This window comes from Calliphora vicina, chromosome 1 (genome assembly GCF_958450345.1).
Source record: "Calliphora vicina chromosome 1, idCalVici1.1, whole genome shotgun sequence".
In the NCBI taxonomy this organism is placed as follows: Eukaryota; Metazoa; Arthropoda; class Insecta; order Diptera; family Calliphoridae; genus Calliphora; species Calliphora vicina.
In genome coordinates this window covers 170,190,150-170,334,328 of record NC_088780.1, presented here as the reverse complement: position 1 = coordinate 170,334,328, position 144,179 = coordinate 170,190,150, and the positions used below count along the sequence as shown (strand labels likewise).

Below are 144,179 nucleotides of genomic sequence, written 5' to 3'. Positions count from 1 at the left end.
GACTGAAATCGGTTCATTATTTCACCTAGACCCCATACAAATGTCCTCTCGAAATTGGACTTTGTCGGTCATAAATGTGTAATTTATATATGTATCTACACAAATTTCTTTCCAAATAAGTTTTATATATACAAAATTCATGTCACCAAATTTTGCTACGATCGGTCCATAATTAGTAATAGCTCCCATATAGACCCGCTTCCGAAAATCACTTTAACGTGCATAAATCGCTTAAAAATGTTGGTATACTCACAAAATTCAACATAGTAAACTTTCATATAGACATAAATCACACGACCTAATTTCATGGTGATCGGTCCATAATTGGTCATAGCCCCCATATAAGGCCCACTTCCGAAAATCACTCAAAAATATAAATTATTGAAATTTTAAAAGAAAAATGTTTTTGCTCTTTTACTTAATGTAGGGTATTATATTGTCGGGCTTAACCGACCATACTTTCTTACTTGTTTCAATAATATTTTTGAAAATTAAAAACAGACTTCCCTAGTGTGAAAGGGGTATAAGTTATGGCTGGAGTTGTCTCACTCTTTAAGAGTTTTTTTATGATGACTTTAATTGAATTTTGCTCACTGTACTTCATATCAAGGTAAATTCTACTTAATTCTTTAGTGCACATCCATACATACATAGGTAGGTAGGAACACGGCTGGTGTACTTACTGAAATAAATCCTTTTTTTTGTGCGTCTATGTATGTTTGCATGTTTTTGTTGTTGTGATTTTAATTTTGATTTTGAGGAGGCAACAATACGACTTTTACTAATAACCCCCTGCAGCGCCTTACGCTCTGTTTATTGTTGTTGCTTCTTAATGTGGATTTATGTTTAAATACTACATGAATAATTATGTGCGATTTATTTCTAATTGGAATTTATAAATTAGTCAAGCATACTAAAAAAATATATGAAAGTGAAACTATTATTCGTATTTTATTTATTTATACGAAAAAAATATAAAAATATTTATGTATGTATGTATGTATTTTGTAATGTTTAGATGTACAATATGTATTCCGAATTTAAAAATGATTCGAACATTTAGATTGATAATACGAGTAGTGAATGAAGCCCCCTCCTTCCACATAAATATTAAGTTATTTTTTAGTTTGCTTCTAAGGTTTCAAGATTGAAGTTCAGAGACTCAGTTAAATTATCGAAACATGTGTTTATTTTCTTTAAATTGTTCGCACGAGATACAATCATAAAGTAAGGTGGTTCAAGTTTAATTATTTAAGTATTTATGTATGTATTACCAAATCCAATACAATACGTTGAAATCTTTTTCGTTATAATGATTTCATTATTTGGATAAACTAATTCTTTCGCAAAAATTTGATAGCAGCCACCCTAATAATATGTACTATGTTGTACATCAGTGATACATAAATACATAACAAATACTTTCATTTCTAACATGTACTCTGTGCTGATTTGTCGTACTTGATTAGAGAAACCCCACACAGATGTAAGTATGAAAAGGATTTATTTGTTTGTTAACTTATTTATTTATTTATACCTACTCGTAAATATTAACTGATTGATTGCAATTGAAAGATAATTTTTGTTGTTTGATGTACATACATACATACATATGTACATTATTTCATATTTTTATATGTCTTCTTTTTGTTTGTCCACCTGTTTGATATCTCATCCAATTTCAGGCGTATAAATTTACTGGGTCTGTCCGTTTTAGTTGTTTTTCAATAACAAATTTCTTACTTTTTCTCACATTTCGTTTTAGAAAATAAAGTCCTCAAAAGTGAGAATCTATTATGCAGCCCAATCTCCACCAAACCGAATATTTTAAATCAATGGATAGATTTTAGGATTTTCATTATCTTAAACAAAAATCAAATAATTTGTGGCGTTTACTCATTTTTGAGGCTGTGTGTTGGTTGGTCCACTCTTATCATGATTCTGAACAAACCGAACAGACTGGTTACTTATATACAAAAGCTGAGCATTTTTAAACGTTTAAAACAGTTATACATAATTCTAGACATATTTAGCATAATTTTAGGCGGTAAAATTTAGCTGTTTATATTTTGTACTAAAAAGCTGCACCTGCTTCAACAAAAGAAAAAAGCTTTACGAAATGTTAAAACTTGGGTAAATATGTTTTCACTATCTGTAAGTCGTCTGTTGTATTCGGTGTTGCCATATACATTTTACCTCATGTCCCCAATCTGAAAGTCGATGTCTCCACAAAAATCCCCGAAAGTTTATAATTAAAAAAACACATTTAAAAAAACATGAATAATAATGTTAATACTAAATTTTACTAAGTTGAGTTTAACAGGGATTTCATATTTTTTGTTCAATAAACATGTTGAGATTGTGCTTTTGGATTATCGGAACAATTAAAACTTACAATACTTGACATAACTACTACGGTATTCATTCGACTAATGATCATTCGAATAATTTCTTACGAATAATTATTCGATTTAAAAATTACCATTTTCGAATAACGAATAATTCGAACAATTTTATATAGAATAAAATTGGAATTTGATCCACATTTATTTCGAATTACTATTTTTTAATTGAAAATCGTTTATTTTTGGATCCATAATTGATATTGCTATGAAATCTTTTGTATATTATTAGTAATTTAGTTGTCTAACTAACAAAAAAAAATGATTCCATTCGGTCCAAAAGTGGACCAAGGTATGGCCAAAGGTACCCTACTAGCGCCGCCTCTGGAGAATTTGTTGGTCCCATTTTAATAACTTACACTCGAATACTCCTTGGCTACGCTTGCGTCATATTTTATCACGATCGGCCGTCTAGAAATTCCAGATTTATTTAAAAACAATTTTGATTCTGCCCCACTGTGCATGGTAATAAACTTTTAGCCTATTTATAAATGCTTCAATCACACACTGTCTGACTTCAAATTAGACACGTTCACTGACAATAATATCGAACTTTGGACAGATTTGTTTAATTCCCTACGACCACTTGATTAAGTAAAGATACGGCAACGTTGATAGAGCTTGAGGGTATAATACAATTTGTTACGAACGAATGAACGAATTAAAAAGTTCTTAATACGTTTATATTGTACTTGATCAGGATCATGTCTAACTAGCTCCAAAACGGAAACTATAGAGTTTGCTAGTCGTTTAATTGCTAGTAGTAGATTGTTCGGGAGGGAATCTGATCAGAATATTTCTGATGAAAATTTAACGATGAACTTTGATCGAATGTTTTTTTAACATTATAAATACTTGAATTGCTGACTTTAACGTATATATTTAAAAAAAAAATAAATTATTTGAATAATTCGATTAATTTTAAACGTGCGATCGAATTATTCGAACAAAAGAAAAATCGAATAATTTGAATACCCTAATAACTACGTAAGTAAAGCATTTTTACATTTATTGGTACTTATTTAAATATGTTAGAACATTTGATATTTTAAAATTTAGATTTTTACATATGTAAATAGTGCCAGAGCTAGGGTTAAGAAATCACCCTCGAAAAATAACATTTAAACAGGTCGAAATAGAAATGTTATACTGTTCTCTTTACGATTGAATCCTAATACGAATTATGATGCGGGAGGGAAGTATGAAGCTGTTTTCGGGACCAATTCATATCATAAAATATATTATGACTGAGATTGGATACAGATAAATTTGAAACGATTTCAATTCATATAAAATGTATGGGAAATTTTGTAAAAAATAAATCTAGGTTTCCATTGTTTTGTCAATAACATAGTAATAAATACAATTTAGTTTGGAATTCAATTAATTATGTTCTTATTTTCTCTTAATATAAATAAAAGTATTAATAACTACAATAAAAAATACAAATTTAAACCGATAATTTCAGCATTAAGTCTAAAGTTATGTTCACATTGTTCAAATATTTATCGAAAAAGCGTAATCAATATTTTTAGTAAATGTTTATTTGATAACTTTTATATTTTTCGGGATTTTTATTTTTTGAAACATGTCTTTGAAAATACTCACATAACGACGATTCTGAACGACATAATAGTAACATTTCTTGTTCGCCATTCCGTATTTTCCAACTTAATATATTTATAATAATATACCAAACAAATTTCTAATCGAAACCAAATGTATTCAATTCTAAAGAAGTGAAAAAAAACATGACCTTGAAAGAATGGCAAACAAAAGGCATTGAAGATCGAAAAGACTTCCGTTTGCTTAACATCAGTAAAATTGTATCAAACTTAATACTCGTACAGTTAGATTCATAATTAAAAAACCAGATTTTAGTTAAACATACTCGTAATAATAAACCGTTAAATCGACAATGTGGATCAACTAAATTAAAAATACAAACGTGCAAAATCTATTTAAATTATTATTAGTTAATGGTGACAATGGCGATGACAGATATAAAAAATAACATGCCGAGTAGAAAAATGCGATTCCAATAACAAAATCAGTTTTAGATCAATCGATCGCATTTTTATCATATTATTTGTTGTTAAAAATGCAATCAGCATTTTAACAACAAAAAAATACAATTTTTTAATTTTTTGAGATTGAGAGAGATATACATATTTTTACGCATATTTTATTGGTAAAAATATTGTTTTAAATCAATTCAAAAAATAAATAACTTATTTTAATTACACTGTCCAACAGCATTTTTGGAACAGCGACCCTATAATTCTGAAAATATTATCTATATTTGCTATAAAAATTCGAAAACAATAAAAATAACATGCTAAAGTTACATTATTGTTTTCGAAATTTTATAGCAAATATAGATAATATTTTAAAAAAATATTTCGAACCTTCGTAGGCCCGCCATATCTAAAAAACCAAAAAAAGATCGAACAGAATTAAAAAAAATAAAAATAAATAAATAAACCTAAATATCTCTTTAACTAAGAGATAATTTACATATATTTACATATATTTTGAAAATCTCCTTATGGACTATTTATATTTTAAATTTCAGCTCATTCGGATCATACTTGGATTTTTGGAGATATTGTTAAAAAAATGTGAGACCCGATATGGCGTGTAATTTTGCTAATTAAGCGTAAAGGGCTCTAATTACAACTTTTGTGTCTTTGGTGACCCCCAGTGAAATTATACGGTAAAAAGTTTAGTAGAATATTTTAATCCTTAAATGTCCTTTTTGAAAGGACTTTTTTCGATTTTCTCGAAAACCCTAAAGATATGAGATAGGGGGTTAAGATCTTCCACAAAAATAACTCTGACAATAAGAATTCTCTCAGATATTAACTTACAACATTTTTTTCAGTTAGTATAATGCTACCTTCAATCAAAAATTAAAACATTGACCCACTGTAAAAAAAAATTCAGACCAGCTGGACTATAAGTTTATTCTACAAAAATGATCTACTCAACTTGCCCTTTCAGAATTATAGGGTCGCTGTTCTGTTACAATCAAAAAGTCTCAATTAGTTGGACAGTGTTATTAAACATTTGCATGATTTGTCGGATATGTTCAACATAACTTCACTCATGTGATCCTAACAAATTTGTTCGTATAACAATTCTCCGATTAATGTATCAGAATTTTTAAAATTAAAAAAATATCAGTATGTATGTATATTAGATTTAGAAACGATGTCAAGGAATTGCTATTTTTGTTTCTTCAATCGATAAATCTTGAATTTTTTCAGGTCGACAATTCTTATTCTTATTTTTGAATATTAAAACAAAAATGTATAAAGTTCACATAAATACACACATAAATAACAAACAAAATAAAAATTTCAAAGAAAAATCATAAAACAAAACATTTTCAAGTTCAACATTAACTTCATGGTCGAAATAGCAGTAAAAGACATTTTGTTAATTATGTGAAAAGTCTGAAAATGACTGTTTGTCTACACAAGCAATGTTTTTGGATAGACAGTTTTGTTTAAATGGAAGACTTTCATACATACATACATATGTATTTATGTACATGAGAGTGCTCCAAAAAATTTACTTACGAATTTTGACCCCCCTAGAATTGTTCTATGTATTGCGGGATTCACAACAGATGGCGTATATTTTGAACGCGGTTTTTATGTCATTTTGAAATTACATAACTGTCATTTATTGCTTTATTTCATTAATTTGAAAAAAGTGCCGCTGAAGATGATTTCTGCGGTTTAGAAGTGGTGGACAAATATCGCCCAGACCAGCCAATATTAGATACGTTACTCCAAAAACTTGCAAAATCATTGAGAGCTACTCCAGCAGCAATTTCAAAATGTTTGCAGCAGGATTCATCCAAAATTAGGAAAATTGACTACCATTTAAAAGAAAATAATTTTCTCAACGAATCATTACTTGCGATCTCTTGTTGAAAACTATGCTTCATCATCCTTATTGTCCAGACACTTCATAGTTGTACCTTGTCCCGTTTCACTACTATTTGTTTTGATTGATACAGAACGCTCTCTCTGTCTTACCGCAAACTTTTCAAGTTGATTAGTGCTAAGCTAAATTTGATTATAAATGGAAACAAACTTAAAAATGTTAGTATTAGAAAATAGTAAATTTTGAAAAATGTTTACAATGTTGATAAATTTTGAACCAACATTTTTTAAATGGCAAAATAGTGTATTTATAACTGATTTTTGCAAAATTAAAACTTTTAGGTTTTGATTATGTTAATCCGTATTAGAACGATAATTACGTACACATTTCAATTATTTTATATTAAAATGCAAAAACAATTTTTTTAATGGTCATACAATCTTTGAGCACTCTACTGTCCATTGTCTTAGATGGGTCTAATTTTGTACTATATAAAAAAAATCTAATTAAAAACGTAGTTAGTTACTATGCTCAAATAAATATTTTTTTAAAAAGATCGTTCTATATCGTTCATATAAAGGAATATACATAAGTACATACGTCATATTGTTCCAACTATCACAACACTCCACCCACTAGCAATTTATTACGACGACCAACTCCTCCTCCAAACATCTTTACATTTGTTTGTTTGTTTTTTACATTGTAGTTTTGCTTTCTTTTTAATTCGTATTTTTAATTAAATTTATAAAAATAAAATTATTATTATTGTCAATAGCCGTGACAAAAAGCAACATAGAAAACAAAAACAGAATCTTTTTGTTTCCAAAATGATGACCACAATGATCAAAGTTCATTTTGATGACATTTTCAACATTTAAAAACAGCGTTTGTTGACCTTTATAAAGAAGTGGCCACTTAAAATCGGTACGGATTAAAGCGAGCAAAACTTTTAAATGAAACAACATTTTATACATGAAATTAAAGGTAATTTATTAAGCTTTAAAAATATAATATAACTGTAGGTCTTTATTGCGAATAACTTTTCTTCTTATGCCTCCCATTAATAGCTACACAACTTTTCTTCCCACTTCTACCGTTATTCCAGCATATTTATTCTACTTTGTTCTCATCAAAATCTGGTTATTTACTGTACCTGCACTCTTTTTCAATTTACGTTTAACCCAATTGCCCAATATATCTCGATTGGACGAAGATTAGGGCAATTTGTTAAATTGATGTGTTTTGGTATAACATCAATATTATTCTCATTGTTACACTTCATAGTTGTAATTGAGTAATGACAACTTGGCTTAAACTTTGTATCAGATGTGTGATGTCTTATAAATGACAGCAATCGCTTTTCCAAACTCTCTTTTTATATTTAATCATGAAAATTCTTTAAAAACATGTCTGAAAAGCTTGACTCTTCAAACCGCAGCTGTGGATTGCCTGCAAAATTAATATTTTTGTTCAATTTTACGTATTCATCGAGCTGCCAAAACGTCAAATTTTTCATCTGATATCTGCCGAAAATCAGATTTTGGCTATCTTATAACCCGACAAAGTCGGATTTTCTAGATATTTGTGTACAATTTTTTCTCTAGCTTCTTTTTCCATTATGTCTACACTTTTTAAAACTAAACACAATGACTTGCAATTCATTGTAGAATAACGGTAGATTTTTTGTTAAAAACGTATTTATTTGTTATGATTACTGCAGTGCGTACCGATTTTAAGTGGCCACTTCTTACATGGAAATTGTTGTTTTAATGTTTTTAAAGTTACGTCCTGACTACGTTCTTTCTATTTCAAGTAAATATTGGTTACACATTTCAATCTAGTTACAATACAAGTTTTCGGTTTCATAAAAATTAACAAAAGAGAAACCATTTTTATTTCAAGGTCAACATGTGAAACCAGAAATTAGTTATGCCGGTTTCTGCAGTTTACTTTTTAGCCATTTTTGCCATTGTCTTCCCATTCAAAAGATTTATGCGTTAAAAAATATCAAGTTTTCTGTAATATCTCTTGGTCTTCATACAAACATAAATACATAAAAACATACATACATATGTATGTAAGTAAACATTTGGGCAGTACCTACAGAAAGTAAAGAAAATATATTTTTTCCGTAAAAATTGTAAGAAATTGTCGATATTTCATATTTGAACTATGTGCATTAGGCCGGGTCGAATTGTATCAATGATAAAAAAAGTAAAAAATCGTATAGCAGAAACGCAATCTACGGAAAATTCTAAGAAAGTTTCCTCAAGAAACCATATGACTAAAATGTAATCCTATCTTGCGCATTTCGACTTTTATTCAATGATATTTCAGTATATATATTTTTTTTAATATTTTTTTTTTTTGGATAAAAGTAGGATTTCATTTTAGACCTATGGTTTCTTAGAGAAAATTTCTTAGAATTTTCCGTAGAATTCGTTTCTGTTCGACCCACGCTAATGTACATATACATACATATCTGTGGAGTTTGGACACAGAAAAGTTAGTTTTATAATAAAACTAACTTTTCAAAACGCTCCGTTTACACTAATCTGCTTCTTCTTACGAATATTAGTTTCTGAGATATCATAAAAAAACAAATCGACTTATTTGGAGTTGTTGTTGATAATTATTTTATTATTTATCCTTTGTATAATTCTTTGAGACAAATATTAAAGTTCTTCACCCCCTGTCTATACTTGACAAATATTTATCATAACAATTAATGACGTTTGTTGTCAAGACAAAGTTGTCTGTGTAAAAGCACTAACATTTTTGTCATAACGAAGCAATAATACTAATAAATGGAGACTATACCTGATAATTTTTTATCTTGACAACCATTTTGAAGTTTAGCATGATAAAAAGGAGAAATAATAAAATATTGATCGATAAATTTAACAGTTTTTGTGCTCTCCTGAAAAATTTGAAAATTCCACTTAAGTTGTTTTGTCTAAAGTTCTCAGATATGTATTTATGTATAATTCATTGTATGGGAAGATTTCAAATTGTCTCTTTTAGTTGGATGGATAGTAGCCATATAACACAAACTAGTATTTTCACTGAATCCTTTCTATGTCCTTCTCCATGATAATGTAATATTCTGGATCCGATAGGAAAAACAAAAAATAACTTACACAAAACTCTCTCTCATTTATTAATTGTTTATTATATAATTATGACGGAAATTACATATGAGTTACATATCGCACTCGTTCAACAATACTGTATTAATTCAAAATTTTTAAAAATTCACTTTTTGCAAGAAATCAACTAACAACATCAATATCTATCTACTGTAAAAATTTCAACGTATTACGATTACTCTTTCATCTCGAAAACCACATTTGAGACCATTTTCGTGATAATTAGTGACTAACTTGTGTCAACAAAAAGGTATTATTTTGAGTTAACACAAAAATTTAAATAGAAATACATCGTATATTTTCATTAAAAAAAATGTATTATTTTAAATTGAGCCTTTATTCAAGTTAAAAATAATCAAATTGTTTTATTTAAATTTGGTTGTATTTTGAGTTGATACTGTTTTGTTGATAAAATAATACAAAAAAATATCAAGAAGTTTCAGAAAAATGGTATTTTGGTTTGTCAATAAACCGAAAATGTAGAAAAACCGAAACCGGTGGAGTTTACAAAGATGGAAAAAACCGGTTGACCGGTTTTCGGGTTTGGATACTATAAATACATCCCTATTTTGTCACTAAAAAAACGGCTGTTTAATGAAATTTTTCTTTGATTTTTATAGATTTTGACAGAGATTTTTCTTTTTAATGTTTTTCTTTATATAAACTATTTTGTAAAATTTTAGTTATGAAATAAATTTATTCGAGTATTCGACAATTACTGATCGAATAATTTTTTATTCCAAACAGAGAATTTTTATTCATTTGAATTAAAATATTATTTGGCACAATTACAAAGCTTAAGAACAATGTTAGCTTTTTTATCGCTTAAAGTTAAAATTTTCCAATTGTATGTTGTAGATGAAATGTTGTGCCCATTAAAAAAATAACATTTGATATTATTTATTAAATCTCACGAAACTCTCTCTCATTTATTTATTGTTTGTTATATAATTATGACGGAAATTAAAAACTAGCTTACATTGTTATTAGATAAGTAATTGCGTATGGAAATTATTATTTAACCACTAATAGTACTTCCATTTCATTAATAATCTAAGTTAAACTGTAAAACTGTTAACTTGCAATTAATATCCCAGATAATTGGGGTTCATAAACAAATCAATTTGTTTTGTTATTTCTTTTTCATTTTCATTTCTTCTAAACAGAACTTTAACACGTGTAATGCATGTAACAATTTATTGAACTTTTGAACCCAAATAAATGATCGAAAATAAAATTGTTTAGAAAAACAAATGTTAACTAAATATAACAATATGTAGTTGATATTTATAAACAATGGAAAAATGCCTAGCAATTAAGGTTTTTTGTTTTTCTAATGCGACTAAAGAATAACATTATAATTATATGAATACGTATTACAAAAATTATACAAATTCCAAATAGTAATAACGACCCATTTGCGCGAAATTATCGTATGTTAAATTTTTTACATAGTAAAATATTATACCGATATTCGCTATATTAATGGAAATATTACTAAGTTAATTTTATCGTATGTGAAATTTAATTTACTAAATCGGTTATTGTTTCGCATTTAAAATTTGGTATTGATCTCTCTGACTCCCCTGTAAAATTTGGTTTTAGTAACATACCATATTTTATTTGAACTGTTTGTCACTTGTCACTTACATTTTTTGAACATAAAAAGATTCGAAAATGTATGTTTAATTTTTTCACAAAACAATTGGTCTGTTAAATAACAGATAACAATTACGGATTATCACAAATTGTTTAAACTTTTTCCAATATTTCATTACAAATTTAAAATTTTTCAGTGAAAATTTGTAATATGTAATTAGTAATATTTTTTTGTTATTGAACAGAAAATTGTTTACTTAAAGAGGTTAAGCTGGGTTTCCGCATACAACGTAATCGGCGCCGATAACGAAAACTAAAGCTGAAAAACGTTGGTGTTCGTCATCGTCAGTTGGGTGCGTTGCGGAATAAAACAGAAACGAAATTATTTTTTTAATTTTGACAAAATCTATTATTTTTTCCTCTTCTAATAAAGAAAATTAATTTTTATACCCTTCACCTTCGTGAGAAGTGTATATATAAGTTTGTAATTCCGTTTGTAATTTCTACATTTTTCATTTCCTGTTGTTGTCTGTTGAAATCAATTTTCTGAAGACCCCAGATATCTTCGGGATCCAAATCTTCAATAATTCTGTCAGACATGCTTTCGAGAATTTTGCTATTTAAAATCAGCAAAATCGGTCCACAAATGGCTGAGATATGAGGAGAAAACCAAGACAACCGATTTTTGACCTATTTTTTTACTTATATCTGGATTACTAAGGCATTAATATAGACAATATGGATATCTAATGATAGATATTTCAAAGACATTTGCAACGACGTATATAAGACCATTGTAAGATGGACCTACAATGGGTCAAAATCAGAAAAAAAAAATTTAAAAAACCAAAAAAAATAATTTTTAAATTTAAAAAAAAAATTTAAAATAACAATCGAAAATTTTTTTTTACAAAAAATTAAAAAAAAACAACTGGAAAAAAATTAAATTTTGTTTACCTAAAAATATTTAAAATTTTGAAGTATAATTTGATGAAGGGTATATAAGATTCGGCACAGCCGAATATAGCACTCTTACTTGTTTTTATTCATTTTGATTTTCTTTAAATTTGAAATAAAAAAATAATTTAAATAATTTCGTTCCTAAAGCACCGAAAACAACCTACTTGAAGTTGTTTTCGTTCCGGCCCCAAATAACAGGGTTTTCGTTACTGATCGGTGCCGTTTCGTTCCCAATTTTCGTTGCCGATTTCTGAAACGAACTTTTTTTCGGTGCAAATGTATGGAATTTCGTTTTTGGTGCCGATTACGGTGTATGCGGAAATGTAGCTTTAGACATATCAATCTGTTCGTTATAAATATGTATGAAATTTTAAGGGAGCATACAAATTTTCGGATTTATGCCTTCCTACAGAATGCTATTAATATATTAGCAGTACTTGTTGTATGTTTATTACAAATTACATATTACTTTTCAGTGATACTTATATATACTTATATACTTATATACTTTACTATGTATCTGGTTAACAAGTTTAAAACATTTAAAATATTGATTTTAAGTACTATAAGTTCAACAGAATGTATTAATTAAAAATATTGCTATTTAAAAATAGCGTACAAAAATGATTTTGAAACCAAAGCAAAGTCTCTAATTAAAACGTACAATAAAAAGGCGTAATGTCGAACTCAACATGTTTCCTCTAAATACATACAGTATCTTACACAATATTTGTGAATTTTCTTATAGAATGAAAAGAGAAGTGATTAAATATTAGGGTGATCATATTTTCAAGAAACTTTGATGAAGAATTCATAGCTCAAACATTAATTTCGAGACCACGGCCAGCCAATAATGTTTGAAGTCCAAAAATATTGTCATTAAGGTTGTTGTCAAACTCTACAAGAGCGTGCAATCTTCAAAACGATTCAAAAGGATTCATCCAAAAGTAGGTAAATTGGGTACCATACGACGAGAGACGACACCTAAACGAAAATCATGTTTGCACCGAATCATTACTTGCGATGAAAACTGGATTGTATTTGTAGCCCGACCAAACAGACGAATCGACACCAAAACCAAATATCCATGGCGCTCTCTGTATTTGATAGGAGCAAAAGGGTCCTGTCTATTATGAGCTGCTGAAATCTGACCAGACCATCACAGGGAACCTGTGACATGAAACCTTAATATTCCATCATGGCAACGCTTGGCCAAGTGTTGACATACCTACTAAAAAGTATTTAGAATGCAGTAGTTGGGAAGTTTTGCCTCAACCGCTTTATAGTCCACAAATAATATTCTGATGGGGCAAGGCATCAGAATACCATTTGTTTCGATCGATGTAGTACGCTCTTTTTGGATTACGTTTCACTATAGAACAGAGTATTTAATATTGGCTTGATTCGTTCTTGGCCTCAAAAGATAAGCAGTTCTTTTGGCGCGGAATCCATATTTGGACAGAAAGATGGAAAGGTCATAGCTAACAATGTCCAATACTTTAAATAAATTTATATTGTACAAATGTTTCCAAATAAAAGCTAAAAATATCCTGAATTTTTAAGTTGAAATCAACATTCCGTAGCCCCCAAATAAATTACATACATGAGGCATACATCAATATATCGGTAATTCTTCCGGCTCGGTTACTATTTAATACCGGGACAACCTCGATTTTTGGCCTAATTTTAATCTATATCTGGATTACTAAGTCATTAATATAAACAATATGGATATCTAATGATAGGTATTTCAAAGTTCATTCCAAGGATCTATATAAGGCCCCCAAGTTGGACCTACAATGGTCAAAATCGGGAAAAATATTTTTTAACCAGAATTTTTTTTATCAATACAATTTTATGGTCATAAATTATTTTTCAAGAAAATTAAAAAAATTAAAAAAAATGGAAAATTTAAAATAATAAAAAAATGTATTTTGTTTACTTAAAAATATTTAAAAAACATTATTTTTAAGTATAATTTGAGAGCTATATTTGGCTGTGCCGAATCTTAAGCTTTCTTAATTGTTTATATTATATTTTACATCAAATTAAAAAATACCGTAGTACTCCTGCGACCTATTTATTTAAACACATTTACAGACTCCGAATGTTTTGCAGCTATAGATAAATTATTTTCTATAGATAATATACACTTGAACAACGCTACAAAATTATCCAAAATTTACTTCGAAAATAAGTCATCAAATCGTGCAACTTTTAGAAAACATCGTGATTTTAATTCGGCCTAAAAAAAACACAATTTAATTTTCTTAAAAACTATTTTTTTTTTAAATTTCTCTACGTATTTATCCAAAGTTATTTTAATTAATTCGTACTGAATAATGCAAAAAAATGTTTTATTCTTTTATTTTTGATATCCTTAAAATTTTTCAAATTTGTTTTAGTATAAATTCTAATTCTAATATAAAACCCAGATTTGAGTTGTGAAAATTGTCTAAAAATGTGTTTGGGTCATTCTAATGTACAAAAGGTATGTACGTATTTATACACATTAGTTATTATCTATTTCCACTCGACAATAATAAATAAATACGTATATTGGTAGACAGGAACGAACGCCATGATAATTAAGTAGATAGTAAAAAAATAAAATGTAACAAAGCTCACAACGCAAGTAAATTGTTTTTCTTTGAATTGACTTCGATGTGTTTGCGCACATAAAACTAAATTAAGAATAAAATAATATTTAACGATAACGATAATGACAACGAAAAGGTTAGAAATGCCAACTAAATAAATGGAATATTTATAAGAAAACAAATTACAAAAAAGAAAAACAAAAACAAGCAAACGATCAACAATAGTTAAGTGGCTGAATAACTTGGTAACTAGTACTTTCTGGAATAGGATGTCAAAAATAGTTGATAATTTAAAACAAAACAATGCAATTATTGCAATTGTTGTTATTGTCAAACTCCTTTTCTGTAGGTACTTATCTACTCGAACTCATTCATTCATATAGAGCGAAATTAGATTCATTATAATCAACGCAGTTAGTGTTATTAATTGTGTGGTTACCATGTGGCTAAAGTAGTTTATATTTTAATTTTAATTAATCAATATTCAACTATGATATCTTTAATGGTTTTCATATTTTAAGATATACGATCTTTAAATTAAAAGAAGTCAATAACATCACTTTGTTGAACATCCAAAAACTAAATCGCGCACACATATGAAAAGATAGACACAGCAAATCAAACGGAAATATCGGTACTTCTTGCCATTTTACGTTTAGCCAGTTACTTCCGCATAGCAAACAGCATTAAAGAGAACGACAAACATGAATCAACCTATGACCTAGACCTAGACCTAAACTCACAAAATTTATATTTTTTTGTAGCTTGCAAAATTTTTAAATTGTTTTTTTTTTCATTTTTAGTTTTGTTTTGTGTTGTGATGTGCAAACACAAACAAAACCGTTGAAAATTCAAAAATGTGTACGACTAAATTATGCATTAAATGCGAAAAATAATAAAGTTTTAAATTCAAACTTAATTAGTGGTTAATAATGAAGAGTAAATTAAAAGCAAGATACAAAAACAAAAACAAACATGATAATAAAGTCTTGTTATACAAATAAAATGTATGTAAATCAAATAAACGAAAGACTTCGGAAGCAAACATCAAACACAATACGGTTCAATATTAACCGTTATTTACAAACACACACCGACCGACCGACCGACTGACCGACGTACATTCGTATACATCCATACATATATCGGATTCACACGTTTCAAATAAACAAATTTCATTGTTCATTTATGTAAAACCTATTAAGCCAATACGATCATCGTATATACATACATACATATGATTTAGCATAAACTATTTTATTGATAAATTTATTATTTACACAGTTATTTTATAAACCCAATTCGAATATGTATGTTGATTTCATTAATAAAATTTTTTATTAGAAAATATCCAATTTGATTGATTGCAAGAATACTTTTCATAATAAATATTTGAAAGGCTTAGTGTAGAAACTCGGTAATGTTTATGTAGATCCTGAAAACTGTAGCAGTATTAAGGAGTGAGATCGAAAAAGTATTATTTAATTTGTCATATGGGAGAATATATATCAAAACGGACACACGAAGGGTTTTTCAAATCAATGACTTTTTCATCGGAAACCCGTTCCATTTCAAAAATATCGCGATTTGAAAATTGAAAAATTTGTTAAAATTGTCTAAAATTGTATAGACATAATTGCCAATAACTTTGAAACTACACAAAGACAAGCATAATTTTTGATTCCATTTTAAAGGCAAAGATATTGTCCTTAAAATAGTGTGCATAAAATAGTTTACTTCCAAAAGGTTAAAGGTCAATTTTCGGAGTATATATTTCAATGTAAAAAACATCAAAGATCGCGGTATTAAAAATTAATAAAGAGCACGGTATGAGGACATCTAAGCTCTCTACTATATTCATGCAAAATTTCAATGGAGACTCGATTAGGTCAGGAGTTATAAAGTAAAACCTTATTAAAAGTACGTTTTTTCATATAAATTCGTATGAAAAAAGTAAATAGTTTTCATACGCCCATAAATATTAGTCTACCACCCACCAGAAAATATACCGATCGACTTAGAATCACTTTCTGAGTCGATTAAACGATGTCCGTCCGTCCGTCTGGTTGACTGGCTGTCCATGTAAACCTTGTGCGCAGAGTACAGGTCTCAATTTTGAAGATATTTCGTTAAAATTTTTCGGCCCAAGGCTGAAATCGGTCTATTATTTCACATAGCCCCCATACAAATGTCCTTCCGAAATTGGACTTTATCGGTCATAAATGTTTAATTTATAAATGTATCTCCACAAATTGCGCTCCAAATAAGTTTTATATATACAAAATTCATGTCACCAAATTTTGCTATGATCGGTCCATAATTAGTCATAGTCATAGACCCTCTTCCGAAAATCACTTTAACGTGCTTAAAAATGTTGGTATACTGACAAAATTCAACATAGTAAACTTTCATATAGACATAAATCACACGACCTAATTTCATGGTGATCGGTCCATAATTAGTCATAGCCCCCATATAAGGCCCACTTACGAAAATCACTCAAAAATATATATTATTGATATTTTAAAAGAAAAATGTTTTTGCTCTTTTACTTAGTGTAGGGTATTATATGGTCGGGCTTGACCGACCATACTTGGAAGTAAACAATATTGTTAAAACCATTTTAACTACAATATATCGTCCCCTCAATAAAACAATAGTGTATAAGCATATACACCATTATATTAGACAATTTTAAACAAATTTTCAATTCGCGATATTTTTACATCGAAATGAGTTTCCATTGAAAAAGTCACTGATATGAGAAACATATTGGATATATTATGTATGTGGTAAATTTCATTAAAATCAGAGATGGTAAATCCGACTGCTGTCCGCTTTCACATGGATCATCCCATATGTCAGTTATTATGTTTAATGTCAATTATGTTCATTTGTTGTTAATCTGATTAAAATGAGTGACGAGAATAAAGTGTGTACTAAAACTGATTTCAATGTTATTAAACAGTATTGGAGTATCTGAAATTTTATAATAATTATATGGATAGAAAATTGTTTTATTTAACATTTAAGCTAAGTTCTAAATGGCAGAATTACTCCATTCGGTACACCACAAAAAATTAACTGTTCAAAGTACGGAGTCTTATTTGACAAAAGTATTTGTCTCAATTTTTGATATATTACATTCCGTACAATACATATGTACGTCAGAATAGAGAACATAGAGCGGAAACTAGAAAAAAACTCAAACAAACAATTTCTCAAAATAATCACACATACGAGTGTTGTTTTTGTTTTCACATAGTTTTTTTCTACTAATACATTCTCACCACTTAGGTTTTTGACAACTGAGTTAGGTTTTTGACAGGAGAGTTTCCGATCCATGTCTATTCTCTATGGATATTGCCTCTTTTTTAAAAAAAACTATGACGAATAAATATACATAGTTTTTTTCATTAAAATATAAATCAATTTTTCTATTGAAGTAAATTAAGTAGAATTTATACTTTTTCTTGTGTAGTAGAAACTACTTAATAATGGGGTTATATATAGTAAAGTGTCACCTATCTAATGATCTAATAATATTTCAAAAATCGTGTTTTTAATTTTTGAATTTCCGCCCAAAAAAGCAGAAAAAGGAAGTTTTTAAATTATGTTAATTTACATTAGTGCTGGTATAAAATGTAAATTATATTAAGAATAGTTTAACATCAACATCAACTTTGTGTTTAATTAATGTTCGAGTGTACAGAACAGGGACGGACCAACCCTTTATAAATTTAAAATAAACCATGATTAAATATTCAAAATACAAATTCTAGATCTTTGGTTATTTATAGATGAAGAAATATAGCCCAGCAGTTAAGCAAGTAGTCAATGTATCCCTTATAGACAATAATTGTCAGTAATGTCTTATCACTTGGCTGACTCAAATTTATATTTTTGGGGTCATTTGACACGTATGTGCTACTGTCTAGTAAAGATATAACTCAATTGGTTACCTTATACATCACATGTAATCTAGAGTGAAGTCTATTGTCACTTAAGTGTATCCAAGTAATCTATAGTATTCTGCACATTTTTGTCAGTAATTCGTACAAACTGGTTTTATACAAATTGTGTTGAATTAATTCTCATACAGTTTATTTTCTTGTTGCTTCACGCTAGGTGACATGTAATGTCAATTGTCACTTTAGTGTCTCTAAGCAATCTATAGAGAACGTTTATTTTTAACAGGGTTTCATGTGTTAAAGTAACTAGTTGTCACCCTAAATGGTAGGTAAAATCATTAGTTGGGGACAGTCTCCTAGAACTGCTGGGGTATTACAATTGCATGTAAATACATGTAAAAAGAAAATAAATAAATTTATGCAAAATTTCAAAGTGAATTTCGAACTGACGATTTTATAAAAAAATCTTTATTTTTTAACACCAGAACAACCAGAAAGTTAAAATACAATTTAACAAAAAAAAAGTAAATGAAACGAAATAAAATAAAATTATCATAAACATTTAAAGAAAATACAGAAAATGCTGGTTTCCAAAAATCAAAAGACTTTAGAAACATACGCATTTGCAAGTGTGTGTGTTTGTGTGTCAGTATGTGTTCAATTCAATTTAATACTCGTACTATTTGTTTACAAACACAACACAACAAAACACAACTGGTTAAATGAAACTTGTTTTGAAATTTACTATTTTATTTTAATTCAGTTTTGTAACAATTTGAATGCTTTTATTTAGTTCTATATTTTTAATTAGCCCAACTACTCGTACGTACGTTCATACGTACGTAACTACTACAATATTTGTGTGAATGTGTTAACAAAAACATCATTCTACTTTAGATACTAACCATTGTTTTTTTTAATTTTAATTTAAGCTATAATTTGCTATTAAGAATCAATGTCAAAGTCATAATAAACCTTCGTTATAATAATTCTGCAAAGGTAAAAAAAATAAATAAATACAAATTCTTCAAAGTCACCAGTTGTTAATATTAAAAGTTATGAGAGAATATTAACGAATGAAGTTCTGTTTGTTGGTCAATGGCTTTATCTTTATGTTTGTTTGTTTGTTGTATCTGGTCTGAATGAACAGACATCTGCATAGGTCTGTATCATTTTAAACTATTTAAGGTTTAATTATACTCGTACACACCACATGTCTGTGTATGTACCTAAATATTTATCTATAAAGACATAAAGACATTTTATAAATGCTAAAATTTAATACCAACAATATTTGACTAAATGTTCTTGCCACCGTTTTTATTTGTATTAAAGAAGTAATATTTATCTGTAGCTAACATATTTAATTTTATTTAATTTATGTAATCAAGATTTTCTTAATTGTTGCTCTATTATGCTTAAAATCACAAAAAAAAACAAAAACTATATTTAATGACAAGGTCCAAATGGATAAGTACGTTAAAGTATTTAGCTGTTATAATTGAAAAGTACCAGTAACCGTTGACGGCATTGATACTTATGATGATTATTGTCTGTACATGATTTTTTAATGGAAAACACTTGTGGACTGCACATACACTATATGTCATGCAACCGTAACCAATTACAACTGTAAAGATTATCAATCAATGGGTCATGACCAGGGCAACCAAAAATATGCAATATCATATTTTTAGTTGTGCGTCGTATAAACATATGAGTTAGTTATTTATCCGTTTCAGACAATTATAAGAATTTTGGCATCGATTTGTTAGTGCATATTTTGCTCCTTACTGCATATTTTGCATATTTAACTCATAACTGCATATTTTTGTTGCATATTTTCTTTATTTCCATTATTTTGTTTTCTAAATATAATTTCATTGCTTGTATAGTAATTTTTCATTTCTATATTTTACAATTTTGTTAAGGTCTAATGATAATTTGCCTAAGCTCTTTAAGAAAAAAATAGAGTATCCATAATCGACTTATCTTCATTAAATTTTTATTGACTTAAGGGATCTTAGTTTCTATATATTTGAATTAAATTAAAAATATTCACACACAAATATCAAAATTTAACAAATAGTAAAAAATACATAAAAAATTAAAAGAAAAGAAAATGGGCAACTTCTTATACATTTCTTGGATACATTTAAAAAAAAAACTTAAGGTGCTTGAGACAGTTATGGTTGGGCATTAACAGTTTACCACTAATGTAAAATTAAACAACTTTTCAGCAAATGTTCAGAATATTAAGATCCATCGAAATATCATTTTCAAAAATATCGAAAATATCACGTTTATTACAAATTGTAACAAAGATATTAGGAAATCATTAAAAATCAATCAATTGATGAGAAAGGAAGAAACATAGGAAATGTCACGGTAATAAAAATGCAAAAAAGGTTTTTTTATTTTTCCGCAGTTTTAAAGAAAACAAATCATTTCACTATTGTTAGGCTTTTTGATAATTCTGTTTAAATTTTGGAAGTCAAATTTAGATGTTAATCTTCATATATGATAAATGCTCCAAAATCCACTGCAATTTTTACCAAACAATTACAAACGCTCTCTATAGCGATTTGGAAACATAATTCAAATGATAAAAAAGTATATTTTAAAGCTTTATGTAGAATAGAAACATTTCGAGAAATTCTTAATATCCTCTCCCTACAATATTATGCAACTAATTACTAAACAAATTTTTATTTACAACTATTTTTAATTGCATATTTTTTATATTTTAAAAGCATATTTTTCGTTTTTAAGTGCATATTTTATGCGCATAAAACTCTTTTTTTAGAGCATATTTTTGGTTGCCCTGGTCATGACATAATTATTAACACTGTATTAAAATATTTAACAAATGTCTTGGTCAAGGAAATCATTATGGAGCTCATGCTCCATGTCCTCCTCAACATGAATTATTTTGCAATTCTCTTCTTTATATTTATTTGTTTGTTTTTTTGTTTAGATTATAATTCTAATAAGAATAACATAAATGTATTTGTGTGAATTTTATTGGTTGTATGACTTAAAAATGTGGGATTTAAAATAGATCGTTTGAACACGGTTTTTGTTTTCAAAAATCTATATGGGCAGTTCCACGAGAATCGCTACCACGACTGAAAACACAAAAACCCTTGAAACTTTTTTTCAAGATGATTTGAATAGAAGAGAATAATAAAATGTTACTATGTGAAAGTATTTAGATCACATAACTGATTATATTTTATTTATTAATATTTTAGGTATGTTTAAGGCTAAAATTGCGGCGAAAACTAGGCTCCCAATTAGCTTGTAGTATGAAATGAATTTGACTCTGATTGCATTTTTGCTACTGTCAAATTGTTTATTGAAACCGAATGTATATTTTCTATTCACTTTTTTAGTTTTTGTATACATATATTTACAGAAAATATATTTGGTCAATTCACAAGGTCTCTTATCATGTCATATTGTCATAATGTCCTAATATTTCACAATGGATTTTATTGTTTTTCAAGCAAAAAGTGTCCTAATATAATGGGTATGTTCGTAAATTCAGTATAATTGCATCACTGCAACAAATTAAAAGTTTAGCATTCGAAAAAGCATATTTGCGATTATTGCTTTACATCAAACGTTTTTTAATGCACATTGTTGGCAGTGATGCCGCAAATTTGTGCAACCAATGCATCATTAAGTTATATGTTGCAAAAGTTTGCAGGTCGTGGCATCAGTGATGCACAAATTTACTGCATTTACGAACACACCCAATACTACTTTGCATGCTATGTTTATTGTGTTATCGTAACTAACCAACTGAGACCTGCAACGAATGTCTAAGAGTCGGCTAAGCCGAGCTGCCGAGTCGTGATATATTAGGACATTATGACAATATAACTGTTAAGAGACCTTGTGAATTGACCAATTGTTTTATTATAAGAGAAAAATCTGTCACGTACGATATTAAATTTTATTTATTATAAAATCATCCAAAGATTGTTTTTATTTAAATATGACGGATTGTAAAGGAAAAATATTTCGTTTAGTGTAAGAAATTAAAAGAAAACACAACGCCTCTCACGATTCGAATATTTTCGCATATTTCTACATGTACCTCAAAATGAGTTCTGTTTTATGTCACGTACGATATACCCTTATTTCGCTCAATATTTTGAACAACAATATTTCGAAAGAAATTTTTATTATTTTAAAATATAGTATCCCCTCTGAATGGAACATGAAGACCAAATTATTTATCAGATACATTTATTTTTGCAAAATCTATTCCACTCTATAGGCGTACAAATGTCACGTACGATGGTATGGAATTGCCCATATGTCATTTTGGTATCTACTAGAATGTCCAAAAAACCGGCAAATTTAAAAAACCGGTTTTGAGTTTTGTCTTTTAAAAAAACCGGTTAGCCTGAGGCTGAGAATAGATTGCGTAATTTAGACACATGTAAGGTAGCCAAGTTGATGTGGCCATCTTTTAACGAAAAACGTACTATGCAACTGATAACCCGGAATAGAAGGGATATATCAAGGTTGCTGGCAGTATTAACGAGACAAGCACGCAAATCGACTGGGACTCCCTTTTAACGACCATTGTCGTAGTTGTAAGGATAGGGAAAAAGAGGAAACGATTTTCCACTTTCTCTGCGAATGCCCGCCCCTGAGTGTCAAGAGACACAATTCATGGGCAACTATACATTGACCAACCTTGGCGAGGTAGCCGGGTCTAAGCTCAATGACCTACTGAGATATCTCACAGCTACAGGTTGGGTCTAGCAAGCACATTTTAGTTACATTGCGATGTAAACGACATTAAATCTGACGAGTGGTGTGGTCTCATCAAAACGGGGTCCCTTCGACTCTAATTGATTGTTCGCACGTAGTGAACTACCACGTAAACCAACCAACCAACCATATGCGGGAAGATTTGCTTTGCTTCTTTAATTTCAAAAAAAAGTGCAATAATGATTTCCATGACCAAGATATGGAGAGCCTTTTAAAAATGATACTTCCTCCCGGTCACTGAGGAAGATTAAAATATGCTGACGTAAACTAATGTTTCAAAGTTTAATCAGTTTTTACTTACACAGTACAACACATGATTTTGGGACTCAATTCTGACAATTGCAAAGCAAAGTTGTAGATATTGACTAGTAGAAAAAAAGTACGGAACATACCTACCCGAAAAAGGTGCATCCAGTGCCTTAAAAATCGCAAAAATGCCCATTTTTTTAAATTTTTTTTACCAATTTTTCACCTTTTTTGCTCAATAACTGGATTACAAATCCAATTATGGACTGATCACCATGAAATTAGGTCGTGTAATTTGTGTCTATATAAAACTTATTTATCATGAATTTTGTATGTATACCATCATTTTTAACAGATTTATTCACTTTAAAGTGATTTTCGGAAGCTGGTCTTATATGGGAGCTATGAATAATTATGGACCGTTGAAAGTTGGCTACTTTCTCGTACAATTGTCAGAATTGAGTCCCAAAGCAATGAACTGAAAAATGTTGTACTGTGTTATTCAAAAAACGAAATTATTCTCAACTCAGTTGAAAACACGAAAATCACCAAATTGCCTGATATTCAATTGGCCGACTGTATTATTATTTTTCTCTTTTTTATAAATAAATTATACGTTTAAATATTAAAATATAAGTTTCAGGATCTGAATAGATTGAATGAATCCAGTTCTAAATTATATTTTATTAAATTTTTCTGCATTGTTTTTGTTTTTGTTTTATTATTATTTGGGTATTTTTAAATCCAAATAGACTTTGAACTGAATGTTCAACTTTTAGGTGCTGCTACATGAATCATTATTATTAATAAAATTAAATTTTGTTTGTTGTTGTTAACTATGTATTTGATGAATATTATTGTTATTGTTTGTGTCGCTAATTAAAATAGTGGATTTTAAGTTAAATATGAAAATGACAAGATGGGATGAGATGAGGTACGAATTTATACTATGTAGTACAACATATGTACTATGTATATTTTATCTACATTAGGGTGGTTCATTAAAACAAAAACTATTTGTTTGTTAAAGTCAAGCCAAAATTCTGTAGAGAAGGCAACCGTTCCACAGAATACATTTATCAGACCTGTCACAGAATTCCATTCCGATCGAAAGTTGAATTAATTTCGTATTTCGCTTCTTCAGAAAAGGTAAAACGAAAATTTCTTTCGGAATGAAACCACTTTCAGTTCTCAAAGTGGAATTGATATTTAATTGTTTTCTAAAATTTTTAAAAAAATTTCTGAACCAAAATCAGATTATTAAACATTTGTGGAATTAATAAATTACACGGAATCTGAAGAACATAAAATTAAATCGATCGGAATAAAAACTACGGAATTGAAACCATTCGGAACAAAATCGTGAGATCGTATTTGGTGTGGCTGCTGAAATCTAACCAGATCATCACAGGAAACCTGCCGGAAAAATACCAGAACATGAAACCGTAATATTCCAATACCTGTATATTATTATAGAAAGAAGTGGTTGGGAAGTTCAGCCTCACCCGCTATAGTCCAGACTATGTCCCGTCCGACTACTATTTGTATCGATCAATGCAGAACGCTCTATTTGGGATACTTTTCACTATAGAACAGAGCTTGAATCGTTCTTGTTCTCAAAACATGAACAATTCGGAACCCATATGTTGCCAGAAAGATGGGAAAAAGTCATAGATAACAATGACCAATACTTTGAATAAATTTATATTGTAAAAATGTTTCAAAATAAAAGTTAAAAATTTTAAAAAATTCAGAAATTTTTAATATTCATCATAAATGCATCTTTCGTTTAATGTAATGCTTTCGAATTATTCATATAGAGATTCAAATCAAGTTAATCTGTACACCATCCAACATAATACTAAAAATTTTAATAATTTGGAATTTCTTGGAGGCTGCGTTATGTAAATATGTTCATGATTTATATGTAGGAACGAAACCCTGGCATCCAGAAGACTTAAACGGTATAAACCTTCAGAACTAGCTGATCTATACTAAGGAAGACAAAAGCTGTGTAAAATAAAATAAATGTATAAATTACTTATCATTCTAAAATTCGATTTAAGTTATCTTAGGTACTGATTTAAGATAATTAACACCCCACCTTTGTAAATTAAATAACTTATTGTCATTTTGTTGACAGGTGTAATAATAAAGGGAAATTAAAAAAAACAAGTGGCACCGCTGAACAGCTGACATAGAAAATTAAAAAAAACAAAAAAGGGAAACAATAAAAGTAACAGCGAAATCTAAAGAAAACAAGTAAGAGTGCTATATTCGGCTGTGCCGAACCTTATATATACCCTTCACCAAATTAAACTTCAAAATTTAAAATATTTTTAGGTAAACAAAATTTAATTTTTTTTCCAGTTGTTTTTTTAATTTTTTGGAAAAAAAATGTTCGATTGTTATTTTAAATTTTTTTTTTTGTTTTTTAAATTTTTTTTTTGAAAAAAAAAATCTGGTTAAAATTTTTTTTCCAGATTTTGACCCATTGTAGGTCCAACTTACTATGGTCTTATATAGGTCGTTGCAAATGTCTGAAATATCTATCATTAGATATCCATATTGTCTATATTAATGTCTTAGTAATCCAGATATAGGTAAAAAATAGGTAAAAAATCGAGGTTGTCTTGGTTTTTTCCTCATATCTCAGCCATTTGTGGACCGATTTTGCTGATTTTAAATAGCAAAATTCTCGAAAGCATGTCTGACAGAATTATTGAAGATTTGGATCCCGAAGATATCTGGGGTCTTCAGAAAACTGATTTCAACAGACAGACGGACATGGCTTAATCGACTCCGCTATCTATAAGGATCCAGAATATATATACTTTATAGGGTCGGAAATGAAAAATGTAGAAATTACAAACGGAATGACAAACTTATATATACCCTTCTCACGAAGGTGAAGGGTATAAAAATAAAAAAAATATGTAGGAACGTATTATGTCATATTGTTTGGCAGGGGAAAGGGACAGGACGATCGGCTAGATTCACATGACAGAGACAATAGATTTGTTAATGGGTTGGGTTTACGACAAATAGAGACAGGACGGAACAGGAACACGATTATAAAAGACGAACATTTTGGACAGTAATCATTTTGTTGAGGAGATCAGTAACTAAGTGATAATTAAATGTTGCTGATCGCATTAGATTATTTTGAATTATTGTTTATTAATTTAAGTAATATGTAAATAAAATGTAAATAGAGTTTTTTGAAAGAATTCGAATTGGAAGAAGTGTCTTATTTAGAGAGAGAGAGAGAGAGAGAGAGAGTTTACGATAAGTGCAGCTTATTAAATAACACTCTGCTACAAAATGACACGAGACCAAAAAGCTCATAAAGGAATAGACCTAAGCTTTTTCTGTAGCAACAAAAATTTAAAAAAAGGGCCCATTTTTGGAAAAAAAAGTCAAACAAGTTTTTGATATTGCCAAAAAAATCTAAAATTGTATATCTTGAGTTACAAAACATTTATTTTGATATATATCCCACTCGCATCTCACTAAGTGACTAAAACGCTCTTAAAGGAATGGACCTTAGCTTTCTTTTGAGCGAAAAAAAATTTAAAAAAGGGCCCATTTTGGAAAAAAAGTTAGATTTTGCAACAAAAAAAATGTCAAAAATTGTATGTCTTGAGTTACAAAATATTTATTTTGATAGATATCCCACTCGCATCCCACTAAGCGACTAAAAATGTATTCAAGTAAAATATCTAAGCTTTCTTTGACCAAAAAAAAAATTAAAAAAGGGACCATTTTGAAAAAAAATTTCAACAAAGTTTTTGATTTTGCAATAAAAGTCAAAAATAGCTTGTTTTGAGTTACAAAACATTTATTTTGATAGATATCGAACTCGTATCCCACTAAGGGACCAAATTGATCTTCAAGGAAGATATCTAAGCTTTATTTTAAGAAAAAAGGGCCCATTTTGAAAAAAAGAGTCAAAAAAGTTATTTGATTTCGGAAAAAAAAATTAAATTTTTTTTTTAATATTCTTTTTCGAAAGATTTGCTAAGAACAATAGGGAATAAGTTACATATTTGGCCAAATTGTAAAATGTTGACCCCCTATAACTCAGAGAGTTCTTGACCGATCTTGTTGAAAAATTGTGTCTGAATAGGTCCAACCTTGATCGGAAGACTTCGATTTCAAAAGTTGGTTCACTTGACATGAAATGCCCCATAAAGGAAAAAATATTTTTTGAAAAAACTAGGTAACTCCATTGTTTCGTTAACAAAAACGGATTAATTAATGTGCTAAATCAAATAGTCAATGTTTAACCACAAATGATTACTTGAAAAATTGTTGCCTTAATTCCGAAAATGTAAAAAGAAATTTAAAACAAAAGTTTTTTATTTTGGAACTAGGTAATTCCATTTTTCGAAATAACAAGGTAACTGACATTTACTTTTCGGTTTTAATGCCCAAAAATGACTTCAATGGCATCAGAAATGTCCAACTTTATTTAAAATTATCTTACGTATAATTCGCATGCTTAAAAACATAAATTAATATTAAATAATTAGTGAAATACATATGTATGTTTAAAACTTTAAATGTGTTTTTCTTGTGTTTTCAAAAAATGGAGTTACGACCACAGAAATATACATTCTTAAGTTTTTTTTTCGCAAGTTGACCACTAAACAAATTTCAAGATAAACATATGTATATGAATGCCCCTAATATATAAAATATTAAAGAACAAATGTACTTGTCTAAGTTAGTATGTTTATGTAGTAAGTAAATATATATATAAATGTATTTACATATGATATTTTTGTTCTTGTATTTAACATAGTTTCGTTATTATTTAACTAATTATGAACATTTAAATATGCAATTTAAATAATTTAGATTTGATGTACTCGCACAATTTTTATTATTTACTTACACACAGAATACAAGAGTTTATTGATAAATTCAGGGTTTAAATAATTAACACCATTTAGGGAACTGGCCAAAAAGTCTTTCAACTTTGAAGGAAAACAAATAGAAACCCCAGACACAGATACAGACACTCAAACACACACCATATGTACTTAAATTAAATACGCATACACAATTTAAAACACAAATAGAAATAGAAATAATAATATTTGTTAAGTTGTTAGTTGGGTGTTTGTATTGGAATTCTAAGTAAAATTTCATAAGGAAAATCTAACATAATCTAACCACAAACACTTTGCACACAAACAAATGTTCGAAATATCCAATACACACGAACGATTTGTGATATGAGTGTGAGTGTGAGTGAGCGTTAGATTAAATTCGATTTATTTTTTCTAGCTGTTTAACAGCAAAAACAAGCTTTTCTTCATTCACACACATGTGCAAAATTGTAGAAACTTTGTTGTTTTTAGCAAAAGAACTTTTATATACCTTGAGTTTAAATAAAGCTTAATTGGAGCTAAGCTTGACTTGATATGTACGTCACCTCGGTTTTCGAAGTCAATGAATACAACTGCGAGTAAAACTACTTGATGTTGACTGACTTGTTGCTGAATATCTATCAAGCTATCTTCTACTACTTACTCGTTTACTTATACACAGATTCATGCAAAGGTGTTGTTTATACAAAACTATGTATCTGTATCTGTGTTTTATTGATATTTGGTATTATTATATCATGTCTTAAAAGATCGTTGTATACATATGTGTGTGTTCAGTTGTTGGTGGTATTGGTGCTGCTGGTAGACAGACAGAGTCTTGAGCGTTGTTCAAAAACTTATTTTATCTTGTGCAGGTTGAGAAGTTTAGAAGTCAGTTGAGCATAAAAATTCATACGGTTCGGTCTGCCAAAATAACTTAAAAACTACTAAAAAAATATTGTAAATGCATAAATAAATAAAAAAAATATTGAACGAGTTACCTTAACTACCATTAAAGCAAAGTAACGGATATTATCGATTTCAAAAAAGCTAAAAAAAATACTTCGGCAAATAAAAACATTATTACAACATTTGCAAGTGTATTACAAAATATCAAACAAACAATAACGACAAAGAAAAATCAAAAAATAATAAAAGACAACAACAAATCGAAATAATAACGAATGAATTTTGAAAAAAATTATCTTTAAATACAAAAAGTGATAATGTTTTCATAGCACAATCAAGTTTGTTTGCTTTTATTTTAATACATAACTAGAAAATAAAATCGATCCTTTTTACACACGCTAACAAAATAGTGGAAACAGAAAAAGTGTTCAATAATCCTTAATTGTTCAAACAACAAAGTCAAAATCAATTAAATATTTACAATGAATAGTAACGTAACATCGGGTTTCGATATTGCTGCCGAAATAGCAAGCATTGCTATCGATGAATTCAAAACACACTATGTGACCAAAAATTTCACAGGATTAATACAAAGATATTATCATTTGGTCGAAGAGGACTTTGGCGGTAGGTTTACAACATTATTTTTTTTTTTTTGTATTTTGTTTCATCATTGTTAAATACCGGGAATTCCCAACAGATAAGCTACAATTAGCAGCAGCAGCATCATTCATACAAACTCTACCTACATCTATCCCCGCATTTCTTTGCATTTCTGTCTACATTTTGTTTTGTCATATTACAAATAATAGGTTTGAATGCAAAAAATGCAAAACTAGTTATTAACAAATAATTATAATTAATTGTAATACTCGTAATAGCTAAACGGATTTATATTATATACATACATGATGTTATTTAAGAATTTATTTGTTTTTTTACATTTACATTTATATTAATGTAAATAAATTAATTAATACTTGATTTATAACATTAAGACCTGTAATGATGTTTAGTGGAAAATATAAATAAACTTTAACACAACTAATTAAAATAAAAACGGAAATCAAAACAGAAATTTAACAAAAAAAATATATATATACGTATATAAAAAAGCACTTAAACTAAATCACTAGAATTAATTTTCTACTAAGTGGTTTGTTTTCAATTCACATAGAATTTAAAAATTTTAAAAATGCGGAAATCTTAAAGAATTATTATTAATTTTAATACGCAATAAATTGGGGTCACAATATCTAAATAAGCCTTTTTCAAGTTATAATCAATTATAGAAATTTATAAACAATTTCGGTTGGTAGTTAGTTTATAATGCCTCATTTAAGATTTTATTTATCAGCATGATTTAAGTGATATAAAAGCAATTAAAATCTTCAATTCGTTAACAATTTTAAAAATGATTATACAGTGAGATTAATTTAAGAATAAATTAAAACGTATTTTTAATTGTAAACCTACCATTTCACGAATTGTCAATAAATTATCAAAAATGGTAAAAAAATATATATGAAACTATCAGTGCAAAAGTGGTGTAACCCAATCTATTTATTTAGTGGTATATTCAGCTTACATCACTTTGTTATATTAAGATCTATGCTAAAACAATTTTGTCAGCTCCATTTGATATTGGTAATATAAGAACAGCATAGCAACCAAAAAAATTGTGGGTTACACCACTTTTGCACTGATGGGCTCAAAACATGCCAACTAGAATTTTTATTCAATATTTATTCAAACTACTCAATCATAAAATAAATTAAATACATTCATATACATTTGAAAGCATAAAAGTTAATTAGTTAGCGTATTTTACATCAATTACTCTTATTTTGCTTATAAAAATATACTAATTTTCATTTCATTTGCTTAAAAATAAGTTGTTGATGAAAATTTGTCCCGAAATTGTAGATCAGAATTTCTCTGAGCGAGAATTTCTTTAGTTTTAAACAAAACCGAAACCCCGGAATTTAATGTCTCAAAATCGACAATTGGCTAGCCTGGAACTAAAGTGGTCTAAGTAAAATTTTTGGTTAAATCCACCTATGAGCATTTTCGAAAAAAAATACGATAAATCAATCCAGGCAAAAGAGATCTATATGTTATTACGTCACCAAAATATTTTTTATCTTGACAATCATTTTGAAGTTTATCTTGTAAGAATATTCATATTTGGATAACGGTCCTATCCATGGTAAATATTTAATATATAAAGCATTATCAATATTTTTAGCACACATTTAGTTTTAAATTGTTTGCACGATTTTCAACCAAATCATTAACAAAAAAAAAAGAATAATAAACACTGACATGATTGTTTGTTTTGATAAATATATAAATATTTAGTCACAGCTCTTAATACAAATACCTATACTAATCATGCCTAAACCAGGATCGATAAGAAACAGGTTTGGAATAAAATTGATTCTATTAAATGTAATATTACTTAACAATGATCAGAAACACGTTTTTGGAAATTATAAAAGATTTAAAAGTTACAGAACAAAATTTCAAACAACCTTCAAAAAAAAAGTTCCGTTTCCTATAATTTATCTTTTGTTACGTTTTGAATTAGTTAAGAATTCTTATGTGTAAATACATACATTAGATTACTTTCAAAAATTTTGTTTAAAGAATATTTTAATAAAATAAAATCGTTCAATATGATGCTGATGATAGATTGAATTAATAATGAATAAATATTACTTAAAAGAAATTTGTTCCAATGGGATTTTCATGAATTTTCTGTTTCATTATATAATTATAAATACAACTTTATCTCATAATAATTACACAAATGAAATGATAAACATTTAATTTAAATTAATATAGAATTATAATTACAATTTATTATCTACTTAATTAAATAAGTAATTTCAATAATTATTGCAAATTGGACATGATGACGACTGAAATCTTCTGGATGAATGGAAAAAAATTATTAAAAATTTTTAAAGTTTATAGTATAAACTGATTTTAACAGACATGAAATGTTTAAAACTATAGACATACAGCCCAATTATGAATAAAAAATTCCGCGGGAGTTTGTTCCCCGGGAGTTTTTCCCATTGAATTTGAATAGGAAAAATGAGAAAAGGGAAAAAACTCCCGGGGAATTTTTATTCATAATTGGGCTGATAATGTTATTGAATAAACGTTTTTACTCTTAAATAATTATAATGTTAAATTATGCAATTGTTTTATATATAAAACTAAAATATAAGTTTATCTTTTTAAGATAATATTTCACAAAATGTCTGTTCTAGCACTAGCCGTTGGAGAGCTGGATCAATTTATATAAAAAGAATGAAAATTCTAACCATAGCTGAATTGATCTGATTTCGTACAAACATTTTTTGAAATTTTTGTTCGGATTTAATTTACATTTTGCTCAAGAGGAATCACAATTTATCTGAAATTGCCAGTGAAGCGAAAAAATATTGCTTTTGCTAAAATAAAAAAACTCTAAAATGGTCCAGTTTAGAGGTTCACAAGAGAATTTTATATGACAAATCATAAATTCTAGATTTCGCTTGTTTCTTATAGATAAATATTGATTTAAAAATATAAATATTCTGTCACAGAATTTTTACGAAAGTGGAAATAATCGTATGTTCCAATTCACAACGTTTTGCTTTTGCTTCTTCAGCTACAAAAACTTCACATGCCTTAAGGCGCAAATATTTATTTGTCACTCCTAAAAGCATACATACATGAAATATTTGAAAATTGTTCTTTTATTTACACATTTTTAATTGTTTTCTTCCATTTTCCTATCAAAGCTAAATACGTTTTAGATATGCCTGCAAATCAGAAAATTTGTGAATCACTGAGATAGTAATCTGCAACGTTTTACATGGCAATAATTTACATTAGAAATACATATGTTGAATGCAAATATGTTTCTTCGAACTCGTATCGTATGCTGCAGTTTAAAGAATTTTCGATAAGTCATTTTATATGTATATGAAGTACTAACATTTTGTGTGTTTATTTTGTGCCACTGTAAAGGTATTTAACAATTATTAAAGAATTTTAACAATTTAACAGCATTGTTTTTTTAACAGGTTTTCACACAATTTTATTCAATAACAAATAACAGTTTTTCCACTTTGTCCGTCGTAATTAGAAATTGTCGTGCTGTATGATACAAGATACTTACATGTTTACATGTTAGAACAATTGAAAAGTTGAATGAATGAATTCTTTAGTTTGTTGTTTACAAATATTACGAAATATTTTGGTTTAAAAATAAATATTTGTATGATTGTCAGTCAGAATACATTTAATTTATACCTATGCGGAATAGATTAAATGTTTGCAATAGGGTTTTCAGAATTCAGAAAAGTGACTTTTTTAAAGCAAATAAAACTAAATATTTTTGATAAGATATAGAATGTAAAGCTTAAAAAGTTTTCAATTATAATTAATGTATTAAGATATGTGTACACAAATTGAATAATTTCACAAAAAGATTATTTGCTCATCTATTCTGTTCAAGCATCCAACTGTCACCCGCAGACAATTTTGGTGATTTTCAATATCCTTCAAATTACATGCAATTCAAAATTTAAAAATATATCCCAATAATTTTAAATTAAAATTAAGTGAGGGGTTTTGGACTAATTTAAATAGTAAGGAGTTTGTAGATTATTTTTCATTTAAAATCGAGCACAATACGAACATTCTAAACAAAAAAATGCTGCAAAAAAAGGAAAAATCAATACAACAGTAACGTTAATTTATACTACGATTATACTAACGATACATACATTTTAGGTAATTAAGAGCTACCATTAGATACACTTCAATAAATGAGAAAAATGTGTATTATCTGTATTTGAAAAAAAAGAACTAAACTGTCATGAATTTACTCCTTTAACTGTATGTTCAAATAAATGTAAACACATGAATTAAACAAAAATAAAAACTAGTATAAACATGTATGTACATATTTTGTGTAAATTAATATTCTAATTATTTAATACAATTCAATCAATAGTAAGTACAAACTAGTACATTAGAATAGATTAGAAAAGAAAGGAATAGAATGACTAGTAAGAGGAGTTTTTATTTAATTTAATCGGTGCATAAATGTGCTGCGTAGGTTTTTATTTTTGTTTAGTTTTCATATCATTTTAATTACAATCAAGTAAATTGAACATAAAAATTTTAAATTTTTTAAGGCTTTTTTAAAAAAATCTACAACGAATATTAAAGCAATTAAGTGGAAACTTCTAAATGAAAAGGTATTTAAAAAAAAAATGTAATGTAAGCAAAATATTATATAAATTATTTTTAATGTTTTTAGCAACCTTGTAAATGTCAATGGTTATAATAAGATGTTCTTGTTTGGTTTGGTTTGGATTAACTTTTGTTTTGTTTCATATTGAATTGTTATTGTACGTTTGTGAATAATTATGAACATCATTAAAACGTATTTAAGTTAATAAAAGCGATTTAATTACATTTTATTATACGCGCTCTACTACTTCCACTATGACTGCGACAGACTGTCGAGTTCATCATTCTTTTGTGTTCGTTAGGTATAAAATACGACAAAAATAAATTATTAATTGCTTGTACTCGTACTAGAGTATTAGAAATAATGTCTGTATTCGCTGAACTTTGTTGTTTGCTGGTTTGTTTTTATTGTTTTCTTTCCGAAAATTCTAAAATATTTCAGTTACTTCAGAGGTTTTTGTTGATTCAATAACTTTTTGTGTCTTAGCATGGGTTAATGTTTACTTAATAGCTAAGACTTGTAGGTAAATATGTTTGTTTGTTTGTATCTATTGTTAATAGTATTTAGATTCCCCATCATTCAAAATTATTATGGTCACTCAATTGTGACATCAAATAACAAAATGAATTCGCGTACGCATCCGTGAATGACAATTGTTTATAAAAAAAGTCAAAGTTGTTTTTATATTCCTATAAGCTAAACTTTAGATCTCTCAAATATACTTATACACATTCAGGTATGTCACAGACATCAAATTCTATTGTGTTCTATAAAAGAAAAAATTCCACTTTTAAATTAAAAATTTAAAAGAGTTAAAATTAATGAAAATAAAAGAACAATTCTAAAATCATTTCATGTATGCTTTTAGGAGTGACAGATAAACATTCCATTCATTAGTTTAGTGTTTAAAGAAAAAATTTAAGTTGCGCCTTAAGGCATGTGAAGTTTTTGTAGCAGAACCAAAACGTTACGAATTGAAACATACGATTAATTCCACTTTCGTACAAATTCTGTGACAGACCTGATTATGTCCATGATGTTCCACATACACATAGCCTCATAAATGTGTAAACACCACCAATTATTTAAGATAATGAAAATCCTAAAATCTATCCATCGAATCATCGAATAAAAATTAAAAGTTTCGGTTTGTTAGAGATTGGGCTGAATAAAAAATCAAAAAAGTCACTGGTGTTTACTGTCTTTTGAGGCTGAGTGTATATACAATTTAATATGATTTGCTTTAAACCATGATACAACAATATAAGGTACACTCAGTAAAAATTAAATTCTCAATTATACATTTCTTGTAACGTCAAACAAAAGAAAATATGAAAAAAATCAAAATCAAAGTTTGACGTTATAGGACTAAATATTGAAAACTCTCCCTAGTGATTCTACCTTCCACAATTATTGTATCATGCTTTAAACTTAACATGAATCTATGTCATTAATGAAGCGAAACATTTTCATTGCACAAAAGAAATGACTGCAAAAAAATATAAAAGTTTATTTGAATTAATTCTAGAAGAATGTCTGCCATATCATGGAAGCTAATTCCCACATTCGTATACAAGCGAATACTTATTCAAACGTGTGATTTTGGGATTTCCTTAATCGATATCGAATAAAATACATTGACATTTAAAATGAAGGCAATAACGAACGATTAATTAAAATATATCGATTACGAATGCGGAAATTACCCCCTGTAATTGGTCATTCCGGAAACTTCCTGAATATTAGCTAAATGCAATAAAAACTTCAGCTATATAATCTTTTTTAAGTGTACGAATGTTAGATGGGATGTACTTAAATCCGGGAAATATGGTTTCTTTTTAGTAACTAACTATAAATAACAATCTTTTGTGTATTTGTTTTAAGGAATAATAAGTAATAATTAATGATTTTGTAATATTTTTCTTATAGATCCCCGGGCCAAACGTTTCGCACTTATGGATAGCCCGCTATATACTTTTGGTTTAGTCGGCGTATACTTGTCGTGGGTTCTGGTGTTAGGACCTTTATTTATGCGTGATCGTAAGCCATTCCAACTAAGACGTTTACTTGTCATTTACAATGCATTCCAAGTGGCCATCAGTGCATATATGTTCTATGAAGTAAGTTAAAAAAAAAACAAATAGCCCACCTTATTCTGAACTTTATTACGGTAACCAAACAATGCGTCTACAAAAAGTCTACTGATTCATTCGTGTAAATTTATATGACTTTCAGTTTGGCTCTACTGAAAAGTTGATTGAAACACCTAGACCATTTAGCAGGCAAGACAATGAAATATTTAAATTCTCTGTTTTGTTGCTATTGTTACAAAGTTCATAATAAGAATAAAGCAATTATAGTATTCAATGTTAAGTGTTACATTTTATTATGGCCGAACTAAGCAAGTAATTAATCCCAACATTTTATTTCTTTTGCAGCATTTAGTGGCAGGTTGGCTAAGTTACAATCTTAAATGTCAACCCGTGGATTACAGCGACAGTCCAATGTCAAAAAGAGTAAGTTTTATTGATAATAAGTTTAATTTGTCAGCAAAACCAGAATAAACAAAAATTAAGAAACGTGCCAAACAAATACTAATAAGAATTTAAATAATTTCAACTTTCAATCTAAATCTACTTTTCTGGTTTTACTATTATTGTATTATTATTATTAAATATTATTATCTTTCTTCATTTTATTCATAATTTAAATTCAAGGTTAAATGAAGCTGTGGTAATTCCAAAGAGGTTTCATTTATTTAATTTTTAACTTTTTTTTTTTTGTTGACTTTCATCTACTCTACTATACTTGTTGAATCGATTGTTGTATTTCAAAAAAAAAAGCAGTTTGGCAAAATATTTATAATAACCCATTTATCAACTATTCAAACAAAGATTCACACCAAATACATACATATGTATGTATGTGTCAAGAAAGACCAACTAGTCCAGCCGATAAAGAGGCAATAATTCAAATTCAGTTACCAGTTGAATTCTGGGTTTTGTGCAAATGTGCAAACTGAACCCGTAATCGGTAAAACTATTTAAAATACCTCTTGCAACAATCGGTTCATATATAGATAAAGAGACGATATTCAAGCAACTGTTAAATTTGAAAAAAGGCGTGTGTCGGTGTTTAGCGGGTTTCACATGACAGCAATAGAAAAAAAAACAAAAGATTTTAGAAACAAACCTGCTATCAACAACACGCTTTTGCACTTTTGATAAAATTTGTTGCTAGAAACTCATTTCATTATGTCCACAATTTAAAACGTTTGACAACAGCATTTTTGATAATTTAACGCATTCTATGTATCAATGTATTAATATCCGGTCTTTTTTCTAGTTTTCTAATTAAACAAAAGCAGTATAATTGATTTGAAATTAAAGCAAAATTAAAAAAAAATAATTATATTAATTATATTCTAGTATTTTAAGCGAATTCAAAGATGAATATAAATTTTAAGGCAAGGAATTTCCAAAGAACTGAATATTTAAAATCAAACGGAACTCATATCCAATAGCAATTATTCATAATTGGAAATGTAATTTGATTCAGATATATGAATTATATGAATTTGCCATTTCCAAGGCATTGAACTTAATAAATAAACAAATAAATGTCTTATAATGTTTATTAAACTAGAATTTCTTGAGATACCAACAAGTACACCCATTAATAATAAATAAATAAATAAATAAATATTTACATTTATACGAAACTATTATGTGCCACATTTAAATAATCTATTAAGGAACAATTTAATAAATATTTTTTTTATATTTTCCGTGTTGGAATTGTTTCTGCTAGATATTTGGTAAATTTAAATATCAATACAAACAAGAAATCAAACCAAACCCTTAATATTTAGAATAATCAAATACTTTTACACCTAAAGTATTTAAATTTATTCGTAAATATTTAGTAAAGTTTAGTTTATTGTTTGCTTGAGTTATGTCAATTATGTTCATTGTTGTTGTTGTTGTTGCTTTTTTATCGCTTAATACCAGTTTGCGTATAAATTTCACACGTGAGTACTAAAGGTTCAAGTTCGGCCATTTCAAATTGAATAGTTTTTGTTTTTGTTTTTTTCTTTTAATTTATTTCAAATACATAATTATTATGGAAACTCAAACTTCCTATTCAGTTCAAAACAAACAACGTTTGTTGCTGTTTGTACATGTACAAATAGTGAAACCCAAAAAATAATAAATAATAATTATTATTAATTTTATGTACAAATGTGTACGTTATTAGCTTTGTTTATGATAAATTGTGTTGTTTTTGGTTTTGCCATTTTTACAACTACCAACCAATCACCCAATTATTAAATAGAAAAGTAGTTTTTTTTTCATTTTTGATTTAACAAAAGTTTCAAAAGAATATTATGAAATGAGTACATTAAAGCTTCACAATTTAATGCATGAATGAGATTTAATAGAAATAAACGAAATTGAATTTAATGCATTTTGAGTCATACGTACATATGTATGTAAATACTCATACGTAGAATATATGTATGTATATTAAAATTTTTACTTCTCAGAACACAGCCACATACGCATTATTCTCTCTCAATATATCGAGCCCTTAGCACCCAAACCCAATTATCGTAAGATACAAAACACAAATTGTATAGGAGATTGTTTCGAAAAAAAAATACATAAATTTAGAAATGTTTTGGTGCAAAATATTATAAATTGTTTTTAACCAAATCATTTCGGATATGCAAAATTCTCGTTCAAGGTCTCTCGGCTTCAATTCGTATGGTACCCAATTTCCCTGATTTTAGATGAATTATGCTGCTCGCATACGTTTTGAGTAGCTTCCAATGATTTTACAAGCTCATGTTGAATATGACAACAATCTTCATGGAGTAATGCCTCCAAAAAAACTTGGTTGTTTACACTATAATGTTCAAAAACTAAGTGAGAATAAATGACAGATATGTACCCCTCAAAATGACAACATATAAGTTATTAAAAACAAAAACCTCGCATTTTTATGTCATGCACCCAATATAAATATGTAATGCCAAAATATTTTTTACGTGAATCCAAACTATATTTATTTTATCTATTAATAAAATAATACATATCGTCACCTAAAATGCAAAAGGGCCTATCGACACTTTTTTAAATTTTACAGGATAGACAAAACACACAATAAAATTAAAATGTTGTGGGTACAAATATGATTTTTTTTTCTTCAATAAAGTCGTTATTTTTAAAAATAGAAAGCTAAAAATTTGTGAAAAGTCAATATTTTTTGGTTGTTAAGCTCTTTTGAATTTTAGATGACGATATGTATGTAGCTTAGGGTTGGGTACTATTTAATGTTTACTTTATCGGAGCGGCCTTTTAAAAACTAAACGATAAGAGACCTCGAAGTGTGAATATTTTTACTTCAAATTTTACAAATCTTTATGTAGAGTTAAACAAATAAAAAAAAATATACAAATAGCTAAATAAACATAAAGAATTAAACATGAATTTAAAGACGACTTTTCCAACATTTATGAATTCGTACCTTTTTGTTTTTAATTTTTTTAATACAACATCAAATGCTAACTAAATATGCAGTTTCATTATCGACATCTACTTTAGAAAAGTACCTAAAGGGCTGGTTCTCATGTCTACATATGGTCCCAAAAGAAGTACCTAGTCAATAGTACTAACGTCAGTAGTAGCATTCCAATAACATAATATAAGTCACTAGTACTAGTGACTGCATCAATAGTAAGTCAGTACAGTTTCATTATTGACATTTCCAAGCAGGGCATCCATGGGATGTTACCAAACAGACATGGAACATTTTAGTTTTCTGCAAACTTGTATAGAAAATGCTGCTATTCTAAAAATTTACTATAGAAAATACTGTCACACTGAAATTATACTTTTCTATAGAAAATTGTTATATTCTATATATATTAATGGTATACTGTACATTTTATTTAGAAAAAATTGTTATTCAGAAGATTTGCTGTATAACATAAATATGTATACTGAAAACAATTTGAAAGTATCAAATGAGTAGCAGGAGTAATATGGTAATTATACCCTACACCACCATAGTGTGGAGGGTATACCGATCGACTTAGAATCACTTTCTGAGTCGATTAAACGATGTCCGCCTGACTGGCTGGTTGGCTGGCTGTCCATGTAAACTTTGTGCGCAGAGTACAGGTCGCAATTTTGAAGATATTTCGATCAAATTTGGTACATATAATTTTTTCGGCCCAAGGACCAAGCCTATTTAAACTGGCTAAAATCGGTCCATTATTTAACCTAGCCCCCATACAAATGTCCTCTCGAAATTGGACTTTATCGGTCATAAATGTTTAATTTATATATGTATCTACACAAATTTTAGCTTCAAATAATTTTTATATATACAAAATTCATATCACCAAATTTTGTTACGATCGGTCCATAATTAGTCATAGCTCCCATATAGACCCGCTTCCGAAAATCACTTTAACGTGCATAAATCTCTTAAAAATGTTGGTATATACACGAAATTCAACATAAATAACTTTCACATAAATCACACGACCTAATTCCATGATGATCGGTCCATAATTGGTCATAGCTCCCATATAAGGCCCACTTCCGAAAATCAATCACGACTATAAATTATTGATATTTTAAAAGAAAAATGTTTTTGCTCATTTACTTTCTTACTTGTTTTAATTATGAATTAGTATGAATAAAAGTACGACAGTATAAATTTGTCCATTCCTGGTTGACACCGAATAAAAATATCGTTTTCTATCCCGGGTACAAACTCTTTTGTTAGAATTTAGACTATGATGGTCTTGCCTTAAGTGAACGATATGAATGAATTGATTTAAATGTCTGTATACTTTTATCTTCTTACTTTTCTGTTTAACCATTATTAATATTTATTTGAAGGACAAAATTACAAAATAATGCAAGATTTTGTTATTGAAAAGCAACATTGAATGTTTACTAAAATCTAAACGTTGTAAATACTTTTAACTTTTTAACCAAAAAAGCAAAGATTAAAAAAAATGCAAACAAAACCTAACAAAACATATTTATTCTTAAAGTCATTGTGTGGTTTTTATGGAAATATCTATAGACACAAATATGATTAGTAGGTTGGTTTTTTCGTAATTATAGATTTGTTTTATTTATTAGTAGTATTTTGTTTTTTTTTTTTTGGTTTTTTCTTTTAACGGCTTATTTGTCTAAATAAACAACGCAACACACTGAACATATTCTCATGCAAAAACGTTAAAATTTTTAAATTGTACTTAAAACAAACAAATAAAAATATTTTGTCGGCAAAGACAGTTTTCACAGTTTTAACAAGATTTGAAGAATTCAAAATAAACAAAGCGAATTAAAAAAAATAAATAAAATTAAAGCCATTAAAAAAGCAAATAGTTCATCATGACATAAAAGGTAGTAGACAGACTGACAACCTTAATTAGCTGTTAAACTATTTCTGATAACACATGTTCTTTTATCAGCACCTGCAAAGGGTTAACGATTTTGAAAATTACTACTATTTTATGAAATATTTGATTGCTCTCATACACATGAGAGCAGAATCATATTATCGTTAATTTGCAAGTGGAAATTTATAACAAAAAATTTAAGATTTTTTTAAAAAGAAAACGAAACTGTCTAAAATTTCCAGTATTTTCAGATGATTTTTAAAAAAAAAACCTTTGGACACATATTTGTACAATATAACTAATTGTAAATGCCTTGCTAAATTCAGAAACCGTTAAGAAAAATATACATTTTAAGAAGAAATATACAAATTAACCAGATTCACCAAAGAAAAACATAAATCGACCATGCTTTTAGTTGGTGAAAACAGTTTCTGTAACGCTTATGTAAAAATCATGCATGATTCACCTAAACCGAATCACTTCTGTTGAACTCCTGCTTAATCAAAATATCAAAAATATCAACAATTTATAATTCCAAATATCTCCAAATAAAATACCATCACTAAATTTTCTCCAGTTATGTATTTGTACATGACTTTTGTATAAAAAAATAAACTTTTTCAATAATTCCCTGAAGAGTTCAGAGTTTTTGTCGCTTCATCTGATATATTGGTCATACAAATGAATATATATGTGCCAAAATTGGATATTTCGGGTAAAAAAATCCACTATTCACCCTCGAGATATAAAAATATTTTCACATAAATTATTTCCTATGGCCAATATATCGAAAACGATACAAAATACTTACAGTGGAGAAAAAATAATTTTGTAAATCTACCAATATCATGTCTGGCCGTTCACGAAAACAATTTTAAATTGGATAATCATAAGAAATATAATTTTTCGAAGATTTTTTTGGATTAAAAATCCAAACTGATTGGCCTGTTTTCATCCGATTGATCCATTTTTTATATTGTAAATACATCATTTTTCATTTAAATCAAAAATACTTTTGCCAATGTATATTAATATTAAAATAACAATTTTTTTCTTTTCATTTACAGATGTTAAATCTTTGCTACGTTTATTATTTATCAAAGTTGACTGAATTCGCCGATACAGTATTTTTCGTGTTGCGTAAAAAATCGAATCAAATTACCTGGCTGCATGTGTACCATCACTCAGTAACACCTTTGGAAACATGGATTTTAGTTAAATTTATTGCCGGTAAGTTAAACATTATTACTTAATTAATTTTTTTTACACAAATGCATCTTTAATTATGTTTCATTTGAAAGAAAATAAAGAGACCGTTTTCAGTCACAGCCTCCATATGAATATTGTTCTAGGACTAAACCATAGATATATATATACACATTGATCCGAAACTCTATTGTCAAAGACCTAACTCATTTGTCAACGCCACTAAGTACTGAGAATGTTTTAGTAAAAAAGTAGTTTCACTCTATGGACAAAACTATTTAACAGATTAGCAATATCAAAGAACAAAATTTCTTTTTCAGTTTAAAAAATAATATGTTATTTTTTCAAAATTCCGATACAAAAGTTTGGTAAACATTATTTAAATTAACACTCTAATGGCTGAAAGCTAAATTAAATACAATCGATTCCGGTACTTTATTCGAAACGTGAATTAAGACGTACACATGGAATTTCATATGTATCGAATACATGTCCTAATACACAAGCAATACGTTTTTTAACGTTTGAAAGTGATTTTGTATTAAACCAAATAAGCACTCAAAAAACTTATAATTCAAGCACTTGAACATTTTTTTTTTTCAAATTTTACTTGAATTAAAATAGTATTACAGTTTAAACTTGAAAAATATATGAAAATTTTCATATCAAAACATTTTTGATTTCAATTTAAATATTCTTTCAACTGCAGAATGCTATTGATATAAAGAAAATGGTGACAGATTTGTATATAACCAAAATTAGAAATCGAGTCAGTTTATCCTTCATATTCAATTTTTATTGGATTTTTTTAATTGTATCAAATTACATTTTAAAACCAAGATATTTTTAGATTTTTAAAAATTTTTAACATTCTTAAAATTGAATAATTTTGTACTAGGCGGGAATTCTCGAGATCCAGGAAAATTTCGAAATGAATCCCGATTTTCCGGGAAATGAAAAAATGCGGAAAAAGAAAAACTCTAATAATAACTCAACCATTTTATATTTTTATTAATATTGTTATGTATAGTTTACAATTCCGCTAAAACTAAATGCAAAATTTAATATTGAAAAAACAAAAAACTGAATAATTGATTTTAAGAGTTGGAGTAGTTATTCCCCATGTTCTGTAAACCGAATACGTTTTTAAAATGAATTTATATGTGTTGATGTTTTGTAAATCGAATACATTTCACGATGTACACGTTTCAATGTTCAATATCGTGCGATTTCACTTAATGTACAGAATTGGGACGATTATATCAAGTTTCAAAAATTTCCCAAAAAAAAATTCACCCAATACATTTGCAAATACATAATTAATTTTAATTTTCAAAATCTAGAAAGTGGTCCTAAAGAAAATATAACAAAATGTAAAGTCCCTTTAAAAAAAGAAACAAAAGCAACGAAATTGCATATTTTAAATAATTTTAACCGGTTAATTAAAAACGTTTCTAAATATTAAAAAACAAGAAGTGTGATAATTCTTTTATAAATGATAAAGCTCAAATTTATATGTATATTTATATTTATATATGATGTCATATTAAGAAATTGCAAATTTCAAATGCTTCTATTAAAGTGACCAGCAAAAAGGGGCTTATATAATGATAACATTGGACTCTTTTGCTCTTCCCATGAAATGACAATGAGTTTGGGATATAAATTAGTGTATTTTGTATCAATAATTATCTAATTAGATACGAGTATTTAGTTTAATGTTATACATAAAAAGTCCAAGTTATTCTTACTTAGCACATTTATAATTTGTATTTCATGTTCATGTTTTTATCATTGTTTATTTCTTTATTTCTTTAATTAATTAATTAATATTTGTTTTTTTATTTATTCTATCTAGGTGGTAATGCAACCTTTCCCAATTTGTTGAATAATTTCGTGCACGTTTGCATGTACTTCTATTATATGATGTCCGCTATGGGTCCAGAATACGCCAAATTTTTGTGGTGGAAGAAATATATGACAGAATTGCAAATTGTAAGTACCTACATATTATTTTATTATTGTATGCGTTTTCTTAAGCATAAAAAAAAAACAAGTAAATGACCTTCTTAAAAATAATTACATACACTTGCAGAACAGGCAACCAAAAATATCAATATTTACTACATACTACCTATGTACATATTTATATAAGTATTACATACATACAGACAGACATATGTACATATATGTATATACTTAACTAGTACATACAAACATTATGTTGGAAAACAGCGATCTAAAAGGTTGGAAAACCTGTTATAATGTAGACAAGCGGACCAACCGACAGACAGACGGACATAAATATTTGTAAAGAATTTTATTAAATTGAAAACATTCATTTTGCACTCCGCCACTGTGAGTGAATGAATGCATTTTGCTTGTTGCTTTAATATCCATGATTAAATTTAGTAAATGTTTGGTTACGATACGCTGATAGATACGACCACAATACTCGTGTACTAACAAACATATCTACCTATATCCATACATACAATACAATACATTCATTCATACATAAGTATGTATGTAGTTAGATACATTTTCAAATATTTTCAAATACATACACATTTACAAAATTGAGTAATTCTTTAAAAGTAGTGGAAGTGTTTTTGTATATAGTTTTGTTAGCTGTTAGCTTTTTCTTGCAACAGTTGCCCAAGAAATTATTTAAAGCTAAACCAAAAAAAAAAAATAACAAAAATAAGAAAAAAACAGCAACAATAATAAACAACTCTGCAACAGAATATTTGCTAACTTGTGCCACAACCGTACCGTAGCGTACAACACATACAATTCACTCGTATCTTGCCAAAAATAAATAAATAAAACAACAAATGCCACATTTATTAGCGCACTTCAAGACTGTATTAACTAGAAAATAATTTAACTCTAACTATTAGACATACATACAGAGATTCGACATTTGTACCCGCTATTTAAGCTTTATAATAAACAAATCATCGCATTTGTATGAAATTCTGTGATTATCACTACACTTGTACTTAACCCTCCCTCCGTCATGACAAGCCATCAATTTGTTAACGCAGCAAACAATTTCTTGTCTGCATATGAATTTGTCTCGTGAGGACAACTCTTGTTGATATTATGTTCTTGTTCGAACAATGGTTTCAGAACAATTATTCTTACAACTATCTAATGTAATTTTCATAAGTAATACAAAAAGACAGCAATTTTTAAAAATTTGCAAATAATACAATGACCACTAATATCGACACGTTTTCCCCACACCGACGAATATGAACAAATTTGTGTCCGTAATTCTGCCGACTTCAAGACGTGGTGTATGATTTTAAGACGATAAATTCTTATGAAAACCACTACTAGTTCACATAGAAACATATTTTTAAAAAGGAATTTCTGTCACAATATCATTTGACAAATATGATATACATTAATGGACCAAAAATATGAAATACATTAATGAAAAAAAAGTTAATAAATGTACTCGACATTTTTGTAATGATCGTTCCACAATTAGCCATCGCTAATATATAGCACCACTTCCGAAAATCACATTAACTGGCACAAATCTCTTAAAAATATTGGCATTCTAATAAAAACTCTACATAATATATATTATATATACAAAAGTCATGTCACTAAATTGTATAACGATCGGTCCATAATTAGTCATAGCTCCCATACAATGCCCACTTCCGAAAATCAGTTTAATGAGTATAGATTTCTTAAAAATGTTGGTATACAAATAAAGTTCAACACAAATAGGTTTCATATACTATACAGAAGTCATGCCACCTAATTTTATTGGGATTGGTCCATAATTAGATTGATGTAGGGTATCATATGGTCGGGCTTGACCGACCATACTTTCCTACTTGTTTCTCTACAAAATTGTTTGTGTATAACAATTATTTCTATCAAACAGGTTGTGTATAACAGTTTTATGTATAACAGCGACCTTTGTGGAAAATAGCGTGTTTATGAGTTTTGTGTATAACAGTTTTTATTATAGAAAATATTTTATATATATAAATGTTTTTTCTATAGAATTTTTTCTATATAACAATTTCATTTGTAATGAAATTGACTGTATAACAGTTTTTTCTCTCGACAATTGCAACATTCAACATTCTTCATATTACAAGACGTTATGATTCCAAGCATAAATGTAATAAATAACTAATAACTTATCGATTAAAATAACAAATTCTATAATATTAATAATAACTTATTCTTATAAACTCGTATTATTATTATTAGTATTATTTTATGGTTTTCTGTTTACATCCACTGACCCACATAAACAATCCGATATGTACTTCCTTTCGTTTTCATACCACTACAAATGTATAAATATGTATGTATCTATGTAGGTATCTCCGTTTGTACACAAAACTTTTATCATATGAAAATTGATATCTTGGTTTTTGTTTTTATTTTTATTTTTGTTTTGGTTTACACCACAACAAATACAACAATGAAAGCGAAAATGAAAATAACAACAATAACACAATAGGTAATAATAATAATAATACAACCAATACATTTTATGAATGTTTGTAGTTGAAAAGAAGAAAAGATAATTTGAAACGAAACAAATCAAAACATTGTAACAAGTGCATGCACGCACTATGTAACTATCCAACGAGTATTTTTTAAATTTTTTTCGACACAAGAGGAGTTTCTCAGCATTAAATCCTTTTCCCTTCAAATTTCATGTGTTCAATATTTAGATTATAAAGAAACTTAGAGGGCAAACTAGAAATAAACTCAAACAAAAAATTACTCAAAATAATCACACTTACGAGTGTTGTCTTATCACTTGGCTGACTCCAATTTATATATTTTGGGCCATTTGGCACGTATTTGCTCTTTGTAGTGCAGAGAGAAGACAATTGGTTATTTTATACATCCCAGGTAATCTAGCGTGAAGACAATTGTCACAAACTGTGTGGATATAATTCTCATACAGTTTATTTATCGAAGGAAGGTTTGTTTACAAACCTTGTTATAATAACTAGTCACGTATCTAGTTAAGTAACTAGTAAAATCACTAGTTCGGGACTGTCTCCTAGTCAAAAGCCTAAATCTTGCAATAACAAAATACATGTTCAGCCCAATTATGAATAAAAAATTCCCCGGGTGTTTTTTCCCATTGAATTTACATAGGAAAAATGGGAAAAAGAAGAAAACTTCCGGGGAATTTTTATTCATAATTGGGCTGGTTATATTTGTGTTATTTTTGTTTGACAAAAAATTAACACCTTTGACCTAAAATGTAAGATATCAAACGTTTTAATGGCAAATCTATCGTCTTTAGAATACAAAAATCTATTAATTACGTAGCTAATGAAATAGTAAAATAAAAAGATTTGTTATAAAGCATGTTTGAAATTTCACAACCCCATATTTCGTTAATCGCGAATGGCAAAGATACAAATATAATCCATGTAAAAAAGAAAAAGAAATGATACAAAAACAGCTAACGCATAAATTCTCTAATAGAAAATAGTTATTGAAAATATCACGTGTTAGCACTGGCCCTGCCTGCATTAAATGAAATTGAAAAGCAAGAGTGAAGCAATAATTATTTCAAGATTACAAAAAAAAAAAAACAAAACAAAAAACTCAAAAGCACAAATTCGTAAATTACAGTAACATGAAATGAAAGAGTGGGACAATCGTAAGAAGTAAATATGTAGCTGATACTTGTACTTACTGGTCTTACACTTTTAAAGTAGTAAATACTACATACTTATGTACATATGTATGTTTATACAATATTTTGTTTGAATCGATTGAGTTGAAATGTGTATAGATTTGTAGAACTTGTATAGTTTCTTTAAGCTACTTGCTACTTACTTGCTCCTTGCCGTTCATAAACGCAAATAAACAAGTTTGTAATTATTTGCGATACATACTGGCAATAATATGAGTACATCTATGTATTTTATAAATTTAAGTATACATATATACATACATATGTATGTATGTATATATACATATGTATATGTACATTAGGATGGCTTTATTTGAAGCGAACTCAAAAAATTTCAAATGTTCCCCGTTCAAACGTTTCAGGCATCAAACATATTTAGATTTTGAAATTGCACTGAATTGGATTTGTAAACTAATTCAGAGAGTTCTTAATTAATGTACATATACATACATATAATTAAATTAATACATCTAAGTATGTATTATATTTAAAAGTTTATAATTGTGTAAAAGTAAAGGTAGAAAAGTAATGAGTTGTCCATATCAGTGTTGTTGTATGGATTGAAAACTTTGCCTAAACGGTCCATAAATGAGAAGAAACAAATTTGGGAAAATATTGAGAAAGGATACATACAATATCGATCGGCCAGAAATACAATTAGTTTTTTATTATTTTTTTTTTTATAAAAAATTACATTCTTCAGACTTTGTTAAAATTTGGCACACACATACTCTAGGGAGCCATTTTTACATTTCCATTTTTAATATTTGTAATTTTGAAAAACTCGCGATTTACTTCACGATTTTCGTTTTTAGAAAAGTGACAAAATTCGACAAATTATGTAAGTTTATAAATGCATAGGAATGTTTTAATATAAAAATGCATTCGTAATGCAAAATTTTAGAAAACTGCGCAATAAATATTATTGTGGGACACGAAGGTCGTCTACCTACTATTTTTAAAATTCTCATATAAAAAAAGTCCACCAGATCTATCATACATAAACAAACATTTATTATAGTTTATTATTGTATCCATAGATCTCAAACAAAAAAATACTCAAATAATCACACATACGAGTTGTTTGTTTTTGTTTTCACATCCCTGCAGTCTAATTAGTTAGTTACTGAGAACTACCACTAGTGAATTTTCAACCCACTCAGAACGTTATTGACTGGTGAATTTAATATGGGGATGTCATTGCAAGTGGCCGATTGGCACACTCTGCATAACACTTCACTATTAAATTCAATAGTACAAATCGATGGCTTAATATAGAAAGGTCGTATCTCATCTTTTTACAAAATCGGGTTTTTTTCTGGTAGATAAAAACATTTAAAAGAAAAACCTCAAATTTTTTAGTCAAATGCTCTAACCACTAAACCACAGAGCTCTTATTTGTACTGCTCTCTAATTGTTATTAAGAATTACATGTCAATTTTTGCATTTTCTACATCATCATTGAGAACGAAAACACAATCGGCCACATTCAGCATTACATGTGGCCATCGAAGTGGTATATTTTAGAGGATTTTATTTCGAAAAATAGTAAAAATTAGAAATTTGTCAAATCGAAAATCGTAAAGTAAATCGAGTTTTTCAAAATTTTGAAATGGAAATGCCGTAATGGCTCCCTAGGGTATATGTATGGTTTTCAAAAATTAACAAAATCTGAAGACACAAAAAAAATATATGTTGAATGCAATACATATTAGTAGGAAATAGAAATACCAAAACTGCTTAATATTTCTTTAATATCGAGAACTTTTTTGCGGCCACCCTAATAAATGCATTCAAATATTAGTATGTACTTACAAACATATAAGTAGATTTATAGCTATATACTATATGTATGTACATATGTATGTATATATACATATATTTATGTATGTATGGATTTGTTAGTCAGTTCTTTTTGTGTTTTGTTTTTTTATATTTTTGTTAATTTTTTGCAATATAAACAATCCATGATATACATGATGTTTGTTGTGGCAGCAATAACAACTGCATCAGTGGCAGTGTTAATGGAAACTTGTTGCATTGGTTGGTTGACCAATGATTCGCTTTGTAGGTCATTTAATATAAATTTATATGAAAATATTAGATGTAACAATGTAAGTATGTGTATTTACCAGCTCATACATTCATAGATACAATCATTGCTACTTAACTTTAAGACAGAGATGACAAGGCATTAATACTGCGGCACATTCGTCCGTCTGTCCACCCGCCTACAAACCCATTTTCCAAAAAAAAATATAAATTATCAAAATAAACTTGCATTAGATAGGCCATATTAAGAACCCGGGAAACTTAAGAATTCTAAATGGCTTTTCCACATGATGGTTAATCGGCATTCCGTATGAAACCATGCATGCGATCATATAGAGTTGTCTCGATGGATACAATCGAGGAAACCCAATTAAGATCTACCGGGACAACGATAGAAATTGTATTGTAGATTCACTGGGAAGAAGGGAAGAATGTCCAGAATGTCTATAGTGATTTTATTTTTCATCTAGTCTATTTTCATTTCACATTGGACTCATTGAGGCTGAAATTTCTTGTTGCACAGTGTTATTTAATCGAGAAAATCTTTTACTTCTTTAGTTTATTGCTGTGATATACATTCATATGTATTCTAATGATGTCTTCAACATTATAAACCCACGAAAGCATACTTTTAAGTTCTGTATTTAGAATTTGCTTAAGTTTTTTGAGTTGTAAACATACATACATATATGTATGTAGGTATGGAAAATAAAAATGATCGCTTTTGATGACATGCACTTGCGCTGGGTGACTGACTGACATGTTTAAAAACTGTTGACATTCGCAGATTGTTTAACAACAAAAAACAAAAATATTCCATGCAACAATGACGTTTCATTCCCAGCGGGAAAAAATGATAGGACTTCAATTTGTAGGCCTTCTAAAAGGCATACTTACACATTCTAAAAGATCCGATACTCATTCCACCCTGCCTGCTCTTAGAAGGTGTTCAAGAAGCCCTATGAATCCCCTTCTAGTAACAAGTGAGCTTGTTGGCTGCCAACAGCCCATCATAAGTAGGCCTTCTCTCAGCCCTCTAACAGCAGCGAGTATGCAAAAGTTGAAATTTTAGTACTACATAATTGGATATTATTTTGATACCGAACAAAAATTAAATTTTCCTCCCATGGTGTAAGCGCATAATATTTTATGAAAAAAAAAACATAACAATCTGATGAAAAAATATACAAAATAAACCACATAATTATGATACCTGTCCTGTTCTTGACCTTATTTTCCTACAACAAAATGTTTTTTTAAGTCTTATAGGCAGGGCAAGTTTTTCAATCAATAATCTTGAAAAGTAAGCATTTTTGCGAAACCGTGTTTAATTAAATGTTTATATTTTTTGAGTTGTTTTACGCATAACCAGACAACGAATAATTGTTATAGATCCCACAACATATACAGTGGTTGACAAAACAATGGAAACTTTTCTATAGTTTTATTTATATAAATTAACTGAAAAACAAACAACATAATTAATTATATTCTGAAAAAAGGTAACAAAATTAAAAATATTCACTATTTCGCTACTGACAAAACAATGGAAACTTTTAAACTTCTGCAGGAAAGAAGTGTAAAACGAAAATAATATTTAAAAGAACGATGTAAAAAGCATCCTGTTTACAGTTATTTTATTTTTAAATTCAGGTAATTTTTCACAATTTCTTTTTCTAAGTTTTTCGCATAATTGCTTTTTTCAAAGTTAACGAAAATGGCTAAAGTTAAGATTTGTGAAGACTTAAAAAATAAAATAATTAAAGATTTAAAGCTGGTTTATAACAAAAAAGTATCTGTGACAAATATTCAATAAATAAATAAATCAGCAGTTTCAAAAATTATAAAGAAATTTCGTGAGACCGGTTCTGTAAAAACTCAACATTTAGGTGGAAGACCTCGTAAGACTACTCCTAGACAAGATAATTTAATAGCGAGAGAGTTCAAGAAATTCCAAAAAATAACTCCTCGAGAGGTTGTTAATAGCCTAAAATTAGAAATAAGTACCCGAACAGTTAGTCGCAGGGCAAATGAGGCTGGTCTTGGTTGCTATCGTCCTGTGAAAAAACCACTCATTTCTAAAAAGAACCGTTCTGCTCGTCTACAATTTGCCAGGGATCATTTAAACTGGTCGATACAGAAATGGAATACTGTTCACTTTTCCGACGAATCCAAATACAATTTAAGAGGCAGTGATGGGAGAATATTTGTAAGACGACCAAAGGGAAAAAGATTAGATCCAAAGTACACAAATAAGACTGTAAAGTTTGGCGGTGGCAATATTATGGTATGGGGATGTTTTTCAGGGCAAGGGATGCGCCCAAATCATATTATGAAAGATACCATGATAGGTATAGGATACAGAACCATATTAAACGATGTTATGTATTCATTCGCTGAGGAAAATATGCCCCTAGTTTGGAGATTGCAACACGACAACGAACCGAAACACACCTGTGTGGGTTGTAACCGAGTGGTTACAATGTTTTGAAGTGGCCTGCCCAATCGTCAGATCTCAATCCCATAGAAAATCTTTGGGAAATTGTAGATCGTAAAATAAGGACCCAAAATTACACAAGGAAGGATGATTTATCGGAGGCGGTTATAAGGGAATGACAAAATATTTCAAAGGAGACCATTGCCTCGTTAATTGGTTCAATGCATCGTCGATGTGTAGCAGTTATATAATTTTTAAAAAATTATTTCAGATTTTAGGCCACTAATGAAATATTTGGAAAAGTTTCCATTGTTTTGTCAACCACTGTATATATATTCGAACTTAAATACGATCTAGCTATGTCCGTCGGTGTAAAAAAAATATTTTTTTTCTAACTAATAACTTTGTAAACAATGTTTATTACAATAAAATTAATTTATTTGCATTTACACATATTCTGATTTTTCATACACAATTTTTCAAATTTAATAAATTTTAATGAATTTACATGAGATTAACATTTTTCAAAATCATTATTTGTATGCTTTTGAGAAATGTTAAAATTTCATTTCCATTTGTTGGCATTTTCTTTCGTATATAAAAGTTCAATATTGCGAAAAGTTTAGTCAGAGGGTAACATACACATAGAGACTTTATTGTCAAAAACCTAATAGGTCGATCAAGGATGGCAACCGAACTTCAGTTGCTTTGCCAGAGGGCAAACATAAATTTTTGGTTGCCAAATTGGCAACAGAAATGAATGCTGCCAATTGTCTGTAATACCATTTAGGCTACTGACAAAGCAACTGAAGTTCGGTTGCCATCCTTAATCGACCCATAAGTCTGCTTTTAAAAACCTAACTCTTGTAACAACAAAATACCTGTTATTGAATGTATGTGACATATGATTTGTTGTATTTTTGTTTGATAAATCTGAGTGTCTCGTCTCTATGTATAATTCTCTATGAGTTTAGTGTTATAAGGTGTATTTTTAGTAGTTTTATAGGATTTTCTTCAAAAAACAGTTGAAACTAGTGTTTGATTTGTATGGAAAGGTTAAAAACATTTTAGTAGAGTCTCAATAAAACCAAAAACTTCTAGCTTTAGCTTATTTTTTGATTTTTCCTATCCATGTTGTTTTTTTCTGCATATTTTCGCGCTTTTTGCTAGCTTATTTTAAATTTGTTTAAACTTGCCCTGCTTATAAGTTACAACTAATAAAACCTGTTTAAAAGTAAATTTTTATCTCCATCAAAGGGAACACAAAAATTGTGTGCCTTTTGTCATACACAAGATGACATTTCGTACATTAATTTTCATCCCATCAAACGAGCACGAATAAACCGAGACTCGTTTCAACCAATATTAAGGAGTGAGATCGAAAAATTCTTAACACACGTTTTTCATTACATTTTTTAACCCAAGTATTATTTGAATTTTTTTTTGATCAAGTTACCTTTGAAAAACATGTCAGTTATTATGTGTAATGTCAATTATATTAATTTTTTTGTTAATCTGATTAAAATGAGTGACCAGAAAAAAGTGCGTACTGAAATTATTAAATATTTTCAACAAAACCCAACTTGGTCTTACAAAAAGTTGGCCAAGCATACAAAGGTCTGCCGTCAAACTGTTTCCAATGTTATTAAACAGTACCGGGAGAACTTGTCAGTTGATAGAAAACCTGGTTCAGGTAGAAGGAATGGTCCACATGATGTTTCTAAAGCCAAAAAAATAGAACGCATTTTCAAAAGAGCTCCCAACACATCCGGTAGGAAAGCAGCCCGGTTAGCTCAGTGCTCGGACTATTTGGTACGAAAAGTTAAAGCTAATGCAGGTTTAAAAACATACAAGGCTCAAAAAGTTCCTGACAGGAACGCTACTAAAAATTTAGAGGCCAAAAACAGAGCACGGAAATTGAAGTCAAGTTTTATAAAAAAATATTCTTGCTGCATAATGGATGACGAAACGTATGTTCTGGCAGATTTTTCGCAACTTCCAGGTCAAAAATTTTATGTTGCTGATGCTCGAGGGAATGTTGAAGAAAAGTTTAGGACCCAAAAGCAGACAAAATTTCCCAGAAAGTTCTTGGTATGGCAAGCAATATGCAGTTGCGGCAAAAGAAGCCACTCATTTGTTACAACGGGCTCTATAAATACCGAAATTTACATCAAGGAATGTTTACAAAAAAGGCTGCTTCCATTCATAAGACTTCATAATGTGTCCACTTATTTTTGGCCTGACTTGGCATCCTGTCACTATGGCAAACAAGCCCTTGAGTGGTACAAGAACAATAATGTGGTATTTGTACCAAGAGAGGCAAATCCTCCAAACTGCCCGGAGCTAAGGCCAGTGGAGAGATATTGGGCTCTTGTTAAAAGAGAATTGAAGAGTACAAAAAAGGTGTCCAAAAGTGTGGTAGATTTTAAACGGAGATGGACTACATGTTCGAGCAAAGTGACAGAAAGCACTATAAAAACGTTAATGGAAGGGTTTCCGAAAAAGGTTCAAAATTTCATCACTAGTGATTAAAACTATAAAAATAATTTTTTTTGTAAATTGTAATAATAATTTCAATCAAATAAAAAAAAAATTAAAGCTGTAAGTTTAGTGGTTTCTTTTTTATAAACATATATGTATGTTAAGAATTTTTCGATCTCACTCCTTATAATAAGTATTACCTTTAGTTATTTAGTTTAATCATAATTGCTTTTTATTTACAGGCCCAATTTGTTCTTTGCATCGTCCACACAGTACGCGCCTTATTCAGTCAACAATGTCAATTCTCAAGATTCATTTCAACTTTGTTGTTGCTCAATTCTTCGATCTTCTTCTGTTTGTTCATGAACTTTTACGTACAGGCCTACAAGAAGGGCAAGGATCAAAAGACAATAGCAGCGACTACTCCATCGTCCAATTCAGTAAGGACATGTGCAGCTGAATTGCAACAAAAGCAGAGACAGAAGGCGTTCGAAATGAACAACAACAACAACAACAGTCAAGATGTGTTGCCACTTTTAAGTGAAAAGAAGATGAACTAATGACGTTAAAAATCATCATTTAGCCAGACCTGTTAACTGAAATATGCTAAATGCATGTAGTATCTACATACATACATACATCCATGTACATGTGCGTAAATGTATGTAAATCTATATGTATATAGACACACTATATACCTATATATTTATTTACATATGTACATATATAACAAACCTATATACAAATGTGTATGTGTGTTTTTGTTGTATATATAGTAAGTACTACATATGTATCCATATACATATGTACATAAAAACACATGGAAACAAACGAATATGTATTAGATTTATGTACATATGTATGTATGTAGATAAATAAGTATATTATGTATAATTAAAATAGCCATTTTAACAATGTACTATATATGTATGTATGTATATGTACTACATACATATGTGTATATACTACTTAGTATGTACATAATAAGACTTAAAGATACCTTGTTATCTAAATTAATCTTATTCTATATTGGGGGTCGTTTTTGAAGATCCTTTTTGTATGTATATATACATATGTAGATATGTACATGAAATGCTACAAGTAAAGTCATATTCAAAGTATTTAAGTATGTTTTTTATGCCTTTAATGCCTTTAAGTGTAAATAATTAGTAGTATGTAGTATGTATGTATATTGTAAAGTTTTATTATTAAGTTCTAATGTATGAATGAATGAATGGACAATCTGTCTATAAGTTTTCACTTACAAAGAAAGAAAAAACCAAACACACACAGATGTTAGCAATCTAATCTAATGTCGTTTCATCAGACACAACTGTCAACTGTCAATTGACTATGAATATGATTGACCTTTAAATTAAAGGTCATGAATATGAAATGACAATTGTACGTTCGTTGAAATTGTCTGCTAAAACGAAAACTAGGAATGTATAACTGAGTAAGGATTTTTTAATTTCCAAGTGTAAATTAATTGTTCTCTTAAACTTAAACTAGTCTTAATCGCAAATACAAAGTACTATATACTTACATGCGTACATATCCATACATACATACATATAATATATACATGAAGTACATACATATGTATGTATGCATGTATATGGATGTGTGAAAGTTAATTTTTTTTATTAATTAATTTTAGAATAGTGGTTAGTTATAAACAATTATGTTAATAGTTATATAATAAATAGATAGATACATACTTTGGTGTAAAATTATACTATTTTTAGTTTAATCTTTTTTAATGAACTATTTTTTAATAAAAATAAAAATCGAAAATTTAAACAAAATTTTGTATTATTGACCGACAAACATTGTGTATGTACTCCTCGGAAATTTAACTTTAATATGAATGTTTTTTAAGGATTACGAAAATATTACCCTTTTTGCGATAACCAATAGGTAACTTTTTGTAGTCCATGATATTGCCGATTTAATTTTGTAAATCAATTTCATTACCAAACTAAAAATTCTGAGATTTCTTATGTAAAACTTTTCCAATTTGAAACTAAAAACATAGAATAATTAAAACTTTTGTGAATTTTTGAAATTGAACTGAATCTCAAGAAGCAAAAACAGAATCAATCGGAATAGTAATAAGGGGTTTGTCTTTTCAATTAAATCACTTGTGGATTAGTTATGGATTAGTTATTTCAAACTAGCTGACCCGACAGACGTTGTCCTGTCCATGTTAAAAAAATGTGTTCGATTTGTGAATTTGTGAGAAGCGGTTTGAAAAGGTTAAAAATAGTTAAAAACAAAAAAAAAACATAGAATAAAATATACATAGAAGCGCTACTGAGATACAAAGAACCTAAGTTTGTTGTCAAAAACCTAAGTCTTGCAATAAGTAATCGAGTTTTTATATAAGTAATCGAATTTTGGTCGGAAAAATGAGTGATCACAGATCGAGCTCCTTTTCTTGATTAAACGCTTATTGGCCAAGATATTAGCGAATTTAGATATTTTGAGTTTTTATATAAGTAATCGATTTTTGGCTAGAAATATGAGTGTCACAGATCGAGCTCCTTTCCTTGATTAAACGCTTTTTGGCCAAGTCGTTAGCGAATTTAGATATTTTGAGTTTTTATATCAAAATCGATTTTTGGCTAGAAATATGAGTGTCACAGATCGAGCTCTTTTTCTTGATTGAACGCTTTTTGGCCAAGTTATTAGCGATTTTAGATATTTTGAGTTTTTATATAAAAAATGGATTTTTGGTCGGAAAAATTAGTGATCACAGATCGAGCTCCTTCCCTTGATTAAACGCTTATTGGCCAAGATATTAGCGAATTTAGATATTTTGAGTTTTTGTATAAGTAATCGATTTTTGGCTAGAAATATGAGTGTCACAGATCGAGCTCCTTTCCTTGATTAAACGCTTTTTGGCCAAGTTATTAGCGAATTTAGATATTTTGAGTTTTTATATAAAAATTGATTTTTGGCTAGAAATATGAGTGTCACAGATCGAGCTCTTTTTCTTGATTGAACGCTTATTGGCCAAGTTATTAGCGAATTTAGATATTTTGAGTTTTTATATAAAAATCGATTTTTGGCTTGAAATATGAGTGTCACAGATCGAGCTCCTTTCCTTGAGTAAACGCTTTTTGGCCAAGTTATTAGCGAATTTAGATATTTTGAGTTTTTATATAAAAATCGATTTTTGGCTAGAAATATGAGTGTCACAGATCGAGCTCTTTTTCTTGATTGAACGCTTATTGGCCAAGTTATTAGCGAATTTAGATATTTTGAGTTTTTATATATGTAATCGATTTTTGACTAGAAATATGAGTGTCACAGATCGAGCTCATTTCCTTGATTAAACGCTTTTTGGCCAAGTTGTTAGCGAATTTAGATATTTTGAGTTTTTATATCAAAATCGATTTTTGGCTAGAAATATGAGTGTCACAGATCGAGCTCTTTTTCTTGATTGAACGCTTTTTGGCCAAGTTATTAGCGATTTTAGATATTTTTAGTTTTTATATAAAAAATGAATTTTTGGTAGGAAAAATGAGTGATCACAGATCGAGCTCCTTTTCTTGATTAAACGCTTTTTGGCCAAGTTATTAGCGAATTTAGAAATTGATTTTTGGCTAGAAATATGAGTGTCACAGATCGAGCTCTTTTTCTTGATTGAACGCTTATTGGCCAAGTTATTAGCGAATTTAGATATTTTGAGTTTTTATATAAAAATCGATTTTTGGCTAGAAATATGAGTGTCACAGATCGAGCTCCTTTTCTTATAAATTACTAACAGCGAGTTGCAGAGGAGTCACTGTATCGTAAGCGCTGTTAGAGTTAACAACAACTGTAATACTATTGTATTCTTTTAAATTATAAAGTGTGTAATATAAGTGTGCATTAAAAGAGAGTGACTATTTAAATTGTTTTGTAAATTTTAATAAAGAGTCGTTACAATCTTAAAACATTCCCACGACAGCCGGTTCTACGCACCGGAATGACCCGAGTTCACTCGGCCAAGGGCTGTCAACTCAGCAAACACTGCTGCTACAACACAAACAACAACAATCTTAAAACTACTTGGCGCTTATATTTGCAATTAAATGAATCCGGTTTATTTAAAGGAAATAAACCGCCGTTTTTAAAAGGTAAAAACATAATATAAATTTTAATTCCTGCATATGAAAATCTAATATGAATGTATGAAAATATAATAATCATTTCGATTTTCAATTAAAATTTTTAAAGTCAATCGAACCTAATAGTAGATTTTTTATAAATCGAACTGTATTTTTTTATCCATAGCAAATGTCCCTATAATTACTGATTAATGTCATATTTTGCATAAGTATCATAATTCTGTTATATTGAGGTGTTCTCTTTACAAAACGTAACGGCATTTGAAAAAACAAAAAACTTAGGAAACATTTTCAAGTGTTTTCCGCACAAAATGGTACGCTTGAAAAAATGTTGTTTTAAAAAATTGTTCGTTGCCAGCTTAAGAATCATATATTCAAAATTTTAAGGAAATCAGAAATCTTAGATCGTGTATATCTTCATATAGGAACTGATAATGGTAAATTAAAAGACATGCGGTTGGCCAGTGTGAGATGCAAAATTGTCGAAGGCAAAAAAACTAAAACGGGCCAGATTGCACTTAAAAAATAATTACATGACGCTCGAGTTGTTAATCAACCGAGACCTACTTTGCGACGAGATCGTGTATAATCGATATGAATCAGCTGGTTTCAGTAATATGGCAATATAAAACTAACAAAATAAAATGGTTGTGGCAAGGCAAAATCATACAAGGTGGTGTAAGTCAAACAGCTGATTACTTTTTATTTGCTTGTTTGGATGTAGCGTCTGCCAAAGCTTGCTTTTATATTTCAATATCTACCTATTCTATGCTTATTAACAAAATATTTATTTATTACATAAGTGTGTTATGTCAACTTGTTTGAATTCGCGTTGGGTTGTGGTTTGGAAAGAGGGACAATAACACTACTTTCCTATTGAAAATATTATTTTTTTTCTCTAGCTCTGCAAACCACAACCGTTGAAAAGTGGTTGTTGAACGTTAAAATAACAATGTCATTTGTTGCATATCTGTACTAATCTATGCACAAATATTTCCACAAACCACTGTTTTACCAAGTGCTGCCAACTCTTAGTGATAGAATATGTTGTATTGCCAGACATTTATAATCCCCTTTTTCACTACCCTTCAAAATAATTAATTAAAAAAATAAAAAATTTGTAACTAATTTGATAGATATTGAAAACAAAATCACAGATATACCACAAAATTGTAGATAAACAAAATTGTTTGTTGTTTTGATTTATTTTTTGTTTGTTCGATTTACGCCTGGATTTCGTTAATTTTTTGTTAAGTGGCCTTTAAGTATTAAAACGATCTGGTTACGCTGGTTATCCATGTAATTTATTGTCTCGATTGAAAAAAGAAATTAGTTTCTGAAATTTTAAGAAAAATAAAGATTGTGGATGATTTCGTTAAACAATTAAGATTCGTATAGAGTAGTGGATAAATTATACAACGAGGAACACATCCAAATGACTGTGACCAGCGCCCATGTGACCATGGAAGTACAAGTAAAGGCTCATCAGCCCGCCAATCACCAGGGCCCAAGTAGCACACAAATAACACAAAGTCCTTCGCCATCAGTCTCTAAAGGCGTGGAGAAAAAGAACACAGACGAACGGAAACCTGAAGCCGCAGGCGGCGAAAACTCAACCTTATTTTTGGCAAATACAAAATTCCATTTGGATACATACCCCGACATAGCTGATGCAGTTTGTGAGGATGCTGGCTATGGTGGAGCATTTGTCTGCGGGGACGAAGCTGGCAATCATCTGCTAAGCGAACAACAGCAATATCACCATCAGGTAACATGGCTGGACGATGACAATATTGATACTTTAGATTTGGCTACATTGGACATTGGTAACATGTTCAATCGAGTGGACAGTGCCGAGATTATATACCAACAGAAAAAGAAGAACATCAAGATGGTGGGAAAGTACGTAATGGGTGATGTTCTTGGAGAGGGTTCCTACGGTAAAGTCAAGGAAGTTTTAGATTCCGAAAATCTCTGTAGAAGAGCCGTGAAAATTCTGACAAAACGTAAATTAAGACGCATACCAAATGGTGAGCAAAACGTACAACGTGAAATACAACTCCTTAAACAGCTGAAGCACAAGAATGTTGTCGAGCTATTGGATGTTCTGTACAACGATGAAAAGCAGAAAATGTACTTGATTATGGAATACTGTGTGGGAGGGCTACAGGTAAGAAATAATCATTTACATAAGCATGTATGTAAATTTATCATTCATTACGGACATTTTAGGAGATGCTTGATAGTGCCCCCGATAAAAAAATCCCCGTATTTCAAGCTCATCGTTATTTTCGTCAACTGTTAAATGGCCTGGAGTATCTGCATGGCATGCGTGTAATACACAAAGACATTAAGCCGGGAAATCTTCTGCTAACACAAGACGAAACACTAAAAATTTCCGATTTCGGAGTAGCCGAACAATTAAAACTATTTGCGCCAGATGACACATGTACCACAGGTCAAGGTTCTCCTGCATTTCAGCCACCGGAGATCGCTAATGGACTTGATTCATTTTCCGGTTCAAAGGTTGATATTTGGAGCAGTGGTGTTACACTGTATGTATATATGTGTAATTAGCAAGGAATGCTACTATTTTCCATTACTATTCTTAACTATTACAGATATAATCTTTGCACGGGACTCTATCCCTTTGAAGGAGATAACATTTATCGATTGTTGGAAAATATTGGCAGAGGACAATGGGAAGCTCCTGATTGGTTGTACAAGTTAGATAGTAAACTTGCAGTTTTAATATTGGGCATGTTACAAGCAGATCCTGATAAACGTTATACCACACAACAAATTAGACAAGACCCGTAAGTAAATAATGTAAACATTGTATTCAAAACGGCAGGCAATTTCTAATTTTTAAATCCCCATCTGAAACTTCATTGATGACAATTTATGCCCAAGGACTCGTACATAATTGAGTTTTCACAAAACGTTTAAAAATTTGGATTTTGTGAAATTATTTATACCTTTTAGAAGGTTTTTGCATCAGTGGTCAATGGTGTATTTTTTATGCATAACTTTCAACTCCATCTTGTAGTATGCTGCAGTGATGCAATGTTACTGCATTTACGATCGTACCCAAATACATCACAATCTTAAACTGTAAAAAATATACCCTAGTGAGGAGTATTATGTACTAATTTGTATGCAATTTAAATTGGTTGATTGAGATTGTAGTTTCTTCTGTAAGAATAGATATCCATATATCAGTCTGAAAATTATACTTTTTGTCTTAAATGAACGTCCCGTTAGCATGGTCTAAACGCGAAACTTATTTTTTTTTTCTTAATTATTAGCTGGTTTATATCTGCTCCTGAGGAGAAAGGACCACCGATACCCATTCCACCATTGAAAAATGACAAATATCGTCGATCTACAGTACTGCCTTATCTAGATGCTTATCATTATGAAACGGAAAGAGATTTAGAAGAAGTTTACTTCACTGAACATGATTTAAATCGTAAGTTTATATTTGATATTGAATTTACTGACCACATTTTATATCTATGTTGTCGATTTTCAGAGGAACTAGCACGAAAGGCGGCAGCAGCAGCTGCCGAAATTAAAGCCCAACAACAGCATAATACTTTTACAGCGATGGGGGCTTCTTCTAGCGGTTTTCATACTTCATGTTCGAATTCAGCTTCCCATCATACCAAAGAGAAGAAGTCATCATCCTTGAAGAGGCGGGCAAAAAAGCTCACGTCGTGCATTTCTGTGCGTAAATTATCAAATTGTCGACCTTCCTAGAAGGATTTTATAAAACACACTCAGAGATCCAAACACACAAAGGCTTTTTTTTTAGTAACACCTAATAGTTACTACATTTTTGTTTATTTGTTTTTTTTTCTAAATAGAAACATTCAACCTCCCACAAATTAAACAAAATATCTATGTATAAAACAAGGAATCATATAAAGAATATTATTTACAAATTACATATTAAGATTCTTTATAATTCACGGAAAGAAATACTATTTGGTTTGTTGTCCTTCCAGTTTCAAAAAAAAAAAAAATAACAAAAAACTAACATCATCTAATCTCCTCCCAAAGTGTTAGATTTTCTTACTATCATTACTATTACATATTATTTTTACTAGTATTTATTTAGTTGTGTCCAATTATAGAAACATTTTCTAATGTATGTACTATATATTTTTAGTTGTTGAAAATTTTTAATTTTGTTGCTTAGTTTTTAGTGATAAATTTAAATTTTTTAAATTATTCGTTACAAAAAAATTTTAAAATTACTACAGAATTCTGAAATAAATATGTATATCCTTAAAAATTTGCATATTACTCTGTAAAGAAATCTATTGGGTCAATTGGATATTTGTTTGATTGTTGTTGATTGCATTTTAATCACATTTGAAATATGCATATACATACATATTTGTTTATTCATTCATAAACAAGCAAATCTTGCAATAAACAATTGTAACTTACCGTTTGTTTAACATTTGCGACATATAAACTTGCTTGATTGATAGTAATGAAATGTATTGTTTTTTGAAGAACCTTTGTTTTTTACAGATATTGGAATATTGTGTGTGTCGTCCTAATTATGCGGTATTATTGTGCAACATAGCGGAAGGATATTGTCAAGATGAATTTTCAATGTTTTGTAAAGATTCGACAGGTGTTGTTGCGCTGATTGATAATGCTGATGAAGTGGCTGGATATTGTTGTAAATTGACTTCTGGCATGATAAACATTTGATAGTAATGTTGCCCAAGCTTTGTTAATTTCTTTTGCATAAGATTGCGTAAAGTGTCCACATATTGCGGTGGTATTTTGCACAATTGCCCATTGCGCCACTGTAAGCCGTTGTTGTCAACATGAAATAGAACCGGAGACGGTACATGATCTTTCAAATAGTTCCAAACACACTCTTTCAATAGCAAGGCAATCTAGAATATACCAAAAACAATTATCAAAAATATATATGTATTTGTTCTATAATTCATTCACTGTTCTGCTATTCTACCTCTGGTGGTTCAAAATGTTCTATAATAACGTGTAAATTCGATAGGGGTGGCGGTAACAATTGTCCCATTGCCAATATTTTCAAAAGGTTTTTAGTACATTGCAAAAGTTCACCCGACTGATTGATCGTTTCGAATTTGTTCACTGCAAAAATTATTGTAAAAATATTAATTGACCAAGCAAGCAAGCAAATGTATGTAAATAATTGAAAATACCATTTTTTGCTCTCCACTGATGTAAGGATGTGGCACAGAGAGCTCTTAATAAAACAGATGAAAAACACAGGGCCGGTCTATGAGTTGCAATGAATCCTAACAATGCCCACAATATAGGTGACGTTAAGAGAGCACGTCGTATTAGTAAATCTCTTTCCATTGTGACTTTTGTGAATTCTTCGTCGGGAAATGGTAAACCGTTATACATGACATCTGTGGAAACCATTTCCACTAGCAAAAGCGATATAGTTGAATACGCTTCTACAACTATTTGATGATCCTAAAAATGGGAACAGAAAAGAATGATTGCAATGTAGTTTTTAAAATACATTACATTTATACGCACATAATCACTACAGCAGACATTCAAAGCCTTTAGAAATAGAGTTTGCATTTCAGGAGGACAGCCTTCACCAATTAGCATATTTTCTGGTCTAAGACCTCGGCCTATAACACCAGCATGTAGAATTGAACGGTTCGCATTTGGGCCCAAACTTTGTTTTTGATTTTGCAACAAGACCATCTCATGTTCCGGTATTTGCAACTCATCAAGTAAAGGTTCTTCGTACTGACCAAATAAATATCCATAATAAAATAATGATCCCTCAATTAACTCCCTCAAGCAAGCAGAACGGGAGGCCTTTCGGGCACGACATTGTCTTTGAAACAACTCGTATGAACGATTGACAGCTTCTGCACGTTGTGCAGGTGCTAATAAATTTATATTGAAATAAGAAATAACATTTAACCGGGTATATTAAAAAATTACCACACAATAAATACTTGCTTTTTTCTGTTAAACTGATAAAGAAATATTTAACACTCAAAACCGCCAACTTCAAAACCTGAAAAAATAGAAAAGATACCGACATAAATCTAAAAATACATCAAGCATAAACATGAAGTATCGTACCTCAGTTGTCCGTAAAACCGTTGTTTTAGATCCCGCCTCAATAGTGTTCAGCAGATTAATTATAGCGTGAGCTAAAACTAGACGGTCCGTTTCATAGCCAGTAACATCTTGTGATTCTTCCCCATTTTGTTCGGTATTTAACTCGAACTTTTGCTTTTTACATGAACCATACGCAAGAATGGTGTTATTATTAGTTTGATTTTGCATTTCTCTAAACTTCTCGTCGATCCGTTCGGATGCCATTGCATCCATACGTAAAATTAGTTTGGTAAGAGTAACCTCTAGTATTTGTAAAATTTTTGCCAAGCATTCGTTTAAAGCCCACATCAGTTGATGTTGTCTCATACACATCACATTGCTTTTCTTTTGCATACTTTGGAATTGAAATTTCATTATAGATACCAACAATTTAACATAAAAAAACAAACAACTATCACAACTTACGTGGTTAATGTGTTAAGATTCTTAAATGTGTTAAATGCTTCCGAATAGTCTGTGGCAGCAGATAAACGGGACTTTTTGAACTGTTCCTGTAGTAAGACATCTTCCAATACCATTTTTATCCCCGGCTTAATGTCAGGAAACTCAACAACACCAGATTGTCCTCCCATCAATCTTATAACAGCGCCAAGACCAGATGGATTATGAGAATAAGATTTACGCAATAATTCCGAAATAGTTTGATAGTAGATATGAGAGTGTTGAGTGGCTGCAAGAGACCAAATGTTATACATAATTTATTTATTAGTTTATCTATTATTTAAATTTATCCTTTCAATGAATTCCATCCAATATACATACAAACTATTAATATTAATCGGACAGCTGTCTGTTGCTCATAAATATTCGTACTGATGCAACTCTTCCATAGCATATATTTCGTTTCCTCGGTAGCCAAGTCGTCCATAAGTGGACAAAGTCTCGCATTCAACACAATTTGTTCCAACTCCTGCAAGGAGTATTCTAGAAAATCCTGACACCAGACATTTTGGTCGGCCATTTTCGATGCCGTAATTAGTAGTTGAGCGCCATGGGATTTTAATCGCAAAACAATATTATTCAACGAAGGCTGCATGTCTGCAAATAGTCTGTTTGTCATCCAAAGTGGAGCTTTTTGTATGATAACTGCTCGCATTTCGTCATTGTCTGAAATTGGTGAATGATGTATACTCAAACTCAACGTCATAAAATAAATTAAATTAAAGATTAAAAAACTTACATAAATCCAGAAAAACACTGACCATATTTTGCAATAAAATATCAGAATAATTACCAAACTCCAGCAGAAATGGCACAATTAAAGCATCTAAATTCTTTTTGGGTTGAAGACACTCCTGCAAAAGGTCTCGAACCGAATTTCGAAGTACTTGTTCGTGGGCAAAACAAAGATATTCCAAAATACCAATTTCTGAATCGAAATGACACCGATAATCGTCGGCAAATCGTTTTAAGCTGCATTGCAGGATTTGCGATATAATTTTCGAAGGGAAACAACCACCTAAACGTGCCACGACCCAATCAAAAGTCATCGAATAACGTTGATATGCACCTGGAATCAAATAATGTACATAATTATACAACAAATCAAACAATTGGATCTATGATCCAGAATGACCCGAGTTACAACAACTTACCTAAAAGTGTTTCAACGCACGTTTCAGCTTCTGCATTTGTAAGTTTGCGAAAACATATACTGATTAAAGTCAGTAGGCCTCGCATTGTACTGCAATTAAGCCAATAGTTACAGGCAGCACCAATAGACATTCGTTTGCTATATTTGTCCGACAGACTACCAACTAGATCCAAACACCATGAGGCTATGACCGCGCCCCATGCACCTGGTCCCTTGCTGACCATGTTCTCCAAAGCTAGCTGAATAATTTCGAAACAAGGATCTTCCATTGAAACTGCCAACTGTTGCTGCTGCTGTTGACTTGCACCCAACTTTGGCGGTTGTATCCCAACACCTGTCTGGGGATCTACATTTGCTGTATTCACATAACTCTGCACACCGACTTCAGCTACAAGAGCAAAGTATTCAAAAACTATTTCCCGAGCTGCCGGAAGGTCTTCCAACAAGTGCAGCGATGTACGCACCAGCGCATTTGACGTCAAAGTTTTAGGATTTCCACCTCGATAGGAGCTCACATACTGTATAAACTGTTTAAGTTCAACTAATATATGTTGTTTCAGCATTTCAAAATAACAATTTCAACTGCAATTTTCTTTGTATTCTCAAAAATAAAATAAATCATAAATTGTTAAAATTACATTTCTCTGCGCTTCAAGCGACATACACAAGACGAATTCATATAAGATGGAGTCAGTCAAACATCTGATGACTTATTATTCGCTTGGATGGGTTTGGCAAATCTTATTTTTTTATTTCAATATGTATCTTCATATGTTTATTAACAAATTATTTTGTTTTTACATAAATAATTTAAACTATACCTATTCAGTTATCCACAGTTTTTTTAAGTTTTAATACACATATTTTTAATATTTCATTTCTGTTTTTGGCATAAGGAAAGACCAACTGCCGTTTTGTAGAACTGCAACCACCTTATATGAATTCTCCTTGGACATTTATATTAAGTTACCATACTGCAAAAACTTCTAATGACAAGTTATTATCATTTCCTTCTTTAAAAACTGGCAAAAATTAAATATATAAAATAATAAATTAATGGCTTATGTATATCGCTAACACTCATCAGACTCAATTCTAAAAATAAAAAGAGATATTTGCATAATTATTTATGTATATAATTTTACGCCGTTTAATTTTTTTAAACTCTCTATTGACAACACTAACAAAATGTAAACAAATGATTCAAGCGTTGCCATACTATTTTTTATGTATTTATATTATTTTTTAATATTTCATGTCCAGTATAATATGCAAAAGATTTAATATGGCAACGCTTCGTAAAACAAAAGTTTCACATGTTACATCAGGAATGGAAAAATGTAGAAATTGAAAATAACATTTGCACTCAACACAAATGGGTACTTTGTAGCCTCCAAAAGTACCGAATTATTGCAATGACAAAAAAACAGATTATACAGAACTGCATTTTGTTTGTATTTTTGCTGTATGAAAACATATAGCGATTAACTTTAGCAGAGTTTCATAAAATTGTTTTACATTTCAATTTAAAATTGTTGTAATTTGAAAGTAAATTTTTAATTAGACTTAAGTTCATTTATTATAACTAATCTGTAATAATTCAAAGAATATCACTGAATACTAATTTACACTGCAGCCACACGATCAAGTTTTTCTTGATAGTCTTTTACATATACTGTTTGTCAAAATTTATAAAAATTGAAAGCGGTGACGTAGGCAGCACGCAAATTGAAAACAATTTTAGTTCAAATTGGACATAAAAATGTAATCAGCTGTTTTCTTGAATGAAAAATTGAACACCAACTTGAATGTGAAATTGAATGCAAGTTCGTTTCAATTCTTAAAAGTGTGAGTGTATTAGTAAAAAAGTGTGAGTGTATTAAAACTTGAAAGGCAAAACTTGATCGTGTAACCCCCAAGTTAGACAATTGGCAAATTGGAATACCTTTTCTACCCTGCTCCAAAAAATATTAATATTGTATGAAAAAAAATGTTATGTATTTAAACTTAGATTAAAAGTTATGTTACGAATGCTAAGTAGTAATAAAGAACATTTAAAGTATTTGTAGATATAAATTTCAATTATTTGGAATATTTTGCAGCTTAACAACGGAGAGACTGAAAAAAGTTCAATAGTACTGAATTTTCCATCCCTGTAATACACTGTAGAGTATCGCTCGCACATTTGAAAATGTTGCTTCAACAAATTAAATAGTGTGGAAATTAGAAAACAAACAAATCATTTGAAATGGAAGATAATGCAAACACAGAACAATCATGGAAAGCTGATCCCAAGGTCTGGGCAAAGGCAATTAAACCATTGGATGAGAAATGGAAGCTGGTGCCAGCTTTTCTGCAGGTTAAAGGTTTGGTGAAGCAACACATCGATTCGTTTAATCATTTTGTCAATGTGGATATAAAGAAAATCGTGCAGGCAAATGAGATGGTTGTAAGTGATGCTGATCCTATGTTTTATTTGAAATATTTGGACGTTCGCGTGGGCACCCCTGACATTGAAGATGGGTTCAATATAACAAAGCCGACTACGCCGCATGAGTGTCGACTGCGGGACACAACATACTCTGCTCCCATAACAGTGGACATCGAATACACTCGCGGAGCACAACGAATTGTTAGAAATAATTTGTTAATTGGAAGAATGCCCGTCATGTTGCGATCCTCGAACTGTGTTTTGTCGGGAAAGTCAGAATTTGAGTTAGCTAAGTTAAATGAATGCCCATTAGACCCGGGTGGATATTTTGTTGTTCGTGGTCAGGAGAAAGTTATTTTAATTCAGGAACAATTGTCGTGGAATAAAATGATCACAGAGGAATTTAATGGTACTGTGCAGTGTCAGGTAACCTCATCCACACACGAAAAGAAATCCCGAACTTTGGTTTTAAGCAAACATGGCAAATACTACCTAAAACACAACTCAATGGTTGATGAAATACCGATCGTCGTGATATTTAAGGCAATGGGGGTAGTATCCGATTTAGAAATAATGTCGTTAATTGGCACAAGTACCGAAACTCAGAACCGTTTTGCACCATCGCTTTTGGAGGCTTTTCATTTAAAGATATTCACCCAACAACGAGCATTGGAGTACATGGGATCCAAATTGATGGTAAAACGTTTCCAAACGGCCGCCTCTAAAACACCCGCAGATGAGGCTAGGGAACTGTTGACTACTACGATATTAGCGCACGTTCCAGTTGACAACTTTAACTTTCAAATTAAATCCATTTATGTTTCTCTCATGATAAGGCGTGTAATGGCGGCCGAACTTGATGGTTCAGCCGTCGATGACAGAGATTATTATGGTAACAAGCGACTAGAGTTGGCGGGATCGCTTATTTCGTTGATGTTTGAAGATCTCTTCAAACGTATGAACTGGGAGCTGAAAATGATTGCAGACAAAAATATACCAAAAGTCAAAGCGGCACAATTTGATGTTGTAAAACACATCAGGGCTGCTCAAATCACAGTGGGTCTCGAGTCAGCCATCTCTTCCGGCAACTGGACAATCAAACGTTTCAAAATGGAAAGAGCTGGTGTGACACAGGTCTTGTCAAGATTAAGCTATATTTCTGCCCTCGGTATGATGACTCGAGTTAACTCACAATTTGAAAAGACAAGAAAAGTATCTGGCCCACGTTCCCTGCAGCCCAGTCAATGGGGCATGCTTTGTCCCTCAGATACACCTGAGGGCGAAGCATGTGGCTTAGTGAAAAATCTAGCTTTAATGACTCACATAACTACGGAAGTCGAAGAAGAACCGGTGGTTCGTCTGGCTTTTAACGCTGGCGTAGAAGATATTCGTCTTGTGGGAGGAGATGCAATTAATAATGCTAAGGTATTTCTTGTCTTCATAAATGGTAACATTTTGGGCTTGACCATAAGCTACAAGCGTCTGGTCGAAGTTTTCCGTATGATGCGTCGCAAAGGTCGGCTTGGTCCATTCGTATCAATTCACACATCGCACACACAACGTTGTATATATATTCATACCGATGGTGGTCGTTTGTGTCGACCTTATATTATTGTCCGAAGGGGAATACCCGCTGTTCAGCAGAACCATATTGAGGAGCTCAAGAGGGGCATACGAAAGTTTGAAGACTTCTTGCATGATGGCTTAGTGGAATATCTTGATGTGAACGAAGAAAACGACTCGTTTATAGCATGGAATGAAGATGGTATAGACCCAGACACTACAACACACTTGGAAATTGAACCATTTACTCTACTAGGCGTATGTGCCGGTTTAGTTCCATATCCACATCATAACCAAAGTCCCCGAAATACCTATCAGTGTGCTATGGGAAAACAGGCTATGGGTGTTATCGGATACAATCAGAAAAATCGAATTGATACATTGATGTACAATTTGGTATATCCGCAAGCGCCGATGGTCAAATCGAAGACTATAGAATTGACTGGTTTCGACAAGTTGCCAGCTGGCCAGAACGCAACTGTCGCTGTCATGAGTTATTCCGGTTATGATATTGAAGATGCTTTGATTTTGAACAAGGCATCTATAGATCGTGGCTATGGCCGTTGTCTAATATATAAGAATTCAAAATGTACCGTTAAACGTTATGCTAACCAAACCTACGATCGCATTATGGGGCCTATGAAAGATGCCCTAACAAATAAAGTGATATTTAAGCACGACGCTTTAGATACGGATGGTATTGTGGCACCTGGAGAAATGGTGGTCAACAAGCAAATTCTGATAAACAAAGAAATGCCGGCTGTCACATCAATTAATCCAATTGAACAAAGTGGACAAGCATCACAGGTAAGGTGAGATATTTTTAAGTTGTTATTACGGCAAAGTAATCGTTCATTATTTATATCCTTAGATATCATACACCGCCGTTCCAATATCTTATAAGGGTCCCGAACCTAGTTACATTGAAAAAGTTATGGTTTCTGCCAATGGAGAAGAAGACTTCCTCATCAAAATTCTATTGCGACAAACAAGACGACCAGAGATTGGCGACAAGTTCAGTTCCCGTCACGGTCAAAAAGGTGTTACAGGTCTCATAGTGGACCAGGAAGATTTGCCGTTCAATGATTTCGGTATATGTCCCGACATGGTTATGAATCCTCACGGCTTCCCTTCTCGTATGACAGTTGGCAAAACTCTGGAACTGTTAGGTGGTAAAGCTGGTTTGTTAGAAGGAAAATTTCACTATGGTACCGCATTCGGTGGCTCAAAGTGTAAAGATATACAGGATGAACTCTTTAAGCATGGCTACAATTACATGGGCAAAGACTATTTTTACTCCGGCATAACTGGTGAAAGTCTTGAGGCTTACATTTATTCGGGACCAGTTTACTATCAGAAACTCAAACACATGGTGCAGGACAAAATGCATGCCCGAGCTCGAGGACCTAAAGCAGTACTGACACGACAGCCCACACAGGGAAGAAGTCGTGAAGGTGGTTTGCGTTTGGGCGAAATGGAGCGTGATTGTCTGATATCATATGGAGCCAGCATGTTGATCATGGAACGCCTTATGATCTCATCCGATGCGTTTGATGTGGACGTGTGCAAAACCTGCGGTCGTTTGGCATATTGTTCGTGGTGTCATTTTTGTCAATCATCGGCAAACGTTTCGAAAATATCTATGCCTTACGCTTGCAAATTACTCTTTCAGGAATTGACAAGTATGAATGTTGTCCCGAAACTAAAGCTCCAAAATTACTAAAACTGATAATCATTTTGTAATGTTAAAAAATTATAAATAAAAAAGTGCATCTTTTTAACTGCCAAACTTTGATTTATTTTCCACCACCAAAATGTCATATTAAGTACATTTATATAAATCTTGTAACATGTGTGTTATTTAAGTATGAGTACGTTCGTAAATACAGTAACATTGTTCAAAATGAAGATACAAGACAGAATTATGAAAATGTCCACCAAGTAAAGGTGGAAGTTTCAGAAGTTTCTAATTTAAGTACTACAAATATAATTAATCTTAATAATATTAATTAATACTTTTATAATTAAAATTTTTAATAGAATATCGGTAACGGTATCGTAGCCAACCTTGGAAATTACCCATTATTTTGACTAATTTAAATCTTACCTAGTACATTTAAGAATTCATTTCTCGAAAAAAACTATAACCTTTATTTATAAAATTATAAAAAAAATATATATGTACATATGTATGTATTTGCAATTATAACTGAATTTATTGAAAATGTTAAAGAAACTTCAATAATAAATTGGCACATGTGTTCTTCTGGAAACTAACAATTTCAAAATCCACATTATATATTTTCTCTCACATATCATTATTATAAATTCTATTAAAAATCTCAGTTTTCCATATCCAGTGCTCACAGCTTCAAAATTTCTTAATATTATATTGCAAATTTATTTTTCCACATACTGCAGCAGATATTTAAAAAAAAACCGATTAAAAACGGTTTATTTCGGTAACGGTAATTGCAGTTATTTCGGTATTTGCTGTTAGTTCGATAATGACAAATTCATCGTGAATTAAATTATTAATAAAATTTTCAAAGGCTAAAAATATGCTTAACGATAACGGTAATTGAGCTGAAAGAGTTTTTTAGGGGTATAACGGTAGCTTTGTGGTAACGGTAGCTAAACTTGTAAATCACTAACAACTAACAAACATTTTCGAGTGTAACTTTGATTACTTAACACCAACAAACAGAGTTGTTGTTTTTTATGCGTGTGCGCCGAAAAACTTACTACAAATTTTATCTTGTCAAAGTTGTACTAAATGCAACTAAATAAATGTTATTCTTCTTTCTCGTTCTATGAGTTTTATATGTGTGCGTGTGTGTTTTTGTGTTAACTTTCCTGCTAAAATATAAAAATTATATACAAATTTATACTTTAACAAATTTAAATTATCAATTTTGAAAACAACGAATATTTCGGATTCATAGAACTACAACGAAATAACAATTCATTTTATTCGCAGGTATTTAAGAAAAACAAATTGTGAATCAGTATCGATGTGTACATGTACTTACTTACATTTGACGAATACTTAAATTACGTACGAAAAGAAAAATGCCAACACATTTGGTAGCTCGAAAAAAATCAAAACGATTACAAGTTGTACATACATATGTAGTTGTAATTAAGAAATGGAAAATGAATCAATCTCAATTTCTATACGTAAAAGTTATTATTTTATTAATCCGGAATTTCCTTGATACATATACCCAATATGCGTACATACCTACATATAACATTTAACCATTCATCTTATATTCATATGTACATATGCAGCTATGTACATATGTATGTACGTGCAAAGGCTAAATCATTTCCACCCACTGGAAAAATAATAAAATAAACCTGCTGAGGAAAATAATGTCATGTGTCAATTTCAAATCTCAACTTTATAATTATGTTCGTGAATGTGTGTGTGTGTGTGTTCATATGCACAGGTCTTTGGGAATGTTGGCTAATGTCCATTTGAATCATTGTGGACTAACAGGACATCCATGAGATGGATCATTGTTCATGCATGTGTATGAACAGCTTTAACATGACACTAAATTGTAGATTAGAGTAGGTCTTTAACATATAACGAATAAGCACCCACCCGTCAAAGGTGTGACAATTAAATATCATCCTACATGTTGACATTTTGGATTGCAGTGTTGTGAAATATTTATTTTTAATTTGCAATAAAATCATTGAATGCTCAACCATATTTTAGACTTACATACATACATATTACTTTTTCTACTTTTAGTGTAATTGAATTTAAAATAAGTACTCCTCATGAATTTTGAATGAAGAAAAGAAGCACAATAAAACGTTTGCAAAAGTTGTATAGATTTTATTGAAATCTGGTAGCCGCAATCGGAACAACAGAATTTTTCTGCGGTTGAAATTTGTAATTCTGTTAAGTTTGTTTAAAGTGTTTTTAAAACAGCCTCAAAATTACGGAACAAAAGAATCAAGTCACCCGCTCCGAGCAGAGCAACAACGATTATAGGGTTGTTGTTTTTGGAGCGGGTGGAGTGGGTAAAAGCTCTCTAGTATTGCGGTTTATAAAAGGTACTTTCCGAGAATCATATATACCAACTATAGAGGACACATATCGCCAGGTGAGTAATAAATAAATTTCAATTTTATTTACAAAAAATCCTTAAACTTAATTATTAACATTCCCTTCACAAACAAAAATATAATTACAATGTTGTAGTTCATAAATATAGAAACCCAGCAGTTCTTGGTGACTGTCCCGAACATACTTATCACTTAGGGAGACAACTAGTTACATAAGTACTTACGTGACTTGTTATTTTAACACGTGCATGTTCTAAGCAGGGTACAATTTACCCATTTTTTACAATGAGACTGTCTTATAGCTGGACCAAAGTATTCTTTCTACACATTGGGTTCACATACCGGCTACATAGAGTCAGTTACCTAACTGGTTACTTAATCAACTACATAACTATAGTCAACTAAAGAGATCTCTCTCCAATAACCGATTGCAAACATTCTTCCGACAACTCTCTAGACACAATAGTGACAATTTACTTCACGCTAGGTTACATGGGATGTCAGTATACTTTAGCAAAAAAAAAACTATATAAATTCAACACCATTTGTATAAATCCAGTTTGTACGAATTACTCACAAAAAAGTGCACTACAAAATAAAGGATACATTCTCTACTTGCTTAACGAGCGGGAAATCGCTGAAAATTATATTTTCAAAAGAGTTATTTGATATTGTAATTTTTTCCAATAAAAGAAAAATGGAGTAGAGTGGGTAAAATTTTTGAAAATTTAATTTTCAAATGCTATATAATTAATAGCTACGACGAGAAGATTATATATAAGTGTTTTTTTTAAATCGCAACACAGACGAAGAAATATAATAATTTAAAATATGGAACATACCCGAGGTGTCCTACTTTGGGGACCCCTGGTGGGCCCATGCGGTCAAAATTCAAAACTTAAACTCGACAAGACTTCTTTGCGAAAGTCAAATTTCATTCAAATCGGATTAAGGGTTTAGAAGTTACAAATTTATTTCCTTCTTTTTTCTATATCACTGTGCGCTGTTTAAGTATGTAATTCACTTATTCACAAAGAACAACAAAAATTAATATATGTATTTAAATTTAGTTTTACAAAAACAAAAAATATCCATTCACATGCCGAAATAAAGCATTCGATACTTTATCACTTATTTTTTATTTCTATTCAAAGAATCATCATCAGAAATCTAACATGTATTTTATTATTTATATTTTAAGGTGATAAGTTGCAATAAAAATATTTGTACTCTTCAAATTACGGATACTACGGGATCACATCAATTTCCAGCGATGCAACGACTGTCTATTACAAAAGGTCATGCTTTTATATTAGTATATTCTGTATGTTCTAAGCAAAGTTTAGAGGAATTAAAACCCATATGGAATCTTATAAAGGAACTAAAGGTATTTAATTTATTTTATTATTATTATGAACATAAATATACCAACCCTAAATCCTCCTAATGTAGGAGATCAGAGGATTTTACATCTTCAAGAATTAATTAATTAGCTATACAACATCATTCCACCAAAGCGCTTTGGAATTGCAAGATATGCCTGTTGGTCAATAAGACTGTGTACATATGTTTTTTGTTTAATTTATACTATAATATTTATTTATGTAGAGTAAAATAAAATTTTCTCAATTTCATTTGGAATTTTCTTAATTTCAATTAGAATTTTCCCAATTTCATTTGGAATTTTCTCAATTTCAAATGGAAATTCTGAATTTCAATTGGAATTTTCTCAATTTGAAATGGAATTTCTGAATTTCATTTGGAATTTTCTCAATTTGAAATGAAAATTCTCAATTTCATTTGGAATTTTCTCAATTTGAAATGGAATTTCTCAATTTCATTTGGAATTTTCTCAATTTAAAATGGAAATTCTCAATTTCAATTGAAATTTTCTTAATTTAAAATGGAAATTCTCAATTTCAATTGGAATTTTCTCAATTTGAAATGGAAATTCTCAATTTCATTTAGAATTTTCTCAATTTAAAATGAAAATTCTCAATTTCATTTGGAATTTTCTCAATATAATGTATAATGTTCTCAATTTCAATGAAAAATTATGTAGTGTATATTCAACACCATGGTGAAGGGTTTAGAAGTTTTGTTCGATTTCGGTTCTTCTCCAGATGTTCAATGTTTTCTAATTACAGCCAAATTTATCCAGCTCAAGAATTTGTATTTATTGTAATTTAAATAATCAATTTACAGGGTCAAGATGTTGTAAATATTCCCGTAATGTTGGTGGGCAACAAGTGCGATGAAAGTGATGAATTGCGAAATGTCTCGGAAATGGAAGGTAAAGCGCAGGCAGCTAGTTGGAATATTTCCTTCATGGAAACATCAGCAAAAACAAATCACAACGTTACGGAATTATTTCAAGTTAGTACAATTGTTAGCACAACAGGATACGATGTTAATTTTTTTGTTTTTCAGGAATTGTTGAATTTGGAAAAAACTCGCACTGTATCATTACAACTGGACAACAAAACCAAAAAGAAACAGAAAAAAGAAAAGAAAGCCAAGGAAAGCAATGGCGCAATAGCAGAAAACGGCGAAGGCAGTACAAGCGGTGCCAAAGAAAAATGCAATCTAATGTAAGGAAAACGAACACAATACATCGTGGTGTGGTGATCATCGTCATCATCATAATTAGGAATACTTGTGTTGCATATACATACATAGACAGACAGATAGTTAGATAGACATGTATGTATGTACATGCACTAGTTAGTATGCACTAGTGAGTGAGTTTTAATTAATATAGTGCGTTTTGCCAATTATGGCGCTTTATTTCGCCAATAAATATACTCGTTTTTTAAATATTTAAATATTGTTAAATATACATACATAACTATTTATTTTAATATGATTTAACAAAAACCCCATCTCCAAAAATACTCGTTATAAACAAAATGTATAAATTATTTTTGTTTATTTTTTATACTTACATACATACATACCCATACTATAAGACAAACAAAAATCAAGAAAAAGTTTTTTTTTTAATTTGCACGATAGAAAATTCATACATAATGCCTAAAACTGTATTAGTAAAATACATAATGAAATAATGCAATTAATTTTAGTTCTAATTAAATGCATTCCATTTTTCAATTGCTTTCGAATCGCACAATTTCTAAAAAAAAAAAAACACCAAAAAAAACTCAAAATTTATCACTTACTACAATTTTACTACACACACACATACAACACACAAAAGTTCTGCAAAAACTCGAAATATTTATAACAATTAAAATAAAACAAAATACATACATATCAATCAAATTCAGTTTCATCATGGCACTATGGCCAATAAATAATACATCATACTATTACTATTATTACTACTACTATTACTACTACAACTATAACTATTACAAATACATATAAACATTAAATGTTTGTGTACATACTATACATACATACATACATAGTAGTATGTGTGTATATAGTAATTGAATGTCTATGAATATCGTACGAGATTCCTAAATTTTTAAGAAATTGTTGTACCAATTAGTATCAATATTTAAAAACTAAACACACTAGATAAACAAATGTAACACTTAATTAATTGCAAACATACATAAATTACGGTAATGACAGTAGACAAAACCAAAAAAAAAAAACAAACAATAGTCCCCATCAACAATAAACTGTCAACTTGAAGTTAGCACTAACCACAGGCCTTAATAATGCTACCACTCACTAACTTCTGATTAAATTTAACCTAAAAATTTATTTTGGTAACATTTTTAACTAATACGTTTTAAAATGAAGATCATTAATTAGTTAGGGCTAAAGTTAAGTTCTTATTATTAATGGGGGTAAAAGAATGCATCAGTTTGTATATTGGAGTGCCTCGAAAGAGAATACTTTGTAAATGAAGATTAGTATGTTTGACACTACTTTACCCGAATTTTTTCTGAAATCTTGCTAAAAGATTCTGACTAAATGATTTTATTAACTGATTTATAGTTTATTTTGATAGAAAACAGATTAAAGGTGTTAATAGTTTACCACACTCATCCCCATATGCATGTATTTATTTATTTTATGACGATTCGACAATTGTGTACGTTTTTAATTTACAGCTGTTTTAAAAAAAGTACTCCATCACGTTTTAAAATATATCACTCCTAATTTTGAAACCCTTTTTGTACCAATAAAGTCGTTGTTTTCATAACATATCGAGGGACTATATTCAAAACACAACTTTCAGGAGAACAAAAAACATGTCAATAAAACAAACCACAGATGTAGGTTTGTTTGCTGAATATTGTGCTATCGAAAACTCATTTTCATGTAAATCTAAGATAGAGGGTATTGAATATAGTCCATCGATATATTAAGTTTCTATAGCGAGAATTAAGTAAACCAGACATTAAAATAATATTTAAATATCTTTATTATTTACAACTGGAAATATAAAGGTATTTACAGATGACAATACAGTGTGTATTAATACATTTCAATAAATATTATTAAAATCATTCGGTATCATTTCGAAAAATACATTTCTTGTTTTATGAATACCGAAACTAAATAAAAAAAAAATCATGCATGTTTTGTTTAGACGATGAAATAATATTATGATACTTGAGTTTTTGACAAATGTATGTATTAATACTCAGTACTGTCGTCTTTAAATACATTAAATGAGAGAATACATACATACATATTTGAAATAATCGTAATAGTAGTATATATTTAATCCTTTAATTGTCAGTGGTACATAGGGCCGCAACATTTGTTTTCCATTGTATTTTATCATTACACAACAGTTTCACCTCACTCCAGGATACATCATGCTCATGCAACACGTTCTCTTGAGGGTTATATTCGACGGACTATCTAGTTACATTGTTAGCTGGCTTTCTCATTGTGTGTCCTAGTCAACCAAATTTACGCGATCGTATACTCCAACCTAAAGGAACCTATTTTGTTCTATTCCACAAATCTTGATTTGATATCGTTGCATGCTAGAGAAGCGGTGGGAAAGGAGACATACGTCATCTGTATAGTCATTATCATCTAACTTATCGTAGAGGCCACACGAAATACTATGCTGCCATTAAATGTTAAACAATAATGGAGACAAAACACAGCCTTGGCAAACTCCAACGTTTACTGTGATGGGTTTGCTTGATGAGCCCTTATGAAGTGTAGAACAATAGGCGCTGTTTAGGGTATCCAAAACCGGTCAACCGGTTTTTTCATCTTTGTAAACTCCACCGGTTTCGGTTTTTTTAACTTTTCGGTTTTTTGACAAAAAGGTTTTTGTAAGACGGTTAACCGGTTTTAAAGAAATAAATTTTCTAAAGCTCATTCAAACATATTTCTGAAAAACTTTGATACCATTTTTAAAAATATTGATTTATTTTATATAAAATGATAGCATTTGACAATATTTCGAAAAAGATATAAAATAATTGCATAAAGGTAGAGCCTTATAAATTCAAAAATGTAATATTTTCAAAGATTTATTACACAATTCTTCACACATTTCCTATTAGCGACCACAAATAAAAATAAATTTAAAGAGACCGTTTTCATATTAAACAAAAATTTAATGTAAACCGGTTAACCGGGTTTTTTGAAGACAAAAACCGAAACCGTTTAATCGATTTTTTTTAAAGACAATAATCAAAATCGGTTTTTCCAAAAACACAGTGTTGTAGAGCTCCTTAATTAGCTTAATTATTTTCTCGGGGGCTCCTTTGCATCTTAGAGCTTCCCAGATCGCATTGTGTTGTAATGTGTCAAAAGCACGTTTGGAGTCTATGAACACTAAGGTAATAGTAGTACTATTTATTAGTTTTCCAATACAATAACATTTAGTCCCATGAGCATATATGTATCTACATTTCACTTGCTATTAATATCATTTTGACAGACATTTATTAATAGTGGGAAATTTTAATAAATTTGTTTGTTTAAAAACTTTTAAAATAAATATTATTGGTTTGTTGCAGATATCATAAAAATAACAAAATGCAAACATACATACATTTCACAGAATTTCATAATAGGTACATATTTTTCCAAAATATTTAAGAATCGAGACAGAAGAAAATTTTATTTACTCTAGCCAAATGTGTATGTTTTATTTTTGAGTGTCGCTTCCGTACAATTTTTTTTTTGATTTTATCTCCTTTTTTGGGATAAATTTTGAAAATGTGAAAATTGAAAAATTTTTGACTTTCTCATAATTAAATCCGGGGGCTCGAAATTAACTTATGAGCTATGGTTTCTTTAGCAAAATTGCTTGTATAACCCATAGAACAAGAATCTCGATGCGCCCTTATACACTTTTTTTAAACGTTTGAGTAGGTAGTGAGTGCACTTTTTCGACCTCTTACAATTTGACCCACCTTACAATAATATAAAACACATATAAAAGATTTTTATTTTTTAATTAATAATGGTCTAATAACCGAATTCAAATATGGTAATATGTCAACCTTTCTATAGATTACAGAATTTTGGAATTCTTCTAAAATATTTTCACAAACGATAACACAATTCAACAATGTTTATGAAAAAATTAAATTTGATTTATGCAACTGATACTCAAATTATTTGAAAGGCCAGGTAATGTAGTAAAAGAGCACACACAAGTTAGCACAAGTGAAAATCCAAATACATACATTAGAAATATAAATGTTTGTCAATAAATAGCTCTTCTGCTTTTTTACTAGGTCAAGAGCTCTACATCATGAATACCGCTAATTTGGTATGGAAGTTATTTAAAATTTGTCTTTAATCAATACATTTGAGCAATGTCTTCAAATAAGCCCAATTTTTTATTTGTTTTTGGTAGTAAACAGTGGAATTGTTGTTTGGATTTATCGTTTGTGTTATCGTGCCTTACATTGGATACACTTATAGCACATGATTGTAATCCATTCAAGGTTTTTGTATAAAACTACAAAATTTTCCTTTCAATTAGATTCATTGTCCTATTAAATATACTTCTACATACAATCCACGTCTGAAATATATATATATGTGTGTTTTAAATTACACAAAAAATAATAATAAAATTATTTTTAAAATAAAAAAAGAGATCCATTGTTTGCTGAACAAATTAACTAAATAAATAAGCATATTTAAAGGAAACATATTTTTAAGAATAATTAGGCAGTTTTACAAAGCGTAATTAAATATTTTTTAATAAAACATATACACACAATGCATACATACATACATACAATATATAAAACAAAAACACAATGAAAAAAAATCAAAAAATCCACCTTATAAATTAAAATTAAATTATTTAATTTGTATGTTTTGCTTTTTATTATATTTAGTTATATTTTAGTAGAAATTAGTTAGTATTAATTGTTAGATACTTTATTTAATAAGTATAAAAAAGCTTTAATTACTACAACAGAAAAACAAATACATACTACATACTATGTTTTAATAAATATGTACTAAATATACATACATAAATATTGAGAAAAATAAATTAGATTAATAATGCTAGAATTAACATAATTTGTTTAAAATAACATACATAATATATACAATTTACAAATCTATTAACTCCATTTTGAGAATTTTATTATTATTATTATATTTACATATTATTTATTGTAATACATATGTATTTATATCATATAATTATATTTTTAAAGTTTTCACAATGGAGTTAATCGATTTGGCAATTGAATTTCCAATATATATGATTGTCAATTCACAAGGTCTCCCTCCTATCATGTCATATTCTCACAATGTCCTAATATTTAACAATGGTTTTAAAATGTTGTTATTGCCATTCAAGCAAAAAATATCCTAAACTAATACTACTCTGTATGCTATATTTATATTTATTGTGTTATCGTAACCAACCTGCAGAGACCTGCGCCGAAACGACTAACAGTCGGTTAAGCCGAGCCCCCGAGTCATGAAATATTAGGACATTGTAAAAATATGACGTGCTAGGAGGAAGACCTTGTGAATAGACTAAATATAATACAGCTGTGCTAGCCGAAATTTTAAACTATTTGGTCACATAAAGCGTAAACCGTAAACGAGTACGCTGATTTCAATTAATATAGCCGCTAGCTTTAAGTCAGTGCCAGTTTTTGAGATATTTTTGATTGACATTTCAGTATTTGGTGATTGATCCTTTGATTTATAAAGGTGTTTATAAATCACAATTTGGGTTTTTTGATATATGGACGAGTTATTTTTGATCTCTGATTAAGGGTCATTATTACAACTTGTCTTTATAGTTAAAGATAACTTTAAGCAATAGAAAATGATACCCTTAAAGTTAACTTTAACTATAACGGCAAGTTGTTATTATTACAATGGCCCTAAAAGTTATAATACTTTTAAAACTAATTATATGTAAAAAAAATATGTAAATTTTTTTTGAACACACACGATAATTTTAGACTATCACATGATATGTTTCATGTTTTTCTTTGAAAGAAATATGAAAAAATCATAAAAACCTTAAAAAAGGAAAGTTTTATCCTTTTATCCAGCACAAAAAAAAAGTTTATTTTAGTTGGGAACATCCACAACTTTAGTTTTAGGGCCACTCTAATATACATACATGTATTTACCACTGTTTCAGTCTGTTTTTCAAATCGAAATATTTTGAAAACTGGGATTAACTTTGAAACATGTTTAGCGCCTTTAAATTCGACATACTATAATTAAGTTAGACCACTATGTGTCCATTTTTTTCAATGTAAACACTTCCAATTCGAATATTTTGCACTTTTTCGATTTTCAGTATTTAACATTGTTATCCGTAATCTAAAAACATTTGATTTTTAGATGACAAAGAACAATTTTCGGCCTTGGGAGGAACGAAAATCGGAAAATTCCAAAATAAGGGCCGGGCCATCATAATACACACACACACACACACAAACACACATATTTATTATTTAATGCTCATAGTTTTGTTATCCATTATTTGTATTATTTTTGCACATATTTCTGTTTAAAAAATCCATTTCGATAGAGGACCAATATTTTAAATTTAAGATTTATATAAATATAACATGTTTTATTTATTGTTATTATCAAACCCATCTATTCTTTTTATGAACTTGTTTCGGTATAATTAAATATTTTTAATATTTAAAACAAATATACATCCATACATTCATACATACATACATACATACATATGTATGAGATGTACATAGAAAATATGAATATTAAATTGAAAATGCGCATAATGTAAAAAGATTTCATATAACATACAACGAATAATTAAATATTTAACATTTATTAATATAATATAAATTTTGCTTATGCATTATTACGTTTATTTTGTTTTAATTGTTATTATTATTAAATATTTAAGTGAAATAAAATCATATGTATATGAATTAGAGCACCTCGATATTGATTCTCATTATAATGATAAATACAAATGTATAATTCATTCACATTTATCACTGCTTATAAAAAAAAACAAAAACATGATTTTCAGTAATTTTGACATTTTTTAAAAGTACATACATATATACAGATAATAATTTTGAGCGACAAATATTGCGGTGTTCTAATGTATCCAATGTGAATATAAGTACATACATATATAATTGTATTATTTTTGATTTAACTTGATATTTAGATTTAAATTATAATTAATTTTTCTCAAATTGCTTTCAAAGTTAATAGATATACATACATATTAAAAATAAAAATTAAGCTTCTTAAAGAACTTATTTCATAAATTGTAACAAAAAAATTTCTCCCAGTGTAGTTTTTAAACCGTTAAATGAAATAATTATTACAATAAACTAAATAAAAACATAAATTAAAGGAAAATACTTGATGATCGGTAACATATACATAGTTTGGAAAATATACAACAAAATAAATAAATACATACATACTTCTATTTAAATAATTATTACATGTACAACTAATAAATAAATAAATACATAAATAATAAAAATATTAATTTAATAATATTTAAAAACTAAAGTAATTTCAAAATAAAAATAATGGTAAAAAAAATTACTTAATTTTATTTATGAGTATTTTAAGCAGTTTTCTTTCTTCGATAGTTTAACGATAATCGTCATTCTCAATTTGTTATTTCTGTGTAGGAATTTGATAACATTTTTGTGGTTTTAAAAAATATTCCGAAAACATTTTTATCAGAAAGAGAATAATTATTATGATTAGGGTCCTTTACGGAAGGGAAATTTAAAATAAGTTTATACTGTTGGGAAAACATGTCAAAAATTAGAAATGGGATTCTAAAACCCCTTTCACACTAGGCAATTTAGTTGCGCAAGTCTATTGTGTTTGTAGATGCCAGAGGTAATGTCGGGTTAAGGAGAAGAAAATGTTGTATGCTGTTTTGTTGTTGGGCGAGAGACTTGCGCAACTAAATTGCCTAGTGTGAAATGGTCCAAGGATGTGGTAAGATAACATATTTTCTACAAAATTTTTAGTTAAGTAGGATATATTTATGTAGTATATAAGATATACATATTGTTGGTTTTAATATAACGTGTAAAACATCGCGAAAACAAAATAAAAAGTGATGACAGTATATGCTTTATTTGACGTTGTAGGTCATAGACAACAGCTAGATAGGTAACTGAGAGCCAAAAACCAAAGTCTGCTGTCAGAAACCTAATTCATGAGAATGTATTGCATGTATTTTGTTTTTGTATCACCCGTATGTGTGAAAACAGAGTAATAATTTACTCTCTCCTTCCGTTCTATGCGTTTATTCTATGTTGTAGGGGTAAATATTGACAACTCTCCCTAATAATTGTACCTGGTTGATTCTGCCAGACTTATGAAATCCAATCAAATTTTTTTTTAATCGATAATGAATTTAATTCTAGATCGAATATAAAACCTATAACTTTCGATTTCACAAGACCAATGTACTTTTTCTGTCGTTTTAAACCCGATTCAGACAACGATTGGATTTTATGACATTTGTCAGATTTTCTACATATTTTACACTATAATTTCAACAAATTTTACCAAAATTTTATCAGGATTGCCGCATAATCAACATATGTAACAGTATTCCGGGCGGACATTTGTATGGGGGCTAGGTGAAATCAATACCAATCAAATTAAAAAAAGTACTAACAATTAACTAGAAAATTGCTTTATTATTTTTTCATAAATGTAAAACAAACATAATACAAAGTTTTTATAAAATATATATCTGTCCCAGTATTAGTTAGATTTTATGTTTTTAGTTAAAATTAACATGCTATTTATTATAATGGTTCTGACTAAAACATGTAAGTCTAACAAATACTGGAACATACTGCAAATAAATAAAAATTAGTAATAAAAAATAAAATCTAAATTATTCGTAACATAAATTAAGTTCTATCACTGATGTTTTTTTTTGTGTTTAGCTTAGCTTATATTTCATTAACAAACTTTACAAATCTTAAATACTATGACTCCTCGGATAGATCTTCCAACGTTACATCAGTGTTTTCTGTTAACGACTTTTCATTCGAATTATTGTTATTTTGTTTCTTAGCAGCCTTGCTTTTATCAGGCTGTGGAGAAAGGTTTTTGGGCGGTGGTTCTATAGCTTCTTTTACTTCTTCTACGCCTGATACAGCAGACAAAGATGATAGCATTGATGCAGCATTTCGTTGTGGTGTTGAATTTATTACGTTTAATAACATTTTTAAATTATCGCCAGATAAACGGTCATCATTTATATTTTCTCTGGATTTTATGGATGCTTGTAGATCTGGTTGATATGGTTGCTTTCGATGCATAAATTGTGCCCATGCAGAGGGGCTTAATATATATTTAAATGTCAACTTTAGAATATATGCAATTATGCAAACCAACAGAACTCCCGACAGTATGTTATATGGAAATCCTAACGCACTATTAAGAGTTGTTAATGTGACTGTGCATTGCTCCAACAACACTTGCAAATATTTTAGGAAAATATCATTAAAATACATTATTAAGACATGATCGGGTCTACAAAATCCTAAGGACAATTTAGCTGATTGCCTGTAAACAAATAAATATGATTAAAATATGTCTCTCCAATAATAAACTCTGTAATCTTTGATTACTTTAATTTTTGCTGTTGTAAATCCAGTGTGTCATCTCTAGAAAATATCCCCTTTAAAAATTTAACAAACCTAGAATCTTTTACGATGTTTTCGCTTCCTTTGTCGCGATTTAAGATTTCCAACATTTGATTTATTTCCAATTCCTATAATAATAGATCCTGAACTTTGAAACCATGCAAAAATGACATGACAATTGTTTATAATTACCCTATTGCACTCCAGGTATGTATGAAGATATCCATATACGAAAAAACCACCAAAAATCAAAGCCACCCAGCCAATATTGAAGCGAGAATTGAAAATCCAAGCAATTAGTATCACAAAAGCCACAACTAAAAGAAATCGTATCTGGCAACAAAATAAATATAGTTCTATTTTAATTTCTACATCCATATCATTCGACCAACTTTTAACTGCAATTGTTTTTATACTACTACTACTACTATATACATACGTATTTACAAACATGTTTCAAACATAATTACCTCAGAAGTTTTTGTTAGCTGCCACATATCATAGAATATTTCAAACACTATTGCCGTGAATCCAGATGATGCTTCTGTTTTATGTATCTGTTTGTGACCATCGCGGTACATATTGGGAATGCGCACCTTATTAAAAATATCCTCTAGTATGCTGTCTAAATCACGTGGATCTTGCAGTTGCTCTAACTTGTCCAGTTGAGATGACTGAACAGTGAATACAACTGAACGTTCATATACTTCTAAAGTTGAATCATACTAAAATGACAAAATATTTATCTATGTATTGAGATGCTATTTTTTGTTTACTACACATTTTTGGTTGTAAGCTTTATTTTAGGTAATAACAACATATTTCAAATGTATTATTGCACTATTATTGACAATGTTAGTATCTAATATTGCTTCCTATTTATTTATATAATTAAAAGAAAAAACAAATTAGCTCCACAACGTACGTTTTAAACACATCAAGTAGGGACTGGTTTATCGGAATATACCTATACGTCAGCAAATACGTATTCAGCTTTCATAAAAAAACTACAATATATGTATCTATTAAGGACTTCATCATTTTATAAAACGAAATTCTTTAAATGTTATAGTTTTTTTACTTTTTATACATTGCGGTTGGGAGACCTATAAATTGTGATTAATTATTATGTGGTGTTATTTATAGTACTCTGTTTATACCCTACACCATCATAGTGGGAAGGTATAATGCGTTTGTGCAGATATTTGTAACGCCCAAAAATATTGGTCTAACACCCACCCGTAAAGTATACCGATCGACTTAGAATCACTTTCTGAGACGATTAAACGATGTCCGTCCGTCCGACTGGCTGGCTGTCAATGTAAACCTTGTGCGCTAAGTACAGGTCGCAATTTTGCTTATAGCTCCCATATAAGGCCCGCTCACGAATATAAATTATTGATATTTTAAAAGAGAAATGTTTTTGGTCATTTACTTAGTGTAGGGTATTATATGGTCGGGCTTTTCTTGTTTTTATTTAATTTTGTTAAATTGTTTATGCTTAGTTGTTATTATCACTCTTGATTTTAATAACAAGATTTAAGCGTTCCAGCTTCATATATTACGATATAGGTCGACTAGGGACTAACTTGAATCGACATGGGATAACCTGGCAATTTGAGTCTTGTTACTCAGCCATCAAACTTTAAATTAAAAAAAATAAAAAATTAAGCAATATGTAATTTTGGCCTTGAATGAATTAAAAATAAAATGTAAGAAATTTTTATGAAAAGTGCTAGGAAATTTATTCCATAAAATGGATATTTAAATTCCATATTGCAAATTATGAATATGTTATTATAGCTTTTAAGCCAAAGCCCGGTAGGCCCGGTGTACAAATCAGGAATTTCAGCGCTGTGTGAAATTTTTCATTTAATAAAAACATAAATGTATGGAATTTTAAGTACAAAATGTAAGTTTGTAATAAAAAATTAACAACATCCCTCCCCCAAATCATATGTTGATGTAAAATAATTGGTTTTTCGCAAAGATTTAAAACTGATCACTTCTTTTCCTCACTTTTTTGTTGGATCGTTTATGTCATCAATCCAGATCTGAGTTAATTATAGAAGATTTTAGACTTTTTATTTATATGTATATGCTTACCTCGAAATGCTTCCGATGAAACAACATTGTAATGAACTTTTTGAAATATATTATCGATGCTGCATCTTCCGCAATTGTTTGTTGTTGTTCCTTTATTGGTTCTTCAGAGTGATGTTGAATTAAATTTTCTGAACATTTGCAACATTTGCCAACATTTGTATGTAATTCACTCGAAACTAAATGATCCCTAGCCCAGGCATCTGGATCCATCCAACTATCTTCTTCAATGTCCGCCTTTACCCGATTGGCGAAACATACTTGTACAATCACTAAACTAAGTACCACAAATTCTAAATATTCACGTTTCATATCGTCAAACAGAAAAACAACGCAAAATAACTTAAAAACTTCTTCTCTTTAATATATTTTGTGCTTTTATTGCGTACCGATTCATATGCCAACAAAAATACAAAGCAAAACAGAGAGCGCGAAATGCATGCTGACATTTGTGAAGCGAATTTAAACAGCTGATTTTTCGTGCGTGAACAAAACAAGATTTTTTTACTTTTTCCATTGGTGTTTCTGTCATGAATATTTTCTAATATGGGTTTGTAAATCAACCGCATGTAAACATTTTATTCTTTTGTAACGGTGCGTTTACACATGCAAGTAGATTGAGGAAAGTTGAGAATACGTATTATTATCGAAAATGTCGAAAATACATCCAAATGTCTACAAGTTGCTTGAGCGTTTACACATGCAAGTAAAAGTTCATTTTAAAAATGTCGTCAAAACGTAAACACATTATTATTAAGAGTTGCCTAGGATACCACATACATATATTTGTAGGGAAATAATTGTTATAAATAATTATTATTATTACTTTAATGAGATTAGTGCTCTTAAATTAATTTAATAGCGTTCTTTATTCATATTTGAAGAGAAAAAACAATTTTTTTTACAAATATACATAAAATAAGTTAAAAATATAATAATTATTTTACCACAATCCAGTAATTTTTTTTAAATTTTTTTAGTTAGGCAACTCTGTTTGTGTTTTTGACACTTTATTGCAGTAAAGCTGGAGGTCCACACCACGCGTTTTCGCGTCAAAGCGTTGCGTGCATTTCATACCTTCTTCGCATTCTACGCTTCAAGTTACATGCGATGCTTTTTAAGCGTCAATTTTTTGTTTTATTATTAAAAAAAACTTCGCGTTTTCTGCAGCTTTTATTTATTTTTTCACCATTAAACTTGTTTTAATTTATTAAAATTGAAAAATACACATTAAAAAAGAATATAAATTGTCAAAATCAGCTGACATGTTCGTGCGCCGCTTGTGACGCTTATAAAAGTAGAAAGTAGATCTACTTTAAGCATTCTACGCGTCATGGCATTCTACGCTTTTGTACTTGTAACTTGCAGCGTACAAATATATTGATTGTACTTTTTTGACAGCCGCGTAGAATGCGAGAAAGCGTAAAACGCGTGGTGTGGACCTCCAGCTTAAGTGTCAAAAAATCACTGTCCATCGAAATTCACTAGGCAGTGAGCTGTAAGTGGCTGCATGTGTGCTTGTGTTAGTGCAAAAGTGTGAATGTATTGTGTTTTTCGAACTGTTACTTGCATGTGTAAACGCTAGGTAAGTAAAAAAAAGACAAATGGGTATGTTTGATCCTTTACCTAGCGTTTACACATGCAAGTAACAGTTCGTAAAACACAACCCAGCAGTTAAGCAAGTAGTCGATGTATCCCTTAAAGACAGTAATTGCCACAAATGTCTTATCACTTGGATGACTCTTAATACATCCCAAGTAATCTAGCGTGAAAACAATTGACACTTAAGTGTCTCTAAGTAATATGGAGTGTAGTCACTTTAAACGTTTTGTGAGTAATTCGTATAAACTTGTTTTATACAATATTAATATTCACACTTTTGCACTAACACAATTACACATGCAGCTCACTGTCTAGTGAATTTAGCTGGACAGTGATTTTCGACACTTTCACACTAGTGAAGTCAATAACTAGTTTTAGCAAAATTTACTAGGTGGTGGTAAAATAGTAATTATATTTTTAACTTATTGTTTGTATTTTTTTTAAAAAAGAAAATAGTACAAATGGCCCTTAATACTTATCGTTTTCGTAAAAATACCAATTTCATTAGTTTTTATAAATAAAATTGTTAATATCTATAAAAATTGTTAACACTAACATTTTCCCCAGAAATGTTTGTATTTTAATATCATGGTAACACTTTATTGTTATTAATAAAAATAAAATTTCGTTTCAAGACGCAAATAGACTTAAAAACAACAAATGCTGATATATGTGGTTGATTTATCAAATTAGCTGCAATTTTCTTATATGTGTGGCTTTTTGGAGACATTATTCTCCTTCGCTAACATTTACAAAATGAACTTTTATTTGCATGTGTAAACGTTCAAGCAACTTGTAGACATTTCGATGTATTTTCGATAATAATACATATCCTCAACTTTCATAAATTTACTTGCATGTGTAAATGCAGTGTTACCAACACGACAGTTATGGACGATTTTTTTTAAGAAATCAGGACCCAAATTTCTTGTTAGTCACTATCGACATTTAATTAATGACTCATTGAACAATAACATTTAGTCGTATAAAATTTGAAAACTGGAACAATAGCCCCGAATATAGCTAACGAAGACATCAAATGTCATTTTCGAAATATTAAAGGAATATGAACTACCCCAAGGCGAATTTATACAAGGTGGAGTCAGTCAAACAGCTGATAATTTTTTTTTCGCTTTTTGGTTTTAACAGTTGTCAAAGCTTGTTTTTATATTTAAATATCTACATATTCTAATCGTATTAACAAAATATTTATTTTTTACATAAATAAGTAAAGCCCTCACTATACAATTATCTACACTACATTAAGTTTTAATACATATTTGTTTATTTATGGTTTTTTGACATTTGTTAAGACCAATTGTTGTATTTGTAGAACTGATAGCACCTTGTATAAATTCGCCTTGAACTACCCTATACAAACTTTGAAAATGTTCAAAATTGCGCAAATTTCTGGTTGTGATTGAAATTTGGCGTACTGCCAAAGCGGATTTATAGAAGGTGACGACAGAACTACAACATGTACAAAAACAAAATTAAATTCGCCTTGCTCCTAACAAATATAAAAAGATAATGAATTTGAAATTGCGCCCTGTTAAATTCATTTTTTACCAATAAATTTAGAAAAAAAAATAAGAATTTATTTTTGGAACAAGTCAGTTAACATTTATTTCTTTTTATGCTTTTTGCCATCTTTAGCCAGTTCTAGTCCTAAAATACATTTTGGCGGAATTTTGTACGTTTCCGTTAGGAGGGTATGTATAAAACGAACTTGATTACCCTGTATTTGCAACATTTCACGATTTTGGTTTGGCAGTGTTACAATAGTTGTGCTTGCAGCGGCACCTTGTTTACACAACTTTATGAATTCTGCCAAAATTATACCGTAACATTCAATATTGCTGACCAATGTTACCTTCTTGTTGCCCGATCTAGTTGCTAAAGACATTTGTATCATTGGTTTGTTACCCTTAACGTCTTTGGCAGTACACATCTGATAGGAATGATCCATTTGAGATATCACAGAGTTGTTAATTCTGTTTAGGGTAGCGATTTTAGTATTGCACAGTTTTTCTAAACATTCATCTAAAATATACGACTTTTCTTCAGATTTAGGATCTTTCGATATGGGTAAATTCAGCTTGTTAACATACTCCCTTATGACTTTTTTAATTTGTGATGCTGGTATTCCACCACCTCGTTTGTAATTCAGTTTAGTGAAGAAGGGTGCAGTAACATCTGTAACTATATACAGTTCCGTTAGTTCCGAATGAAAAAGAGGATTATCAGAAGAGCCATCAGACGAACTAATTGGTTTTTTATAATCAGTTATAAAATTTACCAACTCCGGATGCTCGAAGTCAATGGAAGTAATTTTATCAACACCTTTAGTTTCTTCGCGTACCACTATAAAACCTTGGTCGATCATTTCATTTAAAAAATTTGACAATTTCTTATATTTAGTCTTTTTTAAATCTAAGGTTTCCTGTGCTTCAGGCACAACATAGAGTCGAAAGAAATTACTAGTCAATAATGGTAATTGCAATTTCTTTCCATTATTTTTAAGTGCTGAAAGAAAAGCGTTCTTGAGTAAAATTTCTGGATTATTTTCCGAGTTTTCATCATGATTCCCTGACTCTTCTACAATGTTTTCGGTTATTGACAATTCGGAAATTTGTATTTGATCTTCTGTTTTAGCAGTTGAATTTTCTAGTTTTTCCAATTTATCATGTTCTATTACAGCGCTTGCCTCACTTTGTTTTTTATGTGCCTGTTTAGATCCCAAAGCCGGGAAATCATCATCCGTTAATTTTGTACTTTTAAATTGTGGCACCTGTTGAGCTAAAGACGGCTCATGAGCCCATAATTTGTCACCAAATAAATGAAGCATCTTTACAGCTACCCCGTGACCACCACACATATACAAGTCATCACTCGATCTTGGTAAATATCCAACACCAACCGCCGATTTATTGGAGTTCAAATTTACGCCAACTACAAGAGAATGAGTAAAATAAATTACTAAATAAAATTAATTACCACCATAGAAATTATCAGTATACATCACCCAGTTGTCCTTTTTTGTAATGTCCATATATATTCATGCCAGTACCTTGTGGTGTTACCCCGGGTAGCATTAGATCAGCTCCATTGCTCAGTTTAGGTAGGACTGCAGCATGAGTAGTGAAGTATGGCAATAGATCTGCAACCTATTTTAAATAATATACATACATGTGTATGTTTACGACTAATATAAAGAAAAAACATTAATTGAAGTCAACAATTAATATACCTGCCATAGACTATATAATGTTGGCACCAATTTATTCTCTTCATTTTCAAAAAACATTGGCATTTTATCCGCGCAATATACATTTGTCTGAAAGTCTCCATGTGTCACCAATTTGAGAACACTAACATTTGATTTGGCTGCAATCAAGAGTTCAGGATTAGCGTTTGGAAATTCTATTTGAATTCGTTGTCTAAGCTTTTTAACATCTGAACTCTTAAGTGGTGCATTGCTTTTAACTTTATATGGTTTTAAAAACATTTTATTCCAAATTTAGTCCAACAAAAATTATTATCGGTACTATTTTTGCATTTACAAGTTGCCAACTGGTAAATCATCTCTTCCAGATGATTCTTCTGTGTTGCCAACACAATGTTGCCAACAACATAGATTTTAGTCGTTTAACCCATTTATAACGTCACGCATATCTTAATGACATAATTAAAAACCGAGTTGTGTATATTTTTATTATAAACAAAAATCAGTATTGTTTTAAAGTTCTATTTTTTCGAATACGATACAAACTTTTCTAGCATTGATTATGCATACAAATTCGAATCGATTTACCACCTAATTAATAATTCACTTAATTCCAAATATACTTTAGTTATTTTGTTGTACACAATGACCTCTAAAAACAAGTTTTTGTTGGGAGGGTAATTTTATTTTGATCTTACAAGAAAGGACCTGAAGAAAGAATATTATCCGTAACTCTATTAGAAAATTATTGAATTATTAATATGCTTCATGAATTGTAATTCGAAGCTAGTTTCTTTCAAATAGAATTACGGAAAAGCCCCCTTAAATTGAATGATTCATGATTTTAATTTTGAACACACTTCTATTTAAAACATTTATTTATTCAAGTGATTTGAATATAACAACTTATATAGTATAGCGTTTCATTCCAAAATAATAAATATGTATGTAACATCTAATTATGCATATATGGATGTGGAGAAAGTAAATATGCTATCATGTGCAAGGTATTTTTTCAATGTAAATTGTCCCAATTCAATTAAATGCCATAATTTACTTGGCTTTGCCTTGTGCAGCAACTGCTTCAATAGCCTTTTTAACAGTTTCCTCGTCTCCCAAGAATTTCATTGAAACGACGGGTTTGAAGTTCTCATCTAATTCATAAACAAAGGGAATACCAGTTGGTAAGTTCAATCCCATGATAGCATCTTCCGACAAATCTATGAGAAATAAAAAAATTAAAATGCATACCGACGAAACTATGAAAAAACTTACTGTCCAAGTGCTTCACGATACCACGCAAACTGTTACCATGAGCTGCAATTAAAATGCGTTTGCCTTCTTTCATTTGGGGAATAATGACATCATTCCAGTAGGGAAGGGTACGTTCAATGGTAAGTTTTAAGGACTCAAACATGGGAAATTCTTCCTTTTTGGGTTCAGTGGCATAACGGGGATCCTTAACGATATTGTCGTAATAAGCATGACCTGGTTCCATTGGTGGTGGGGGAGTGTCAAAACTACGGCGCCAAATTTTGACTTGATCTTCACCATACTTGGCAGCAGTTTCGGCTTTGTTTAAACCTGTCAAACCACCATAGTGACGTTCATTTAAACGCCAGGTTTTACATACTGGAATGTCTGTTTGACCAATTTTTGTGAGGATGGCATTCAATGTGCATTGGGCACGAGTTAAAACGGAAGTATGAGCGACATCAAATTTCAAGCCAGCTGCTTTAACAGCTTCGCCAGCGGCTTCAGCTTCTTTCTTTCCTACATTTGCAAATAAAATTATTTCATAATCACAAGTTTATCTTAACCCACTTACCATTTTCACTTAGTTCAGCATCGAACCAGCCACAGAATTGATTTTTTAAATTCCACTCGGATTCACCATGGCGAACCATTACAATCTTATATTTACCAGCAGCCATTATTTTGGAGCAGTTTTTTGAAAAATTACGCGAAATTTGGATACAAGTAGCTGAAGCTGAAAAAGCAGTTCTACCTTTTGCGACAATACCCACCGACAATTGAGCTAAAGTAATGCCTAATATGACCTTATTCATACTTCACAAGGTCATTTAAAATTTGTCTAATCAATTTCAAACGTATTTTCAATTTGGCAGCACTGTCAACAAGTACTCCAATGCAATTGGTAATAATGACAGTAAACAAAAAATAATACCAAAAGAAGTGTCAAAAATGGCTACACACATTTATTGTAAGCAATAAACAAAATGCTTTTAATTAAAACTATATTTTTATTCACTATTATTATGGTATTACACTTAATAAATCTTTAAAAAATAATTTGGAATTTTTAATTCAACTTATAATTTAAATTTGTTGTTTACCAACAAATCTAGGTTACATGTAAAGGAAAACATTGAAAGCAAATGTCAGAAAAACAACACACTTTCTAGACAATAATTTGTATGTAAACAAAGAAATTAATGTCCTTTGTTAGAAGCTAAAAAGTACTTTAAGACGAAGGATTTAAAAATGGACAGTTCATTAATTAAAGTATCTAGCAATTGGTCGCAAATTGGGGGATGTACATTTTCTGAGTCTGTTCAAGTACATGCTGCAGATCCGGATTATTTATTAAGGTAAATAAATATCTACCTGAAGTTGTTTCAAATAATTTGTATGTATGTACATTAGGGTGGCCCCGTTTGTATGGAGAAAAAATAAGGTATCGATGTTCCCGCCTAAAATGAAAATTTGATTCATTCTAAGACTACGTTTTGAAATTTTTTCGTCCTGGGGTCAATATTTGGCGAGCTGGATCAAAGGATAAAAAGGTCCTTTTTTGAGGTTTTTTACATTTTTTCCATATTTCTTCCAAAGGAAGTATATGTAAATTTGGTATCATATGAAAGGTCTTTGAGAGACGCATTGAATTAGTTAAAAGAAATTTAAAAAAAAAAAATTTTAATTAAAAAATTTTAAAAATTTTCGACAAAATTTTAGTTTTTTTTAATTTTTTCATAGAATTTATTCAAATACATAGATGAAATTTCTTGATCATAAACATCATGTAATTTCACCGAAATGGTTTTTCTCGTTTTTTAAAATTCAATCCAGTTCAATGTTTATTCAAATTTGTTTAAACCTAATTTCATCCCTATCTGACAATCTCTGTACTCAATTCATAGTATATGTATGTACATCAAAATAACTCAAATTTTATAAGCTTTCCATCGATGTATAAATTCTTATACTTTTCTTTTGTTACACTACGAATATTTAAATTTAAGCTAAAACATTTACTATACATCGCGCTATAATGATTATTTTAATGTTATTCCTTTGGAATGTTGTTGTTAATTTTAAGTAACATGTGAAAAACTGCTTAACAGATAGGGATGAAATTGGGTTTAAACAAATTTGAATAAACATTGAACTGGACTGAATTTTAAAAAACGAGAAAAACCATTTCGGTGAAATTACATGATGTTTATGATCAAGAAATTTCATCTATGTATTTGAATAAATTCTATGAAAAAATTAAAAAAAACTAAAATTTTGTCGAAAATTTTTAAAATTTTTTAATTAAAATTTTTTTTTTTTAAATTTCTTTTAACCAATTGAATGCGTCTCTCAAAGACCTTTCATATGATACCAAATTTATATATACTTCCTTTGGAAGAAATATGGAAAAAATGTAAAAAACCCCAAAAAAGGACCTTTTTATCCTTCGATCCAGCTCGCCAAATATTGACCCCAGGACGAAAAAAATTCAAAACGTAGTCTTAGAATGAATCAAATTTTCATTTTAGGTGGGAACATCCGCAACTTAAATTTTGGGGCCACCCTAATGTACATGTATGTTCTATAAACATTTAGGCCCCAATTAGATGAGCTAGTAGACGAAGAAAAATCCGTACTCTTAAGCAAAGGACATTCTTCTGAATACTGTGAATTGTATCTTGAAATACTTCACCATTATAAAATTCAGGCTGTGTCTTTTGTATGTAATGTAGCCAAGGTAGAGATATTTCAAGGTCCCATAAAAGAATATTTGGAAACAATTTATGGAGTAACTGTGGATGAATCAGATGAACAATTTAAAAGCTATCGATATGATCTCGAAGTTGAAAAATCAGGTGTAACCGATTTAACATTAAGGGTAAAAAATAACTTTAAGAAAATGTATCTATGTTTTATAATTAATATTTCTTACGCAGTTTTTAACAGATTCCAGTGATGTTTGTATATTTGGCATTATGTTACATAATGCCCCCAATCCTAATGGCGTAACAACGTTATTACCGAATACTAGTTGTATAAATATTCAGAACGTTCAAAATATATTACAAAATTCAACAAAACCGGGTCCAACCTCAGAAAAGTGTAAACAATTATTAGAAATTATGACCCAATCAAGTCAGTCTAATTCGATGACATTGGAGCAGCTTATGACACAGAAAATGAACATCGAACATGCCAAACCTGACAAAAAATCAACAGATGAAGACATTTTTAATCAATTAAAATTACACATTGATGAACGTTTTCAGCAAATGGAAATGCGCATAAATAGACATATGGAAAATATGGAACAACGACAAATGCAGAAATTGGACAACATATTGAATACTCTAGAAAATATTAACAAATAAAATTGTAGTAATTGACTTTCATAATTTTTTTTTTATAAAAACAACTTAATAAATAATTCTTAAATTTGATGTCCAAAAATACTTAGGATTAATAAATTGACTTTGTCAGAATTTTCATCTCAATATTGATTTATTTAAACATCTGATATTATTATAATACATATGGTGAAAGTGAGAGCTAGAAAAACCCCAATAATATTTTGGAAATTTTTAACAATAGATGGTGAATAGTCAAGATGTTTTACGAATACATACATACAAAAAAAAAACCATAAGTAGGTAGATAGATAACTTCATGTAACAAAACCAAGAAACTGAGGGAAATGTATGCTTTATTAAATTTCATTTTTTACGCTTTAACGTTTATATTATATTGGTATATATATTTTTACAAGAATCCAGTAAAATGATATTCTAAGATTTTGTTAAAATCATAAACTTTTAACAAGTAAAAATAGGTATAAAAGAATAACTCCATTAAAAATCAATTCAATATTAATGTTGATATAAATTAACAAGTTGTTTGCAACGATTACATAAATTGAACAATGCAAAAATAAACTGGCTTACTCATCGTGTACTTAAGGCTTAAATAATTATTGAACAGGAATTTTATAGTATCGACGAGTTTACTACTAGCATTAAACAAGAGAGTTTTGGTAAATACTATTCGGAATCCGAATCAGAGCTAGAATTATTTTGAGTTGCATTTTTATTTGGTGGATCATAGTAGTGCAATTGCTTACGCCATATTTTTATAAGACCATCAAATGCACGTCGGCTGTATTTTCCATATTTATTTGGCGTACGGGGATGATCACGGGTTCTTTCAGTTCGTGGCACAGTTTCTATGTAACGTTCATAGGCCACTGTATTTTTACCATAATCAATTTGTTTTTGGCGCCTTGAAAGAATCGATGGATCCGATTCAGCATATGAAGATGACGAAGAAGATGATGAAGTGAAGCTATTTTGTCTAGGACGCTTCTCATTTTTCCGACTGTTGAAATAGCGACCACTATTATCGCATTCATTGCTGCTACTTCCGCAGCTGCTGTTTGGGCTATTCGAACGGCTTTCAATGCTGGGAGTTTGCGAATGACGCCTCTTGAATGGTGTCTTTAATTTCTCCTCTTTAACAAGCTTCTCGAATTTTTGTTCATTTACACCATCCAAAAATTCTAACGAAATGTCGCGGCGTGAATCATTTGCTTCTGACAGGCTGCTATTAACTGTTCCTTTAGACTAAAAAGTTCATGTTATTAATACAATTGTATTGATAAATCTTAATTAAATACTCACATCCGCATCAACTTCTTCTGCCCAGGTACGACTGCCTGCGCCAACATTCTTACTTTCCATAGACATTGCAATTTTTTCACAAACCAACATTCTAACCATTTGATTCTAGCTATGTATTTACCAATCGTATTTCATATAGTAACTACAAATACTTTTATTAAAAATGTATATTTAATATTATCCCAATTACAGTACACGTCTTCTTCAGCAAGACCTGTCCTTTCTTTCTGACTTTCAACAATATATTAAAAAAATACATTGCATTTCGTTGTTCTTCCAAATTCGCGCGTTTTTCACAATTCTCTTTTGTTCTAATATTCGCATTTTACTTTTCTTTACATTCACACATGTGAAGAAAACAATGAATATGGTAACATTTAATAATTTGTTTTGTGTTGAATATTTACCATGGTGAGTTTTTTAAGTACTAATTTCATTTATTTCTGTAATATTAAGCCTAAATGGCCAAAATAATAATATTACATAGTAATAACATTTATTATAAATATGTTATTTCATCACCGATAACCTAGCCAATTATAGGCCATAATCGGTCGCAAATGTAAAAATATTAAAACAATAAAATAATCTTAGAAATAATAGATTTCCAATGTAAAAGAATAACAAATTCTTGAATGCATTCAGTTGGCTCAAAAAAATTGCAAATCAATATTCATATTTTTCGTTGTGAAATTTTTACATGAAATTTTGTAAACAATAAACAGCTTTTGCGAACAAAATCAACTATTGTGAATGAAAAGTTCATGGGAATAACACAATAGCAATTTTCACTTCGAGGGAAATGGATATTTCATGGGAACATAAATTTCACATGGTATTACCGATAGGGACGATTATTATTGAATGCATTCGTACCTGCTCTTTTTTTAATAGTTTAAAGAATACAAGGTAACCAACTCACCCGTTTTTTAACATGTTTTACCCCTTAACTATTCGAATTTCCAAGAATCTCTTATATATAATAAATTTTTAAATTTATTACTGGTTTGTAATTCAGTTTTATAAAATTAAAAATTGATTATGAACAAGGGGGTAACTTTATAACAGAGTATGTATATAATAAAGAATTCTGAATAAAAATATAGTAGTTGTGTTCGCGTACTTGATAATTTGTAATAATTTGTACAAATTATCACTGGAAGTTATGGGATTCCGTTCGTTTACTTTTAAAAACTTGTAACGAGAGAGCAAGAGAGTGTTAAAAGTGACAGTTCGTAGATAGAGAACATGATATTTTTTACTGGACATTTTTTGTCCAGTAAAAATATCAACATAAAAAACGTTTAAAACATATGGTTGCAAATGCAAACAAAACTAAAAAGTTGAAAATTAATACAATTTACAAGTTTTGCAAAGAAAAGAAGTAAAATAGACCAAAACAAACGTTTTAAATTAATTTATAATAAAATACAACTTATTTTTACAAATTGTTGTTCGCGTACTTTTTTTTGTTACTTATCAGATTGAGAGTAATTTATTTTTACTCTCTAAAATAAAGTTACTGGATATTTTTTACTGGAAAGTACGCGAACACACCTAGTATGTGTATACATGCATTTATACATAATAAAAAATCACATTTAGGACATAATAATTTAAAATGTAAATAAAATATTTTTTAATATATGTACAAGTTATTACATTGTAGGCCACAAAAATAACTAGCGGTTTAACAGTTTATGTTATCTTAGTTATAAACAATGTTAATAACAGCGTGTTATCAACATTTATAAGTAGACGTTTCTACTGATGAAAATGTTGAAAACAGCCGTTACATACCGTTAAATTCAAATTGATATTAATATTAGGGTCCGCATTTGTATGGAGAAAAAATAAGATTCCCAAGTAAAATAAAAGTTTAGCTCGTTTGAGGAGACCATTTCTCAAAATTTTTTGTCATGGGGTCAGTATTTTTCAAAGGAAAACATTTTTTAAAGAGATTAGATCGTTTATGTGCTGGAATTCTGAGTGTTCGCAACTTCTAATAAAGTTTTCTGATAAATAATTTAATTCAACATTATGTGTGATCCCGTACTCAACATTGGGAGCCTGCGGGATTCCTGTTTTACCGAAAACTGTTCCCGTACTCAAAGTCTGGGCAAGTGAGTATGAGAGAAAAATATTCTTCTTCGCACGAAATAGCCCCCATTTTTTCTTCGGGCAGATTGGGAAAATTGTCAAACAATTAACTGATTCAAAAAAATAAACAATAAAAAAACTTCTACTGAAACACTATCGAATCAATAACACTAATAAATGGGAACTATAATTTTTTTCTTGACAATTTTTAAATTAATCAGGTATAGACATAAGATAATAATCGATAAATAAATTAATTTCCATTTTTCAAGTACATTAATGGAATGCACTACCAAATGTTCCTATATATGCTATACTTACATTCGCAAGATCATAATTCTTTTATATATATATCGTCCAGGGACCGTAACGGTTATAAGTGATATAAAAAAGTTATTTTATAACAGTTATTTCAAAAATAAAACTCCTCAAATGACTTTTATTTTATGACGGAGGAAATAAAATTCCTCAAATGAGTTTTTTTTTCTGACAGAAAAAATAAAAGTCCTCAAATGAGTTTTTTTATGACGGATATTTAAAACCATAGAGAAACATTTAAAACTTTTATTTTTACGTTGAAAAACAACTGTTAACTATGGAGTTGGGATCATTTTTTTCTGGAAGAGCACGTCAATACGAATCTATTGGTATATAACAGTATATGTCTCCGTTGACTCTAACATAGTGATTTCAAATTTTCTGGATAACCGTTATTGCGGTCCCTGATATCGTCACCTAAAATGCAAAATATCGTAACATCACTTTTCATAAGTTTATAGAAGAAGCAAACAACGAGAAAAGAGAAACTAGTAATATATTTTATTAAAAATGCTATGTGTCTTACGTTTTTTTGAATTGTTGTTTTCTAAAACCAAAATAACGTATCATCAATAAAAAATTTGTATGAATAAATAAAAATTTAAATAAAATAGTTTTTTATTTTAATTACTAACAACTACTTATTTAAACCAAAAATTTACTTCATTAAATTTTATATATAAATAGACCATGTTTTTTTTTTTGGTACACTTTTAAGTATGTTATCGTCTACCAATATTAATATGGTTTAAGATTTTTTTCAAAATTCTTTCCAAAAAAGTGTTAAAAAGCGTGTTAAAATAAGGTAAAATACTATTTATTAATTAATTACCCCTCTAACCAGCAAGGCTGCCTTTAGGCGGGTATGTTAAAAGTATGTAATGCTGCTTTATTTGGTTATTTTTCCTGTTACAACGGTAAATATGTGTAAAGAGACAAACAAGTAAATTTACTTGTTGTGATAAACAAGAACGTGCACTTGACTTTTGTTTGTTTTTATTCCAACGTATTTATTTTTTTTTTCAAACAATAACCTGGTATATTATTTTACCACGAAATAAAATTGGCCGCTTAGAGGGTTAATTACTCAAAACGTATATGTAATAAGGTTTAAAAAAATCGTGCACTTGATGACACATTGTTTTAAATTTTTGTTATAACTTGGTTATATTTGATAGTATCAAACAGTTTAAAATTTTGTACACATATGTAATATGATGTAGTGAATCGTAATCAATAATAAAATCAATTACGAATTTTTTGATGATACGTTGTTTTGCATTTAGATGACGATATATAAAACGTAAAATAAATAAGTCACTGTGATTTATTTGGAATATGTTATATCGTTTATTAAACTGTAAATATGACAAACTGTTGTTAATCATTAAACATTTATATTTATGATACCTCTAAAAGGTGTTTTTAATATATAAAAAGTATTGATAGATAAATGGATTACGAATTACCATATTTAATCTTCAATGTATTCAAATGGCTCTGGTGGTTCAGGCTCTTTGATATCATCATTTTTGGGACCATAGGCAGCCACAGGTTCTACTAATTTTTGTTCTTTAGTTTTACCAGTGTGTTGCATGACAATTATTCCACCAATTGTAACATCCTTCAGAGAAATATATGACTGATTTTCAGCAACGCTCAAAACCTTGAGTTGTTGGCGCATGACGCGTGCTGGATTTTCTAAAATTTCAAATTTAGGTTCCTTTTCTTGTTTTTCTTTCTCATCTTTCTTTTCCTTTTCCTTGTCGGACGAAGGCTCGGTTTTATCCTTATCCTTTTCTTTTTCGTCATCTTTTTTGAATTCTACCTTCTTTTTTTGTTTCTCATCGGGTTTGTCCGTTTTCTCGTCAGACTTGGGTTTTTCATCTTCCTTCTTGGAGCTTGGGGTGGCAGAATCCTTATTTTCTTCATCAACATCCATCTTTTCTTCTTCTTTTTTATCAGCAGTTTCACGACGTTTTTGTCGTGCAGCAATGGAAAGAACAGCAGTAGCAACTTTCTCACGTTCTTCCGACTTTTTCTCTTCTAGCGGAGCTGGATAAGCATACATTGATGGTCTAGCGGAAGATTTGAATTTCATTAGAGGCATTTTCAAGTCGGAATTGAGACCAATTACGCAGGTTGGTATAAAAGCCAAGGATAGGGAATGAGCCAATGGGAACCAATACCAGTATTGGGTAAAAACGAGTGAGCCAACAACTGCTTGTAAATTGGTGTGACCAGTACGCGACTGTAATGAGAGAGTACAATTTCTTCCTCCCGCATCAATGATACCTTGAGCTAAAATGGCTCCAAATTTAGCCATGACATCTTCATGCTTGTTGCAAATAACTTCGTCATAGAGAGAACGGAAGAATGAAGTCTTCGGGCAAGTTTGATCGGTGTGTTGGATTAAAATCATCGCCGAAGCAATCAACGCACCCTGGCGGACAAAATTTACTGGGTCTAGTCTTGCCATAGGCTCCAATAATGCAATAGCATCCCTTAATCCAGTACCAGCGCATGCAATTCCCAAAGCCATAGCTGCACCATAACGTACATGGGGATTATAAGATTCTGCCAGTAGACTAACGACAGAAGGGCACTGTTCAGGGGTGCGGAATAATATAAAACCAATAGCCGTTACAGCAGCACGACGTACATCATCGTTGACGTCGGATACTGCGACGTGCAAAAGCTTACGAATAGCTTTGTTACTTCCGCTTCCATTATAAGCCATTGCAATTGTATACATTCCAGATCGTCTAAGAACAGGATCTTTATCTGTAGATAAACTGGTAATTAGTGGATCAGCTTCCTCGAGGCGAGCGAACATTGTGAGTGAAATGCCAACTGCAAGACCACGTAAAATTTTTTCATGTTGAGTTTCTTGAGCATACGAAACCATGTCTTCTATAGCTTGGGCATTCTTAGATCCCAACATAACCATACCCATTGCAATGCCAGCAGCTTCGCCGGTAACTGCATCGTCTTGATACAAGTTAAATTTCAGTTGTTCATACAGATCCTGACGATGGGTACCCATGGCAGCCAAACCCAAACCCAAACAACCACCATGACGAACATTTTCATTTTGAGCGTCTTTCAACTGTTGCAATAAATAATCAATAATATTGGCACCATGATTAGCATGAATTAAGCCAAGAGCATATAGGCCACCGCCTTCAGAATATCCGGAACTGGGACCAGCTTCTTTAGGCAGATAGCTTTGCATTAAAGCCAATGAATCTTTTTCATGTCCGCGATGTATCACACCTAGCGATGCAGTCGCCGTGAGTTTTGCCCAGTTAGTGGCGCGTGCTAACCAGTCGAGGTTATCGCGTAAGAACTGATCAGAAGTTGTACCACTGTGCATGAAACCATTGGCAATAACTGTAGCAGTATGACAGATCGATACACGTACAGCCTCTTTAGTTGCTCGTAGAATTTGCAAATCTGCGTGGTTACTGCGTATAAGAAATTGCAGTTGCAAATCAATCGTTACCTCACCCGATAGAATAGAGATTAGTTTTTCAATATTTTTTTGATGGGCTTTTTCCGAGTCATTTAAAGAATCGACAGTACGTTCAACTTTGACATCGACTAAAATGGAATTTATTAAAACATAACATCATAATATTTAATATTTAAACAATATAAAGTACCTTCAGGCTCCTCCGGTTTCTCAGTCTCATCCTTGGCCTTTTCCTCGTCGGTTTTAGTAGTGCTGTTAGTCCCTTGCGGTTTGAATGTACTTGGAAGGGCGGTGGGAATTGGTGCGGTTTCCTTTAGAGCCTGCAATACATTACCCAAGAATTCTTGCGTTGCAGATTCATATAAATCAAATGCAATTTGATAAGCCATCAAGTTGTTGGCCTCCTTAGATGATCTAGTGAGTTTATCCAAAACTTCGGCGACGGCGAGAGGATCTTCCAAGAAAATTAAACACTGGCACATATTTACGTAATCTGGAACTCCCAAGTCGCGGTAGAGTCCGACCAAACAACGTAGTACTTCATTGCGGAAACCACGATTTTGTATCAAGGACATTGTCACGTTGTAAGCGTATGCCAGCATACCGCCAACATCGTCCGATTTCATGATTGAAACCTCAAAAATATCCATACGTCTGGTTTCCAATGCAATACCTAAAGCTTGACGATACTGTCCATCATCTAAGCAGCGCTGAATCATTCGGTTAACAATTGCTTCCAAACGTGCATCCACTGGCTTTGCTTCCTTTGGTGTTTCAATGAAAGCTACTCTCTGAGCAATATAAAAATCAATGCATTTAGCAATGATGGTTTCAGTATACTCATTCCGGGCATTAACATCGAACAAATCGCCAGCACCTAATGCATATGTGAGCGCATCTTCGAACGACCCCAAATGGTAGAAAACCTTTGATGCAACCATCCCAGCTAACTTATTTTCTGGAAAGCTTCTATCTTCATGTAACATTTCGATTTTCTCAATAGACTCCGAAATTTCTGGCCAAAATTCATCAACTATATGATCCAGCTTCTTCAAAGCAAACACCTTTAAATCAGGCATTGGCTCATCGAGCAGCGATATTATACCGGCAGCAGAAGTAAGACTCATTTTGCAGAGTTGTCTGTAACAAATATCCAGTTAAGAAACAATTAAAAACTTGCAAGTATTTTAAACTAACCTCAATATTTACCAATATCTATAATTCTCAATATTTTTGTTCACAATACGTTTAGCTTGATGCTACCACAAACGAATCGACAATATAAAAATGTTTAATACTTGTATTTATTTCTAATTTTTATTCTCACAGTAATGACGATGCCAAAAATTGTTTTTTCAGTTTAAGAAAATGCAAAATCACTTTTCTTATTTTGACGTTTCCTATGACATTAGCCAATGACAACAGGGTTGTATTAAATAGTAGAATAGTCTCAAAAAGTTACGCTCAATTTACAAATGCAAGTAAGTAATTAATAAAAATACAAAAATTTAGGTTTAATCCGCAAACGGACTTAAAAAAATATTTAAAAGGTTTATTTATTTATTTCGCTGTAATTTACTTATATTTATGGATTTTTGGCAAATAATTGTTCGTTGAATTTTTCTTGTTAGTACAACTTTTGTCAACGTTATTTTCCTGTCCACAAAAGACAAATTCATGTGTGGACAAGAAGATGTCCGCTAAGTAAATAAATTAATGGCTTGTCAAGACGAAATTTTAAGCTGGCCACACACGGAATGATTTGTTCGCCTGATTTGAGATTGAAAATTTTCAATTACTTGTGATTTTGTGCGCGCACAGCCTTATTAACCCCCGTTGCAACATACAAGTAATTACTTGCATGTAATGAATACGTATTATCATCGATAATAAAAATAAAATTGTTTGTGAGTCTACACTATGCGTTGCAAGTTCATTTAAAAATGTCGCCAACAACGAATGTTCTTGCAAAAATTTCTATATTGAACGAATTAAAAAAAATATTAAGGGAAAGCCAGTATTGCCGTGTTTTTAATATTATAAAATCACTGAAAAAAAATATTTTTGTAAAATATCATTAATATGTATTGTTGTATATTTGTGTCATTTTTATTTTTTTAAATACATAGAAAATCTGCTATTTTCTTTTACTAAGTTCTAGTAAATTGATATAAAACTCATTCTTGGTAACACTGTTTCCTCATTCGTCATTTTTCTTGCGACAAGTGAAAAAAATTTACTTGCAATAAAATTCTCTTGCAAGCTGAGCTGTTCAAAAGTGACACAACTCAAAATTTTAAATTTTCAGAAATCGAAAATAAATATATTCCAATTGAAACATAATGTTTTTTCATAAAACACCGTGTAATAGAATAAGACAACAATAGTTCTATGTTATTTATATATACATTTAGTTAAGTACAACACATGTTATCGAAAGAAATAAAGACTCAATAAATATTAGGTGTGTTCGCGTACTTTCCAGTAAAAAAAAACTTTATTTTAGAGAGTAAAAATAAATTACTCTCAATCTGAAAAGTAACAAAAAAAAGTACGCGAACAACAATTTGTAAAAATAAGTTGTATTTTATTATAAATTAATTTAAAACGTTTGTTTTGGGCTATTTTACTTCTTTTCTTTGCAAAACTTGTAAATTGTATTAATTTTCAACTTTTTAGTTTTGTTTGCATTTGCAACCATATGTTTTAAATGTTCTCTATCTACGAACTGTCATTTTTAACACTATCTTGCTCTCTCGTTACAAGTTTTTAAAAGTAAACGAAGGGAATCCCGTAACATCCAGTGATAATTTGTACAAATTATCAAGTACGCGAACACAACTATTTATGTACTTACTTACAACAAAATACACTGATATCTTTTGTATAGATAAACAAGTGTATTGTGTATAGTTTAAGCGTAAAATTAATTTTTCGGGTTTATATAACTTGGGGGTTACACGATCAAGTTTTGCCTTTCAAGTTTTAATACACTCACACTTTTTTACTAATACACTCACACTTTTAAGAATTGAAACGAACTTGCATTCAATTTCACATTCAAGTTGGTTTTCAATTTTTCATTCAAGAAAACAGCTGATTACATTTTTATGTCCAATTTGTACTAAAATTGTTTTCAAGTTGCGTGCTGCCTACGTCACCGCTTTCAATTTTTATAAATTTTGACAAACAGTATATGTAAAAGACTATCAAGAAAAACTTGATCGTGTGGCTGCAGTGTAACCCGACAAATTAATTTTGAGTTGTGTCATTTTAGAATTGGGACACACTGGGCCAGAGATCCCATTTTTTGGCCATATAAGGTTTTCGGTGACGCTGATTACGATTCTGCAAAAAAAAGTAAAATTTCAAAATGGCGGTCAACATTTTTAAAAATTCAATTAAATAAATTTTTATTGAACACGTTGTGTAGACCTATGGTCACTGATTACAAATATGAAGTCAGATTTTGAAAATTTAATAAACTGAATCCAAAATGGCGGATCAAACATAAGAAAAAATCAAATATTTCATTTTTTAGCAGTATTTAAGATGAAGATATTATGAAATCATTGGCTTATGTATTACAGGCATAAAACTATGAACCATAAATTTGAAATACTTGAAATATTACAATTTTTTTTTGCTGTAGTTTGTATACATCAAGTCAGCTGTTTTTGACACTATAAAAGTTATTTGCTTTTGTATTGTTGTATTTGTTGCAGTAACGCATACACCTTATAAACATTATGCCATGCTGTGCTAGTTATTTTGCTTGGGGCAAGGTGAATCTATAGAAGGTGACCTCAGATGAACAGCTGATTATTTTTTTTATTCAGTTGCTTAGACAATTGAACTGTCAATTCACTTGTGGCTTTTGTGGCGAAAAATACAACAAACCCAAAAGCAAAAACAACAACAGGCAACTTTGACAGTTCACTTATCTTTTAACCAAAACAAAGTACCTGTTGTTTTTGTACATGTTGTAGTAGTACCTTCTATAGATTCGCCTTGACTTGGGGGTTACACGATCAAGTTTTGCCTTTCAAGTTTTAATACACTTACAATTTTACGAATTGAAACGAACTTGCATTCAATTTCTCATTCAAGTTGGTGTTTACATTTTTAGCGATTACATTTGTTTGCACAATTTGTACTAAAATTGTTTTCAAGTTGCGTGCAGCCTACGTCACAGCTTTCAATTTTTGTAAATTTTGACAAACTGTATATGTAAAAGATTATCAAGAAAAACTTGATCGTGTGGCTGTCAGAAAGAAAATCATATTATTTTTATTATGTTTTCCTGGTCTACCTACATCAGCGTGAAATATATGAATTTAGAATAAATTCGTTGGCGGAGCTCACCAAATATCTAAGCAAAGTTGCCGACGTACTGCCGTATTAGGTCAAAGAATGTACTGCTGTAATTTTTTTAAAAATAATTGTTCCATTATTCTGCCGGTGTTCAGTTGCATATTATAGCAAAGTTAATCGTAGTTGTAGACGCTGTGTAATTTACACATAACAAGAACAATCAGCAGCTCCGTTCCATTAAGGATACATTACATTACGGTCGGCTAACTCTCCGTTAACCTGGCCTTAATTAGTCAAAACGTATGTATCGTACGTATTTCTGTAAATTGAGAAGAACAATTGTACCAATTTTCACAACCCTGGTAGGAATTTCTTCTCATTATGAAATTGTTCTTTCTTTAGTTTATTGTTGTGCGAGGTCTGGTCATAAACTTTAATAACAGTAGTCGTTAATTGGTACAAAGTAAATATGAATGTAAAATAGTATACAAAACAAAAGTACAATCAACATTTGAGGCTAGTTCCTATTGAAAACAACTATCGCATAGGCTCTAGTCACTGCATTTTCTTTGTACCGTTGAACTGTGTTATTTGCTTAGTATTATTTATCGTCAATTAAATGTATTTTCTTTAAAGTGTTTATTAATTAATAATTTTAATTTAAAAAAAAATATCTGGTATAATTGTGAAGCAAATTTTGTTAGTGTACTTGATTTTGTGTAACTGTAAATTTTTTTAAAAAAGTATGAATCGGACTCGCAAAAAAATTATTCGCCCAAAAAATCCATATTCAAGTGCAAATTTTTTTTCACGATGGAGTTTTTGGTAAGTTAATGAAATAAGTGAAGAATGTTAACAGAGATTTTTTGTTTTGTCTGTTGAAGACAGTGTTACCGATGAGTTGTATTTTTTTGTGACTATGCAAATAAAAAGAGCTCCATGATCAACCAATAAAATTTTAACATTTATTTAGTATAACAAGTAAAATATTCTTATTACCTACATTTTTATTTAATTTTGGACACATGGATAAATTACCCTAAGAAGTTATTAATTTGCAATGCTCCGTTCGGACAACGGAGCATTTACTGTTCGTTAGTTAGCTTTTAAATAAATTTTTTAAAATAAAGAAAAAAATTAGAAGATGGCTAGATAAAATTATTTATTTGATACGTTTTTATCTTGGAGCATTTCATTAATATTTTATCTAACGCTGTTTCTATGTAATTAAAAATGTGATTGACGGTGCAATTATTACAGCACTTATCAATGTTATATTATAGTTAGTACCGAATCAAACAAAGTCAATCGGTCGCAATGAATATTCTTTACCCTTTACAGTAACAATTCAATAGATAAATAAGTAGGTCCTCTAATATGTTTTTTAATATTTTCCTAATTTATAAGTAATAGTTAAAATAATATGGAGAATTTTTACATTGAGTACTGCAATCCATTTTCATAGCTTTCAGATAATTTAAGTTATTTTCGAAAGTATCGGTATGAAACTATGTTTATTTTATTTTATTTATAAATAAAAAATTCAATTTATAATTAATTTATAAAAAATATAGTACATAGATCTCTAATATAGATATGTACCTAGGTATATTAATTTATTGTTATAATGGCTGTTAACGTATTCGTTTTAACTTTTTTTAATAAATAAAATTCGAAAATTTAAATACATACACATATAAAATTAAACAAAATATCGAAAAATACTAACAACCGGTTTCATATTCCATGCGAGTACTTTGAGTGAACATTTTAAATATATTTTGTTTTTGTTACAATAACAAAACACATGTTAAAATTTCACTCAGAGTACTCGCTTGGGATAAATCTAGCAGACTATACTGTAGAGAACTTTTAGCCTCAAACATTTTTTGTAGATTAATATTTCTCCTAAAAATATGCAGTAGTTTTACATATAAAAACTGTCAATATTGCAAGAAATAAAATTCAAAAGAAAATTAAACAGAGTGCTATTAATTTTAAATAAATTTGGTGAAAAACCTCACCCTTCAAAGTGATTTCTAAAATAAATTTTAATCGTCTTTTATATAAAATATACAATAATATCGCGATTCCATAAAAATTGTACGAAATAAGTTTGTTATATAGTTATAGCCTTTATTAGCCATATAAGACCCTAGGTCTCGGTTTTGTAAATGAGTAATTAATAAAAAATATGTAATAAAAAAATGTATAGGTATTAAAGATAAAACAAAAATACCAAATAATATAAAGTTGTGATCAAAATAATAAGAGTTATGGTACCCAATATATTTAGTTAAGATTATTAAAAAATATTTAGAAAGAAGTTTTTGGGAAGTTTTGCCTCTCCCGTTTTATTAAAAAAGATAGAGTGTGTGCATTCAGAAATATATTTTTTTTAAGGTAGAGAAACTAGTTCGTAATTTAGAAAAAATATCTGTACAAAACTTCATCGCGCTATGAGCATGAAAATTGTTTACGATTGTGAATAAGTATATTCTGAACTTTTGTATTTTGTATTTGCTAAAAATTAAAATAGTTTTTAATCGAATGTACACAGTATTTTTTGTAATGATCAATTGTTATTAACAAACTAGCTGACCCGGCAAACGTTGTTCTGCCATACAAAATATTTATATTTTGGTTGTTAAATAAAAAATAACGAATGTATTCTATGTGAATTTGGCATTATGTATAGGTATATTTGAATCCAAATGAAGAGAAATACAAAAAAAAAATTTGGCGTTTTGTACAGATATACATATATACTTTACGACCTATTCTCGAATCTAACAAAAATATATAAAGAATTTCATAAAAATAGGTAAATACTGATATTTGGATATTGTTCATACAAAATACTAAAATCTCGGGGGTCGGTTGATGAACATTTTTTAATAATATGAAATATACGTTACGACCTATTCTCATAGCTCCCAAATATACATAGAAGATTTCATAAAAATAGGTTTAGGAGTTTCGGAGGAGTTCAAACACAAACATTGTGACACGAGATTTTTATACATATGTATGTATGTATATTAGAAATGGCGTAGGGTATGAGTAAGTGTATACGCTAGATTGTTCTGTTCTGTTTTATGAAAAAACAATAATTAGCCCTAAATATATACTCATACATACTATATGTCATATTAAACACTTGATTATGTATAGATAAATAAATATGGCATTCCAAAGCGAATAGTCTGATTTAGATAAAATTTACAATTAAACATAATTTGTCGTTTCACAAGGTATCCTCCTGTCATGTCATAATGTTCTAATATTTAAAAAAATCCTAAAATAATACTACTCTGTATCAGAGCTGTAAATGAATCATTCTTTTTTGATTTTAATTCATTATGAATTAGCTAAATTTTGAATTAATTCATTGAATTGAAAAAATGAATTGAATGAAATTTGAATCAATTCAAACGAATTAAGCAGAAATGAATTTCAATTCATTTCTAATTCAAATGAATTTGTAAAAATGAGTTGCAATTCATTTACAATTCATTTGAATTGAATTCATTTTGAATTAATTCAAATGAATTAGAAAAAAGAATTAGCAATTCAAATGAATGACTCGAAAATGAGTTGCAATCAATCAAATTCAAGAGCAGATCTCTAGGGGGAATGAAAGATTTCTCCTACCAAAATGAAAATATCCAGTACAAAAATTGAAAAGCCTTGACATATATACGCGCCTGATCAATGAAAACATGGTGTTTGGAGTTTATTTCTTCAAGAAGAACTGATTTTTATTTTGAAATACGCTGAACGACAAAACATATTTAATATTCAAGAAGCAATTAATAATTTTTGAAATTTTGTGACCCACGACCACCCAACGACAAACTTTTTGCTAATGTTTATATTATATTTATTTCAAAAAAATAAAACTATCTTCCAAAAATAATCAAAAATCAGGAAAAATAACAATGTATGTAGTTCAAAACACAATTGAGTTTCATAAATAAGGCTAATTAGATTTAATTAGAATGCATTTGGAAATGAATTGCTAATTTTTTTTCTAATTCATTTGAATTAATTCAAAATCAATTCAATTCAAATGAATTGTAAATGAATTGAATTAATTCAAAATCAATTCAATTCATTTGAATTGGAAACGAATTGCAATTCATTTTTACCAAATTCATTTGAATTAATTCAAAATCAATTCAATTCATTTGAATTAGAAACGAATTGCAATTCATTTTTACCAAATTCATTTGAATTGACTCAAATTTCATTCAATTCATTTTTTTGTGTGAATGATTCGCGAATTAATTCAAAAATGAGTGATTCATTTACAGCTCTGCTCTGTATGCTATGTTTATTGTGTTAATGTAACCAACCAGCAAGATACCTGTGATAAACCGTTGAGGTGGTGGAATGTGGCACGCGTGCCTCTAAAAATGTGGTCGCTGATTACCAGGGAAACCGGAAATATGCTCTAAAAAAAGCGTTTTAAGCGCTTTAAATATGCAGTAAAAACTTTAAAATATGCTCTTAAAATGTAAAAAATATGCTCTTAAAAAAACAAACTTTTACATAATTTTTAACCAAAAAATATACTTTTATTTAAAAAAATCAATACAATTCATTTCTAAATAGGGAAAGTTACATAAAATAAACAAAAATAACATAAACTAAAACAAGTATAACAAAACATAAAAACAATAAGCTATGAAAAGGCCTCGAGATGTATTTTTTGATGATATTTTATATAAATATAAAGTTACTTCTTCAATTAAGGTTATTATTGCAATAAATTACAAAATATTGACTTAAATTTTCAAATAAAAATCGTTGTCTATTGGATCTGAAAACATTTTTATACATAGAAAATGTTCTTTCGACATCAACTGATGTTATATGAGTAAATTTAAAAGACAATATTTCTTTAACACTTAGAACGGTTAAGTTTGAATTAGAACTAAAATTTGATATTTAGATGGTGCTATTATTAAAATAGTGCTTATTTTATATTAAAAAAAGCAATCTATTTTTCAATTTTAAATTTTAAACAAAGGAAGTAAAACTTGTAATGCAACAGCGAAAAACAATTAAGAAAAAATTTGTTTTTGATAAAGTCAAAATATGATATTAACCAGTAAAATGTGCTCTAAAAACGCAAAATATGACATACAATCGTGAAATGCAATATGGCGATGTTAGAGTGCATTCAACAAATACATACATACGTATTTTTGTGGCTCTACCTTAGTTCACGTTTTTGAAAGTTTACTGTATATTTATATATATAAATGTGGTGTTGTATTTTATGTTATTTTATGTACTATACATTAAAGCGTACTACCTTACAAGCAAAAAAATACACCGTAAACCCTCTAGTAAGTATTTTTGCAAGGCAGTTATCAAAAAAAATTAAATTTATTTTGCCGAACGTAGTGCAACTTGCAATTACGTGCAGCTGAATTTTATTTTATTTGTTAAATATTACTTTGACTTATTACCTCCAATAGCTTAAGCTAGGTACTCTGTTCAAAATTTCGTGCGAAATGCTGTCAAACTACATATAAAATATTTGGAATGAAATATATGCGAAATAATTTCGCAAAAGCAGTACTCTGTTTTTATTGTGGAAAACATGTGAAATAAATCTGGCAATCTTATTTTTCCACACGAAATAACATACTTCTTCAGCACTTCTTTCGCACGAAATTAAAACCAACAGCTAGCTGTCAAACAGCATGTAAAATTTTTCGCATGAAAAAACCATAATTTTTCGCAAATATGAACAGAGTAGTAGGCTTTAGAGAGCAGGAAAAAAATTTCACTCAATCACATCAATTTTGTTTAACAAATTAAAAATAAAAAATAGTCCTTACATATCACTTTCTAACAATTTACTATTTAGAAATTTACATTCAGATTTTGATTTTACGTATTATACTTACCTTCAGCTGTAGAATCCATTTTGTTTCGTTTGATTTGCTTGATTACAAAAACTTTGACACGTGTTTAACGAAAACTCCTACCAGTCGATCTTTCCTGCGGTAGTGTGCCATTCGTGTGAAGGCCTCATTCGAACTGAAATTATGAGTGGCATTTGAAGCAAGGGACCTGACTATGATAATTTTTTTATCTCCTAGAGCATTTCTTTAACCATCACAATGACAAAAAACCCCCAACTAAAAACTAGTTTTTTCGACTTTTGGCCGGACAAAGGTGCCATTGTGCGTGCACTGTGCACCGTGAGGTTGAAGTTCGTAAGAACGAAATTGGGGGAAAATGTATAGAAAAAGGCTCGTAACTACCATTATTTTTTTATCATCGATACTTCTCTAAAGCTGCCCACACACGGGTGATTTGTGAGTGCGATTTGTTCATGTTCGGCTTGTTAATGGGCGCGCACAAAATCACAAGTAATTGAAAATTTTCAATCACAAATCAGGCGAACAAATCATTTCGTGTGTGGCCAGCTGAAAACAAATTTACCCTTCATCACTATCCCGTATATGGCCCAAGTGAGTTAAAATTCAAGGACTTTTTCTTTATTCTCATGGGTACTTTTTTGAATTTTCTAAAATAATGGACCTAGAGTTTCCAAAAAACCGAAGAATTTCAAAACCGCGGTTTTAGTTTTAAAAAATTGAAAACCGATCGATTTCGGTTTTGTGGTAATTTATTAAATATTAAGTGTTATAGAAACAAAATTAGTTGATAATATAGGATATGCTATACACATTTAAAATTCAAACTTGAAAGGGTTATGGCTTATTGAATGCGAATTCAAAAGTGATATTCAATGGTACTATTTCTTTATTGCAATCGTACTTTTGGAATATTTTCTAATAATAAACCTAAAAATTTAAAATTAGGCACACAAGATTCTGAATGAATTTGAATTCACAAAAGGTGACCTTAGTGGTAAGTTTCTTTTGCATTTTGTATAATAATAGACCCAGCGCACCGGGCCAGCATAATTGGTCGATTCACAAGGTATGAGTAATCACAGATTATTTTCCTCTAGGACCTCTTATTAACGATCTAGAAATGATTTTAGATTTTCATATAAAAAATCGATATTTGTTAGGAAATATGAGTGATCACAGTTTATTGTCGTTTTTCCTCTAGGACCTCTTATTAACGATCTAGGAATGATTTTAGATTTTCATATAAAAAATCGATATTTGTTAGGAAATATGAGTGATCACAGATTATTGTCGTTTTTCCTCTAGAACCTCTTATTAACGATCTAGGAATGATTTTAGATTTTCATATAAAAAATCGATATTTGTTAGGAAATATGAGTGATCACAGATTATTGTCGTTTTTCCTCTAGAACCTCTTATTAACGATCTAGGAATGATTTTAGATTTTCATATAAAAAATCGATATTTGTTAGGAAATATGAGTGATCACATATTATTGTCGTTTTTCCTCTAGGACCTCTTATTAACGATCTATGAGTGATTTTAGATTTTCATATAAAAAATCGATATTTGTTAGGAAATATGAGTGATCACAGATTATTGTCGTTTTTCCTCTAGGACCTCTTATTAACGATCTATGAGTGATTTTAGATTTTCATATAAAAAATCGATATTTGTTAGGAAATATGAGTGATCACAGTTTATTGTCGTTTTTCCTCTAGGACCTCTTATTAACGATCTATGAGTGATTTTAGATTTTCATATAAAAAATCGATATTTGTTAGGAAATATGAGTGATCACAGATTATTGTCGTTTTTCCTCTAGGACCTCTTATTAACGATCTATGAGTGATTTTAGATTTTCATTTAAAAATTTATATTTGGTAGGAAATATGAGTGATCACAGTTTATTGACGTTTTTCCTCTAGGACCTATTAACGATCTATGAGTGATTTTAGATTTTCATATAAAAGATCGATATTTGTTAGGAAATATGAGTGATCACAGATTATTGTCGTTTTTCCTCTAGGACCTCTTATTAACGATCTATGAGTGATTTTAGATTTTCATATAAAAAATCGATATTTGTTAGGAAATATGAGTGATCACAGTTTATTGTCGTTTTTCCTCTAGGACCTCTTATTAACGATCTATGAGTGATTTTAGATTTTCATATAAAAAATCGATATTTGTTAGGAAATATGAGTGATCACAGATTATTGTCGTTTTTCCTCTAGGACCTCTTATTAACGATCTATGAGTGATTTTAGATTTTCATTTAAAAATTTATATTTGGTAGGAAATATGAGTGATCACAGTTTATTGACGTTTTTCCTCTAGGACCTATTAACGATCTATGAGTGATTTTAGATTTTCATATAAAAGATCGATATTTGTTAGGAAATATGAGTGATCACAGATTATTGTCGTTTTTCCTCTAGGACCTCTTATTAACGATCTATGAGTGATTTTAGATTTTCATTTAAAAATTTATATTTGGTAGGAAATATGAGTGATCACATATTATTGTCGTTTTTCCTCTAGGACCTCTTATTAACGATCTATGAGTGATTTTAGATTTTCATATAAAAAATCGATATTTGTTAGGAAATATGAGTGATCACAGATTATTGTCGTTTTTCCTCTAGGACCTCTTATTAACGATCTATGAGTGATTTTAGATTTTCATATAAAAAATCGATATTTGTTAGGAAATATGAGTGATCACAGTTTATTGTCGTTTTTCCTCTAGGACCTCTTATTAACGATCTATGAGTGATTTTAGATTTTCATATAAAAAATCGATATTTGTTAGGAAATATGAGTGATCACAGATTATTGTCGTTTTTCCTCTAGGACCTCTTATTAACGATCTATGAGTGATTTTAGATTTTCATATAAAAAATCGATATTTGTTAGGAAATATGAGTGATCACAGATTGTTGTCGTTTTTCCTCTAGGATCTCTTATTAACGATCTATGAGTGATTTTAGATTTTCATATAAAAAATCGATATTTGTTAGGAAATATGAGTGATCACAGATTATTGTCGTTTTTCCTCTAGAACCTCTTATTAACGATCTAGGAATGATTTTAGATTTTCATATCAAAAATCGATATTTGTTAGGAAATATGAGTGATCACAGATTATTGTCGTTTTTCCTCTAGGACCTCTTATTAACGATCTAGGAATGATTTTAGATTTTCATATCAAAAATCGATATTTGTTAGGAAATATGAGTGATCACATATTATTGTCGTTTTTCCTCTAGGACCTCTTATTAACGATCTATGAGTGATTTTAGATTTTCATATAAAAAATCGATATTTGTTAGGAAATATGAGTGATCACAGATTATTGTCGTTTTTCCTCTAGGACCTCTTATTAACGATCTATGAGTGATTTTAGATTTTCATATAAAAAATCGATATTTGTTAGGAAATATGAGTGATCACAGTTTATTGTCGTTTTTCCTTTAGGACCTCTTATTAACGATCTAGGAATGATTTTAGATTTTCATATAAAAAATCGATATTTGTTAGGAAATATGAGTGATCACAGATTGTTGTCGTTTTTCCTCTAGGATCTCTTATTAACGATCTATGAGTGATTTTAGATTTTCATATAAAAAATCGATATTTGTTAGGAAATATGAGTGATCACAGATTATTGTCGTTTTTCCTCTAGAACCTCTTATTAACGATCTATGAGTGATTTTAGATTTTCATATAAAAAATCGATATTTGTTAGGAAATATGAGTGATCACAGTTTATTGTCGTTTTTCCTCTAGGACCTCTTATTAACGATCTATGAGTGATTTTAGGATTTTCATATAAAAAATCGATATTTGTTAGGAAATATGAGTGATCACAGATTATTGTCGTTTTTCCTCTAGGACCTCTTATTAACGATCTATGAGTGATTTTAGGATTTTCATATAAAAAATCGATATTTGTTAGGAAATATGAGTGATCACAGATTGTTGTCGTTTTTCCTCTAGGATCTCTTATTAACGATCTATGAGTGATTTTAGATTTTCATATAAAAAATCGATATTTGTTAGGAAATATGAGTGATCACAGATTATTGTCGTTTTTCCTCTAGGACCTCTTATTAACGATCTAGGAATGATTTTAGATTTTCATATCAAAAATCGATATTTGTTAGGAAATATGAGTGATCACAGTTTATTGTCGTTTTTCCTTTAGGACCTCTTATTAACGATCTAGGAATGATTTTAGATTTTCATATAAAAAATCGATATTTGTTAGGAAATATGAGTGATCACAGATTGTTGTCGTTTTTCCTCTAGGATCTCTTATTAACGATCTATGAGTGATTTTAGATTTTCATATAAAAAATCGATATTTGTTAGGAAATATGAGTGATCACAGATTATTGTCGTTTTTCCTCTAGAACCTCTTATTAACGATCTAGGAATGATTTTAGATTTTCATATCAAAAATCGATATTTGTTAGGAAATATGAGTGATCACAGATTATTGTCGTTTTTCCTCTAGGACCTCTTATTAACGATCTAGGAATGATTTTAGATTTTCATATCAAAAATCGATATTTGTTAGGAAATATGAGTGATCACAGATTATTGTCGTTTTTCCTCTAGGACCTCTTATTAACGATCTATAAGTGATTTTAGATTTTCATATAAAAAATCGATATTTGTTAGGAAATATGAGTGATCACAGATTATTGTCGTTTTTCCTCTAGGACCTCTTATTAACGATCTATGAGTGATTTTAGATTTTCATTTAAAAATTTATATTTGGTAGGAAATATGAGTGATCACAGATTATTGTCGTTTTTCCTCTAGGACCTCTTATTAACGATCTATGAGTGATTTTAGATTTTCATTTAAAAATTTATATTTGGTAGGAAATATGAGTGATCACATATTATTGTCGTTTTTCCTCTAGGACCTCTTATTAACGATCTATGAGTGATTTTAGATTTTCATATAAAAAATCGATATTTGTTAGGAAATATGAGTGATCACAGATTATTGTCGTTTTTCCTCTAGGACCTCTTATTAACGATCTATGAGTGATTTTAGATTTTCATATAAAAAATCGATATTTGTTAGGAAATATGAGTGATCACAGTTTATTGTCGTTTTTCCTCTAGGACCTCTTATTAACGATCTATGAGTGATTTTAGATTTTCATATAAAAAATCGATATTTGTTAGGAAATATGAGTGATCACAGATTATTGTCGTTTTTCCTCTAGGACCTCTTATTAACGATCTATGAGTGATTTTAGATTTTCATATAAAAAATCGATATTTGTTAGGAAATATGAGTGATCACAGATTGTTGTCGTTTTTCCTCTAGGATCTCTTATTAACGATCTATGAGTGATTTTAGATTTTCATATAAAAAATCGATATTTGTTAGGAAATATGAGTGATCACAGATTATTGTCGTTTTTCCTCTAGGACCTCTTATTAACGATCTAGGAATGATTTTAGATTTTCATATCAAAAATCGATATTTGTTAGGAAATATGAGTGATCACAGTTTATTGTCGTTTTTCCTTTAGGACCTCTTATTAACGATCTATGAGTGATTTTAGATTTTCATATAAAAAATCGATATTTGTTAGGAAATATGAGTGATCACAGATTATTGTCGTTTTTCCTCTAGGACCTCTTATTAACGATCTAGGAATGATTTTAGATTTTCATATAAAAAATCGATATTTGTTAAGAAATATGAGTGATCACAGATTATTGTCGTTTTCCTCTAGGACCTCTTATTAACGATCTAGGAATGATTTTAGATTTTAATTTAAAAATTTATATTTGGTAGGAAATATGAGTGATCACAGTTTATTGTCGTTTTTCCTCTAATACCTCTTATTAACGATCTATGAGTGATTTTAGATTTTCATATAAAAAATTGATATTTGTTAGGAAATATGAGTGATCACAGATTATTGTCGTTTTTCCTCTAGGACCTCTTATTAACGATCTATGAGTGATTTTAGATTTTCATATAAAAAATCGATATTTGGTAGGAAATATGAGTGATCACAGTTTATTGTCGTTTTTCCTCTAATACCTCTTATTAACGATCTATGAGTGATTTTAGATTTTCATATAAAAAATTGATATTTGTTAGGAAATATGAGTCATCACAGATTATTGTCGTTTTTCCTCTAGGACCTCTTATTAACGATCTATGAGTGATTTTAGATTTTCATATAAAAAATCGATATTTGTTAGGAAATATGAATGATCACAGTTTATTGTCGTTTTTCCTCTAGGACCTCTTATTAACGATCTATGAGTGATTTTAGATTTTCATATAAAAAATCGATATTTGTTAGGAAATATGAGTGATCACAGATTATTGTCGTTTTTCCTCTAATACCTCTTATTAACGATCTAGGAATGATTTTAGATTTTCATATCAAAAATCGATATTTGTTAGGAAATATGAATGATCACAGTTTATTGTCGTTTTTCCTCTAGGACCTCTTATTAACGATCTATGAGTGATTTTAGATTTTCATATAAAAAATCGATATTTGTTAGGAAATATGAGTGATCACAGATTATTGTCGTTTTTCCTCTAGGACCTCATATTAACGATCTAGGAATGATTTTAGATTTTCATATAAAAAATCGATATTTGTTAGGAAATATGAGTGATCACAGATTATTGTCGTTTTTCCTCTAGGACCTCTTATTAACGATCTATGAGTGATTTTAGATTTTCATATAAAAAATCGATATTTGTTAGGAAATATGAGTGATCACAGATTATTGTCGTTTTTCCTCTAGGACCTCTTATTAACGATCTAGGAATGATTTTAGATTTTCATATAAAAAATCGATATTTGTTAGGAAATATGAGTGATCACAGATTATTGTCGTTTTTCCTCTAGGACCTCTTATTAACGATCTATGAGTGATTTTAGATTTTCATATAAAAAATCGATATTTGTTAGGAAATATGAGTGATCACAGATTATTGTCGTTTTTTAGGACCTCTTATTAACGATCTAGGAATGATTTTAGATTTTCATATAAAAAATCGATATTTGTTAAGAAATATGAGTGATCACAGATTATTGTCGTTTTTCCTCTAGGACCTCTTATTAACGATCTATGAGTGATTTTAGATTTTCATATAAAAAATCGATATTTGTTAGGAAATATGAGTGATCACAGATTATTGTCGTTTTTCCTCTAGGACCTCTTATTAACGATCTATGAGTGATTTTAGATTTTCATATAAAAAATCGATATTTGGTAGGAAATATGAGTGATCACAGTTTATTGTCGTTTTTCCTCTAATACCTCTTATTAACGATCTATGAGTGATTTTAGATTTTCATATAAAAAATTGATATTTGTTAGGAAATATGAGTGATCACAGATTATTGTCGTTTTTCCTCTAGGACCTCTTATTAACGATCTAGGAATGATTTTAGATTTTCATATAAAAAATCGATATTTGTTAGGAAATATGAGTGATCACAGATTATTGTCGTTTTTCCTCTAGGACCTCTTATTAACGATCTAGGAATGATTTTAGATTTTCATATCAAAAATCGATATTTGGTAGGAAATATGAGTGATCACAGTTTATTGTCGTTTTTCCTCTAATACCTCTTATTAACGATCTATGAGTGATTTTAGATTTTCATATAAAAAATCGATATTTGTTAGGAAATATGAGTGATCACAGATTATTGTCGTTTTTTAGGACCTCTTATTAACGATCTAGGAATGATTTTAGATTTTCATATAAAAAATCGATATTTGTTAAGAAATATGAGTGATCACAGATTATTGTCGTTTTTCCTCTAGGACCTCTTATTAACGATCTATGAGTGATTTTAGATTTTCATATAAAAAATCGATATTTGTTAGGAAATATGAGTGATCACAGATTATTGTCGTTTTTCCTCTAGGACCTCTTATTAACGATCTATGAGTGATTTTAGATTTTCATATAAAAAATCGATATTTGGTAGGAAATATGAGTGATCACAGTTTATTGTCGTTTTTCCTCTAATACCTCTTATTAACGATCTATGAGTGATTTTAGATTTTCATATAAAAAATTGATATTTGTTAGGAATTATGAGTGATCACAGATTATTGTCGTTTTTCCTCTAGGACCTCTTATTAACGATCTATGAGTGATTTTAGATTTTCATATAAAAAATCGATATTTGGTAGGAAATATGAGTGATCACAGTTTATTGTCGTTTTTCCTCTAAGACCTCTTATTAACGATCTATGAGTGATTTTAGATTTTCATATAAAAAATTGATATTTGTTAGGAAATATGAGTGATCACAGATTATTGTCGTTTTTCCTCTAGGACCTCTTATTAACGATCTAGGAATGATTTTAGATTTTCATATAAAAAATCGATATTTGTTAGGAAATATGAGTGATCACAGATTATTGTCGTTTTTCCTCTAGGACCTCTTATTAACGATCTAGGAATGATTTTAGATTTTCATATAAAAAATCGATATTTGTTAGGAAATATGAGTGATCACAGTTTATTGTCGTTTTTCCTCTAGGACCTCTTATTAACGATCTATGAGTGATTTTAGATTTTCATATAAAAAATCGATATTTGTTAGGAAATATGAGTGATCACAGATTATTGTCGTTTTTCCTCTAGGACCTCTTATTAATCGATATTTGGTGGGAAATATGAGTGATCACAGATTATTATTTCCATTAGAACCCAAAAAAGTCAAAGTGGATTAAAGTATTTATCAGAATATTTTTTAAAAAAAGTTATATTATAACATATTCATAAAAAGTTTAATTTTAAAGTGTCTTTAGTTTCGAATGAAACGAAAAACAAAATGCGTGAATAGTTGTGACAAGCAGTGTTGGGGAAACTAGAAACCAAAGTATACTTTGCTAGAAACAAACTAAAAAATGTTTTTGTTTTCATGCGAATGTTTGTTTCATAGAGAAAACACATATAGCGGAAACTCTCCTGTCAAAGACCTAACTAAGTTGTCAAAAACCTAAGTGGTGAGAATGTATTAGTAAAAAAAAACTATATGAAAACAAATACAACACTCGTATGTGTAACTTTTTTGAGTCATTTTTTTGTTTGAGTTTTTTTCGAGTTTCCGCTCTATGTTCTCTATGGTTTGTTTTCACATATGTATTTTTTACTAATTGCTGTTTTTCTATAGCGAACGAGTACTTTGAGTGGAGATTTAACATGTGTTTTGTAATTGTAACAAAAACAAAATACATGTAAAATTTCCACTCAAAGCACTCGTTCGCTATAGAAAAACAGCACATAATACATATGTATGTATGTACATTCTCACCACTTAGGTTTTTGACAACTGAGTTAGGTCTTTGATATGAGAGTATTTATCTATGGACTTAAGTTCTTGACACCAGTGTTTCCGTTGTACGATGACAAATGATTTATTTATCTCGAAAATGTGCCATCATGTTTAACAATCATATCGCTAATGTATTTATAGGTGGATGAAAGATATCTTTTGTCGTGGTTTAAAAGGTCCACTAGAAGACGAGGAGTTATACCAACATCGTAAAAATTTAGATAGTGAACGAGTAACGGAGAAATTTGCCCGTTTATGGGAGGAAGAGCGTCAACGTAAAAATCCAAGTGTTGTGCGTATGATAATTAAAGCATATGGATCAGTGTTTTTACCATTGGGAATTTTATATTCAATTTGTGAATCTATAACCAAGTAAGTTTTGTAAGATCATACGAGAAAATTTTCATTAATGATTTGTTTTGTATTTATAAACTTTTTAGAGCTTTGCAGCCACTGTTCCTGGGAGGATTGGTAGCTTATTTTGCAAATGGACAAACCGCAATAAGCGAAAAAAGTGCATATCTTTTTGCCGGTGGTATAGTTTTGTGTTCAATAGTGCCGGTGCTAACATTCCATCCATTCATATTCTACATATTTCAAGTGGGCACAAAAATTCGTTTAGCCCTGTCAGGATTGATATATCGCAAGTGTTTGCAAATTTCAAAAAGTGCCAGCAATGATGGCTTACGCGGGCGTGCTATCAATATATTATCGAATGATTTGGGAAGATTTGACGTGGCTTTATGTTTTCTACACGACATTTGGAAAGGGCCCATCGAATCACTGATTATTGGTTATTTAATGTACCGAGAAATAGGTATGTCGGCTGTGATTGGCGTGGCTTTCATGTTGAGCTTTATTCCTTTGCAAGCATGGGCAGCTAAAAAAGCTGCTTATTATAGACAAAGGACAGCGGAACGCACAGATCTGCGCGTAAAACTAATGAACGAAATTATACAAGGTATACAAGTAATAAAAATGTATGCGTGGGAAAAATCATTTGCCAAGGTTGTAGCTCAAGTTAGATTGAAGGAAGTGAAAGCTATACGAGGAACGTCGTATATACACGCTGCTCTAAGTTGTACATCCATGATATCTCCTCTTTCGGTGTTTCTGGCATTGGTTTCCTATGTATATATGGGCGATACTTTGACTGCAAAACGAGTATATACAGTGTCATCATATTTCAATATGTTAAATGATTCAATGGTACATTTCTGGCCCCTATCTATAACATTTATTGCCGAGGCTTGTGTCTCAGCTAGGAGATGCAAAGAATTTCTACTGGACGGTGACCAAGCTGAAGCTCCATTGAACTTGGAAAAAAAATCCAAAAAGAAAAAGGCGAAAAAATCTCAAAATAAAGACCAAAATAAAAATACAGTAGACAAGCTAGATTTTATAGGCAGCCGTATAAAAGCGACTTCCGAATCTAGTCCGGTGCGAAATGTAAGGACATTAAATATCAATGCTGAGTCCAAGGGAGTGACACTACGTAGTGCAACCGCAACATGGGATAGTGAGAGTTCGCAAGGTTACGCAAGTCCAGCAATATCAAATTTAAATGTAGAAATCAATGATAAAACGTTGGCTGCCATCGTTGGCCCCGTGGGTTCAGGTAAATCTACTTTTCTTAATGTTCTTTTAGGAGAAGTTCAACTAGACTCTGGCGAAGTTTTGGTAAACGGCAAAGTATCATACAGCTCCCAAGAACCTTGGGTTTTTGAGGGAACAATTCGAGATAACGTTGTCTTTGTTGAAGATTATAATGAAAGACGCTATAAGCGTGTCTTAAAAGTGTGCGCTCTAGAAAGAGACCTTGAGTTACTTCCGCGAGGAGATTTGACAATAGTTGGGGAGCGCGGCGTTAGTCTTAGTGGTGGACAGAAAGCTCGCATAAATTTAGCAAGAGCTGTTTATCGTAAAGCCGATATCTACCTTTTAGACGACCCCTTATCAGCCGTAGATACGCATGTTGGAAAGCACATTTTCGAGAGATGTATCAATGATTTCTTGTCGTCTAAAGTTCGAATTTTAGTTACTCATCAGTTGCAGTATTTGTTCGACGTCGAGCACCTGTTGTTAATGGGATCAGGGCGAATTGTGGCTCAAGGTAGTTATCAGGAACTACAAAGGTCTAAGCAATTTCAATTCTTGGCTCAAACCCATCATGAATGTGGTGGTGGAGACACAGCGGGTGATGAAGTAAGTGTTACCAGTCACTTATCAAGAAGTGATTCAGAGAAAAGCATGGAGCATTATTACCATTTACTACGGCCGGACGAGAAACCTGTTGAAGATGTTAATAAAGAAGCTCAAGCTGTGGGATCTGTTAAACTTGATGTTTATCTTTCATACTTTAAAGCCCTCGAAAGCACATTTATATTAATCCTTATAGTTGGACTGTTTATATGTGCCCGCATAATGCTGAATGGTGTCGATTACTTTTTATCGCGATGGTAAGTTTTCTGCTCAAATTTAGATGTCATCATTTATTTTTAATCCAATTAAATACTGTGAACATTTTTAGGGTTATTTGGGAAGAAAATAAAGATTCATCTTATGTTGGTGCAAATAGTTCTGTCGCTGATGTTCTGACTACGAATGACACAATTTTGGATACTACATTCGATAGTGATTTTCAAGAAAAACAAAATGAAAGACAAAAACGAGTCATTATTTATTCATCAATGTTGGGTGCTACCTTGGTTGTGTATTTGTTACGGACTTTTGGATTTTTCCGAATGTGTTTGCGAATCTCTCTAAAGTTACACGATCGTCTGTTTCGGGGTATTACGCGTACTAGCATGTACTTTTTTAATACAAACTCTTCAGGTCGCATTTTAAATCGCTTTTCAAAAGATATCCGAACTGTGGATGCAGATTTACCCCACACCTTAATGGATTGCTTATCTGTAAGACCTGTTAGCATACTATAGTAGATTTATATCATTCAACATACCGATTTTTTTATATATAATTTTAGTTCGCCATCGATGCCTCGGGTGTACTAATTATTGTAGCGATTGCCAATTATTGGCTATTGGTACCTGCTGTTGTAATTGTAATTTGTCTTGTGGGTATAAGATTTCTCTATGTGAACACAAGTCGTAGTGTTAAACGTCTGGAATCGATTTGTAAGTGATTAATTTATTATGTTTGTATACTAACTAATTGAACCTATTAATAAATTGTATGTATTTTAAGCTCGCAGCCCAGTCTACTCTCTAACCAATCAGTCCTTTCAAGGTCTAACAACAATTAGAGCATTGGAAGCGGAATCAGCATTAGAGTCAGAATTTCATGACTACTTGAATGCGAATACGTCGGCATGGTTCTTGTTTCTGTCTTGTACTAGAGCATTTGCTTTATGGACAGACATCATTTGTGTTTTCTATATAACTGTCGTCACCTTTAGTTTTCTATTACTGGGCTCGGAATTCAACAGTGGAGATGTCGGTCTGGCCATTTTGCATTCAAGTACTATGATTGGTATGTGTCAGTGGGGTATGCGCCAGACGGCAGAATTAGAGAATCAAATGACTAGTGTTGAGCGTGTACTGGAGTATACTGAGCAGCCACCAGAACCACCAATGGAAACATTAGATAAATTTAAACCTAAATGTGTATGGCCAAGTAAAGGGCGAATCGAATTTATTAACTTCAAATTGAAATATAATCCAAAAGAATCGTATGTCTTGAAAGATCTCAACTTTAACATTGAATCAAATGAGAAAGTCGGTATTGTGGGAAGAACAGGAGCTGGTAAATCATCTATAATCCAAGCAATATTTCGGTTAGCATACAATGAAGGCACAATTCGCATTGACAATGTGAACATTGAACAATTGGGACTTTATGATTTGAGAAGTAACATTTCCATTATACCACAAGATCCAGTACTGTTTTCGGGTACTTTACGCTACAATCTGGATCCATTAGAAGTGTGCAATGATGTGGATATGTGGAAAGCGCTAGAAGATGTCGAATTAAGAGGTCATGTCTCAACACTCATTGGTGGCTTAAACTGTCGCATGTATGATGGTGGTTCAAACTTTAGTGTAGGCCAAAGACAACTGGTTTGCTTAGCAAGAGCTATTCTGAGAAAAAATAAAATATTAATTTTAGATGAAGCTACAGCCAACGTAGACCCAGAGTAAGTATTGCAACTAAAGACAGTTACAAAATTCCCATTTATCTGTTCTCTCTCTGTTCTGTTCCACCCTCACAGAACCGATAAACTTATACAAAAAACTATACGAACGAAATTTTCGGATTGTACCGTACTAACCATAGCCCATCGTTTACACACTGTTATGGATAGTGATAGAGTTTTAGTCATGGATGCTGGGCAAGCGGTTGAACTGGGTCATCCCTTTGAATTATTACAAAAACCTGGTGGTTTCCTGCGTACCCTAGTCGACCACACCGGTCTAGCGACAGCTGCGGCCCTATTTCAAGCTGCCGAGGAAAACTATAAGTTAAAATTCAATGGAACTGATTCCAAGAAACTAACAACGATACAGAAATAAAAACAAATTGTGATAACAAGTATTGCACATACATATTTACATACATACCTACTTAGAAATGTAATCTCTTTTTATATTAGCCAATTCTAACTTTTATTTAAATACTTATACTTTGTACTGCCAATTTAAATAAGTTCTGTCTGTACTTAACAAACATATGTATTTTCTTCCATTTTTATGTTCCACTAGTTAAATGTACAAATTGTAAAACACTACTTGCTCCTTCCTAGTTATTTATTTGTCTGTTGATGTTTGGATTCATTTAAATAAAATACAATGTATACTAAACTATAGGTAGGGTTCGTAACCAAATCAAATACGAATTTATAGTTTTTGTTTTTAGTTTTTATTAGTAGTATATAAGACTAACTATCATGCTACAAGCATATAAACATATTTTTGTACTAAAATATTTATAACACAATTAAAGTGCCTAAAGTTATGCCATTTTTCATGAGAAATATATACAAATACGTAATAATAATAATATTATTAATTAAATGAAAAATAAAGGAAATGCTGATCACAATAAACATACTACATATATTCAATTTCATTATTTACAATTTTTAGAAGCACCGGCACAGCCGGGTCATTGAATATATGTATTTGAAAATGGGTTATGATAGTCATTCGTTGTACTAATTATTCTTAAATTAAAAAAAAAATGTCTAATATATGTTAGAAGATATATAGATTTGAAGAGAAAAATAAAGAAGTCAGGTGATATAAAGTGAAAAAAACAATCCAAATAAAAGGACAGGAAATAAGAAAATGTGCAAAAATAATCAAATGCTTCGAGATTCAAACGATTTCGATGCACCAAAATATATTTTCATAACCAGATTCACAATCATTAATAATAACTCGCCAGATACAGTTTTACTTTATAATAACTCTTTACTAAAATCAAGCCCAAACATTTAAAATACTCACACTTTTAATTTCAAGTACATAGTATATAAAATAATGGAAAATTATTTTAAAATTAGTACAAAATTTGATTTTTAACAAATTCTTATATTCAGGGCAAAAATTTTAATAATTTACGAGCTAACGAACAGACCCGTTATTATTAGACCTATTGATTCCTATACCATCAAATGACCACTGAGACAGTCTAAGAAAATCCTGATATTATTTATTTCGTAAATTGATTTTACTGTTTATGTTTTCCAAATGCCAACAAAGTAAATACGGAAAATGGGAAAAATGGATGGCGAAAATTTTAGATTTTATTTAAAATGACCTGGAGATTTATTAGTTCTTTGTTTAATTTTGATCCATTGATCCTTGTGATCAAAGAAATCATTCAAGATACATATAATTATTGAATATTTGTACAATAGGTTTATAATTAACTAATTTTTAGATAGCACAAACAGTGTTTAACAGACATACATACTTACGTAGTAATTAGCACTATCACTCTCTAGATCATCAAAATCAAAATACACATTTACCTTTTCAAGTTGATATATTACAGATAAGATATTTTATTTCAACTATTATTTACTGCATTCACTAGTTTAATTGCAGCAGCATACAAAATATTAAGCTTATTATAAATTGTTTAAAAACGGTTGAAAGACCAGGTGAACAAATGTAGTTAGACTGGAGGGCGCGTTTCCAGTAAAAACGTGTAGCGACGCTGCTAAATTTGTGTATTTTTTCAACATCTTTTTAAGTTATTGTTGTTGATATGATGCCTGTCAATAAGGATTTAGATATACTCATCAAATACAGTGTATTACTATTTATTTCGTCTTTTCTATTTGATTTTAACTACGAATAATATCTTAGCACTGGTTAAAATAGTGGTCATAACGAATAAAGAATTCAGAGTGCGCGTATCGGAACAAAAAATATATATGTATATAAAAAAAAAAATTAAATAAATTAATAAAAAAAAATATACAGTTTTGTTAAATACATAATAATAATGATTTTGTGTGTTAATTTGGAAAATTAAATAAATAATATCAATAAAATGAATAAATCACAAGAAAACACTGAACGTAAACCAAATCCTGTTTTACAAGCAAATTTCTTATCAAAGTGGTTCTTCTGGTAATGATTGCAAAAAATAACAAAAATACACTATTTATCTTTATTTTCACAAATTCTTAAGAAAGCAATGTCATGCCTAACTAATAAATTTACATTTATTAAAACTTATTTAAAATCACTTTTTAAAGTGCCAAAGTATAGTAAATAATTCTATTTGTATGTACTTACTCGTATTAAATGATGGTCGTCGTATAGATTATATTGAAAAATATTGGTGCAGCGTCGTTCTACACTTGTCGTCAAAATAATAGTAGAAATTTTGAATTTTCACATTTTAAATTATTAATTTTCTTTTTGTTAAACGAACGAATTCTATAATTAATAAGAAATGTGTTTCAACATACATTTAGATGCATGTTCGATTATTTGTTCATTTATTAAAAAAATGTTAAAAAAATGTAAAGTGAATTTCTTGATTTTCTCAGTTTTAAAGAATATTTTATTTATAAATTGAAAATTATAAATTTTATTCGTTGCTTTTTAAAGTTTATCATTTATACATATTTAATTATTATTATTATTAGAAAATTGTTATGAAACTCACACCAAGTGAGTTCCAGTTTATACCAGATTTTCTGGTTTTACAGGAAATCGTTCTTCGACATCGTAGTTTTTTAACACCGCTTTATTGACCGTAGTAGATAAAATTAAGAGAGAATAACTGGCAAAGGAATTAAATATTAAATGCCTCATACATACATATGTACTTATGTAAATTACTCATATGAATATTTGTATAAAAATAACAGTTTTGATATTAATAGAATTTGTTTGTTTATTTTTCAAAGACACATTTCAAAGTTTGGCCGTTAGAATTCGTTCATCTGTTTGTATGTCTGACTGTCGTCTATTCAGTGGCCATAAATTATTTGATAATAAAAATAAAATACCAACAAATAGGTATAAAAATCAGCAATGAAATAGAAAAGGGAAATTGTTTAATAAATTTAATTTCATTATGTACTAGTACGTAGGTACTACTACCAAATAGTTATTAATTTATTTGTTTGTTTGTTCGTCCATTGATGATTAGTGTGTGTTGTGTAGCCTTATCAAATAAAATAAAAATAAAATAAAAAATACGACACCATATTAGTTTTGTGTTTTTGCGTTTGCTTTATGTGCCACTCATGTGAGGGAGGATTTAAAACTGTCAGTCAAGTAAAAATCAAGTCCCACTAATGTGGCTTTTTTAAAATGGTTTATGACTTTATTTTGCCAGATTTCGTTTTGAACTTGATGAACATGATAAAGTGTTATTTGTATCATACATACATATGTACATATCGATACCTTAATATAGAAAGGCCCTAAACATAGATGACAACTAGATAGGTAATTGAGATCTACATGTATTTTGTTATTGTATCACCCGTATGTGTGAAAAGAGAGTAATTTTTTCCATTTTATTGCTATGGTCCTAAACATGATATATGACCATTTATCGAACTAAACGAAAATCTGGGCTTACAAAAAAAAAAAAACAACAAAAACACGAGTTAGGGCCTTTCTACATTAAGATAACGATATGTAGCTAGAAAGCAATGTTTTGTTAAATTGATTTGCGTTTCAGGTGGACGCGCGAAACCTTTCGTAAAGGCTATAGAGAACAATTGGATGCCGACGATCTGTACGAACACATTCCCACTTTGGATAGTAAAAATGTCTCGTTTGCACTTATCAAGCATTGGGAAAGAGAGGTTCGTCGAAAGAAGCCCAATTTGTTGCATATGATATTTAGAGCGTATGGCTGGAAATTTGTTCCGGTTTGCATTTTATATTCAATTTTGGAAATTTCTATACAGTAAGTATAGTAAATGGTGGCGAAATGGAGAAATTACTAAAGTTTAATGTGTTGTTATTGTTTCGCAGTTGTTCTCAGCCATTGTTCCTGGGTGGCTTGGTGTCCTTTTTTTCCGAGGGTCAAACGGACGTAAGCAAGAATCAGGCGTATCTCTATGCGACTGGCATTGTTCTATGTTCGCTCGTATCGACGCTATGTTTCCATCCTTTTATGTTCTACCTGTTTGAAACGGGGACTCGTATACGCTTGGCTTGTTCTGGTTTAGTTTATCGGAAATGTTTGCGTTCATCGGTAACCGCTGAGAATAGTGGAATGAGTGGTTTTGCTATAGCTGTTCTTTCAACGGATTTGCCTCAATTTGATATGACGTTTTATTTTTTCCATGATTTATGGAAGGGACCCATTGAGGCATGCATCATGGGTTATATAATGTATTTAGAAATTGGTTGGCCTGCGATTGTTGGCTTGGCTTCCATTATAATTTTTATACCACTGCAAGCATGGGCTGCTAAAGCCGCTGCAAACTTTAGACACGAGTCGTCCGAACATGGGGACGATCGTGTTAAATTAATGAGTGAAATAATAACAGCTATGCAGGTAATAAAAATGTATGCCTGGGAAAAATCGTTTGCGAAACTGATTTCACTGATACGTAAGAAAGAAATAAAAGCCATCAGGGGATCCATGAACATCTATGCTGCTCTGCAATGTACCGAAATGATTTCAAAGCTAGCTCTTTTTCTGAGCTTGGTGTCATATGTGTATACTGGTGAAATAGTGACTGCAAAGAAGGTGTTCATTATTTCGTCGTACTATGAAGTTTTAAACGATTCCCTATTGCACTTTTGGCCATTGGCAGTTACAACCTGGGCAGAAACGACGGTATGTGCTCGCCGTGTGGTGATGTTTCTCATGCAGAGTGAAGATCCAGCAGACGGAGGTTTAGAGAACTTTGGAATTGACGATGACGATGAGAAAGGAAATTTCAGTGGTCGCGTTCACAATCCCAGAGCTATTAAAAAGGGAGTAATTCTACATAAATTATCCGCTAGTTGGGATAAAGTTGAGTCGGATAAACGCCGCAGCCACATTGAAAATGTAAATGCCCACATTCACGAACACGAATTCGTTGGTATTGTTGGCAATGTTGGTTCTGGCAAGACTACATTGCTGAATGCCATACTTGGAGAATTGGAAATCATACAAGGCAATGTTGAAGTAAACGGTGTTTTAAGTTATGCTCCGCAAGAAGCATGGATTTTCGAATCCAGTATACGAGAGAATATTCTGTTTGTCGAAAAATATGATGAGGCTCGCTATAGGGCCGTTTTACATGCCTGTGAGCTGGAACGAGATATTTCGCTTTTCCCACATGGCGATTCAACAATAGTGGGAGAACGCGGTATAAGCTTAAGTGGCGGACAAAAGGCTCGCATAAGTTTAGCTCGGGCTGTTTATCGCCAGGCTGATATTTACATATTCGACGATCCTCTCTCAGCTGTTGACTCTTATGTTGGCAAACGATTGCTAGATCGATGTTTTAAAAGATTTCTATCTGATAAAATTCGAGTGTTGGTGACACATCATGTTCAGCATCTAAAGGACACCGATCGTTTGATCTTAATGGAAAATGGAACTGCCGCTGAGCAGGGGTCGTATGAAACACTGAAGACGACAATTCGCTTTAGAGTACACTTGGAACACGAATACGGTGATCAGAAAACAAATCTTCAACACGCCGACAGCATAATTGACAAAGAGAGAGAAGATAAGGTCATAACACATGAGAAATTGTCTCAAAATGCTGAATACAAAGGAGAGGACCGTAAAGAACTTCAAATGCAGGGGTCTGTCAAATTGCACACATATTTAGCCTACTTATATGCATTAGGAATGCCATGGCTAATTATTTTTATATTTGTACTCTTCATATTGGCCCGCGCTTGTCAAGCTACAATGGATATTTTCATATCGAAGTGGTATGTACATTCTTACATATGTACATTCTTAGATATGTACATATGTATGTATATCGCTCACTTAAAGCAGGACCGCACCCAACACAAACATTAGTCAGACGGTCTTGCATTAAGTCAGCAAAAATTCAATATATTATCCTTACATATGTATTTATTAATTCCGGCATATTTCATAATGCAAATTCATTTTCAGGGCTACTTGGGAAGAAACTTTGCCCATGTCACACGAAACCTATTCCGAATACAGTGCCAAGCGAACACGTCTCGTGGTAGTCTATACAATCTTCATTATTTGCACTTTGGTGCTGTACATCATGCGTACTTTTGGCTTTTTTATAATCAGTTTAAAAATCTCATTACGTTTGCACGACAGCCTCTTCAATGGCATTATACGCGCATGCATTTATTTCTTCCACACAAATCCGTCTGGTCGTATTTTAAATCGTTTTTCTAGTGATATCACCAACATAGATGTGGCATTACCACAGGCCATGTTAGACTCTTTAGAGGTAAGCGAATTCGGCAATATTTAGATTGGAATTGGAAATATTCAGTAGCGCTCGATGATAATGATGATTGATATATCTATGTACATACAATCTTTTACAGTTCTTTGTCAACTCATTTGCTGTTCTGGTTATTGTGGCTATTGCAAACTATTGGCTCTTAATACCGGCCTTTATAATGATATTATTGCTGTATTTTTGTCGTGGTCTTTATATCGGAGCGAGTCGCAGCTTAAAAAGGATTGAAGTCATGTGTAAGTATATGAATCTAGTAGGATTTAAAGTATTCATACTTATACATATGTGTGTATGTATGGGATTGATTCTTTCTAAAGCCTTTGTTTAGAGTTAATATTTTTTTAATTTAATATTAATTAAACAAATTGTTGTTTCTAATCTTTTGTATGTATATACTATTAATTTTAGCAAGAAGTCCTGTATATTCTCATACTAACCAAACGTTCCAAGGATTGACAACAATAAGAGCTTTAAATGCCACACGTCATTTGGAACATGAGTTTCATGGCCTGCAAAATAAGAACACCTCAGCTCTTTACCTATATGTTACCTCGAATAGAGCTTTTGCATTTTGGACTGATTTGATTTGCGTTTTATATATTTTGGCAGTGACATTCAGTTTTCTTCTGATCGATCGAAATTTCTACAGTGGTGACGTTGGCCTTGCCATTACCCAATCCATGACATTGGTGATAATGTGTCAGTGGGGTATGAGGCAAACAGCCGAAATGGAAAATAACATGACTAGTGTCGAACGAGTTATAGAGTATGCTGAAACTCCATCAGAGCCGGCATTGGAGACGGATCCTTTAGTTGAATTGCCCGAATCGTGGCCCACTGCAGGACGCATGGTCTTCAATAATTTGCGACTCCGGTATTCTGAAAAGAGTGATTACGTTTTGAAAGGCCTGAATTTCTCTATAAATTCTATGGAAAAGATTGGCATAGTAGGACGAACTGGTGCGGGAAAATCTTCGATTATACAGGCCATATTTCGTTTGGCTAAAAACGAAGGTATTATCGATATAGATGGCCACGACATTGAAGAGTTAGGGCTGCATGACTTGCGTAGTCGTATTTCGATTATACCGCAAGATCCAATACTATTTTCGGGCACTTTACGTTACAATCTTGATCCATTCGAACAAAAGACCGATGACGAAATATGGAATGCTTTAGAAGACGTTAAATTAAAGCCATACATTAAAACATTAGACGGAGGACTGTCGTCTCGCATGTACGATGGCGGATCCAATTTCAGTATGGGTCAACGTCAGCTAGTATGCATGGCTAGAGCAATTTTAAGACACAATAAAATTCTTATAATGGATGAAGCCACTGCCAATGTCGACCCGGAGTAAGTAATTCATGTTTGTATTTGTTCAACATCGGGGTAATTATTGTCTTTATTCACAGAACTGATAAACTCATCCAAGAAGCTATACATACTAAATTCGCCAAATGCACTGTCCTTACAATTGCCCACCGACTGCACACTGTTATGGACAACGATAGAGTTTTGGTAGTGGATGCAGGCGATGTAGTCGAATTGGGTCATCCCTTCGAGTTGTTGCAAAACCCTAAAGGTTACTTGTATAAGTTTGTCGAAAAGACTGGTGCTGGTACAGCTCAATATTTAACACGTCTTGCGGAGGAAAGCTATCGTAAGCGTGTGGGCGACAAAAATCTAAACGATTAATTGAGTGGCTTTGTTAAATTTTCTTCACGAGAGATCAAGATTTATTTCTTTATTATTGTTGAAAATAATTAAGAAGATTTGTTTTAAGACTTAAGCATTACATTTTAATAATTAATTGAGAGACTGGTTTTTATGTTAAAATTTTGTATAAAATCTATGTAGATACGGTATGTGTACAATTTGGAATTAGAATAAGTAAGTATTCATGTAAGTTTTTTTTTTTTTAACTTGCATATTCATAAATTTGTAGATACATATGTATGTATGTATGCATAGGTATATTAGGATATATGTACATTTAGAAAATTGTTTAAATAGTATATCAAAATGGTTTTCGCTCCGATCTTCACCGTCAATCAATATGAAACTTATGTATGTATATATTTTGATATTCATAGATTTTATTTATTTATTATTTATGTACTAATATATGTACATATAAAATACTTAATTAACTAAACAAAATGTTTTAGCATTATTGTTTTTATTTTGTTTAAGCTAAATAAATATATGTATTTAAAAGAGCTTTTTGAGATACAGACCTTTCAATGTTATTAATTAAGAATTGTACTTTTGAAAGAAATGTGATTTATTCATAGTATTTTAAAGGACCTACCTTTATCTTACAAATAAATCAAATGATGTACATTGTGTGGTTTAAAAGTTGCGTATTTACACTTTTGTGAAATTTGTAAATTTTTAAAAATTTTTAGAAGACATACATATTTATGATTTGATAAATACTTTTAATACCTACTACTAACTGTGGTAAATGTGATGAATGAGAAATCCAAAAAGTGCTGGGATGGATTATCCCGTATGTTATTTCTGAGAGTTGTATTTTTTTTTTTAAAAAAACTATAACAAATTGTAAAAAAATCAGAGTGTTTATTTTGAAATTACCAAAAACTTCTAAAATATTAATCGCAAAATTGTTTAGTTTATTAAGAACTAAAAAATCTGAATATATTAGCAGCTATAAAATCTTCCATAGATTTTATATCATTTAACCATTTTAAAAGCTTTCTGTTAGTTTTCACGTTCTTGGGTTAAAATTGTTGAAAAATAGGATTTTTAGTGAAAAATTACAATACCAAAAGGAAAATATCTCGAAAATCCGTATGATTTTAAATTTTTTTCCCATATTTTTAAGGAGCGTGCTAAAAATATATAAAAACAAGTAAGAAAGTATGGTCGGTCAAGCCCGACCATATAATACCTTACACTAAGTAAATGAGCAAAAAGATTTTTCTTTTAAAATATCAATAATTTATATTCGTGAGTGATTTTCGAAATGGGCCTTATATGGGAGCTATGACCAATTATGGACCGATCACCATAAAATTAGGTCGTGTGATTTATGTCTGTATGAAAGTTATTTATGTTGAATTTTGTGTATATACCGACATTTTTAAGCGATTTATGCACGTTAAAGTGATTTTCGGAAGCGGTCCCATATGGGAGCTATGACTAATTATGGACCGATCGTAGCAAAATTTGGTGACATGAATTTTGTATATATAAAACTTATTTGACGGACGGACGAATGTCGGTTGACGGATGACGGGTGTTAGACCAATATTTTTGGGCGTTACAAACATCTGCACAAACGCATTATACCCTCCCCACTATGGTGGTGTAGGGTATAAATATGTTTTGTACGAGGAGCCCTTCTAATTCCTTATGAATATTATTTTGTTTATTTCCCACTTGATTATATTGTATATGGTTTTTTTTATCGCTACAATATTAAAATAATTAAATGAAACTTTCATTAGTGTTATTCAATAGGAAAAGTTGCTCAAGTTGTACATTGTCTATAGTGGATGACTCATGAATAATCTGTTATTCATTTGCAAGATAAATAATAATTAATTTTTTCTTTTTATTTTTAATTACTTTCGAACCAATTAAAAGTTTTACATACATAATACGCTCGAGTGCGTTTAATTCATATTGTTACATTAATGTTCAGATTTGTATAAGAAAACCAGCGTCGCAATAAATACTTGTACATACATATGTATATTATTAATTTAAGGACACAAATATTAATGTTGCACAGTGGAGTAGACTTTTTAAATTTACAATGCAGAATAATAGCTTCTAATTTTGCTTATTATTACACCAAAGAACAGCGATATTCACAAACGATTACACAGTGATACAAAAAGTGAACGAAAAAATTGATAGAGTACGAAAATGTTTATAGCTTTTCACGATCAATTCGTTTTAACTTTAATAATATCGTTATTTCACTACATTTGCTGATGCGCAGTACATTCTAAAATGCAAAAGTTGCCAACACTGCAAATATCATGAGTTCTAAAAAGCAACAGTGAAACATATGATGCGCAAAAACCCATCAAACAAGCATCACAAAAATGGCTGATGCATTGTCTGCGCATCAGCATCAGCTGATTTGCATGAGCATCGCAAACTAATCACAGATGCGCATCAAATGCAGCGCAGTGATGCATTTCCGAAAAGGCCCATAGTGTTATTATAGTTAATTATGGTTTGCAGACCGAATTTTGTTGTGTATTTAATACAGTAAACCGTTTATATCTTTAGCAATCGTTTGTAAATACTGGTGTAATTCTTCATATACTACATATGTATATTTAAGTTATGAAAAATTTCGATATTTTGACAATTTTAAAAAATCAGACAATAAAATGTTAAATTTCAACAGTGAAATGTCGCTTGCAAAAAAATATATAATATTTTCTCACCACTTTGACAACAGACATATGTATGTACATAAGGCCGGGTCGATTTGTATGAACGTTCAAAACGTAAAAACTCGTATAGCAGAAACGCAATCTACGCAAAATTCTCAGAAATTTTCTCCAAGAAACCATAGGTCTAAAATCAAATCCTATCTTGCGTATTTCGTCAATAAAAAAACTATTAAAAAAATATATATACTGAAATATCATTGGATAAAAGACGAAATACGCAAGAGAGGATTTGATTTTATACCTATGGTTTCTTGGGGAAAATTTCTTAGAATTTTTACATACATATGTATGTAGGATTTTGACAGAATAGTTTTCTCTCTATGTATTTTTCTATGGTATCACCTACCATAGAGTAACATAGAGACGACACGTAATTGTCAAAAACCTAACTCTTGACAAATCAGATTGTTTTTTTAATAAACTAAATTCTGTATTGAAAAAAAAAAATAACATTTATGTATATCGTCTCCAGTGGAAAATTTAGATTACAAAAAACATTAAGGTAACAATAAATTATTTTGTAGATGATAATTTTTGTTTATAAGGTATGGTATAATAAATTTATTATAATAAAATGAATTTTTGTTGTCGATTTTAGTTGATTTGTTTTTTTTTTTTAATATAAATGGCATTTTAATATTTTACGAAAAGTTTTTTGTTTTATATAATTTAAATATTATTATTATTGCTATTTGCCCTTAATTTGAATTATTATTATTATTATTATAATAATAATAATAAAATAAAAAATGAAACTGAATTATTTGTAATTGTGTGTAGCATGTGTTAATATGTATAAAATATTTATGTACGTATGTGTGAATGAATGAATGAATGTAATATAGCATAAGTAGGGTGTCACAATGATGTTGGCAATAAATGTTGACAATTGTTTCTTCATCTTTAGTGTGCATCTGTATAATTGTGAATAGATTTAGTTTGTTCGTTTTTTTGTATCATTATTGAAAAGTAGAGAAACATTGAATTATTCTGATACTTACTTTGAATGCTCAATATTTAATATTCAGAAATCAAACAATGTTTGGAAGTAAAATAAGATATTAAAGTTATAATGGAGCTGATTTTGTGTAATTGGTTGTGGTTTTTTCTTTTTAAGTATCTGGTACATTTTAATAGAAATATGTAAATATGTTTTATTTTCTAATTGTTGCGTGTATATTTAATTAATTAATTAATTTATTTAATTATTTATTGGTTTTTTAATTTAATATTTTTATATTTTATTTTAAGTTAAAAACGCATTTAAGCCCTAAAAATGTAAACGAGAAAAACTTCGCTTTTAATTAATTGAAGACACGCTACTTTGCTAAGTTACTATTTATACATATATGTTTGTTTGTTTGTCTGTTTGTTTATTTTTTTCATTTCTATTTTTAGAATTACATAAAACTTAGTTGTTCGGATCTGTTTGGATCGTTCTGTTGTTATTATTTGTTTTCATTTTGAATGTTTTAATGCAAAAATTATTTGAATTATTAATTTGTTTTAAACAAAACAGCTTTGAAGTTCTTCCCCAAACTTCAAAACTAGTCTCGTTTACATATATTAATTTGTTATTTTTGGTGTCTTTCTGTTTAGCAAGCAATTCTAAAAAAATTCGTTGAATTTTAACTAAATCACAAAGTATTATTTTGTTTTGTTTTTTTCATTAATTTAATTTAATAAGATTTTTACTTTCAAATGTTCATTCTAGTCTGAAGCTATAGACGTAATATAAAAATTATTGTTTTTTTATTTGTTTATATTTTCATGATTATTTTAATATTTTTTTTGTTATCTTGAATTTGTCACAGGTAAGCTTTTCCAGTTGAGCTTTAAATAAATGATTTTGTTTTACCATATTTATAGAATTTTTAATAGTAAAGCCAAAAATCTTGCCCATTTTGGAAATCTTTCTTTATTTTTTGAAGTTATTAAATTCGCTTTACTATTAATAATTTATAAACATTTTTCGGATGCATTTCATTTGAACAAAATTGTGTTATAGTTTTGATTGTTTTTGTACGGATGATAAAAAATTGTTGGGATACATTTAAACAAAGTTTTTTTTTTTTGATTTTTATGGATACTTAAATAAATTTTACAAAAGTTTATCTATTTGGAACGGAATTATTTGTAATTTACTTGATTGATAGATAAAGAAAATTATGATTGTAATATGTTTTAAAAAATGCTTGTTAATTATTCAAAATATAACCGTATTTAACCGTTTAATTGTGTTTTAGAGATTGAATAAACTGCAGAGTATTTTAAATAAATATGCTAATTGATGCTCTATTACTGTTTTGGAATTGTGAAAAGTATTTTGGAAAGTATTCGTGTTTTAAGAATTAAACTCTAATGCACATTTATTTATTTGTTATATTTTTGAACAGGTCGATTTTCCCAAATGAAAGTTTAATTTATTTCTAGTACCAGAACACATTTTTTTAGAATGGGTTAAAAAGAGGTAAACTTTACCTATGCTAATCTGTTCAAGATTTTTAAAATTCTGAATGAAACGGAAAATTCAGATTTATGTAAT

At 30.0% G+C, this 144,179-nt stretch overlaps 12 protein-coding genes across 16 annotated transcripts; 6 read left to right on the top strand and 6 right to left on the bottom strand.

Moving 5' to 3' along the window:
- The first annotated feature begins 29,319 nt into the window (after positions 1 to 29,319).
- Positions 29,320 to 57,718, top strand: LOC135948755 (very long chain fatty acid elongase 7-like). The gene is made up of 6 exons (XM_065498191.1): positions 29,320 to 29,971; positions 36,534 to 36,724; positions 37,043 to 37,120; positions 43,098 to 43,260; positions 45,095 to 45,231; positions 56,153 to 57,718. Exons 1-6 carry the CDS (start codon positions 29,827 to 29,829, stop codon positions 56,468 to 56,470), a joined length of 1,032 nt encoding a protein of 343 aa, XP_065354263.1. The 5' UTR covers positions 29,320 to 29,826; the 3' UTR covers positions 56,471 to 57,718.
- Positions 57,719 to 61,334: 3,616 nt separating this feature from the next.
- Lkb1 (Lkb1 kinase) lies at positions 61,335 to 63,980 on the top strand. The gene is made up of 5 exons (XM_065498190.1): positions 61,335 to 62,198; positions 62,261 to 62,583; positions 62,650 to 62,844; positions 63,337 to 63,500; positions 63,564 to 63,980. Exons 1-5 carry the CDS (start codon positions 61,464 to 61,466, stop codon positions 63,788 to 63,790), a joined length of 1,644 nt encoding a protein of 547 aa, XP_065354262.1. The 5' UTR covers positions 61,335 to 61,463; the 3' UTR covers positions 63,791 to 63,980.
- Positions 63,981 to 64,519: 539 nt separating this feature from the next.
- On the bottom strand, positions 64,520 to 68,461 carry omd (integrator complex subunit 5 omd). The gene is made up of 10 exons (XM_065498189.1): positions 67,789 to 68,461; positions 67,374 to 67,703; positions 66,956 to 67,300; positions 66,599 to 66,863; positions 66,155 to 66,527; positions 66,029 to 66,086; positions 65,588 to 65,952; positions 65,242 to 65,521; positions 65,028 to 65,170; positions 64,520 to 64,950 (listed from the first exon to the last, which is right to left on the bottom strand). The coding sequence occupies exons 1-10, from the start codon at positions 68,348 to 68,350 to the stop codon at positions 64,642 to 64,644; spliced, it is 3,030 nt and encodes a 1,009-aa protein (XP_065354261.1). The 5' UTR covers positions 68,351 to 68,461; the 3' UTR covers positions 64,520 to 64,641.
- Positions 68,462 to 70,003: 1,542 nt separating this feature from the next.
- Positions 70,004 to 73,570, top strand: RpIII128 (RNA polymerase III subunit RpIII128). 2 transcript variants are annotated; one of them, XM_065498188.1, is made up of 2 exons: positions 70,004 to 72,593; positions 72,653 to 72,979. In XM_065498188.1, the coding sequence occupies exons 1-2, from the start codon at positions 70,036 to 70,038 to the stop codon at positions 72,837 to 72,839; spliced, it is 2,745 nt and encodes a 914-aa protein (XP_065354260.1). In that variant the 5' UTR covers positions 70,004 to 70,035; the 3' UTR covers positions 72,840 to 72,979. The 2 variants fall into 2 exon arrangements, with proteins under 2 accessions (XP_065354260.1, XP_065354259.1); XM_065498187.1 differs by having other exon boundaries at positions 70,018 to 72,588; positions 72,653 to 73,570.
- A 1,050-nt stretch (positions 73,571 to 74,620) lies between these two features.
- On the top strand, positions 74,621 to 78,545 carry LOC135960886 (GTP-binding protein Di-Ras2). Of its 2 annotated transcripts, XM_065512289.1 has the most exons (5): positions 74,621 to 74,761; positions 75,548 to 75,905; positions 77,069 to 77,254; positions 78,073 to 78,243; positions 78,298 to 78,545. In XM_065512289.1, the coding sequence occupies exons 3-5, from the start codon at positions 77,141 to 77,143 to the stop codon at positions 78,460 to 78,462; spliced, it is 450 nt and encodes a 149-aa protein (XP_065368361.1). In that variant the 5' UTR covers positions 74,621 to 74,761; positions 75,548 to 75,905; positions 77,069 to 77,140; the 3' UTR covers positions 78,463 to 78,545. The 2 variants fall into 2 exon arrangements, with proteins under 2 accessions (XP_065368361.1, XP_065368367.1); XM_065512295.1 differs by lacking the exon at positions 74,621 to 74,761 and having other exon boundaries at positions 75,541 to 75,905.
- Positions 78,546 to 86,967: 8,422 nt separating this feature from the next.
- On the bottom strand, positions 86,968 to 90,449 carry LOC135948750 (uncharacterized). Its single transcript, XM_065498186.1, has 5 exons — positions 90,054 to 90,449; positions 88,418 to 88,672; positions 88,140 to 88,280; positions 87,933 to 88,075; positions 86,968 to 87,867 (listed from the first exon to the last, which is right to left on the bottom strand). The coding sequence occupies exons 1-5, from the start codon at positions 90,360 to 90,362 to the stop codon at positions 87,285 to 87,287; spliced, it is 1,431 nt and encodes a 476-aa protein (XP_065354258.1). The 5' UTR covers positions 90,363 to 90,449; the 3' UTR covers positions 86,968 to 87,284.
- A 2,799-nt stretch (positions 90,450 to 93,248) lies between these two features.
- Positions 93,249 to 95,220, bottom strand: eIF2D (eukaryotic translation initiation factor 2D). Its single transcript, XM_065498185.1, has 3 exons — positions 94,903 to 95,220; positions 94,678 to 94,819; positions 93,249 to 94,604 (listed from the first exon to the last, which is right to left on the bottom strand). Exons 1-3 carry the CDS (start codon positions 95,158 to 95,160, stop codon positions 93,277 to 93,279), a joined length of 1,728 nt encoding a protein of 575 aa, XP_065354257.1. The 5' UTR covers positions 95,161 to 95,220; the 3' UTR covers positions 93,249 to 93,276.
- A 500-nt stretch (positions 95,221 to 95,720) lies between these two features.
- Pglym78 (phosphoglyceromutase 78) lies at positions 95,721 to 96,954 on the bottom strand. The gene is made up of 3 exons (XM_065498180.1): positions 96,707 to 96,954; positions 96,154 to 96,651; positions 95,721 to 96,098 (listed from the first exon to the last, which is right to left on the bottom strand). The coding sequence occupies exons 1-3, from the start codon at positions 96,945 to 96,947 to the stop codon at positions 95,932 to 95,934; spliced, it is 906 nt and encodes a 301-aa protein (XP_065354252.1). The 5' UTR covers positions 96,948 to 96,954; the 3' UTR covers positions 95,721 to 95,931.
- A 379-nt stretch (positions 96,955 to 97,333) lies between these two features.
- On the top strand, positions 97,334 to 99,537 carry LOC135948747 (uncharacterized). 2 transcript variants are annotated; one of them, XM_065498183.1, is made up of 4 exons: positions 97,334 to 97,490; positions 98,731 to 98,801; positions 98,868 to 99,013; positions 99,072 to 99,537. In XM_065498183.1, the coding sequence occupies exons 1-4, from the start codon at positions 97,384 to 97,386 to the stop codon at positions 99,504 to 99,506; spliced, it is 759 nt and encodes a 252-aa protein (XP_065354255.1). In that variant the 5' UTR covers positions 97,334 to 97,383; the 3' UTR covers positions 99,507 to 99,537. The 2 variants fall into 2 exon arrangements, with proteins under 2 accessions (XP_065354255.1, XP_065354254.1); XM_065498182.1 differs by having other exon boundaries at positions 97,335 to 97,490; positions 98,731 to 99,013.
- Positions 99,538 to 99,821: 284 nt separating this feature from the next.
- On the bottom strand, positions 99,822 to 100,972 carry Slbp (Stem-loop binding protein). Its single transcript, XM_065498184.1, has 2 exons — positions 100,809 to 100,972; positions 99,822 to 100,751 (listed from the first exon to the last, which is right to left on the bottom strand). Exons 1-2 carry the CDS (start codon positions 100,905 to 100,907, stop codon positions 100,173 to 100,175), a joined length of 678 nt encoding a protein of 225 aa, XP_065354256.1. The 5' UTR covers positions 100,908 to 100,972; the 3' UTR covers positions 99,822 to 100,172.
- A 3,580-nt stretch (positions 100,973 to 104,552) lies between these two features.
- Positions 104,553 to 107,929, bottom strand: Rpn2 (Regulatory particle non-ATPase 2). Of its 2 annotated transcripts, none has more exons than XM_065498179.1 (3): positions 107,911 to 107,929; positions 106,892 to 107,841; positions 104,553 to 106,829 (listed from the first exon to the last, which is right to left on the bottom strand). In XM_065498179.1, the coding sequence occupies exons 2-3, from the start codon at positions 107,826 to 107,828 to the stop codon at positions 104,701 to 104,703; spliced, it is 3,066 nt and encodes a 1,021-aa protein (XP_065354251.1). In that variant the 5' UTR covers positions 107,829 to 107,841; positions 107,911 to 107,929; the 3' UTR covers positions 104,553 to 104,700. The 2 variants fall into 2 exon arrangements, with proteins under 2 accessions (XP_065354251.1, XP_065354250.1); XM_065498178.1 differs by having other exon boundaries at positions 107,899 to 107,920.
- A 3,749-nt stretch (positions 107,930 to 111,678) lies between these two features.
- On the top strand, positions 111,679 to 139,429 carry rdog (red dog mine). Its single transcript, XM_065504305.1, has 14 exons — positions 111,679 to 111,840; positions 126,424 to 126,654; positions 126,723 to 128,741; positions 128,813 to 129,197; positions 129,269 to 129,419; positions 129,490 to 130,438; positions 130,514 to 130,811; positions 132,796 to 132,884; positions 134,458 to 134,688; positions 134,757 to 136,667; positions 136,861 to 137,176; positions 137,277 to 137,427; positions 137,600 to 138,548; positions 138,608 to 139,429. The coding sequence occupies exons 1-14, from the start codon at positions 111,761 to 111,763 to the stop codon at positions 138,888 to 138,890; spliced, it is 8,043 nt and encodes a 2,680-aa protein (XP_065360377.1). The 5' UTR covers positions 111,679 to 111,760; the 3' UTR covers positions 138,891 to 139,429.
- Positions 139,430 to 144,179: the final 4,750 nt, after the last annotated feature.

What these genes read in the sequence shown, in the direction of transcription:
- LOC135948755 (XM_065498191.1), top strand. Translation starts at nt 29,827, where the DNA reads ATGAATAGTAACGTAACATCGGGTTTCGATATTGCTGCCGAAATAGCA. An exon ending in GGTCGAAGAGGACTTTGGCG is followed by an intron (nt 29,972 to 36,533) that starts GTAGGTTTACAA and finishes TTTTTCTTATAG; the next exon opens with ATCCCCGGGCCAAACGTTTC. An exon ending in ACAGTCCAATGTCAAAAAGA is followed by an intron (nt 37,121 to 43,097) that starts GTAAGTTTTATT and finishes TTTCATTTACAG; the next exon opens with ATGTTAAATCTTTGCTACGT.
- Lkb1 (XM_065498190.1), top strand. Translation starts at nt 61,464, where the DNA reads ATGACTGTGACCAGCGCCCATGTGACCATGGAAGTACAAGTAAAGGCT. An exon ending in CAACAAATTAGACAAGACCC is followed by an intron (nt 62,845 to 63,336) that starts GTAAGTAAATAA and finishes CTTAATTATTAG; the next exon opens with CTGGTTTATATCTGCTCCTG. An exon ending in CACTGAACATGATTTAAATC is followed by an intron (nt 63,501 to 63,563) that starts GTAAGTTTATAT and finishes GTCGATTTTCAG; the next exon opens with AGGAACTAGCACGAAAGGCG.
- omd (XM_065498189.1), bottom strand. Translation starts at nt 68,350, where the DNA reads ATGCTGAAACAACATATATTAGTTGAACTTAAACAGTTTATACAGTAT. An exon ending in CCGATTAATATTAATAGTTT is followed by an intron (nt 66,864 to 66,955) that starts GTATGTATATTG and finishes GGTCTCTTGCAG; the next exon opens with CCACTCAACACTCTCATATC. An exon ending in AATCTTAACACATTAACCAC is followed by an intron (nt 66,528 to 66,598) that starts GTAAGTTGTGAT and finishes TCAATTCCAAAG; the next exon opens with TATGCAAAAGAAAAGCAATG.
- RpIII128 (XM_065498187.1), top strand. Translation starts at nt 70,036, where the DNA reads ATGGAAGATAATGCAAACACAGAACAATCATGGAAAGCTGATCCCAAG. An exon ending in AAAGTGGACAAGCATCACAG is followed by an intron (nt 72,589 to 72,652) that starts GTAAGGTGAGAT and finishes TTATATCCTTAG; the next exon opens with ATATCATACACCGCCGTTCC.
- LOC135960886 (XM_065512289.1), top strand. Translation starts at nt 77,141, where the DNA reads ATGCAACGACTGTCTATTACAAAAGGTCATGCTTTTATATTAGTATAT. An exon ending in ATCTTATAAAGGAACTAAAG is followed by an intron (nt 77,255 to 78,072) that starts GTATTTAATTTA and finishes ATCAATTTACAG; the next exon opens with GGTCAAGATGTTGTAAATAT. An exon ending in ACGTTACGGAATTATTTCAA is followed by an intron (nt 78,244 to 78,297) that starts GTTAGTACAATT and finishes TTTGTTTTTCAG; the next exon opens with GAATTGTTGAATTTGGAAAA.
- LOC135948750 (XM_065498186.1), bottom strand. Translation starts at nt 90,362, where the DNA reads ATGAAACGTGAATATTTAGAATTTGTGGTACTTAGTTTAGTGATTGTA. An exon ending in AGCTAACAAAAACTTCTGAG is followed by an intron (nt 88,281 to 88,417) that starts GTAATTATGTTT and finishes TTTTGTTGCCAG; the next exon opens with ATACGATTTCTTTTAGTTGT. An exon ending in CATACCTGGAGTGCAATAGG is followed by an intron (nt 88,076 to 88,139) that starts GTAATTATAAAC and finishes CTATTATTATAG; the next exon opens with GAATTGGAAATAAATCAAAT.
- eIF2D (XM_065498185.1), bottom strand. Translation starts at nt 95,160, where the DNA reads ATGTTTTTAAAACCATATAAAGTTAAAAGCAATGCACCACTTAAGAGT. An exon ending in CATTATATAGTCTATGGCAG is followed by an intron (nt 94,820 to 94,902) that starts GTATATTAATTG and finishes TATTTAAAATAG; the next exon opens with GTTGCAGATCTATTGCCATA. An exon ending in TTACAAAAAAGGACAACTGG is followed by an intron (nt 94,605 to 94,677) that starts GTGATGTATACT and finishes ATTCTCTTGTAG; the next exon opens with TTGGCGTAAATTTGAACTCC.
- Pglym78 (XM_065498180.1), bottom strand. Translation starts at nt 96,947, where the DNA reads ATGAATAAGGTCATATTAGGCATTACTTTAGCTCAATTGTCGGTGGGT. An exon ending in TGCTGAACTAAGTGAAAATG is followed by an intron (nt 96,652 to 96,706) that starts GTAAGTGGGTTA and finishes TTGCAAATGTAG; the next exon opens with GAAAGAAAGAAGCTGAAGCC. An exon ending in TATCGTGAAGCACTTGGACA is followed by an intron (nt 96,099 to 96,153) that starts GTAAGTTTTTTC and finishes TATTTCTCATAG; the next exon opens with ATTTGTCGGAAGATGCTATC.
- LOC135948747 (XM_065498182.1), top strand. Translation starts at nt 97,384, where the DNA reads ATGGACAGTTCATTAATTAAAGTATCTAGCAATTGGTCGCAAATTGGG. An exon ending in GATCCGGATTATTTATTAAG is followed by an intron (nt 97,491 to 98,730) that starts GTAAATAAATAT and finishes ATAAACATTTAG; the next exon opens with GCCCCAATTAGATGAGCTAG. An exon ending in TAACCGATTTAACATTAAGG is followed by an intron (nt 99,014 to 99,071) that starts GTAAAAAATAAC and finishes TTTCTTACGCAG; the next exon opens with TTTTTAACAGATTCCAGTGA.
- Slbp (XM_065498184.1), bottom strand. Translation starts at nt 100,907, where the DNA reads ATGGTTAGAATGTTGGTTTGTGAAAAAATTGCAATGTCTATGGAAAGT. An exon ending in CAGAAGAAGTTGATGCGGAT is followed by an intron (nt 100,752 to 100,808) that starts GTGAGTATTTAA and finishes TGAACTTTTTAG; the next exon opens with TCTAAAGGAACAGTTAATAG.
- Rpn2 (XM_065498179.1), bottom strand. Translation starts at nt 107,828, where the DNA reads ATGAGTCTTACTTCTGCTGCCGGTATAATATCGCTGCTCGATGAGCCA. An exon ending in GAAACCGGAGGAGCCTGAAG is followed by an intron (nt 106,830 to 106,891) that starts GTACTTTATATT and finishes ATTCCATTTTAG; the next exon opens with TCGATGTCAAAGTTGAACGT.
- rdog (XM_065504305.1), top strand. Translation starts at nt 111,761, where the DNA reads ATGAATCGGACTCGCAAAAAAATTATTCGCCCAAAAAATCCATATTCA. An exon ending in GATTACTTTTTATCGCGATG is followed by an intron (nt 128,742 to 128,812) that starts GTAAGTTTTCTG and finishes GAACATTTTTAG; the next exon opens with GGTTATTTGGGAAGAAAATA. An exon ending in AACTAACAACGATACAGAAA is followed by an intron (nt 130,812 to 132,795) that starts TAAAAACAAATT and finishes TAAATAAATAAT; the next exon opens with ATCAATAAAATGAATAAATC.